The sequence below is a fragment of the Tympanuchus pallidicinctus genome, unplaced genomic scaffold (genome assembly GCF_026119805.1).
Source record: "Tympanuchus pallidicinctus isolate F22 unplaced genomic scaffold, pur_lepc_1.0 scaffold14, whole genome shotgun sequence".
In the NCBI taxonomy this organism is placed as follows: Eukaryota; Metazoa; Chordata; class Aves; order Galliformes; family Phasianidae; genus Tympanuchus; species Tympanuchus pallidicinctus.
This window is the reverse complement of record NW_026294659.1, coordinates 16333818-16475659: the sequence shown is the minus strand read 5'-3', so window position 1 is coordinate 16475659 and position 141842 is coordinate 16333818. Positions and strand designations below refer to the sequence as shown.

At 41.0% G+C, this 141842-nt stretch overlaps 8 protein-coding genes across 11 annotated transcripts in view; 5 read left to right on the top strand and 3 right to left on the bottom strand.

Moving 5' to 3' along the window:
- Window positions 1–777, top strand: part of IFNAR2 (interferon alpha and beta receptor subunit 2) — a 12199-nt gene extending 11422 nt beyond the window's left edge. Inside the window, 1 exon segment of the mRNA XM_052674372.1 lies at window positions 1–777. This exon segment is cut by the window's left edge and continues 561 nt beyond it. Coding sequence (XP_052530332.1) covers window positions 1–135 — 135 coding nt within the window. The 3' untranslated portion in view covers window positions 136–777.
- Window positions 778–2400: 1623 nt separating this feature from the next.
- On the top strand, window positions 2401–13426 carry IL10RB (interleukin 10 receptor subunit beta). The gene is made up of 7 exons (XM_052673869.1): window positions 2401–2540; window positions 3607–3730; window positions 5046–5212; window positions 7593–7759; window positions 9368–9518; window positions 10922–11079; window positions 12685–13426. Exons 1-7 carry the CDS (start codon window positions 2492–2494, stop codon window positions 12895–12897), a joined length of 1029 nt encoding a protein of 342 aa, XP_052529829.1. The 5' UTR covers window positions 2401–2491; the 3' UTR covers window positions 12898–13426.
- Window positions 13427–22620: 9194 nt separating this feature from the next.
- IFNAR1 (interferon alpha and beta receptor subunit 1) lies at window positions 22621–41357 on the top strand. The gene is made up of 11 exons (XM_052673863.1): window positions 22621–22759; window positions 28477–28597; window positions 29285–29478; window positions 30125–30285; window positions 31349–31496; window positions 32411–32525; window positions 33294–33496; window positions 34702–34856; window positions 35612–35765; window positions 37933–38087; window positions 40398–41357. The coding sequence occupies exons 1-11, from the start codon at window positions 22678–22680 to the stop codon at window positions 40623–40625; spliced, it is 1716 nt and encodes a 571-aa protein (XP_052529823.1). The 5' UTR covers window positions 22621–22677; the 3' UTR covers window positions 40626–41357.
- A 13783-nt stretch (window positions 41358–55140) lies between these two features.
- IFNGR2 (interferon gamma receptor 2) lies at window positions 55141–62574 on the top strand. The gene is made up of 7 exons (XM_052673870.1): window positions 55141–55363; window positions 56924–57050; window positions 57499–57674; window positions 58744–58892; window positions 60121–60274; window positions 60942–61096; window positions 62021–62574. Exons 1-7 carry the CDS (start codon window positions 55288–55290, stop codon window positions 62189–62191), a joined length of 1008 nt encoding a protein of 335 aa, XP_052529830.1. The 5' UTR covers window positions 55141–55287; the 3' UTR covers window positions 62192–62574.
- A 1801-nt stretch (window positions 62575–64375) lies between these two features.
- On the bottom strand, window positions 64376–75134 carry TMEM50B (transmembrane protein 50B). Of its 3 annotated transcripts, none has more exons than XM_052673873.1 (7): window positions 75046–75134; window positions 71086–71262; window positions 70248–70360; window positions 69429–69496; window positions 68237–68329; window positions 67547–67604; window positions 64376–65931 (listed from the first exon to the last, which is right to left on the bottom strand). In XM_052673873.1, the coding sequence occupies exons 2-7, from the start codon at window positions 71182–71184 to the stop codon at window positions 65886–65888; spliced, it is 477 nt and encodes a 158-aa protein (XP_052529833.1). In that variant the 5' UTR covers window positions 71185–71262; window positions 75046–75134; the 3' UTR covers window positions 64376–65885. The 3 variants fall into 3 exon arrangements, with proteins under 3 accessions (XP_052529833.1, XP_052529834.1, XP_052529836.1); XM_052673874.1 differs by having other exon boundaries at window positions 71086–71261; window positions 74997–75059; XM_052673876.1 differs by lacking the exon at window positions 75046–75134 and adding an exon at window positions 74009–74166 and having other exon boundaries at window positions 71086–71261.
- Window positions 75135–75959: 825 nt separating this feature from the next.
- Window positions 75960–78862, bottom strand: DNAJC28 (DnaJ heat shock protein family (Hsp40) member C28). Its single transcript, XM_052673864.1, has 2 exons — window positions 78733–78862; window positions 75960–77497 (listed from the first exon to the last, which is right to left on the bottom strand). Exon 2 carries the CDS (start codon window positions 77444–77446, stop codon window positions 76325–76327), a length of 1122 nt encoding a protein of 373 aa, XP_052529824.1. The 5' UTR covers window positions 77447–77497; window positions 78733–78862; the 3' UTR covers window positions 75960–76324.
- A 1780-nt stretch (window positions 78863–80642) lies between these two features.
- Window positions 80643–103862, top strand: LOC128076363 (trifunctional purine biosynthetic protein adenosine-3-like). Its single transcript, XM_052673889.1, has 21 exons — window positions 80643–82508; window positions 83289–83384; window positions 84000–84174; window positions 85825–85936; window positions 86476–86535; window positions 87352–87477; window positions 88321–88405; window positions 89811–89896; window positions 90394–90562; window positions 92395–92626; window positions 92764–92858; window positions 93512–93621; window positions 94675–94873; window positions 95413–95664; window positions 95956–96108; window positions 96628–96834; window positions 97781–97924; window positions 98250–98380; window positions 100146–100287; window positions 100829–100944; window positions 101616–103862. Exons 1-21 carry the CDS (start codon window positions 82340–82342, stop codon window positions 101886–101888), a joined length of 3132 nt encoding a protein of 1043 aa, XP_052529849.1. The 5' UTR covers window positions 80643–82339; the 3' UTR covers window positions 101889–103862.
- A 903-nt stretch (window positions 103863–104765) lies between these two features.
- GART (phosphoribosylglycinamide formyltransferase, phosphoribosylglycinamide synthetase, phosphoribosylaminoimidazole synthetase) lies at window positions 104766–141425 on the bottom strand. 2 transcript variants are annotated; one of them, XM_052673860.1, is made up of 22 exons: window positions 141280–141425; window positions 134087–134235; window positions 129916–130011; window positions 129010–129184; window positions 128231–128342; window positions 127437–127505; window positions 125224–125349; window positions 124185–124272; window positions 123779–123864; window positions 123008–123176; window positions 122262–122493; window positions 120011–120105; window positions 118729–118838; window positions 118005–118203; window positions 114287–114535; window positions 113784–113936; window positions 112687–112890; window positions 112245–112376; window positions 111503–111633; window positions 109975–110116; window positions 106976–107091; window positions 104766–105613 (listed from the first exon to the last, which is right to left on the bottom strand). In XM_052673860.1, exons 2-22 carry the CDS (start codon window positions 134229–134231, stop codon window positions 105431–105433), a joined length of 3012 nt encoding a protein of 1003 aa, XP_052529820.1. In that variant the 5' UTR covers window positions 134232–134235; window positions 141280–141425; the 3' UTR covers window positions 104766–105430. The 2 variants fall into 2 exon arrangements, with proteins under 2 accessions (XP_052529820.1, XP_052529819.1); XM_052673859.1 differs by lacking the exon at window positions 141280–141425 and adding an exon at window positions 137167–137292.
- Window positions 141426–141842: the final 417 nt, after the last annotated feature.

The following is a 141842-nucleotide window of genomic DNA, read 5'->3' as shown; positions in this document are numbered from 1 at the left end:
GATGACATAGAAAGCACACAGAAACCGCATCATCTAAACAGCTCTGATGTGTGGCAAAATTCATCTAGTTCTTCCAGTGAAAGTGACTCATCGGATTCAGATACGGACCCAAAAAGCGAATACATACGAAGATGAATAACTGGGAACCATTATTAATTTGTAGCATACCAGTAGATATTATCTAACTTAGCTGTTTCTGGACTGAACATACAGATCTGATCTTTTTTAATTTTTTTTAACATTCTGAAAACATATGCCTAAGTGCCAGAAATACACAGGCCTTATTTGTAACAAATATTTCTGTGACCTTTCTGGGTATGATTCAGCTTATGTTACCTACAGAAGAATGAAAAGGACTGTTAGGATGTAGCAGAAAAAGGGGGTCATTATTTTGTTTTGTGGTTAAATACTGTATTATACACTTTAGCTGTAACACAGTGAATATTTTCTATAAACTTAAGTGAAGAGTTAGCTTATAGAATGGGGAGATGTGAGCGGCCTGCCTTTTAGCTTGTCTACTTTTTAGTTTGAAAGGGCTCTGCTACTGTTCTTTAGCTCTGTTGGTGCAGGTTTCAGAGGAAACTGTTGCTGGCTGGATCACAGCCTGAAGGGTAGAGCTGTGTTCAAGTCAGTGAACTGATTTCTAAATTCACAGAGAGAAAGCTGATCAAATGAAATTGTGGAGGTGTGGGGAGATGAGGTGAAAGTGCCCAGGAAAGAATATTCAAGAGTTCTTACTGTGTATTAAGGCATTAAAAGTATACCTTTTTAATACAATTTTGTGTATTTACGTACTATTTTTTAATGTTTATATGACTCTTTCTGCTGATCTGCTCAGTACTTCTCCCATCAGTTTCTGGCTGGTGGTGTGTCTGGCAGTCATTCTTTTGACTGGGGGAGCTGAGAGTAATCTCTACGCTGCTGTACCACATTGTGCTGCTGTACTACTTCTAAGAGATTGATGCACAGAAACTTCACAGCCGAGTTTTGTTACCATTAAGTCAGGGATTCCATATTAGCGGCACTGGGAATTGGGGATATTTCCATCATAAGCACTTCAAAGATGACATCACAGAATCACAGAATGGCCCAGGTTGGAAGGAATCTCAAGGATCATGAAGCTCCAACCCTCCTGCCACATGCAGGGCCACCAACTTCCACGTTTGATACTAGACCAGGGCCCAATCCAACCTGGCCTTGAACACCTCCAGGGACGGGGCATCCACAGCCTCTCTGGGCAGCCTGTGCAGCACCTCACCACTCTGTAAAGAACTTCCACCTGACATCCAACCTGAATCTTCCCTCCTTCAACTTAAAACCATTTCCTCTTGTCCTGCAGTTATCAACCCTTTCAAAGAGTTGACTCCCTTCCTGTTTGTAGGCTCCCTTTAGATGCTGAAAAGCTGCACTGAGGTCACCCCACAGCCTTCTTTTCTCCAGGCTGAACAAGCCCAGCTCCCTCAGCCTGTCTTTGTAGAGAAAGTGCTCCAGTCCTCTGACACGATTCAGAGTTTGTTATATTTCCACAGATAGCATGCATTCAATTACCTGCATGATAATTAATATATGAACACCTCTCTTGGGTAGTGATTGATGATGTTTCCAGTCTTCTATTCCATGGTCTCTTCTATAGTCTAGTGTCCTTTTAGCATCATGACAGTCCAACCGACAGCATTTTACTTCATCCAGTGGTCTTCCTTGCTCTTCCTCCAGATGAACTTTCTTCATTGATGCACGCTCAGTAGGAGGATGCCTATTATAAGTAATTTATAGATACCAAAATCGTAAGATTTGCTCACTCAGCCATTATTTCTGAGCATCTGCTCATCCTTGGATAGAGAGAAGTTTGGCAAGCTTAGTGATATATACCAGGGTGTTGGAAAATAAGGAGGATAGAGGGGAGCATCTTGACATCTGCTTATTGCACCCCACTATACTCACGGATGAAACAGTTTGGCCTTGTGTGGAGGCCCTGACTCCTCTTGATGTTTGATAGCCTACTCGTGTCTTTTCATTATTGTGCTTCTTTTGCTGAACTTCTCTTAAATAGCCTTACAACATGCTTCTAGTCCATAATGCAACATCTAAAAGCCATTACAGTTTTGCAAGCTGATCACATAATACAACAGTTCAACAGCTAAAAATGTGCTACTACAATATATTGTGTATTTACTTCTTCAGATCAGAACTAAGCAGGTGCAATTCCTTACCAGCTCGGATCTTGCCAAGTTAACTATTTGCAGATTTATACATCCATCTTGGCCCCTCCACAGATAGACAACAGGGAAACGTCAGGTGCTGCCTGCGTTTCAACTCGAGCACCGGAGCCTCGCGGAGAGGGAATTTCCCCGAGGACTGCGGTTCCTCCTTCCCCACGCCGCCCCGCCCCGCCCCGCCGGGAGCGGCAGTGCGGAAGGGCTGCGGGGCAGCCCCGCTGTTGGGGCAGCGCCCGGCTCCGTGAGGCTGCGGCTGACGGCGGGAGGGAGCCGCCATGGCAGCCGCCCTACGGGGCGCCCTCTGGAGCTGCCTGCTGCTGTGCGGTGAGTGAGGTGGGCGGGGAAGCGCCTCAGCGGGGCGCTCGGCGGCGGTGGGACCCGGCCTGCGTGGGGAGTCGGGCTGCGCGAAACCCGAGGGGGCAAGGAGTGCGGAGCGGGGCTCCGCTCCTGTGCTGTCGGAGCAGCGGTCGGGTGAGGCTTGTATACGAGGCTCAGGTGTGCCCTTCCATTTCGTTTCAGTATCAGCGATTGCTTTAAAATGATTAAGTTGCAGCAGTAATGGACTATGGCCGGTGCTGTTTGAGGACTTCCTTTACTTAATTTCGGTTTTGTTCTCATCACTTACGAAGCATGCCAATCAATAGCACCTTTATCTGTATGGCATGCTTCATAGATTTCTTCTTCGAAGCTACTTCTCCTTTAACTCCCTTTTTCCGAAGGGCGGCTGTTAAAAGGGACAAAAAGAGCATTTGAAATGTCGGTACTAATCCACGCAGTGATGACATCTGTGAGGGTTCTGTTTCATTCTTTTAGTGCTGGGCAGAGAGACTCTTCTTCATTCCAGGCCAGGTTGGATGGGGCCCCGGGCAGCCTGAGCTGCTGAGGAGCAGCCCTGCCCATGGCAGGGTTTGGGGCGGGTGAACTTTCCAACCCAAACCCTTCTGGATCTGTGGTTTGTGCCCCCCTTCAGCAAAAAAATAAAAATAAAAATAAATAAAAAATCATCCACACATCCATGTTTAGCCCTAGTGCTACAGGAGCACTGCTGAGAAACAGTGCTGGCAATCTCAGTGAAAGCTTGTGCGGGCAGTTTGGTAGGCAACAAGTCATAAGCAGGAGCTGTCATTGCTCAGAAGTGATGTTATTGTGAAGGCAGTACTTACTGGAAGTCATTGATGCCAGCTGATTTGTCTTTGTTGTGCAATCTTGAGACAAATGATAGGCATCAGGGGTTGATTAGTTGTTGGAATGTGGCTAGCACATGCTCGAATGTGTTTGAGAAAACATTTTAAAGGCTGAGATTGAAAAGGAGGGTTGTATTTATTTCATGGGTGACTGAAAAGACAGGGGGGGAACACACACTAAAATGTTTGTTGTTGATTGCTCCCAGTGTCTGGAATAGTGCCCAAGCCCCGAAATGCAAGGATAAAGTCAGTAAATTTTCGGAGCGTTTTACTATGGGACCCACCTCCGGTTCACAGAGGCAATCTAAGTTACACTGTCCAGTTCAAAAGGTAAGTATGGCAGAGTTGTGGTGATATTGTTTTTTAAAATCCACATTTTACAGCTGTGCACGTTTGCTTTCTTTCAATTTTTATAGGGAAATTGGTAGCTCGCCTTTTCTTTTAGCTTGTGAGATGCTTGTCTTTTGAGCTGAATAACAAGGCTGACATTTTTTCTATGCGAATAGAATAGAATAGAATAGAATAGAATAGAATAGAATAGAATAGAATCACTCAGGTTGGAAAAGACTGTAAAGATCATCAGTCCAACCATGACCTAACCATCCTACCCTAACTCTAACAGCCCTCCACTAAATCATGTCCCTGAGCACCACATCCAAATGGTTTCTAAACACTTCCAGGGATGGAGACTCTACCACCTCCCTGGGGAGCCTGTTCCAGTGCTTTACAACCCTTTCTGTAAAGAAGTGTTTCTTGATATCTAACCTAAACTTACCCTGGCACAACTTGAGGCCATTTCCCCTTGTCCTGTCATCTGTCACCAGTGGGAAGAGACCAACTCCTCTCTCACTGTAAGCACCTTTCAGATAGTGGAAGAGAGCAGTAAGGTCTCCCCCCAGCCTCCTTTTCCCCAGACTAAGCAGCCCCAGTTCCTTCAGTCTCTCCTCATAGGACATATTCTCCAAGCCCTTCACAAGCCTTGTTGCCCTTATCTGGATCTGCTCCAGCACCTCAATGTCCTTTCTGTACTGAGGTGCCCAAAACCAAAGCAGTTTCATATGTACTTCTTCAGAACTGGAAACACATTTTAAAGTTGACTCTTAAGAGCTGCGTGTATGTTCTTCACTGCCTGCATAGCCATCACCTGTTGTTTGACAGCTGTAATCCTGCTGAGCATTAGGACCTTCTCTGATCTCTCATCTTTAGCAGCATAATCTCTTATTAAACAGTCCCCAGTCAGCTCTCAGGCTCTGTTTCCCCTGCTCTCTCTTAGACACATCTCTGAGGGGTCTAGCAAAGTCAATTAGAGAGCAAAGACACACACAGAGGTATTGTTCAATATGTGCAGTCTGGTCTAATACCTGCTGAATCACATCTTTGTGACCACTGCCAAGAAAAGGGCTTCTATTTTCTGACTCTCTGAGTCTGTCATGAATGCAAATGTATATATGAAGTGCCTAATGTGTGTGTATACACTAGAAATAATCTACCTTGATCTACCTTTCCTTGTCCATGAGTCATAACTGGGTGCATTAAGAAGCAGATATGCCACTGTCCCGGTTCACTGACAGGAAAGATATTTTGTCCATTTTATAGTTTACCCATCATTTACTTTTTTTTTTTTTTCCCTTCTTCTTCCATACAGCAATTTCCCTAAGCAGGACTTTACCAATGTGGCAACCAACCTGAACGTCACGGAGTGCGACATCTCTGCTCTGTCTGTTTATGGAACCTATGTGCTACGGGTCAGGGCGGTGTGGGAAAATGAGCACTCGGACTGGGCGCTCGTCAGGTTTAAGCCAATGGCTGACAGTAAGCCTTCTTCTAATCTGCCATGAAAATGTTTGCTGTTGGTGCAACTGTACAATTTGGCCCCAGAAGAAAAGCTATAGTGTGGAAATCCATTTTAAATGTAATTATGTTGAAAAAATGAAATGTTAGTTGTAGCACTTTCATTTTTTGAAGGCCGAAGTTGCTCTCAGAAAATGTCGAAGGTTCACTGTTTTACCTGAATATTAGTATTGGGATTCAAAACCCCTTTGGGGGAGGTTTTATTTTATTCCATTTTTAAAAGGGGGCATTCAAAAGTTTGTGTTTTTTTGTCAAGAAATAATCTGAATTGTACAATACTGTCATTCTGTTAGTGAAGCTTTACAGCCCTTTATGAAAGATATTGACCTATATGATTGTGTACAGCGGAGATATTAATCATAGAATCATTTAAGGTTGAAGACCTCTAAGAACCACAGAATGGCCCAGGTTGGAAGGGACCTCAAGGATCATGAATCTCCAACCCCCTACCACATGCAGGGCCCCATCCAATCTGGCCTTGATTGATCCCCTGGCCTCCAGGGACAGGGCATCCACAGCCTCTCTGGGCAGCTCGTGCCAGCACCTCACCCCTCTCATAGAGCTGTCACCTGGTCCAGCTGTAATTATGAATATCTTATCTGAGCACTGGAACGTGGGAGTGAGTTTTACCAATAAGAACCTTTATTTCTTACGTTCCTCCTCTGCTCATAAGCAAAATCAACTTGTTTTAGACCATGTAATTAATGTTACCCAAGACTTTTTTTTCCTCACAACTCTTAATACCAAATCTCACATTTGAGAAATACTTCTTAAAATCCTTTCTTTTTTTGCTCAGTCTTCATTTGCTTAATTTCAGCATTCTCTTCCTTGGATTTCAGAGAATCTTACAGCTTTGTTTTTCCAAACATTTCTATTAGTTATCTCTCCGAAAGCATAATGTTGATGTAACTTAATCTGCCCAGAACAGAAGTGCTGGAACACAGCAAAATAAACAAAATACAACATTGCAAACTAATGTGGGTGTCCAACCTTTTAGCTTGCCTGGGCTGCATTGAGTGAACAACAATTGTCATGGGCCACACATAAAATATGTAATATAGATAATGTATAGAAGTAGCAAAACTTCTTTTTATAAACATACATTTCTGTATAAGCATAAAATTAAGGAGACAACAACAACAACAAAAGTCCCATAAAACTAGCAGATTGGACATGTATGGCAAATGTAAATTACAGCCAAAAGAAAGCATAATACAAAAAGTATGGACGGGTTATCAGAGCAGAGAGCAAACATGTAAAGCATTAACAAAGTTGTAGTTTGATGTATGTTTGAAAGAAAATGTAACCTTCAGTGCAGGCTTGGCTTTAAAGAGGCACTTTAGGCCTGAATTGAGAAAGTCTGGGTAGAAGGACCTGGGAGTACCACCTGGGCCAAATCTCTGCAGAAGACGTGGAGATTTTTAAGGTGGTCATAGCTGATCTGAGCAAGGCACCTTGATAAAAAATACCTGAATGCCTCTCTGTGTTACCATTTCTGGTGGTGTATATTTTATTTTTTTCTAAAAGAAATTCCATGTTTAACTGTAGAAAAAGCTTAAGAAGATGAGACTAATGGAGCCTTCCTCATGTTATTTTTCACAAGTTCAAAAACAAACAAATTAATGAGCATTACATGAATCCATGGTTCAGAAAAGAAAAAATGTTTTATTAAATACATATCTCTCAATGCAGAATTATCTGTATATTGAGCTTTTCCTTTCCTAGGCACTTTATAGTGTGACTGTAGGTAGGTCAAACTTTATTACAGGCAGCTAAGGCAGAGTTGTGCTGCTGGAATTAGAGGAGGCTTTAATGGGGAGCTCACAGCATGTAATGCTGTTGACAACTCAGCTACTCATGAAATTAGGTGGTGGCACAAAAACTTGATAAAGACAGGCCATTTTTGAAATACAATATTTAACCTAAGGAGCTCAATCAAGATGCACAGAAATAATAAAAATGTTTCAGTTTGTCAAAACAATCACTGTGAAAAAAACATTGAGATGCTTCACTGGAAGGTCTCCTCAGATGACAGATGTTGCAACAGTGCATCTCAGGAGGAGAAGTGAGCAATAACCCATGGAAATAGTCCTTCCTCCCCAAGGGTGCCCGCAGCTGGAAAAGGAGAACTGAGTGAATTGAATATGTTAACTGCAAAAACAAATGTCTTTGAAGAGCCTTTCTATTAAGAAAGGGTTTATTTATGCCTGACCCAGGACAGAAAATTACTTTCTTCTAATGCATAAAAAAGATTTAAAGCATGAATTATCACAGTTTATGTAAAAATTCAGCATGAAAACAACACAAAACTGAATTCTGCTCTTTCGTCTCTTCCATATAGCGGTCATTGGGCCACCCAGTGTGAATGTGAAGTCTGAGTCGGGGACTTTGCACGTGGACTTTACAGGCCCGGCTGCTGACCATGAGCATGACAAGTGGTCTCTTAAGCAATATTACGGCTCATGGAACTACCGAATACACTACTGGAAGAAGGGTGGCAATAAAAAGGTAACTTCTGCCTCCAGGATGTTGTGACCCCCTGACTTTGGTATAGGGTTTTCATGGTAAAATGCTGTTTCAACAAAATAACAGTATTGGAATAAAACTGTATCACTACCAATTAGAGAATGAAGCCTAGTGAGTACAACTGGTATTCAGAGCAAAATGGCAGACAGTTGTGTAGCTAAACAGTAGCACAGAGATGATTTGCTCCTTCTTTAATTAGAAATAACTGCTACATTATAAGACTTTATTCCCTCAGGAAGTGGTGCTTTGATTTGTGGTGCAGTCTTCCCACCAAGTCTGTGTATTTCACACACACAGGCAAGGGAATACTTAGAAGCTGTGACATCAGTGGTATCTACGAACATGGTGATAAGCTGACTTAGATTCAAATCTCGTGTCGTTGCTTTAGTTTATGCTCTTTGTGGAACACTGAGCTTTCACACCACCATGGCTGGGGCTCTCTGTTCCTGTGATCATCTTTTCACCTCATCGCTTTCTATTTCATCCTGCTTTCTTTGATGGACAGCCTTTTCCTCAGGCAGATGTGTCACTCAGCTCAAAAGGCCTCTCCTTAGAGAACTGGTTAAAGATCATAAATGATTTATTAAATATTTAGGGTCATAAATTCCATTACAGGAAAAGAAGGAAGCACTTTACTGGAAGGGTTTGGTACGTCACTAGGATTTTCATCTAGTAGGACTCCATTACATATAATTCTAATGTGTGTTTGTTACTGTGCAAAACTCCTTGGCATTCAATTCCAGAAAATTAAGGATCGTTAGCTCCCAAACAATACGTGCTTTTCAGTTCCCCAGTTACAAGAAACAAAGGTGGTTTTGCGTATGAGCCACAAACTTAGATCATTTACCAGAGAAAGTGGGAACTTCAGCTAGAGTCTGTGCTTGTAACTCCTCAGTGTTTGGTCTTACAAATTTCCCAACAGCATCAAAGAGTCAAAAGGACAGACTGCGTAATTTCATAGGCTGTTCTTCTGAAGTGGAGGCCTGCTCAAAATCTTGAATACTTACTAGAAAGTCTTCTCAGCCCTAAGAGTCTGTTTTTATTACATACTGAGCCAAGTCATAGGAGTTGCTATATTTTGCAGGGACCATATAGGTAACTAAAGAAACATAACCAACCATGCCTGCAAAGAGCAAATTGCATCATTGTCCATCATCTAATAATTCAATAATCCTTTTTATTTCTCTGTCTTCTAAATTTTGTCTAGATCTTCCATCATACTGGCTCTGGAACTAAGTGATGTTTGTCTGTAACAGCATTCTCAGGTGATCTCATCGGGCAAGGCAATTCTTTCTCTCTGCAAGCATCCCATTAATCACATCTCTGTAGGGCTTTTTAGTCCACAGCTTCACTAATGCAGCTAGAGGCAGACAAAGGCAGTGGTGTGAGTGATCTCTCATTCCAACCAGAGACGAAATCAGTGAGAGTTATCAGTTGTTTGACACTGGTAAGGCGTTTCATTCTGCCTTTAAAAGCCTGATTCACATAGCAGCTGTAACTGCTAGGATTTGTTCTACTGCCATTTAAATTACTTTGTACATTCACTGAACTCATGCTTTGCATTTATTTTGTATCCTTCTCTTTTATTAGGTAATTCACATAGATACTAAGCATAACTCTGAAATATTATCTCAGTTGGAGCCATGGACGATATACTGTATTCAAGTGCAAGGGGTTATTCCTGAGTGGAACAAAACAGGAGAACTGAGTCAAGAGCTTTGTGAGCAGACCAGTCATAATGGTAAGATCTGCAGCATCAGAATGTTATAAACATGGTGTTCAATTAGGAAATGTACAGAGGCATCCAAAGTGAAAATCCATGTAATGTGTAAGCCTTCCAAAAATTGATGTGTTGATTAGTTTAGTATTATTTGGTGACATGTGCACCTTTGGAACTGAGGGGGTAGAAACTAAAAGCTACAACGAGTATGGCTCTGATCACAATCCCTTCACTGCAGAAGCTTCTGCATTGCTCAGTCTTTGAAAATAAGAGTTAAATGAAGTACAGGCTCTTTACTGATCACCGTTGTGTTTCTGAATTCCAGTTACTATTAGCTGTACTCACTGTTAGCTGTACTCACTGTTGTACAAAAGCTTTTGTTCCACAAATCTGAGAAAGGAATTGGACTCCAAATTGCAGTCTGCTCCATCTGTGATGCTGTGGCCAATGTCTGCCATGAGGCCACAGTGTATTTTCTGAAAATACACTGCGTGTTTTCTGTGTAAAGCACAGTAGTTGTTAATTGATGATAAAAACAAATTGCTTTTCATGTTTAAGGCACCAAAAACACATTCACTTCCAGCCATGCCACCTTAGCTGCTGCCCAGGGAATCCAGCAATCTGTATCGTTGGACCCTGCCATCTCATCAGGGAGATTTAGGATAAAAGATCAGTTAAAAAGAGAGAATGAAACACTACACAATGTCTTTTTCATAGACATAATGTGTTACTTCAGGTAACTTACACCTTCTCTTCAGGCAGAGACACAAGTTAATGAGGAGAGGAAACCATCTTTGGGAACCTAATCTGTTACTCTTAAAAATGTCCTAAATATTTTTCCTACCTGTATGTTATCTGCATGCACTGCAGTTGAATTGCAGATGGGTTTAGGTGATGGTGTTGCTTGTTCATCTGTTGCTAAAGCAGCACTTAGCAATCGCGATGTAAAATATTTTCAGTGTTGCATGGCTACGTCGTTCCCATCACCTGTTGTGAAATCCATGAATGGACGCAAATTTTCTCCAAGTCTCAGTGTTTTGGAGGCCTACAGGATTTTGTCCTGTGGCTTTACTTTGCTGCCATTGTTACATGTGTCCTTAAGAGAAAAATGAATCCCTACACTCTGGCAGTATCAACTCCTACACCCCAAGAATATCAAAAAATGTATACAAGAGCTTTCTTCTCACATATCATCCTGTGCATGCTCACATTCATCTTTCACTTAGTGTTGCATGCAGAATCATGTAGCAGTGTAACTATAAATTTCTAAATCTAATAATTTTTATATGCACTTTATGGAGAACCTTCTCAGCCTATTAAGACAGGTTGTTTTTTTATAATTCCATTGGGAAAGTGATTATTTGACGAGCATGTATAGAATTCGTAATTGCAGTTTTAATGTATTTTTCTTTGTATCTTTGCAGGTGTAACTCCTGTGTGGATAGTTGTGATTGTTCTTCTAGGATCAATGCTGGCTGTTATAATATCTGTTCCTATTTGTTTCATTTCCTTTTGGTATCTGTACCGGCTCACCAAGCATGTTTTCTGCCCTTCATATATTTTCCCACAACACTTGAAAGAGGTTTGTTCCCTTCCTACCACAATTAAAATCAGCCTTTTCAGTACAACTGTTTGCTTCTCAAAGCTTCTCTGCAGCCAAACCTTTTCATTTGATCTTGCATTCTTCCTTTGCTCCTGGTTGTCAGCCATGTGGGAGGCTTGTAGATGATAAAGGACAGTGCTGGTTATTGGTAGGTGCTCTGAAGAACTCATTCTGCTATCTGCTAGTGCATATCTATTGTGTATGGTAGCTCTTGCTCTTCTGCCATATGTGAACTACAGAACTACAGACAATTTATTCAACTAAGCATAAGTGATGAAGTTGTGAACTTTGGGAAAAGCTGACAAAAGAAGGTACATTTCTGCAGGAGCGTGGTGGTGGAAATTGGTTCATTTCATGCTTAGTTTCAGACACTTAAAGGTTATAAATCTTGCATAAATTTTACCTCATTTTCTTTATCGGGTTCTGCATGGATATAAGCGTAGTGTTGAAATCAGACTTCCTTTTGAAGAATACTGGTGTAAAATAAACTTTAAAATGCCATATTTCTGAATTGCTCTGCAACAGGATAGTCTAGAATACTTAAAGGTTGGATAATTAAAAAAATTGGCATAGACTTTTACTCCTAAAGCAATTATATAATCTGTAATATGAGGCTTTCTGTGGCTTAGAAACAGGATGTTTTCTTGCATTTTGAAGTCAGAGAATAGCAGGTGTTAACCCATGGTTCCTCTTAATATAGAGAGCAGCTGAGATCTGTCTCCACTTTCTCATTTTTCACTTCAGACTGTACACCTCTCCTGAAATGGTTATTACACAAATATACTAAAACTCAACTTCAGCAAAGAATTGAGTGAAATCTGAAGACTCGGGATAGAATAAGCCATTGCTTCCAGCAATGACTTCGTTACCCATGCAGCAACTTTAAATCAGTTATGCTAAATCAGAATCTCTGAGGAACAAGGTTATGCAAAATGTTATATGTGCTAAAGTTGCTAACTTATACTGCTCTCAATTTCCTGAGGTATTTCTTCAGCCTTTCATTTTGCCTCCTTCAGGATTTGGCACTCTAAAGGTTTGTAGCAGGCCTAGCAATCACCTTGTACTGTAAGTTAAGCATACGCTCAGCACTCAGCAGTTGCTGAACCTGGAGCTCAGCTGCTGTGTAGGCATAGCTCTGCAGATCTCCCTCCCTATCCTTTACCCAGTAGTTATGTTTTATGTTGACATTTAAAACAGCACTATTCAATGTATCAAGCTAACATCTCTCTGAGATGGTTCAGATGATTTGCGTCTCTTGAAGCTATTCTACAAATCTCTGTGGGCTCCTTCACCTGCAGCAAAATCATCATCATTTTTCTTCCCAAACAAAACCTAGGAGGTTGGTTTTTATAAAGAAAGTAAGTTTATGTTCCACAGAAGTTGCTTGCCATGGGGTTGGTTCTTACAAATAAAGGCACTTCTGGTTTGCAAGGGGAGAAGAGGTTGCTCTATTATCAGCACTCTAAAGGACTTCTATGGACTAAGAAAGCTAGCTTGTGTGGAAAACAATATAAAGCATATTTCTGAGCAAGCAGGATGGGGTGGCTGGTGCAGCTTACCTCTCATTTCCTCTTTCCTTCACAGTTTTTGAGCAAGCCTCCTAGTGGTTCGCAGTTTATTTCTCCAGTTCCACAAGAAGAGCATCATTTTCATGATTGGCTCACTGTCATTTCAGAAGAACCTAAAAGTCAAAGTGATGAAACTGTGGAAGAGGCCAGCGAAACAACAGAATGCCATCGGGACTCCAAACAAGAAGTTTCTGATTCAGAAATTCTGTCACCTTTGGAAAGGGACTGAACACTCCTCCCACTTCAGTCACATTGAAAGAAAAGCAAAGGTTGTTAAGTTTCTCTTATTGCTGCGTTCTTAGGGAAATTCGTATTTGAAACTCAGCACAGACTTCAAACGTTGTTTTTTAAAGTCCAAGACACTCGCTGATGGCTGTGAAAGTAAATGATACATAATTTTTTGCCACTGTTTTTAGTGGCTCGCTGGGAAGTTGTAGCAATACTCTGGCTATACTATGCCATTAATTTAAAAAGCAAATATCAGAAATATGATACTAGCTAATTTAACTTGGTTGAACTATTTATTGCAACAGCTAGTCACAATGGCACGCTGTATAAGGTTTTTACAGCAAAATTACATTTTGCAAAGAAAGAGCCAACCAGACTTATTTTTATAATGAGAAAGTGTGTATATTTAAGATATCCATAGCAACGGAATCTTTTTATTGTATTTGTTTTTTTTTTTAATCTGATGCAGAACTCTGGAGTTATTCACAGTGAGTAATGTACCATCATAATAAACCAAACATTAATATTCAGTGTGATTTGCATTGCAAGGTCTTATTCATCCTTGCTAAGTAAAACAGGAACATAGCACTGCATTGCCAGGCAGTCCTCTGTGTTCGGGTGTTGCTCAGTCCTCTGAGCTTCTGCCCTGCAGTTTCTATGGCTTACTGAAGTTTACCTACCTCATCCAGAGTCGACTGAACTCTATGGAAAACTTTGCAGTTAAAGAGAGATTTAAAAGTTCATTTTATTTACTTATTGATACATATTCTCAGTTAAAAAAAAAAAAAAAATTGGAAGCAGCTGTTTGTGACATGCTATGACATGCTATGTAATGCTACCTGAGGTTAACAGACCTTCATTTGTGTGAAGGTTATGTCCACACCACTATCATCAAGCGGGACCTTTGCACTGCGCTCTAACCCTGTGAGTGATGCAATTTTTTTGGTACATGTATTATTACATTCAATTGACAACGAAAAATGCAGTCAGCAGAAGTGACTTGTTACAAATGAAACTGTGTAACCTCATGTGGAAATGACAATGTTTGGGGTTACAGTCTTGAGGCTTGTTAGCATGCATTGCAGGAACTGTTGCAGAAAGAACCATGAGAACAGGCGCTGATTCTTTGTACAGGGTAGTCACATGTAGTTGGGATTAGCTTTTCCTGTACTTTCCAATTTCCATCACCTTTTGTTTTAATGAACCATTTGGGATATGGAAATGTGAGAAGGCACTTCTGCTCTGTTTGTTCGGACATTTTGTGTGGCATACTTGGCTTGCCTCTCTGCCATAAAAATGCACCTCCTTCCATATTAGCAGCTTCTTCAACTTCTGTACATTGATTGGTTGGTTTTTTGTTTTTTGTTTTTTTCTCAAAAGCAAAAATGACATAGCATAGCTCTTATGCCAGCAGTGGACTGGCCAGCTGACAATAGAATAAGGCTGACATTTCCCTGCCCTTTCTCTCTCTGACTGCTGATTTTCATGGAAAAACATGAAGTTCTTGTCTATTAGAAGCAGCTGAAAACAATGAATTATGATGAGGGCACAGATAAGGCACTGTGCTCTGCCACTTGATCACAGATTCATTGGCAAGCCCAACTTAAAAATAAAAACCTTGGCTATTTGGAAATACAGTCTCTTTAGATTAAGGCAGCAAGAATCTGTTCAAGAACATTGTTTCTGAAATCTTGAGAGTTTGGCTTTTCCCATTTAAAAAGAGGAAGTGTTTCCCCTTGCGTCTCTACTGACACAGTTGTTGTATCACGAGGAGAGGAGAGGGATTGTTCCTCTTTCAGTGAATTCAAAGCAGGGAAAGGAAGCATTTGTCTTGATAACCTTGGTTAACTTTGCTTTGATATGGAACATGCTGTCCTCAAAGAAACAGCTGCCTTTCACTCGCTGTCTGTGTCACCATCAAAATCCTTTATGTGATTGACTCCAAGATGAAAAATATATTCATAGTCCAGCTGCGCCTTGGTTAGCATGCAATAGGAGTGAATTCCTCAACTCTACATCTCTGTGGTTCATGGGGGTTTCCAGAAAGTCCTTGGATGACTTCTAGTTTCTTTGCTAAATTTGACTCTTCTGACACCATACCAGGGTTTATGGCTAAAAAGGCTGTGATGATTTGTACTTCACAGCTCCCACACACAGCACTCATTGAGAATTCATCTGTGATAAAGGTGGAGTGTTCACAAGTGCAGCTCCAGCAGATAACACAGATAACAGGTCAAGGAACCTGTTGGGGCAAACCATATTCTTTTTTGTGTAATTCGAAGGACATTTTTGTTAAATTTCAGCCACACAATATAAAGGATGAAGACAGAGCTGTGCAACGAGGATGTGAAGAATTCACAGCACTACAAAAAGGAAAAGCCCAGCTCATTTTTTACTTCTGACTTTTCACCTCTGACATGTCTGTTCACCTCATTTATAATTATCCTGGCTAAAGCCAAGCTAAGCCATTCATGCCTCCAGCTTTCACTCACACTTTTCTAAGCAGCTTTTCTCGGGTATGGCAGGCTGTTCCAGCTAAGGCCCAGTCACAATTAGACTAAAGGACAAAGTGACAAGGGGTGATATATCTAGAAACTCTGGACCTTGTCTCACAAAGCCAACCCTCAAGTTCCACCACATCAGTAGCTCCTTTGGAAGGCAATGGCATGAGATCCTTCTCTGTAAGAGCCCTCTGTGCCTCTTCAGAGACCAACAATCTAAATGAGCTTAGCTTGTGGTAAATATGATGAAAGCAAAACAATAAAATAACTGCACTTCTAATTCAGGTGTTTATGATTTAAACTGCAAGATAAGGAGCTTGCTGTTAAGTCTGCCAGGATTTTGACAAAGTAGAAGAGACTACTTTGGAGAAAGGGAAATAATTAAAAAAATAGCAAGAGAAGAATGACTAAGGAATGGAGAAGTAGGGAAAACAAAAGAAGAGCTTGTGGTGAACAAGACTGATCACAGAAAAGAGCAACAAAGAAAAAGTGAACAGCAGAATCCAACCCAGACGATGAGGGATGAGATCAGCCATTGCTCACTTTCTTTCTGTGTTTGGTAGCTTCAGCATCTTCTCCCCATGCGGGTTCCTTAGGCACCAGCAAAGGCAGGCTGGCTGGAGAGTGCAAATCCACACGTGCTGCCTGGCCAGAGAGACTCCAACTGAACAGTATTGCTGCAAGGGCTTTCAGGAGCTTTAACTCTACATCCACCAGGAAAAGCTTTAAAATAGCCTCTTAACAAGAAATTAAGTACAAGAATTTGTGGTACTAAGTTTGTTTCTGAGGTGGTATGGGAAATTACGTTACTAAGCATGTTTAGTTTACTGTTGATCATGTTATTAAGTGGTATGGAGTATCTGTGCAAACCAAGGCCCCTTCCATTGATATTGCACTATCTTGAGAAAGAAAGGTGAAAATAGCTATTTCTTTCACAGCTTGTACAGAAAGCACTCTGAAAAACCAACAGGACCAGGACGGCAGCGGTATCGATCCTTTGGATCTCAGTCAGCGGGATGTGTCATTAGACTGGAAGTTACTCACTTGCACACCTAATACAGAATCTTTTCCAATTTTCCTCTTGTATTCCTTTGAGTTAATACCAATGCTTTCAAGTAATTACTGTAAAAGGCTGAAGGTACAGAAAGATAACGATATCAAAAAGAAAAATGAGATAACACTGGGGAAGCCTTACAGAGGAAGCCCTGACTCCATCAGCATTGATGTGAATTCACTGGTGCTAGGACTACACACTGGCAACAGCACCAGACCAAAGAATGTTTAACACCTCAGCTCTTCCATCTTCCCATTGACAGACATTGTGTAACTCATATATCATCTCTCATTTCTACTCCTTACTTCCAGCACCTCTTGTTTACACTGCACTTCGTAAAACCAGACTGCTGGTTCTCCAAACATGGACTTTCTTTACAGACCTGTTTGGGTAACATAGCTACCAACACCATGTAAATCACACCTGGAGTTCTGAACATGGATTACATTTTCAGACATGCTGATGTAACTGTTGATACAACGAGGCTCTGAATCTCATCCTAATCAAGCACAACTTATTGATCATTATGAAGAATTATCTATAAAGAAGGAAGTTGGAGATATATTATGGCTAGGTGTTGTGAAGACACTTGGTAGTAAAAATAGACTGTAAAAAATAACAAGTTGACAGCAGACTTCTCACATTCTGGAGGCTGGTTGTTGCAAATCATGACCCCTCTGCCTTTCAAAAGCTAATGCACTCTTCTGACCAGATACCTGTGTTTTTATTTACCTGAGTTTTCTCATGCACTTAAAATATTCAGCAGTTTTGATACACAAAATTATACCTGCCCCAAAACAAACCTTCTCCTTGTAGATCTCAGTGTGTGAGGAGGGTCAGAAGAGAAGGGCAAGAGCTGAACATAAGAGTGTTTCTGCAATCTCATGAGTGTGAAGGGGTATGGAAACATGTTGGAAAGTTCGAACTTCCTTTATCTAGCCTTTCCTGATGTAAACACCCAGGTCTCAATGACAGCAAAGTCTAAAAGCAAGTTGCTGATAACGTGATGGAAGAACTTGCATCACATAGATAGAACTTGTGAAAAGCTTACTTGTGAAAAATCTCTTAACTATAGCCTTGCTATAATTCATACCAATGTCTGGAAGGGGGTAAAAAGTCTGCTTTTACGGAGGGTGATCAAGGGTTTAATGCAAGCACTGCACTCCAACTACACTTTCTTCAAGAAATGTAGAAATGGGGCCCAAATGTGCAAGCACTGTGCTGGGAAGGGAGCAGGCAGGCTTTTTGAGTGTGCACTTCACTCATAAAGTTTTTAGCTTTCAAAATGATGTAGAGAAACTAACATTCAGCTGCAGAATATCAATGCATTAACAAAAAGAAAATGATTGAATTCCTGTCAGTGAACATCAGCAAACTTCTGCACATGGCAGAAGCAGTTGGTTGTATTCTGACTTCAGTAAGAGTTTCCATGTCTTACCAGATGCCGTCACAGACTAGGAAAATTAGTTTAGCTGGAAGAAGATGAAAACAGAGCTTATATTGGGTCAGGCTACAAATGAGTCAACAGTGCACTGTTGTGAAAGAGGTAAATGCCACAGAGAATGTACAGACCACAGAATAGTACATGTAATGTGTGAGACAATCTTCCCCACTACCAGTGAGAGCTAGAGAGCTACATCCAGAGCTGGGAAAAATCAGGAGGAGGACAAAAAGCTCTGTGAAGGTTAGTGAAAAGAGCCAGCACAGTGTGGTCTAATAAAAAAAGACTTATGCTGACATGACAGTCTTCAAATATGTGAGAGACTTTTGAAAACAGGAAATGAATAAATCTCACCTCTATGTCCATGACAGACATGAAAGCAGTTTTAAGACTGAAACAAGACAGATATGAGGAAAAGATTTCTAACGATGAGAACAGAAAAAGTATGGGAGATGTTCCCTGAGAAGTGGCAGAAAACCTGACTCTAAAAGCAAAAGTCCATTGAGAAAGGGATAGACAAAAGAGCCTGCCTCCGGGGCTCTACAACATGCAGCTGGCTTCCTAAGTCCTTCCTTCCTGATCTCATGTTTCTACACTTTTCAAGCAAGATGAAATGCCGCATTTGCTTCTTTTATCCTGTTCCAGAATTGACGTGAGAAGAAACAAGGGAATGATTTGTCATTTGCCTGTCAGCCAACAGAAATAAATTCAGTGGAGCCTGCCTGGCTTGGTTTCCTCCATAGCACATGTGCTTTAGGACTGACATTCATGACCATAGGAGCACACATTATCTTCCCTGCTGTTTGGCTGCCTGCACACTGGAGATAGAGCTTCTCATAGAACAGATTTTATCAACACCGGTTTCTGTTTCTTTTTTCTGTGTCACCTGTGAGAAAGTTGCATTCAAACTTACCGGAACATAAACTGTGAATGTTGTGGCTTTTATATTAGATTACTGAATATTTCCAACAGTAAAAAGCTAGTGAGCTTGCTGTAATTTGTTTTATGATCTTTGACTGCAAGGTGGTTACTGTGAAATGTGACTGATATAAGTAAGGGTGCCATAAAAATGGTTTCCTATAAACCGTCTTCACACAAGATAAGAAATCATAAAAATGATAAATCTGGGTCAAGGTCAGAAATGATCTGCAAACAATATATTATCCTAAAAACATGTGATATCCAAGCACTGATCTCCTACAGGCTAGATCATAACCTGTCACTTATTGCAGTAGTTGCCCACTGTTGATTGCAGAAGGAAATGGTTTTTGGTTGTTTGTTTTTTTTTTTTTTTTTTTTTTTTTTCTGGTAAGGCTTCCACAGCCGAACAGACCTGAATACTTCTGCTTTATGGATGCTTTTAACCAGCCTCATCATTTTAGTACCGGAATGCTCTACATCCTGCAAGAACACATCTTGCATAATTCTTGCAGCCATCTCATAACTTTAAAGGGCACAGATTTCCTCCAAGACTGAAAAAAGAAGAAGGGTACTAAATATATCTGTTAGCATTAGCACTTTGTGACCGTGCTAGCCAAGAGCTGGCACTCACATTCTCTCAGCCACCAAAGTGTTCTTTTGTCCAGAGCCGCCTTCTCATCAGCCCCCAGAGCCCATAGCCTGCTGCCTACATTGGTTTCAAGAGTGTATGGGTGTGCAGGAAGCTGCAAAAGCAGCATGAAGCAGCTGCCTGCAGGTGTTGCTTAGATCTGCACAGCTGCAGGCAATAGGCACAAAAGAAAAATAGAGGTGTCTGCATAACTCTTTCTGTAAGTGCATGTGTGTCACAAAAGATGGCACTTTCACTAAACACTGAACCTCGTGTGCCCATGTTGTACAAATGATGTGCACACGTGCAGCAAAATCAGCACTCCTGGGAAGGAGTTGAGCAACCCCTGTGGTCAAGACTGCTGTTTACATGCAGCAACATCCACCTCGTGACAGGGAGGTGCTGTCTGGTACAGGCTCAGTCTGACCCTATCAGACAGTAGCTGTCTTCCACTATTTCTTCTTCTTCAGTTACATGAAAAGGATAAATAGCCCTTGTCAGAAAGAACACCTGTTTACACAAAATTACACAGGAAGTTGTGGTGAAGCTGATGATATTTGATAGATCATGTCCTACTCCGTTATTTTCATTACAACAGTTTCTCCTCACTGATTACCTGTTCACTATGCCACATGATGACCGTGACGGCTCCTACTGAGTGGTACTTAATAGCCTAACAATTCTGTTGATCGCTCCGTTCTGCTACACAATAAATACACTTCTGCATTACGTGTGTGTTGCATTGCATATTTATCGATCAAAATAAATTAACAGTAGAAACCTGAAATTAAGCATACATTGATTGCTTAACAACTCCACAATTCTTTCAAGAAATTGTCCTTGTAGCACACCAGATGGCATTAGACACGTACGCTTCAAACGACATGGTTATTCACAACATCTTATAAATCCTCACTGTAATTGTATCAGACTACTCTTAATTATCAGTCTTTTTGATAGTACAGGTTTGCAGCTTTTACATCCTCGATCTGGCTAAAGCTATACATTCATTCAATAACCCAGTGGATGGCAACCTTGCCCATGGCAGGCAGCTGGAACTGGATGGTCTTCAAGGGCCCTTCCAAGGGCCCTTCAAGCCATTCTATGATTCTTTGATTCTATGATTCTGTGATTTACATGGATCAATATCTTCTGGATTTCATATGCACAGTTAGAAAAAAATGGCACTGATTTTTTCTTATTAATCTAGTTTTGATGTTTCTGACAATACCAATTTCATAGTATCTCATTTTTACTCACCTTTTTGGGAACATGTGGAATATGACTGAGATACAGGCATCTTTCTGCAGTATAATCAATGGCTGTCTTCCAGGTGGCACTATACTGGCACATACATCTTCTCAACTTGTTTCACTGGTTTATGTCTTCAGTCGTCGATCATATGCCTAGTAATGTTTCTTGGTCCCCATTGTTCAAATCTGCATTTAAGAGGAGTTGCACTGTAATTTTTAAAAAGAAGAATTCTTAATGTCAGTTAAATAACAGCAGTAGTGGCAGATGAACAAACAAAAATGGCATTCTGGTTACTGGTTGCTCACCGGTTGGAGAAGCAAAGATTTTTGTATCTTACCCTTTAGCAATCCTTAAGTATTTCTTAAAAGCTACAGGCCAAACAGAACAAAGCTACATTTATGCACAGCTGGCACAGCTGCCCAGAGAAGCTGTGGTGCCCCATCCCTGGAGGTGCTCAAGGCCAGGTTGGATGGGGCCGTGGGCAGCTGAGCTGTGGGGGGCAGCCCTGCCCATGGGAGGGATTGGGGTGGGTGGGCTTTGGTCTCCTTTCCAATTCATTGATTGTAGGATGGTTTCTTCCATGGCATTGGAAGCTTAGGCTTATTAAGCATGCTCTGAGTATACGTAGCATCCCACAGCAGAAAATGCATCAAGAGCAACTAGGAACACTTTTATCCACAGGTTTGGCTGAAAGCATTGTGGGGTGTATTAAAAAGAGCGTGGCCAGCAGGTCGAGGGAGGTGATCCTCCCCCTCTACTCTGCCCTGGTGAGGCCTCATCTGCAGTACTGCGTCCAGTTCTGGGCTCCCCAGTACAAAAAAGACAGGGATCTCTTGGAAAGAGTCCAGCGGAGGGCCACAAAGATGGTGAAGGGCCTGGAGCATCTCTGCTATGAGGAAAGGCTGAGTGAACTGGGTCTGTTCAGCCTTGAGAAAAGAAGACTGAGAGGGGACCTGATCCAGGTTTATAAATATCTGAGGTGTGGGGGGCAGAGTGGTGCGGCCGGACTCTTTTCAGTGGTGAGTGGAGACAGGACAAGGGGAAACGGCCGGAAACTGCAGCATAGGAAGTTCTGCACAAATGTGAGCAAGAACTTCTTTACAGTGAGGTGACGGAGCACTGGAACAGGCTGCCCAGGGGGGGAACAGTGCAGCCAGTAGGACCAGGGTGTTTATTGTTCCTCTGTACTCGGCCCTGGTGAGGCCACATCTTGAGTGCTGAATTCAGTTTTGGGCCTCTCACTACAGAAAAGACATGGAGGCCCTGGAGTGTGTCCAGAGAAGGGTAACGGAGCTGTGAGCAGTCTGGAACACAAGTCTGACGGGAAGCAGCTGAGGGAGCCGGGGTTGTTCGGTCTGGAGAGCAAGAGGCTCAGGGGAGAGCTTATTGCTCTGTACAACCACCTGAAAGGAGGTTGTGGTGAGGTTAGGGGTCTTCTCTCATGTAACAGTTGTAGGACAATAGCGAATGGCCTCAACTTGTGCCACGGGAGGTTCAGGTTGGATATTAAGAACAATTTCTTCTCAGCAAGAGCGGTGCTGCAGTGGCACAGGCTGCCCAGGGAGGTGGTGCAGTCACCGTCCCTGAGGTGTTCAGGAGCCGTGTGGATGTGGCACTGAGGGACGTGGGCAGTGGGCGGGGGGGGGTGGGCTGGTGGTTGGACTGAATGATCTTAGTGGTCTTTTCCAACTTTAATGATTCTATAATTTTATGAAACAGGCCTAACTGTTGAACAACGGATTGGTTCCTTCTCTGTGTGTGACACAATCCGTCTTGAGGTTCCCTGAATGTTCTTCGTCAGTAAGCAGTAGCGGGCACCCTGTCGCAAGAGCCCCTTTTCGCCTGAGCTGCATGAACGGCCCCTACGGCCACCCAAACTTCACAACACACCCGCACGGCACCGCCTCCATCTTGGCGGGCGGGGCAGACCGCATGCGCAGTCGCTAGAGGTTTCCGGTACGGGTGAGTGCTGCCACGGGCTGATGGCTGGGACGGCGTGTGTCGTGGGGCCGTCAGCAACTGTGCTGCTCTGTCTCCTGGTCGTGATGTCCCCGCGCTGTGCAGGTGAGCATGGCGCGGCGGCGGCGGGGGGGGCAGCTGGAGCCGTGCCTGGAGCGAGGTGGGGGCGGCGCGGCCGTGGAGCCCCTCGCTCCGAGATTGTCCGGTTGCCGTCGCCGGGCTTTGGGGCGCTTAGGGGAAGGCGGGAAGGGGGGGATGCTTGTTTCGTGTCTGCGTGCTGCGAGTCGGTGTGTGGGAAACGGGCTTCGGGATCCCGTTAACTTGCTGCGAAGGCGCCTCGGAGCCTGAAGTGTAAGTAGGGAATCGAGGGAAACAACGCTGCTGGATTTCAGGACATGATCTCACGGGCAGTAACATGACGGAAGACCGGATACTGCTTTCTGGGGTCTGCACTGTGCCTTTGGGGCAGGGCCGGGGTGGAAAAGCAGCTCCGCGACTTCTCTTTCCCTTTCCAGCCCTTTGGTTTGTGAATTCATTCCAAGTTCCAACCCGGGCTGTCAGCGCTGTGCTACCTGCAGCTATTTCAGTTAACCCACACAGAGTGCACAAAGTAATTGGCATGCCATGTGCTGCCTCTGTGTATAGAAGTGGCTGCTGGGCTGCATTTACCTGGCACATTCTGCTCAGTTCTGCCCAGCGGTTCCTCAGTCTCAAAGCCCTGGTGATAACCCCGCTGCCTTAGAGCACCATTTCTGCCCGCAGAGTCAGCAGCAGTCGGGCTGCCTCTGCTGTGTTTGGTTGTGTCTTTCTTTCTGTCTTCCATACCCACACGTAACAGGCCTGGTGCTGAAAGGCTGAGACAGAGTTTCCGTGGTAGATTCTAACCCACACATGATAAGTGACAGGCTGTTGCCGAGCTCCTTACAGCTGCTAGCAGGCAGCACTGCAGCAGTCATGGAGTAGGACATGTAATTGTGTACTTTCACACTGTGCTTGCCCTTATAATTCAGATAGGAGAGCAAAAGTAATCATTTCTGTTAGAATGTTTCCCTTTTGAGATGAATGGTGTATCATCTCAACTTTTAGTTTGACAATTGGTTTAAAAACAGTATTTAAAGATTCAGAAGAAGTTTATAAGACAGCTGCTTTTCCTAGGGCTGCAAAACGGAAATTAGTTGATGTGGTGAATCCTTCCACGGGCTTATCAGTAAGTAACAGCAGTGCACTGTGAGTCTTGCCATCTTCAGCAAACTCTGTCCCTTCATATGTGTTACCACAAGCTAGAAGGTATTATTTCTTGTATTCACATGGGCGATTCATAGCAAATACCAGGGAACTGAAATATGTGGAAAGTTGATGAGTAGGTTTTCAGAGGCTAAAAGAGGTCTGTAAGAAAGAAAGGGATAGACACAGAATCACAGAAATCACAGAATCACCTGGGTTGGAAGGGACCTCAAGGGTCATGTAGTTCCAACCCCCCTGCCTAGCAGGGCCACCAAACGTACACATTCAGATCAGGTTGCCCAGGACCCCGTCCAACCTGGCCTTGAACACGTCCAAGGACGGGGCATCCACAACCTCCCTGGGCAGCCCGTTCCAGGGCCTAACCACTCTCCTTGTGAAGAACTTCCCCCTAACATCCAACCTAAATCTTTCCTCCTTCAACTTGGATCCATTTCCCCTAGTCCTGCTGTTGTCAGCCCTTCTGAAGAGTTTACTCCCCTCCTGGGTGTAGGTTCCCTTCAGGTATTGATAGGCTGCAATGAGGTCACCCCGCAGCCTTCTCTTCTCCAGGCTGAACAAGCCCAACTCCCTCAGCCTGTCCTCATAGGGGAGGTGCTCCAGCCCCCTGATCATCTTAGTCGCCCTCCTCTGGACCCTTTCCAAGATCTCTCTGTCTTTCTTGTACTGAGGGCTCCACACCTGGACACAGTACTCCAGGTAAGAGTCTGCTGAGAGAGGACAAGAGGAAATGATTTCAAACTAAAAGAAGGGAGATTTAGATTGGAAGAAGTTTTTTACCATAAGATTGGTGAGGCAGTGGAAAAGAGGCAATCAAACCTGAAGCTAATGATAATCTGTTTTTGGGCCTGTTACTAAACCTGTTCCTTCTGAATTCACTATCCAACCATCAGAAAGGCTTGCGTTGCAGTTCAGAGTGATTTGCTTCTCTTCTGGATTTGGAGAATTTATACCAGAATGATTACTGCCACTGGCTGTGAGCTTGCTTGTTCAGATAGGCCTCAAAATGCAGCAATTCCTGTGAGGAAGTATAGCTTGGCATCTTTTGTGATAGACTTAAGTCCATTTCCCAAAACATCACACGCTTTCCTATGCCACATCATACCAGCCTTCAATCCTACGCTATGGTTGGAAAAGCTTTTGAACTGTTTCTCTTACAATAAAACCCATGGGTGGGGAGGGAGAAGAGGAAGGGAGGGAAAGTTGTGTATGTAAGCTAACGTCCTCATCCCAGTGTGCTTCCTTACCCATTCTGCTGCTTTTGAAGGAGATTACGTTCCTATAGTGAGCTTCTGCAAAACTACCAAATATAGTTAATGCTGTTATATTCCATTTTTAGATAGGGTAAAAGCATAGCCTGTGGTACAGGGGCTACAAGAAAGTAGGGGACAGACTCTTAAGCAGGGCCTGTTGTGATACGATAAGGGAAAATTGTTTCAAAGTAAAAGTGGAGAGGTCTACATTAAATATAAGGAAGAAGTTTTTTACAGTAAGGGTGGTGAGGCAGTAGAACAGGTTGCCCAGAGAGGTGGTGGATGCCCCGTTCCTAGAGACACTCAAGGTCAGGCTGGATGGGCTCTGAGCACCTAAAGAAGCTGTTTGTCCCCCTGCTCATTGCAGGGGGGTTGGACCAGATGGCTTTTGAAAGATTCCTTTGAACTCAAACAATTCTGTGATGACCTTTAAAGGGTGTTTTTTGGTTGATTGTTCTCCCTGAGATAGGAATGTTGAACTAATTTGGTAGTGAAGAAACTGAGGGTCTGGGGAGAGGTGCTTTCTTTTTGTCATTGAATTAAGCAAAGAAATCAGAGCCTTTGGAATAAGTATTGCTTTGCACACTGGGTTTCTAACTGAATCTTGAGATTTCTCTGGGAATCAAGTGTTGCTGCATTTACTCCTTGACTCCATGGTTATTCTTTATTGGAATTTAGGAAATAATTCCTTTAGGGAAGCAAACACAAAACACTGGAAGTAGGGATTATTGTGCGAAAGGATAGGTGTGGATCGCCTATGCACATCTGTGTTATTGAGAACAATGTTAAATCAACCTGAAATACTGGGGGAAACTCGAAAAGTGCTGGGGTGTAGCAGTGCTAATTAGAATGAAAAGATTGAGACGTTTTCTGCGAGGCTGGTCTTCATTTATAGAACACAGCTATAGCACTGTGGCTGGTGAGTTACGTTGTTCCAAGGGAGTTTGTTTGGAGAGAATGTGTAAGACAAGAATGATAATTATTCACAAAGCTAGTACGTTTTACTTACATGGGAAAATGAAAGCAGGAGATGGAGTGAGCAGGATAACTGGGGCTTGGAACCTTCAATGAATAGTTATTTAAGCTCGCATAAGAAATTTGATTTCCTCGTGAAGGTGTTAGATCGAGTTGTCAGGTTTGCCTCTGAGGATCAGGAGAGCTTTGTAAAGTAGTAATCTGTTTTTCCAGCCAGGACGTGGAGGAAGATGCCTAATCACATTCAGGACAGATGTACGAGTGCTGTGGGGTTTTAGTGTTCTGTTTCTGTATTTACATTTTGCATCTGTTGAAGCCAAAAGGCCATCTGGTTCAGTGTTGGTCTGCAGCAGCAGCTGGCAGCAGAACAGGAAAGAAAACAGCAGCAAATACATTGTGATACCTGCAGCATAATGGGACAGCAGCTTGTAGCACTGAGGTTGTGTGTTTGACTCATTTCATAAACCAGGCAAGAGTTGAGCACATGCAGTCCAAAGGGAGGAAGTCCTACAGATGAAGTGCTCAATGAAGCGGCAGTTTCATTTGTGCAGAGCAGAGCTGCCTGTTTTGATGCTTCTTGGCCTCTGAAAGCAGCTCTTAGTGCCTGGTTCCAGCAATTTGTGAGGATTACAAAAGAATCAGTGTCAAGCTGGGGTCAGTGTTGTTCCAGCTTGCATGAGGAAGTTCCCAGAGAAAAGAGGCAATCAAACCTGAAGCTCATGATAATCTGTTTTTGGGCCTGTTACTAAACCTGTTCCTTCTGAATTCACTATCCAACCATCAGAAAGGCTTGCGTTGCAGTTCAGAGTGATTTGCTTCTCTTCTGGATTTGGAGAATTTATACCAGAATGGTTTCTGCCACTGGCTGTGAACTTGCTTGTTCAGATAGGCCTCAAAATGCAGCAATTCCTGTGAGGAAGTATAGCTTGGCATCTTTTGTGATAGACTTAAGTCCATTTCCCAAAACATCACACGCTTTCCTGTGCCACATCATACCAGCCTTCAATCCTACGCTATGGTTGGAAAAGCTTTTGAACTGTTTCTCTTACAATAAAACCCATGGGTGGGGAGGGAGAAGAGGAAGGGAGGGAAAGTTGTGTATGTAAGCTAACGTCCTCATCCCAGTGTGCTTCCTTACCCATTCTGCTGCTTTTGAAGGAGATTACGTTCCTATAGTGAGCTTCTGCAAAACTACCAAATATAGTTAATGCTGTTATATGCCATTTTTAGATAGGGTAAAAGCATAGCCTGTGGTACAGGGGCTACAAGAAAGTAGGGGACAGACTCTTAAGCAGGGCCTGTTGTGATACGATAAGGGAAAATTGTTTCAAAGTAAAGGTGGGGAGGTCTACATTAAATAAAGGAAGAAGTTTTTTACAGTAAGGGTGGTGAGGCAGTGGAACAGGTTGCCCAGAGAGGTGGTGGATGCCCTGTCCCTAGAGACACTCAAGGTCAGGCTGGATGGGCTCTGAGCACCTGATGGAGCTGCGGGTGTCCCTGCTCATTGCAGAGGTTTGGACCAAATGGCCTTTGAAAGGTTCCTTCCAACTTAAACAATTCTATGATTGTATACTGCTTAGATTTATATGAAGGCAATGTGCCAGCATGACCCCTACTGAACAAGCAAATTTTTTGACAAATGTTCCCTTTGTTCCTCTAATATCGTCCCACCAAAAAAAAAAAAAACCCTTTTGAAATGTTCATTTCAGTGATTAATCTGTAATCTTTTTTTCACAAAGCTTCCTGATTTTAGTTTGTACACTTTTAATCCATATCTAATATTGCCTCCTGTTAGCTATCTCCCTGACAGAGGTTAGTTCTTCTCTCGTGGACTGCTCTTTCCCTTGACATTTTAATCACTCTTATACGTGTCCTCAGGTTTAACCCTTGCCCTCCATATGTCATTTTATGTGCTGTTCCTTGGGTAAAAGAAAACATAGGACTTAAGAGAGGTAGAAAACCTGCTGTGAGAGGAAACCTCACTGAATGGGAGTTATATTCAAGGCCGTGCATTGATTTTGTGGCTGTAATGTGTGGCACAAAGTCTGACGCAGTGTCTGTTCCACAGCTGTGAAATGAGAGCATTAGGTCAGTCCCAAGTGGTTTGCAGCTGAGCTCCAGATGTTGGATCCAACCAATAAAATATGGCATAAAAGCATTCAGATTGCTTGTAATCACCCGTAGCAGTGAACTTCATGTGATGAATGTTATGACTGCATGTGCTTTTGAAAGGGAGGTAGGGGGATAATTATTTCACTGTCACTCTTTTTAACAAAAGTGGTTTCTCCTTATACTGTGTCAGAATTACTTATCCCAATCCTTATATAGCTTGATATTGTCTTTTTTTTATAGGCCAGACTGATCTGAAGAGTCCTCAGGATATTCAGGTTTATGCTGTAAATACAAATTTCACCCTGAGGTGGAACTACACTGGGGATGGTACCAATGTGACGTTTTCAGCACAATACCAGTAGTAAGTAGTAGCTTCATGCTGAGCCACAAAGTATCAGACCTGGAGCTTTACAGAAGAGCAAATTGGTTTACTGACTGATTTATGTTTCTTGATGCTGCCACATAAAACTGCTAGGAGGATATTTCTTGACATAGAATCCAAGAGTTGTCCTTCATATTTCTAGTTTACATGTAAAATTAGATTGTTACTGATAGGGATGTGTTATAAACACAGAGCACACTTAGTAATAATTCTCAATACTGGGCAATAAAATGGTACATTTGGAAATGTAGTTTTCAAATGTATTGATTCTTCTCTGTTTTTGGGGGTTCTTTCCTTTTTTTTGAGCTAGGTTGTTTCAACACACACAAGCTAAATTTGAGAGAGGAAGTAATTCTGGATTTTGACAGTTCTTTGTTGCTGTTCTCAAACACTGTGTTCACACGCTGAATAAACCTAGTGATTAGCTATCAGTATGCACAGTCTGATACTCTTGGGTGAAGAGGTTAAACTGATAAAGTGCTAGATTAAAGTAATGAATTAAGTGGTGGTATCAACTTGTGGCTGACAAAATAGGTATCACCAGCACCGGTGTAATTGGTGCTAAATGCTAGGCAAACTAATACTTCTTAGCATTTAGAAGAAGGTGAAGAAAACTGAGGATTTAGATTGCTTTGATTTTTATTTTATTTTATCTTCTTCTCGCAGCTTTGATGATGTTCAGACAGATAAACCAGAATGGAGGGAATTATCTGGTTGTCAGAATGTCAGTCACACGGAATGTGACTTTTCTTCAGCAATAACTGCATACTACGATGTGCATCACATGCGCATAAGGGCTGAAAGAAGGGAAGACAAGTCTCCATGGTCTAGCATTTTTGAAATGATTCCATATGAAATAGGTATGAGCTCCTTACACATAGCAACATATCTAGTTAAATGTCCTTCTGCACTTTATTGTGGCTTATATGTCGTTTCTTCCGCTTACAACAGTGTAAATTAGTGACTGTTTCAACCTTAAAGTAATGTAAGGTACTTACAGGTGTTTTCTGGAAAGGGAAAAATATTGATGGTGGTGCTGTTCTTCTGAGGGATCTTACTATCACTCTGTCTTTTTAGATTCCATAAAACCTCCCTGAAATGGGCTTTCCTGGAGATCTACTGACCTCTTGGCTTTTCATTATAGGATAGTGAAGGAAGGCTACTGTGCAGTACTACTGGATTGATTTGTTTGAGCTAAGTTTTTTGCCTTACTTATTTTAAAATACAGCCCAGCTTTTTCATTCCTTTACAGAAAATGTTCAGTTGTAGTACTGCATTTTAATTTCAGGCAACACTGTCATATATTTTAGGTCAGATTTCTGTGAGTTACTGCCTGAGAAGAATTAAAACTAAGTTTCTGTGGGCAATTCCTGTAGTTTTGTTACAGCATTGAAAGAGTTGAAAGTAAGATACTAAATCACAGTAGCTGTGTATTATTAATGTAATTTAAATGTTGGTTTGTTTTCCTTTAAACATTCGTCACACTTGACTTTTTCATATTTGCAGCTCAGATTGGTCCCCCTGAAGTAGCGTTGCAGTCCATAAATGGAGCCATTAAAATTAAGGTTTCTCCTCCAGAAGCAAATCAGGTCCGAAAAATGTGGCTAAATCCTCTGCTTTTTAAATATAATGTAGTTATCTGGGAAAATTCATCCAATGTAGAAAAGGTATGATTATATTCTGATGTTTTTGACCATAACCTTTGCCTTAATTTTTGAATGCTCTAAAATTGAATTGTTTAAATATATAGCTTGTTTAGTTACACAATAATAGTACAACTGTTGCAATGTGGCTGAGAAATTGTTTTTAATTTGTGTGTTTGTATTTCTAGAGGACTATGTTATGTATTTTATGAGAATTGCTACGTTTCTCTTGATTCCCAGAGCCAGCTGTTAATGCATGAGGGGTGAAGTGAAACCATCTCACGTGAACTGGAGCAGGATCTACTGTCAGCCAGCAGGAATAGGGAAAGGAAAGAAAGTTCAAGGCAGTGGGAAGACACACAGTAGGATAAAGATAGGGAAGGGTAAGGGTGAGATAAGAGGCTAATTTGATCTTCTGGAGTTCTTATAATTAAAGTACAAGCTGTGTGTCTGACATGTCTGGTCAGCCAAGTGGGGAGAGGAGGAAGTGTTTGTTCAATGAACATAGTGCACTTGAATTCCTCAGTTATGTTTCATCCAGAGCCGTGCTGCATTCCTGAAACTGGAAATCTAGTTTCGTATGTAAAGGAGCAAAGTTAGAAACTTCCTTTCAGCGCTGAATCAGCTACACGTATCGTCCTTTGTTCCCTACTTTAGCACTGCCTAGGGAAAGCTGGGGAAGGACTTCTTGTGAAGGCATGTAGCAACAGGACAAGGGGAAATGGCTTTAAACTGGAAGATGGTACACTGAGACTAGATGTTAGGAAGAAATTCTTTACTGTGACGGTGCTGAGACACTGGAACAGACATTGGTTGCCCAGAGATGTTGTGGATGCTCCCTCCATGGAGGCATGCAAGGCCAGGCTGGATGAGGCTTTGAGCAGCCTGGTCCAGAGGGACATATCGCTGCCTACACTAGGAGATTGGGACTAGGTGATCCTAAAGGTCCTTTTCATCCCAAACCATCCTATGCTCCTGTGATATTGTACAAATAGACCGAAACCTGGTGGGTGGAAGGGATACTTGAAAATCAGCTCATCTGGAAGAGCAGTTATCTTCATATACTGTTCACAATTCTCTCTTATAGGTCAGAAATCAGAAGATTTTACCTATGGATGTAATAGATGGTCTTGCTCCAGAGACTACCTATTGTTTGAAAGTTCAAGCAATTATTCTTCTGGACTATCAAGAAGGCCTGTTCAGTCCGATCCATTGCATAAAAACCACCCATGAAGGTAAAGTATGAAGTCATCTTACTTCAAACAGGTTCCTTCTTTGCTATAGCAGCAATCATCACACGTTATTTAGAATTTGCTATTTTAAACCAATGTAAAATGTTGCCTATTGATATTAGAAGTTTTTATAGTACACAGAGGTTTTCGTGTGGAGGCAAATTCTGTCCAGTGATTTGGATTGTGAACACTACTTTCTCTGTATTGGAAAACTAGATATTTTTTTTGGATTTGTGACTTTGAATCAAGAGGAAAGGGAAGCATGTGTTGACACAATAAAATACTTTTGTGTATTAGGTAATGAATGAATGCATATGAAGTGGAGCCAGGCTTAGAAAAATGTCTTTTATGCAAGCCTTTTGGACTTTATTTTTGCAGATTCTGAAGAATTCCTGTGTGCAACTTGCTTGCAATTAATAGCTTGCTTTGCACGTCTACACTTAAATTCTTTTGTGCACTGTTCAAGTGTCTTTAAGTATTCCTCAATGTGTGTTTCAGGAAAAATTACAGTGTGGGAATGTAGAAAATTAAACTCTAGATTGAGTGGATGATGCATCAAAACTGCTTTGTGTTTGTTTGTGTATATTTCACATAGTTTCCTAGGCAAGTCACTGCTGGACTAGTTTATTTCTACAAATCTCCATGCACCTCTCCTTCATTTTAACTGTAGTGAACTAAACTAATGCTTTTATTGTTAAAGGCTTACGTTCTGTTGTATATACAGCATATCAGTTTGTCATCTTTATAATTCAAACATAACTGTTTTTGTTTGTTTGTTTGTTTGTTTTACGGTTCTGTAAACTTCCTGAATGTGTACCATGACCATTTGTGTGAGGAATGCTCGCTCAGTGAGGAATTGCTGTATGTGATACAAAGCTTATTACTACCCAGTAACTTCTGCTTTTTCTTTTGAGCAGTAAATGACCTTCTTTGTCCAACGAATGTGAGAGCTTTTGCTTTGAACATGCAATTCTATCTGCTTTGGGATAATCACTATAAAGAACATGTGAACTATACCGTACAGTATCTCACGTGAGTTAAGCAATTTCCATCTCTCTGTAGTGTAGTTCTAAATGGCATATGCTGTCTTTTGCAAATGCTTGCTAGAAGTTAAATACTTTGTAAGTGTGTTTCAACACATTCTGTGAAGCACTGAATTCATCTAGTGGCTTTTTAAAGGATTGCATACAGCAATCAGCAATTCAGAACTTCTGAATGCTAGTCTTATCTTAGGAGTGCTAACTACCTGGCGGAATTGACTACTCTATGTATTCTAAGTAGCATTTCTTATAAGATAAGAAGTTTGCATTTCATTGTACCTTTTTAAATGTGAAGAAATTAGATGACTAGAAGTCATGAGCAAAAGGCTGTTGTTCAAGGTTTCAACTATCAACGTATTTGATTACTTCTGGTCACTTTCCAGCATTTGAAAAAGAAAATGTCATATCTAAATGCATGCATCTTAATATCCAGTTGTATGTGGAACAAGTACTGTGACTAGCATCAAAATGATGAGAGAGAGCTCATCAAGAGCAGCATTGTTTTGGAGTTCCTTCAACGTGACATAAAAATAACTTCATAGAACTCGTTGAAAAATCTGAATTTGAATTGTAAAAATTTTTACAACAGGAAATTTTTCTAGTGAGGATTAAGTAAGGCATTCGTTTGTACTTCCTGATTTAATTGACTTCATTGTTTCATTTATAAATAGAAGAACTAGTTTTCTTGTTTGTTTGTTTGTTTGTTTGTTTAAATTTGTGGGCCCTACATCATAAAAAGACATTGAAATGTTTCTTGCAGTGGGTACCTAAAGAGCCTTTATGATGATTATTCCTCGAAGTGGCGGAAGGTATCAGGATGTGAGAACATCACTGACATGAAATGCAATTTGTCGTCTGTCATCAAGCCTACTTCGGGATCTCATTACTTCCGTGTGCAGGCCACGAATGAATATAATAAATCATGTTTGTCTAAAGATATAAGAGTAGATCCTCTGGTAACGAGTAAGGAGATATTCTTTCTTAAATTTTTTCATTTCTCAGCCAACTTGTACTTGATGCTACATGAGTTGCTCTGAAAGTGATGCCTCCTATTTAATTCCATGGAAAGTACCACAGATAAAAAGATGAGTAACACAATTCGATAGAGCGAATTCTCAGCTACAAAACAGTATTTTTCTAATGTAGTCACCACAGTTAGCTGTATGCTTCCATCACTGATAAACAAGGGCCTGCATGCTTTGTTTGTAAATGTCTGCAGCCGTGGAGGTGGCTCATGTGACCTGCTGTTTCACAGCTGCTATGATGGTATCGTTGCTAGGAAAATGTTGCCCATGCGGCCCATCCTTCATTGGCCCAAAGATATCAGGTTGCCCAGGGTCTTATCCAGCCTTACCTGGAAAGTCTCCAGGGACAGGGCATCAACCACATCACTGGGCAGGCAACCTGTTCCTGTGCCTCACCATCCTCACCGTAAAAGATTTTTTTTCCTTATATCTAACCTAAATCTACTCTCTTTGAGCTTGAAGCCTTTTCCCCTCGTTCTATCACCACAGACCCTGCTAAAGACTCTGACCCCTTCTTTCCTGTAGCTCCTCTGTAGATACTGATGATGGATGAGCTGATTAAGACATACTACATGCTTTGTAGTTTTGACAGCTGTGCATGGCTGTCCATGGCTTGTCTTTCATGTCTCTTACCACTGCTAAAATGCATCACCCACTGCTTCACTGTACTCGCATCCAGTCTTTGGTTTCCCTTGAAGTGTCGGTGAATATCAGTGAGATCTATTTTTTCCATACAGAGGAATTCAGTTACACACGAGGAATTCAGTTACACACCTTTGCTTCATACACACTTCTGTGTCAAACGCCGTTATGTCAAACCGCCCCTCTGCTGCTGTGTGCCACATGACAACAACATGTAATGGCAGATTGGGGGGAAGGTTCAGCCTTTACTGCCATACCGCCAACATCCACCTCTGTTGTCATGGGTCAACAAAGTAAAATAGGAGGCAGTGCTTTCGGAGCTGCCCTGATGCATACAGATGTGTACAGGTGAAACTATTAGTCAAGTCAGGGTTTTAAACACACGTTTAAAAAAATTTCATAGATTTAAATGGCTGTGTTTTATTCAGTATTGTTACTTCTATTCTGTCAGTCTTTTTTTTTTTTTTTAACCTTTCTTTTTTTTTTTTTTAACGTCTGAAGATGAAATTGGCCCTCCTGATATAAAGGTGGACATCAGTGATGTTTTGCTCCATGTCAAGATTATTCCTCCAGGAGGACCTGAGAGTGAAATCATGAGTGACCTTTACGATTTATCTTACCAGATTCTGTATTGGAAGAATTCATCAGATAACGAGGTATGAAATCGTCAAGTGCTTAAAACAGTGTATGCAATTTGCTATGACATGAGCAGTCCATTTAAGTTCTCAAGAAGCTTATTTTCAGAAGAGGCACGTACACGGTGTGCCAGTCATGGTGCCTGTTTGTTTTTGTCAAAGATTCTTTTAAAAAGTCTAGCATTACAACTTGAGGTGATTTTGATCTTTTTTCATTCACGTGGCAGTGTAATGATTTTGTAAAGCTACGCTCTGAGTTTCATAAAGCTGCCAAATGGCTTGCTTTTGAACAGAGGTTTCTTTCTTACAGTATCTCTGTAGGAGTCTTGTCCTAATGTAGATTCTTGCCTCTCAAATGCTTATTTCTGTATTTGCAGTTTTATACCTACATGTATAATAAAATAATGAAGCCATGGATGTTTCCAGTTCATGTTTTAATACATCTCCTCACAGTCTTTAAGTGTTCTTAGAGCAAAATATTTTTATCGTAATCGGGAAATGTGTGTGTATAAACTTGTGGGAAAAGGAAAACAGTAACTGGAAGGAGTTTAATTTTGCACACAGTACATCAGTTTTGATTGCAAAATTTTGGTATGGTGAAAATGGTATCTTTTTGACAATCAATGTTTTCTGAATCGGCTTGCTTTAGAGTTACGTGGTTCTTCTGTTTTATTCAAAGCTACTTACAGAATTACTTCTACAGCAGAGCCCAAAACTCTTGATTGGTTGAGTGATTCTTACAATACGTATGTGCACCTTACTTTGCTCTTTTTCAGGAGGAAGTAAAAATGAAAGAAACAAAACAGACAATAGCGACAGTCTCAGATCTGACACCCTCAACTTTGTACTGTGTGAAAGTACAAGCGTTCTCAGTAGCTTACAACAAAAGCAGTGATTTCAGCAAAGAGGAATGCATTGGAACACCTGGAGGTAGGATGAACTTTGGACTCGTTACACCTACAGAATTGAAACTGTTAGCACTTCACCGGCCTTTGCAGTCCTTGCTAGTTAGGAAGTATTTGCAGCACGACGGAACGGCCTTGCCAAGTCAGCACCCATTGGGCAGAGGTCTGTCACTGCTGCTGTGTTCTGTCCTGTTGCTGTACTGATACGACTTCTGTTCTGACCTCAACAAAAGTGCATTGCGGTTATTCCACAGTACATCTGAGTTTAGAAATTGTCTCAGAATAGTCACTGTAATGATTATGAATTAAACCTAATTCCAGCTTCTTAATAGCACAGTTTAATGTCCATTACTTCCTAAATATGGTTATGAGGGTGCAGGGAATCTCTAGGTGCTACATTTTTAAGAGCATTTTATTCTTGAGTTGTCTTAATTATTTTGTGAATTAATTTAAAAAAAAATCCTAGTCTAAAGTGTGAGGGGGCACTTTAGGGGACAAATAAAGATGAAAACACTCAGACTCGCTACTGACTTGTTTGCACATTGTGTGCACAATGAAAATAGGTTTGAGGATGGGTTATATTCAGTCAACATCAGGGCATGTTAACCTGTTGAATTTAATTTGGCTTGTTGTCTTTTAGTAAGAGCTCTTAGCACTAGTAGAAATAAAGAACTATGCAAACTGATACTAAGAAAATTTAATAGTCATATTATTATTTTCTCACATAATAAACTTCTGGGACGTAGTGATTTATATAGTCCTCACTTCCTGTCTTTATTAACCCTAAAAATAATTAAATGTTACCTTTTTTTAGTTTCATAAAATAAATTCTTTAATTGTTCAACTGGTTAAAGATTGGATTTCCCCATATTGCCCTATTGAACTTAAACTACTAAAGACCAAGAAGTACGTTCCAGCCTCCATATTGGGATAGAAAGTCACACAGATCGTGCCATGTGTTTCCCAGATGTTCTTATATCTGTGTGGAATGTTTTTGTTCTTTGATCACTTGTACTAACTGGAAATAGAGATTAAAAAGTCCCGATTGTCTCATCTAGGTTATTTGTAAAGTGTTTCCTGTTATTATAGTATGTTCAATCTCCCTTCAGTTGGTTTGTTTGATAGAGAGAATATGTTGCAAAGTAGAATAGAGGAGTAGAATAGAAGGAAGCTTGCAGAACTCTTGAACTTAATTACTGAACACCCTATGACTATTCAGCTGAAAGGTTTATTTGATGACAATATTTTGCTATCAAAAGCTGTGTTCTGCTTTCTATTCTTCTACCACAAGGTTCAAAATTTAAGTCTTAGAACTGAACTTTGCCTGTTAGAGGCCTTTCTATGGTTCTTGAGTTGGAACAGGAATACAGGATCGTTTTTGAGCACTGAAGTGAAATTTATCTCATCTTTCTATACTTACATAGGTTTCTGTACTTAAATAGGTTTCTGTACTAGTGAAAGAAGTTGAGCAGGTGTCTAGATTACCAGTATAGGAAATAGTTGGAATATGCTTGGGATTCTTTTATTCCTAGATACTCGTCTGAAAGGAATAGATAAGTTGCTTGCTAGATCTTTTTTCTCCCTACTGACTGGGCCGCAGTCATCTGAATCTTAGAACAGGAGTTCCTTTCCTGTCAAAGAAACTCTTTCGTGCTCCCAGAGGTCTTCCAAGTCTGGCCATTCTAATCATTTCCTAACTGAAAAGCCAGCAGCCAACTTTGCTGTTTTAATTGCTCATTCTCCTTCCATAACCCATGGAAATTTCCATAACATGGAAACGTTGACTCCCGTATTTCCATTAGTTTCAGATTATGTAGTCTGGGGCCAGAGCCAGCAGGGTAACAGATTTGTGTGCATCAGGTGCTTCATGGGGTTGTCTGTGGGCAGCCTTTCTGTCTTGCCTTCGGGTAGTGAGGGAATCACTGGATCCTGGTTCTGATCCTGTATGCAGATTCCTGTGTTCTCATATTTGATAAATCTCTTGTGCTGTGATTTTAATGAAATTACTTAAGGTATAAGGATGACATCATTTTCATAATGATCATCGTGCCTGGCTATTGTGATGTAGGATTGCGAAATTCTATGATAAGCACTGTGTCAGATTTGGTAAACATCTGTTACAATCTTGGTACTAGTTCATGGATACCTGGACTAAGTGTTTGGTTTATTGGGTTTTTTTTTCCCTTCTTTAGGTAAAAGCTTACCTCTGATCATTTTAGCAACATTTGTAGCTGCGCTGATTGTTGTCTTGATTGTGGCATTGCTGGTTATTTTTTTCCTGTATCAAGCCTACAATAAAATCAAGTACATGTTCTTTCCTTCATGCCGGACTCCTCTGAACATAGAGGTAAGATGAGATTTATTTTTCTTTAAGCAGAAAATATAATGGAAAGAAAGAAGTGATTCTGTTATCTTGTAGTCTTACAGGTTAATTGTATACTTTTTAACAAAATGCAGGAATGCCCAAGGGAAAAATTGAGAAGTAACATGTTCTAGAATTCTGCATAACACAGAATGGGCACTGGGACTTACTCACATCCTTTCACTTACCAGCTTGACATTATTTTCTTGCTGCATAAAACTTGATTTTTATTGCTTCCAGTTTGTTTGTTCCTTGTTGCATTACACCTCACTAGTTTATCTGAAGGTTTCTTTGGGAGGGAATCGTGAGTATCTTGGAGAGGGGAGTTGACTGAGAGCACCTCTGCAAGGAAGGACCTGGGGATACTAGTGGTAGATATGAGTTGGCAATGTGTGTTTGCAGCCTAAGCAAGGCAGTCATATCCTGGAGTTCTTCAAAAGAAGCCTAGTCAGCAGGTCAAGGAGTTGATTGCCTGCTTTTTTTACTCATAAGGCTCTACCTGCAGTACTGCATTCAAGTCTGGGACTCCCAATGCAAGAGGGCCATGGAGTTGCTGGAACATCTCAAGAGTAGGGCTATAAAGATGGTCAGAGGGCTGGAGCACCTCTCCTGTGAAGAAATGCTGAGAGCTCAGGTTGTTTGGCTTAGAGAAGGCTCTGAATTTGTGGCCTCTTGTGTAAGCTCACCTTATGTTTGTTGTTTTGTTTTGTTTTGTTTTTTAAATGCTGGGGCTTGTAGTGAGAAGGGACAATCATTTAAAACTGAAACGGGATAGTTTCACATTGGATATGAGGAGAAATTTTTGTGATGAGGAGCGTCTGGAGCAGGTTGCCCAGAGAAATTGTGGATGCCTCCTTCATGGAAGCATTCAAAGTCAGGTTGAATGGGGCTTGAGCAACCTCTTAACAGTCCCTGCCCATGGTGAGCGGGGAGGGTTGGAAGTAGATGATCTTTAAAAATCCAACCAAAACAATCGTGTGGTTCTATGCATAGAAGTTGATAGAGCATTTTCTGGCTCTTTCATTATTAGAATTAGAGAGAATTGAATGGTTTTATTAAGATCCAGATTCAAAACAAAAGCATCTTCAAGCAGGCAGACCTACAGATCTCTTGGTCATAAGACTGTTTGGGATACAGGAAGGGTTAATTGGATCAAGGGCATCTTTGTAGAAGAGAACTGAATGAAACATTACTAAAATAAACAGAAACCATATCTGGCTCAGGAAGCTGGTGAGAATTGGATGTTGGAAGCGTCCGTCCAGCTTTGTGTATTCTGTGGAAGTCATATTACATTTCTGCCATATCTTCTGTGTCTCTTTATCATCTGAGAGGCTGAGTGATCAAAGAACTGTTGTTATTGCCTGTCCTTTAAAACTCAAAGGAGGTAAAAATGCAAGTTCAATCTTTGGAGGAAATTTTGATATAGCAAATGTCTGCCATCTCTTGACATGATGACCTTATGGTTCAAGTCCCAAAAAGGATGATTATGCAGTTTCCAAGCTCTGCTTGGCATAGTACTTAATAGTGATCCCATTCTAGATCACTAGATCCCAGAGCCACACATAAATGTGGATACATTTTAGAATGTGAGTGTATAATAGAATCATGATTTTGTATTGAAGCATATCCAGAACTGCTCCTCACACAGCTTTCTTCAGTGTTTCCCAGACCACTGACTTGAGCAGTGTGTAGCCTTCCTAATGTATCACCTTCTCCTTGGGGCTCTTATGATATGTAATGTGCAGAGCTTTCTGAACACAGCTATAATTTAACCCTAGTTGTGTAGTTTTCAAGGGCTAATCTGACCTTAATTTGTAAGGCAGCATTTTAGCTCTTTTGTTCAGTAGAATACTGATAACAGAATTAATATTGTGTATTTATTTGATATAAAAACCATTTCAGAGAATAGATTTGAAGCACATAGAACAGACAGCGGCACTCTTGAGAGCTATGTAAGGCTTGGTGTCGTGCTGTAGCAGCTTGCTTCATTCATTCCTTTTATTTCTTGAGTGGTCTCAAGGCTGTAATCAATGAAGTATTGTGATTACATACATGACTGACAGCTGCAAACATAGCAGAAGAGTTGAGGTTGCTAGAACAATGTATAAATGCAGCTAAATTTTGTGACAACTTTTTATTCCTGAACTTAAGAGAGCAGGTTGCATGCTATAGGTAGAAAAATTTGTGACTATTGGATACAGTACAGTGTAGTTGTATGGCTTTCATGTTAAGTGGGGTTATTTTTTAGGTGTTGTATATGAATGTTCATCTTTCTTTGCGCTTCTGTTTTTGCAGGGCTTTGGAGGACAGCTCTTTAGCAGTCCATTTGTGCCTGCTGCGGAAGAACCAGTAGAAATTTGTTACATAATTGAAAGTAGCATCGCAGAAGAAGTAAATCAGAATGATTTTAAAGGCTGCAGACATTTCAAACAGAGCAGTCAAGATTCAGGGAATTACTCTTACGATGATAATACCTCACAGAGCAAAGGATCAGAAGAAGCACTAGGAAAGGACATACTATAACTTCTATGAAAATGAAATTCAAAGATGGGACTTGTAGTATCATAAACACTTGAACTTTTTTTAGTTATGAAAGTCTTTGGCCTAATGAAGACTGTATGACTTTGGGATCCTTGTTCTGAAGTTTTCAAATCTGCACTTTGTTACTGGAAAATTAAATACCTTCTCTGCTGCCAGCTGACTGCAGTTAAAGCACGACGGAGTTCTGGTAGCTTACACCATTTTGACTGAATAGTCATCTGATGATAAAAGGAATACTATCCAAATACAGAGAAGAGATCTGTATGCTTCGTATACTTGAAGCTATAACCTTGATGAAAGCCTACTGTGTTGCACAAGAAGGATTTCTCTCTTACAGGTTTATTTTGTGTGCCAATGTGTACTTTGACAGAGTCCTTAGATCATCTTTATGCAGGCAAAAGAAAATTGATGCCAAATACCATTTCAAATACTTCTCTGGCATCTTCCAGCTGCTTGGAGACAGTGTTTTTTGAGTCAGTAAGTCCAGAGCAAAGTATGCTCTGGAAAGTATCCAGAGCAAAGAAGACAACAGCCTCAACGAGGCAAATCCTCTGAGCATCCCTTTAAAATTCCTTATAGCCATGGCTGCCAGGTGCTCCCAGTGCCCACTTCCATGTGTGTGAAGCTGTGTATTGGGGTGCTCTTCTCCCATAGCACTGGTTAAAGTGGGCAAGTACCAAGTGGGGAGAAGGCACTCCACTGTGGAAAATAAAATCACAGTGGAAGCGCTTTGTAAATAGAGGTATGGTCAAACTGCATTGTGCTGCATTTGGAATGGCAGCCAATGAATACATAAAATAACTGAATAATACTTTGAAAAATATTTCAACAATTACTTTGATGATAAGGCATATTAAGATGAATATCCTGTTCTTTTTTTTTTTTTTCTTCTCTAACCAGAAGGTTAGAACTCTTGTAACTGAATGGGATTTGTGAATGTGAAACTTTATTCTGTATGTACAAATATCCAAGTTGTATTTAGAAAATGCCTTCTAACAGCATGGCAAGGACACTGTCCTTCACAGCTTTTCCAACTCAGCCTTTTCTTTCCAACAGCCAACTCTTTGTACAAATTGTAAAGATGCTGCAGTTATATTTGTCTGCATACTAGTTTCTTCTGTCAAAGTATTTTTATTTTTTATAGATTATTTTTTACGACAGAATGGACTTAGAATAAACTGGGTTTGAGTTACACGTGGGCCATTGTGTATTACAGCAAGCAACTGCTGGTGTTTTTGTATTTTTTTTTAATCTCAAAAATGTGTTCTAATTTTATAAATGTCATGTTCCGCTGTTCATTGAAGAACTTAATAAATTTTGCACATTTACTTCTTTAACCCTTTCTTGGTTCTATTTCCAAAATAGCAGTATTGAAGCTATAGCACATTGGAAATCCCCATGATTCTGTCTTATTGTCCTTCCAGAAAAACACTGCATGAAGAATATCGCATAAAAACTTAATTAGAGCTTACGTGGGAACAAGCATGGTTTAAGCAGTTCAGAATGGAAGTACCAATGACACTGTCTGAGTCAGAGCTTAAACTGACAAATGGGAACGGCAGCACCTCACCGTCAGTGGTAAGACGCTCTGTGGATGGCTGTAGCAGATGAAACACAGTATCAAGTTGGCTCTTTGTGCGGTCTATTCAAAGTAATCTTGCTTTCAAAGTCAAATTTGCTTTTCCACTGTGAGAATGCAAATTGTTTATGCAACTGTTCCTCATAGTGCTTTATGTTCTAATGGGCCTTCTTGGGTATTTTTTTTTTTTTTCCCTGAACAACTTCAAGTTCAGACTGCTATTCTTGTGACCTATATCCACAGTAGGGCTTGGGGATGTATTTTCATTTCGGGGATGTTTCAAAAGTAAAGATATTCTAAACATTTTTCTGAAGTAAGGTTGGGAGGGGTGTTATTTGTTTTCTGGATTTTTTTTTTTTTTTGTACCTTTTTTTATGTCCATCTAGAGAAAAGGATTCCTCTGGTATTTCAGCAGCTGACTGCAGAACATTGTTTTGATAACTGTGAACTATTTCCAGTGAAGACATTGTTTGCCTCCCCAGGTTTTGGTGCTTTGGAAAACAGCAATTTCATAGGAGGGAATATTGCTGTCAGACCTCAACCGATAGCAAAGGCTACAGCAAATGTTAATCAAAATGGGCAGAATTCCTAATTTGCAAGTAATGCACCTTTTTTTTTTTTTTTTTTTTTAAATGAGAATACAGAAGAAAATGAACTGTAATGAATATGTACATTTGTGTGGATATGTGCAATGTACACACACTTATAAAGAAAGTGTGCTTCCAAGATGAACCGGTTCTTGTTAACGTCTCCTGAAGCAGTAAAAACAAAACCTTATCATGGAAATGCTCACTCTGCTTATATAATATCTAATAAGCAGGAAAAAATAAATTCTTACATATCTGATGCATTCACATTCTTCTTGTTTCAGGTGTATCCAGAATTACTGGAAAATAAGTTGGAACTTTAGCAGCCTAGCTTCTAAGTTGAGCAGCCTAGTTTCTAAGTTGAGCAGCCTAGCTTCTAAGTTGAGTTGATCACAAATGCATAGAGGAACTGCATTCACATGGTTTTCTGTTTGTTTTTTTTTCCAGTTTCCAAAGTCCTTCTAAAGAATAAGACACTTTCAGTGTTTATCTTCTTTCCTTGTTCAAAATATTTCCAAGAGAAAATTAGTATTAACTCTTTAGTCTGGAAGAAATCTGAAGAGGAATTACGTTTGACCATTTCCACTAGAATTATACTGTGGGATCAGATACAGCCCTGTTAATAGCCAAACACTTTGTGTAGACTGTAGAGAACTGACATATGTAAGCAAGCTCAGTCAAAACAATGGGATTTGAGACCTGAAGCACTTACTCAATGAAATATTGTTGGAATGTGTTGGAATGTGGTCTCCTTCACTTGGAATATAATCTGGAACAAGGATGAACAGCGCAGCAGAAGCTTCCTCTCATGGGGTTTTTAGTTAGAAGGAAACAAGCATCTGGTAACCATTTTTTGCACGCTGGTCACGTATGCCATGACTTTCTCATGGCTTCTGCTTCTGGAATGGATTTTGTTTTTAAGGTTTTCTTAAATCTCATTTCAGAATCAGACTCTTGATACTTTAAGCTAAAAATACAGTTGGTAGACAGTTCCTTTAGTGGTATCTTTGGGTTTAGAAGGGAGGGGTATGAGGAGCGGCTGAGGCCCCTGGCTGTGCTCAGCGCAGAGCAGAGGAGCTGAGGGGAGGCCTGATGGCGGCTGCAGCTCCTCGCAGGGAGCGGAGGGGCAGCGCTGCTCTGTGCCAACCTACCACCATACAAGCATTGTGTCTGAGCTAGTTGATCCGATAGCAAATGATGTAAAATCAAATTATCTTATGCTTGACCATGTCTCAATGTTTTGCCATGGAGAAACAATAACAACAACAACAAAAAAAAGAAAAATCCTATGCTTTTAATTAATTTTGTTTGTTGTGCAGATTCTGGCATCTTAAAATGAATCTCATAATTGGTACCAGATGTAATTGCTGCCTTGCTCATTCCTTTTTCCAAAGACAGCAAAAGCAAGGCATACTCAAAAAGAAAATGGTGGTGATGTCAGCTTTGCTTAGGTTCTAGTAACGGTATTCCCTTTCACTGAGTGTTATTTAATTACCAAACCAGCCAAGTTTTATCATCCAACTACAAGGAAGTGGGTTCTGGTATTTCTCTCCGTGAGCAGTGTTGGTACCTAATGATTTGTGCTCCCTCTGCTGGTCTTACAGAAGCGAATTCAAACTCTACTCCCAAGAGCTGATGGAGCAGAGGCCGGGGCCCGGGCCCCAACCCAGCCCGGTGTCTCTGCCCGGTACGAGGAATGTGGCTGCCACTTTCCTGTTTGCAGCTACACCCCTTAGCAAAGCTGAGCAGGAGTTCATCTCACTGTACAGAATCACAGAATCGTAGGGGCTGGAAGGGACCTATGGAGAAGCTGTGGTGCCCCATCCCTGGAGGCGCTCAAGGCCAGGTTGGATGGGGCCCTGGGCAGCCTGAGCTGCTGAGGGGCAGCCCTGCCCATGGCAGGGGTTGGGATGGTGTGGGCTTTGAGCTCCCATCCAACCCAAACCATTCTGTGAGTATTATTTCATAATATACAAGTGGTCATATACTGAGATCCCAAGCATCCAGATGTTTGAGTGGAATTGTTACATAGCATACTGGAGAAGATTTAGCCTTAGGATTCTGCCTAAGATCCCAAGTGAGGTGCCTATTGACACACTTAAGCCGAAATGTCTTTTACACTGCATGTAAAATGTATGCAAAAACTTGACAGAAAAATGTATGGTGGGTGAACTATTTTTGTTTGTGCTCCTATGGAATTTAAGGTGATACCTTCCAGCCATCTCTGTTGTTCTTTACAAGGCTCTGTTGTGATAGGACAGGGGGAAATGGTTTCAAACTAAAAGAAGGAAGATTTAGGTTGGGTATAAGGAAGAAGTTTTTTACCGTAAGGGTATTGAGGCAGTGGAACAGGTTGCTCAGAGAGGTGGTGGATGCCCTGTCCCTGGGGACAACCAGGCTGTATGGGGCTCTGAGCACCTGATGGAGCTGTGGGTGTCTCTGCTTATTGCAGGAGGGGAGCAGGGTCAGATGGCCTTTAAGGGAATCTTCAACTCAAATGATTCTCTGAAATCTTTGTGTTCCTGGCTCTGTGTACATACACAACTTTCTTAGTAAAGACCTGTACAAAGAAGAAAATGAATAGGGGTGATTTTATAGCTACAAAGCTACAGCAGAGTGTCTCTTCCTTCCCACATATGATAAAGATCAGACTGAACATATGGTTATGTCCTATCTGTAAAACACACATGTAGGAAAGATCATAACTGAAGGTGTTAGCAGCATTTTATGTCTTCTTCCCCATGGGACTGATGATGCCTTGGTTTTTTTATATATGCACTTAAGTATTTCCATAGGAGGCTCAAAAAGATTTCTCTACATCAGCTTCTCCTTGTACGTGTGTGTACTGCACGTACATGCATTTATGTATTGGTGTAGCTGTCTTCATCTCAAGTGTGTTTTCCATTAGTTATTTTTTCCAGAGTTAATTTCCTCCACTGAGCTTACAAGCCCTGGTTCTATGAACGAAGCCTCAGAAAACAGCTGTATGTTGCCACTGTAGCCTAGACTGTGAGAGTGGGACTGTCTAATTTTTATGTACGTATTTTTTCATCTTGTTCTGGCATCAATGTAGTTACTGCACAGAGCACCCTGCAGCATGCTGTACTGGCTAGGTTTCTTTTCACGCTGGCTGATCCTGCCATTCCTGTCCATGCTGATGTGTTTATGAAAGGAGCAGCATGCCTCTCCCTCAGTTCCACTGAATTTTTTGCCTGAGTCATAGCAAATTTCCACCCTTGCCTTCCTTGCAAACTGTGCTGTTGGTTCTTTTTCTTTTTTAAAATAAGCTCCTAAGCACTTATTCACTTCTCTGGTATGACCAATTTTCCCTCATCCTCCACTCGCTCCTCATACTGATTCTTCTGTGCCACACTGAATGGAAAAATGGCTGCCTGCAGTCATGTTGCCAGTGGTGGTCGCATCAGATCTGTGATTCTCCCTCACCTTTACTCTCTTTTCTCTCTGCCTGCAATGACTTCAGGAGATGGTTATCAGCCACCTGGGTTGTGTTGATTCACAGCAGCGATTTCCCATCTCCTCATTCATAACCCAAAGCCGATGGCTACAGTAACTCTCCTTAAGACCGTGTGGAAAAGGTCACAAGGGGATGCCATTGCCCATGCATACAGCAGTGTCATTTCTCTCAGCATAGGATCTATCTGTTCATCTGCAGAGAAACTGTGCAAAGTCCAAATCAGATACGAGAGATCTGTAAGCATCTTTAGAAGAAAGCTGGGCTCCCCTGGTGCCTTCAGCTTGCCTTCTAGATCAATTGCCAAATCAGTTTAACTTCAGGAATGTTCTCTACCATAAATCTTCAAGTGCTGAGGACTTACTGTCTGCATAAAAAAGAATTATCTAGCACTTGGAATGAAGCATTTTCTTCAAACAAAGTTTTTCCAGAACACTTCTAAGATCTCAAATCCTACCTCTAGGAGGAGAATGATGCCCATTTCTGCCCATACTGTGCATCTTCTCACTTGCCAGAACTTCTTCATGCAGAGGCCTCTGAGATTTAATCAGAGTTTTCATTAACACATCAGAGTTCTGCTGTACTGGCACTGCAGTCCTCAACTCTAAAGAACTTTCAAGAGTAACCTGAAGGACATAAATCAATATAGTTTCCCAGCTTTAGTTACCTGTTTCCCTCCCCTGGGCCCCCCAAAGGATGTTGCAGTAAGCACCTAATCACACTTGGCAGATTAAAACGTTGAACGCATTGATGGCCTTTGGTTATGATATCTAAAGCTAACTTAAAGCATTACTATTTCTAAACACATCCTGCCTGTTTCTTTTTGAGGGACCTTGCTGAATGTCTCAATGGAGGAGATTTTCATTATAAGTCAGTGACAGATAAGGGTGACAGATTCAGTTCCATCCAATTTCAGAGAAAGAGATGTAACAGTCGCCATTTCCTGGATATTTCTCGAAAGTTGCATATTTTGACATCACCTCTAGGTCTTGTATCAGAAGTATCTTTGATTCACAGTGGTCCCAAACCACTTCCAACTCAGATTCGCTTCCCTCTCTTTATCTTTCTAAGAATGCACAAAGTCTTTGGGAAAACTGGAATCGTCGTCAGTGCTCATTTCAGATAAAAGGGAAACAGATGAATGGGTTGACTGGCTCCTAAAGATTTCATATCTCAGAGTATAATAAGCTCCATGTTATCCTGAAAGTCCTAGTCTCTGTTTCAGTCCCCTGCCACTCCTCAGTGTGCCGGTCGTGCAGCTGCTTTGTCTCTGTTGGAATATGCCCTGCAAGACTGAGCCTTGTACTCTACACACTTTATAAAGGCTGTTCTGTTCCTAGTGGCATGCCTGCAGCTAGAGCTTGCTGTCTCTTTCTTCCCTGTATCACAGGACATCGTATTCAGGGAGCAGTCCATAATATCACCATATTACACAGCAAGGTGGGCTATGATCCCTTAACTATGCACAACAGTGTAGTAGTGGTCAAACTTTTGATCTATTTAGCACCCAGAGGTTGAGTTCCATCTTTCACTGATGGCCTTTGTCAGATTTTGTTTTTCCTGTCAAACCGTGCAGTCAGAAAATGTTTATTTTAAAGCACATTTCACAGCTATACACAACAAAGATCAAGACCTTTGCCTCAGAAGTCAAAACTGTGAAATGATTTGTTTCAGAACTGGTGGTGTCTTCCTGAGTTCAGTCATTCTGATTCAGAAAAGCCGAGATGTAAACTTTCTCCAAGTCTTTTGCCTGTAAGGTGAAAGCGGGACGTGAGTGGGCTCTGCTGGCCCCCAGAAGAACCCCATTGTGTTGGGTATTCAGATCTCATAAGGTTGTCCAGGTGAAAAATTGTGTCTCTGCCTTTGCTTCCAGATCCTCTGTCAATTTGCTAGGCCAAATTCTTTGCTTGCACAGAAGCTTTCAAATAGGAAGGGATCCTTAAAAGCCAGCTAGTCCAACCCCCTGCAAGGAGCAGGGACACCTATAGTTCCACCAGGTGCTCAGAGCCTTATAGAGCTTGACCTTGAGTGTGTCCAGTGACAGGGCACCCATCACCTCTCTAGGTAACCTGTTCCAGAGCCTCACCACTCTTATGGTAAAAAAAAAAAAGAACTTTTTTCCTTATAGTCAGTGTAAATCTCCCTTCTTTTAGTTTGAAATCATTTCCCTTTGTCCTGTCACAACAGACCCTGCTAAAGAGTCTGTTCCCTTTTTTCTTATGGACTTTGAAGCCCTCCGTTCAGATTCTGAAAGACTGCTCTCAGGTCTTCTTGGAGCCTTCTCTCCTGCAGGAAGAGAAGTGTCTTAGCCTGTACCTCAACCCTTGAATGCAGGAAGGCTTAGATAAATGAGATCATTCAATTCTCCTCTTTCCTCAGAAAAACCTACAAAGCAAAACAGTCAACACTCACAGACTGAGCTACCTAGACTCTTGCAGTGAAGGACATGCTTTCTCAGTAGAGTTAAACACGCCTGGTGGTTTTATGGCACCAGATGGGAATCCCTTTGCTGCCTGTTCCCTGGAAGGAGGTTTCCCTCTTTCTCCTGTGTCAGTGTACTTCATCAGAGCCTTCATGGCTCAGCAAACTGATAAGAAAAACACCTGACAAACGCAAATTGCTCCCTGTGCTAATATGAGGCCTAAGAAGCTCAAAATCATCAGGGAGGAAAAACAATGCAATTGCAGCTAGATGGCATAGGTCATTAATCATCCTGCAAGAGGAAACGTTTTGAGCAGTTGGTTTCCACCATTATTTATTTATGATGCCCAACTTCATGGCAGTCGTTAATTCTGCTAGCTGGATGGGAGAGATCCAGGTCCTGTCAGCCTTTTATTTTATCCTCCCTCCTCCCCCACCACCTTTTTTTTTTCTACAACTAAATATCTGACATCAAATTTCAATTTCAAAGTGGATCCCAAAATGCTGCTGGGCTGTAGCCATCCAGTTTGGGTGGGTCTGTATGTTTTTTTTTTCTGAATGTTTGTAAACATGAAAGCTCTGCTTTAGATCCTGCTCTAACTTTTGGCATGTTCTGTTACAGCAGCGAGACAAGGTGATTTAGCATTACCTCATGTATGTCCAGAGAAGGGTGTCTCAGTGGAAAGCTGCTTGAAAGAAATGCTTTGAGGATAGCTAGGACAGAGTCTAGTTAGGATTTTGTTCATCGAGAGCCTGAGTGGTGCTGGCCACACCCCTTCAAGGTAGGTGAGAGTCAAGGTTGAGTCGCAAAGCTCCACTTGTGCTTTTCAGTAAGCACGACACCTACAGTAGGCATCAAAAAATGGATGATGTTGCTGAGCGTGAGGGTCCTGCAGGTTGCAATCTGGCTTTACGTAAGAGCTGGGATCCTGGGCTCCATCAGAAGAGCGGTGGCCAGCAGGGACAGGGAGGTGATTGCCCCTCTCTACTCTGCCCTCTTGCGACCCTTTCTGAAGTACAGGTCTGGGGCCCCCAATACAAGAAAGACATAGAGCTGTTGGAGCAAGTCCAGAGGAGAGCCACAAAGATGTCAGAGCACTGGAGCACCTCCCTTATAAAGACATGTTGAGGGAGTTGGGCTTGTTCAGCCTGGAGAAAAGAAGGCTGCGGGGTGACATCAATGCAGCCTTTCAGTACCTAAAGGGAGCCTACAAACAGGAAGGGAGTCAACTCTTTGAAAGGGTTGATAACTGCAGGACAAGGGGAAATGGTTTTAAGTTGAAGGAGGGAAGATTTGAGTTGGATGTCAGGGGGAAGTTCTTTACAGAGAGAGTGGTGAGGTGCTGCACAGGCTGCCCAGAGAGGCTATGGATGCCCCGTCCCTGGAGGTGTTCAAGGCCAGGTTGGATGGGGCCCTGGGCAGCCTGGTCTAGTTTTAAACATGGAGGTTGGTGGCCCTGCATGTGGCAGGGAGGAGTTGGAGCTTCATGACCCTTGAGGTCCCTTCCAACTCAAGCCATTCTGTGAAGAGCTGATTTTAGAGCTTAAGCCTTCAGCTCCCAGCTCCTTCCCCAGTCCTTTGTGTTGGATCTAGTAATTAATCGGCATCAGGTTGAATTGGTTCAATTAACCTTGAATAGAGTTGTGCCAGGTAGTTGGGTCAGTGGGCTGCCCTTGTGCAATGAGCCAGAGGAGCCCCCCTTATGGTCAGGAGGGAAACCAGAGATTCTCTCCCTGTCCCTTTAATGTGGTCATAGTCTGGATGTGCCCACAATATGGGGGGGGCTCCAAGAAAAAAAAAATGGAGCTATTTACATCTGTTGTGGGATATTCATGTTTTCTGCAAATGCTTTTAAGGTCACCTCCCAGTGCTGCATGCCTTCCATCACCAGAAATAACGCTTCATATCTAATCAGTTGATGTGCTTCCGGATCCCCTCTTCAAAAAACGGCTTACGGAATTCATCTCTTTTAACCTCCTACTCCTGACCCTTGGAAATTCCCACACCAAAACCTCTGTCTTCCAAGCAATGCTGTAGCTGAACGTCAATACTTGAGGAAGTTGGTTTTTGTTTCTCTGCCAGTGTGATCTTTTTGCTAATGCAACTATTCAGCATCAACAACACATGAAGCATCTTCTTACCTTAATGGTCACTTTTCAGATACAAAGACATGCCCTGTCTTAAAAATAATGGTCTGGTAGACAAGTCTGTCCACACAGGGTTTTTATCTATCTACACAACCACTCCTGTTTTTGCTGGTTACGAAAGTTGCTTTAAGTAAGGACGCCAGGACCAATTATACTTCCTCTCTGCTTCTAGGAGCTTATATTTCATCAGAGAATTACTGTAAATGAATCACTAAAGGCTTTTTTTTTTCTTCCTAATTTAAGCACTACACTGAGCTGAAATACATACCTTAAATGGGCTTAAATATATTACCTTGTAGGAAAGTCTGCTCTAGTTGATCAATTCTGGCAAATGTACTGAATAATGCTCTAATTCGGAATATACAAACCAGATCAAGGGCAGGAGGTGTTTTTCTCTTTCCTCCTGATCTCTTCTTCTTCTTCTTTCTACCTTATGCCCACATAAGGATTGTGTGTGTGTAATTAAAAATGAGACATTCGTGTGCTATAAAATCAAAATGCAAATCCAAGTCTCCAATTAAATTCAAACACTGGCTAAGATACAAAACAAATCTCTTTCCTGGTGTGAGGTAATCGCCATAGACCTATTTTTACTTTAAAATTATTTCAAAGCAGCTTAGAGAAAGGCAATGTTTTTTAATGGTCTTTAAAACCTCATTTCTCATGACTCGGGTGTTTTTGACCGCGTACCACCACTCCTTCCAGTCAAAGGCAAATTCTTTCTCAGTGATGGGTGGATTCCCAAACCAGCACACCTCTATCCTGCTGCCAGAATAGCTGATTTCTCAGAGGTGGTAAAGAACATCAAGCTAGAAGAGAGCTGGTGGGAAGTCATGCTCTTTGAGTCACTGGCTCTGAAATCTGCTCTCATGTGCATATCTCACCATGGTCCATATCAGGGTCCCACAGCTAATGTCACCAGAATACCAAATTTGCACAGTCACATGCAGACTCAGGTATTTGTAAGTCTTCCTGAGGTCTGAGCAGGGTCTGGGCACAGCTTGTAGCTGATGGGTGTTCGTGTCTCCTTGTAGGGTGAAGACCTGTACTCAGAATTTCCTTCTGAGTACAAGAATCACTGCATACATGCAGCTGGGAAAGCAGGGCAGATTTGGGTGCTAAAGAGCAACTGACAGGAAAGAGAACCTCTGCGTGGGGACCAAGACTTGGCCAGTTGCATTAAGCCATGAGAGAGAGGGAGAATAAGCAGATATTCATCAGTTCCATAGCATCAGCCCTAACCACCTCCCCCCATGCTTTTTGGACACTCAGGTGGAGTGGTGATGCGTATGGGATGTCTGAAGATGAACACCACGTAAAGATGCAATACAATCTTTATATTTATATCCAATATCAAGATATTACAAGCATTTTTCTAAACTGTTTTTCCTCTTTTAAAGTTGGCAGTGGTCTGATCTTTGAGTGGTCCTGTGTGGAACCAGGAGTCGGACTCAATCATCCTTGTAGGTCCCTTCAAAGCAGGGGGGATTCTGTGATTCCGTGGTATGTGTTAATGTCAGGACAACATCAAACAGCTCAGTTACTTTTCCTTGGGTTTTGGTGTCCTTGGATCTTCGATTACCTTTGATCATCTTGGATCCCCTTTGTATCTCAAATGTAGAAGTGAAATTTGGGGAATATTTCTTATCATTCGTAGATCTCATTTTTTCAAGATTCTGTGCTGATAATTTTTGTGCTGCAAAGTAATTGCCTTAATGTTGCTTTGCTATCTTTATTGTTAATCTACACGTAACACGTAATAACCAGCAAGATTGGGATTTCAGGGCAGAAAGTTGCTTGCAAAGGTGAAATGCACACACTTATTAAATCAGTTTATTGCTCTTATGTGCCATAGTGATTTTTTTCTACGTGCAAGTCTTTTCAGTGATTTTCTCTTCAGAGCCTTTAGCTCTGGAGTGATGGATGCTCTAAAATGTATTTTCTTCTACCTTTACTTCCTACCTTCGTTTTCTCATGCTTTGTTGAAGAAAGACCAGCAAGAAAAAAGAATGTATACCTTGCTTTCTGATTTGACACTAGATTTGTTTTTTGCTCCCTTAACTTGGTGAAAAGAAAGCAATATGTATAATTATCTCTGAAAAGTGCTACAGTTTTCTTTGGCTTATTTGTATTTTTTTTCTTTTGAAGCTCACTGAAAGGATCAGGCTCACACTGATTCCAGTCCTCTTTTCTCCATCTCTGTTCTCAATTCACTCCCCTCCCCACTCAACTCTCCTTAAGCTACCAGCTTTAAGAAGCCACCCTCAGCACAACAACGCTAGAAGTCACATGTTTGGTGAACCTTTTCACTTACAACCAGTTACTGTGACACCTTTCCTAACGGTCATTTAAACCACAGGGGAGTAATTTCCTTGGGCTTTTGCTTACAAGGAAGTTCAAGGAAGGAGAAAGATGGAACAAAACTAAAAGCCTTCAAAGTTTCCTGTCTGGTTTGGCAAAGAGAAAACAGACATGATTACTGTTTATGGGATTCCTCCAACACTTATAGTAAATACACATCTTTCCATGCAAGGTTAGAGGGAAACTCAGCTTCAGAATTAATTGGTGTATTGAAATTGCTTTTCAAAATATTTGAGTGCATCTCTGAATCTCTTTTAATGCATGAATTAGAGATGCCACTAAAATCAGTGTGCCTTCTGGACATGATTTGCCCAGTCATTTTGCTATGTATGCTTCAGAGTCACAGACTGTTCATGGCCTTCTCAGCTACTCACTTGGCCACATGCCATCAGGAAAATACTGTGAGTCATGCTAATGCTGTGTGACCAGAATCCATTCACTGGCTTCAGAACCATTAATCAAGGATCTGTGTTTCAGCACAGGCGTGTCACTGGGGAAATCCTATGGTGAAGCTCGTGGAGCAAAGGGTTTTAGTAGAACTGCAGCAGTCTACTGAGAGATGAGTCACTCTTCCCAGAATGGTTGAAAAACAGGTCATGTAAGTTCACTGCAAACAAAACTGTATGAACCCGCAACTGAATAACTTGAATCTCTACCATCCCTATCTAGCTTGTTCTATTTTTGTAACCAACCAAACAGCCAATCTGCTTTTTTCCTTTTTTTCCTCTGATTTTTCCCTTTCTTTATACTTGTTCCCAGCTATCAGCACACCTGGCAGTGCTAAAAGCCATCTGCTGAGATCCCAACCTATTTTATTACCCCTAGAGATGAAGACCTTTGCCTGGAAAACCCGCTGTTGATACCAGCAGGCCAGACGGATAAGATAAAGGAAGGAATCTCTCTTTTGACTGAGGAAGAACTGAACTAAAGCAGAATTAAGTGATTCATCCAAGGTTAGCTGTAAACAAAGAGCTGCTCAGCCTTATCTAGTGCTACAGATACAAGGTGTTTGCGCTGTTCTTGTCTGGTTTCCTTTTCATAGAAGCATGGAATCATTAAGTTTGGAAAAGATCCCCCAGTGCAACCACCAGCCCACCCCCCCCCGCCCACTGCCCACGTCCCTCAGTGCCACATCCACACGGCTCCTGAACACCTCAGGGACGGTGACTGCACCACCTCCCTGGGCAGCCTGTGCCACTGCAGCACTGCTCTTGCTGAGAAGTTGTTCCTGATACCCAACCTGAACCTCACCTGGTGCAACTTCAGGCCGTTCCCTCTCATCCTATCACAGTTACTTAGGAGAAGAGGTTGACACCCACCTCACCACAACCTTCTTTCAGGTGGCTACGAGGTCTGCCCTGAGCCTCCTCTTCTGCAGACTGAACTCCAGCTCCCTCAGCTACTCCCCATCAGATTTGTTCTCCAGACCCCTCACAGCTTCACTGCTCTTCTCTGGACACATTCTGGTGCCTTTTGCTGGAGACTGGATGGCTGTGGATCGTCAGCCATCCAGGCTGCTGAGGCAGCCTTCATGCAGCCAAAATGCCACTTTGTAGAGGTATCCTGCTGGGACAGTTCTGCACTGCCCCTCTCTCCTGAAGAACTCCGATTTAGTCTGCGCAGCCGCCAGCACCGTTTAAGGGCTGCGGTTAGGCCTAACCTCGTGTCAGCGCAGCGCACAGGCGGAGAAAGCGAGCAGAGGGCTCCCACCGCCCCGAGAGATTTTCTCACGTCAACCGCACAGGGCCGCGCCTGCAAAACACGCACGCACCGCCTGCGGTCGGGTCAGCGTGCCGCTCCCCGAAGAGAATGGTGCCGGGCGACCACAGGACGTCCCGATAGGCGGGCTCTGCCTAACGGAGGAGGAGGAGCGGGGCCGGGCGGCAGCCACCGCCGCCCTCGAGCCGGCCTCCGAGCGCGCCTCACTTCCCCTCGGCGGCGGCAGCCGCGTTGAAGGTGTGAGGCGGATCCCCGGGCCCGCCCGCCGCCGGTCCCGCTCCTCGGGCACCGGCAGTCGTCCCGCGACCTCGGCAGGGAGGCGGGCGGGCCGGGCGGTGGGGCGCTGCCGGCCGGGCCATGCCGTGGCGGGCGCTGCTCCTCTTCCTCCTCCTCGGCATCTTCCTTCTCGACTCGGCCCGGGCTTCGGGCGCAGGTGCGTGAGGCGTGGCGGTCCGAGCGGCGCGGGGTTGAAGGTTCAGGCCGGGAGGGACGGTGCGAGCGCGGCGGGGCCCTCCCGGCGTGACCTCACCGCGGCGGGGCTGCCGCCGGCCGCTGCCTTCCCACCCCCAGGCGCCCGGCGCTGCGGTTCCTGGGAAAGCTCGGAGCACATGAGGTGACACCCCATCTGCCGCTCCGCTTCAGCGCGTGATTCGGGTTCTTGACGTCGGGTCGGATTTAGAGTGTGAATGCTTTGCCGTTTATTTTAAGCTGAAAGGCCCGCTGGCCGTGCGGCGCGGGAGGGCTGAGCACCAGGAGGCCCGTTGGGCTGAGCTAACCCGGTCTGGCAGAGCCCGAGCTCAGGGATGAGGATGAATCTTCAACATGTGTGCCAACAGGCGTGGCACTGAAACCCGTGGCTAGGCCAGGCTGGGTTGGTGTCCCGCACTGTAGCTTGTGGCTTCATGCTCTGCAATGTCAGAGCTCTGACCTGTGACCTGACAAGCCAGCAAACGTCTGTATGACGAGGGAAGAGCCTGAGGATTGTTAGCTATTCAAGCAAGACCACATCCGAGCCGGACAGAAAGACAGGAAGGCAATTCCGCCTTTCCCTGGGTGACAGTGTGGTGCTGAGGGTCCCACGACGTGTGCCTAGCACCCTTGCTGTGCAGATCCTATGTTTTGAAGTGTACATTTTGGTAGTACAAGCTGATGGCTGTTACAGAGTTCAGTTTGTTCTTCCAGGAATGTCAGCAAGATTGCTGGTAGCTAACTGAAATACAAATTGTGCTGCAGGACCTCTTCCCAGCAGTAAGCACTCTGTGGCACGTGGCAGTTCGGTGTTCAGCTATGGAGCCCTAAGTCTGAGACTTCTGTCAGTGTTTTCAGAAGCTGGTAGGGGAAATCATCTGCATCCGCATGCTAATATAAGGCAAAATAATGAGCATGTGGTCCTGAGAGCAGAGAATGTGAACCAGCTTCCCTCATCCTTCATTACTCTTTTTTTTTTAAGAGGGAGAAAAGAATGCTGCTGTAGCTGGTTGTATTTTGTCATGGCAGCCTTCAGTTTTGTACGATTAATTTGTGTGGGGTGTCAGACTGCACAGATTGCTGATGGTGTGAGATACCCCGCCACATGCCAGACCAGTGCTGAGGTTGCCAGAAGTGACTAGAAAGTGAAAACTTTTTCTCAAATGGAAGTTTCTAACTAACCGTTATGGCACAATAGAGATTAATAGCTTGCCTAGCATTTGTAACTGTGAAGAACCTCAGTTTGCAAAGCAGAACGGTCCCTGTGTAGCATAATGTGATGTGTGCTTATTTAAGAGCACTATACAAAAGCTGAGGCTAAGAAACTAGTAGAATACCTAATTAAAACTTCAGGAGCATAACTGGTTGTTTTGTATTTGGGACTTAGGACTTTATGAAAGTTTTTTTGGTGCAGTTTCCTTCCTGTGTGTGAGGGACGTTAAGATCCTGCCACTACGCCCCTTCTGAAAGGTAGCACTGTAGTTAAATGTTGTAGTAATTGCTTTAACTTCTCTTCTTATTTTAGAAGCTTCTCCACATCTGCCAGCACCAAAGAATGTAACAATTTATTCCTCTAACTTTCGTAATTCCCTGAGGTGGTCTCCTGTTCAAGTGGATGGAGGCTCGGTGTCCTATACAGTCCAGCTTAAAACGTAAGCAAATAGTTTGAGAAGCAACCAAACTTATTTTGCTTTAATCCGGTAACAAATTTGGTTTAAAAATATGCTAAGAATAAAAAAGCGTAGAAATGAAAGTATGAGCTGCTTATTACAGATGTTTTTATGTGTATCCAAAAGCATCTTCCAGAGACATAGATTCTTGTAGCTTCTTGTGTTTCCACTGCATTGAGTAAAGACTGAAGACTCAAAGAGCATCCAGAAACGTTGCACAGTTTCTTGTGTAATTCTCACCTCTCTGAATTCTCCCTCACCCTTTTATTTTCCCAGTGCTGAAGAGATGCAGACACTAAAATGGCTGTAGAATAAATGCTTGTGAAAGCAGCTGTTTTGTTACATGCCCTTTTCTTACAAAAACCCTCTGGGTAGGAGGGATTGTATTTTAGAGCTTTGTTAGCTGTTCATCCTTTGTTTTGTGTCGCAGAGGTGCCTACAACCACTGGAGTGAGATAAACTGCACCCGTATTGCCCAGACTGAGTGTAGTTTCCTCCAGTCAGCAAAGGCACGTCGCTGGACAATTGTTCTGCGTGTGAGGGCTGAAATGGGGCCAAAGACTTCAGCCTGGGTAGAAACAGACTCGTTTGTGGCAGAGAGAAACAGTAAGTGTTATTTGTGGTGTCAGTACGTCTCTCTAAGGCGACTTGTTAAGTATTCTAGGATTTTTTTTTTTATGGTTATGTGAAAGAGCTGAGCGAGAGATATGTAGGTGCTTGGTTAGCAAATGCTGCAAGGTCTCTGTGTATTACTAGGAATTTGATATCCATCAGTTCCTCAGCAGTGGTATTAGCAGCCTGTTCCTTCAACGGGTATTGAGATAGAAACGTGTTACTGATGAGTTTCCTTGGATGGTCAAACCTTGTAAGAATTACAGCCTATATCACATGCACCCCTGTTTTGTGGCAGTTTTTGTATAAGCTACCTGTTTCTGTTGAACAGATCTCTTTTTAACAAGTCTAAGCTGTCATGCCCTCAACTGTGGAGCAGAAACGTGAAGGGCACACTTTAAATGCTATTAGACGTGTGGACAAGCATGTTACTGTTCTTTATGAGATCTGCCCTATTTCCTCGCTGTGATTGGTCTCAGGATTTGGAGAAGATAAATGTTGGGTTTTAGAAAACCCCTCAAAATAATAGAGAGGCAGAAGAATGGGTTTACTAGGTCTTTGGTTTGCCTTCTCCTGTACTTTGTGATGGGTAATGGTGCTCCATGCTGGAAAGAGTGTATTTTCCCTGGTAGTAAAGAATGCAGGGGTAAGGAATTGCCAGAATCCTGAGTTGAAGATTACAACTGATGTATCCATAGCTTGTGATGCAGGATTGTTTGTGCTGGGGAAGAGTGGGATCCTTTGGTGGGTTAGGAAAGCATTAAGTAGATGAAAAAATGTTGCATTCCTTTTCTGGAGGAAAAAAAAAATGCTGACATTCAGTGTTTGCTGAGTACTGTAAAAGTATCTAAATAAAGCTGAATGTAATCGTAGAGTCATAGAATGGCCTGGGTTGAAAAGGACCACAGTGATCATCTAGTTTCAACTCCCCTGCTATGTGCAGGGTTGCCAACCTCCAGACCAGGCTCCCCAGAGCCACATCCAGGCTGCATAATGTAATATGTAATATGATGAGCTGTTCAGCATCCCAGAGGTTCACGGCTCTTTCTCTGTTTCTTTTCAGCTACTATAGGGCCTCCTAAAGTAAACAGTGTGATTGTAAGCTCTGACTCCCTTCTCATTAGTGTCGCACCTCCTTTTGGACCTGAGGCAGGTTACCTTTTCCAGTATCATGTGTCCTACTGGGAGAACACAACAATTACTACTAAAAAAGTAAGAATTCTGATTTGTTTTGTTCCTAATGCTTCTATGACTAAGAGATGAGTCAGCATTTCTTGGCAAAACAACAGATGTGGAGGAAGAAAACGAATGCTTTTTTCAGAGCAGAGGTCATCATTTGGTGACTTGAATGTGAGTTAGTCTGGTTCTGGCACAAGTAATGCATGTACTACAGAACTTTCACACAGTTGTTTTTTTTTCTCCATATGATATCACGGCTAAATCACACTGTAGCTCCGAGGAGAGAATCTGCAGAGTGTCAAAGGTGGCTTTCAAATAATATTTAGATTCCAAAGTTTGCTTAGGCAATTTGGAAGTTCTGGGACACGCTTCCTCCTTTCGGGGAATGTTTGTGTTGGCAGCGTCAGCGACAGGCTGCTGATGCCTGTGTTCCCAGGGCAGAGAAAGGCAGGAGTTCTTCAAAACATGTTGGGTGCAGCTGGGAAGAGCTGTCCCCATTTGCAATTAGACTCAGTGGGTTTGATCTGCCTCACAGTATGCCCATGCCTCTGCCTTTCAAAAATGTATAAGTAAAAATAATGAAAAAGGAAGAAGAATCACAAGAATGTCGTTTTCAAGCCGATTGCTGAAAAACAGGAGCAGAAAAAAAATCATTTCAAGCCTTCTGTTTTAAAGGTCTTGCTAAATCTGAAACGCCTCCACTTCCTTCCTCCCTCACACAAATGTGTTTTTGACGTGGATCAAATGAGAGTGAAATGAGATGTCACTCTTGGAGGGTTATTTAGGCTTCCCTGAAGCCCTCACAGGTTAAAAAGCTCAGTCTTGGTAGAAGTGTGGATATTTTGCACTGCCCATCAGCTGTTTTTCCCCTCGGCACAAAAATAGCAGAAGCACTGCACTTCAGTGTGCTTCTGTCAGCCTCTGATGGTGGAGACGTTTCTCATGGCTCCCTTTTCCTTCCCCCTTCCTGCCTTGCATCAACTGCCAAACTTGCAGCAGCCGTGTGAAAGCGTCCGGCAGCATGGTGTGGTTAAAGAGAGACCTTGCTGTTCATTTCATTTAAAACAAAGAGATTTCAGATACATCTCAACACTCCTACTTCACCGTATTTCATGATGTCTCTTGACACATTAGGGAAGGCTGAGTTAAGAAAACTGTCCTTTTTTGAATGAGAAACTTCAATAAGGGGAGGAGAACTGCACTGAAGCCAGGTTCTGATTCTTTCAGTAACACTTATATCCTTTTTTTTTCCTTTCAACAGGAGATAAAGACAAGCGATACACTATTCAAAATTAAAGATCTGAAGCAATTGACACTTTATTGTTTTACAATTCGAGTAGAATTGATGGCATATTTAGATTTCCAGTTGCTTGGACTGCAAACAGTCCCGGAGTGTTACAGAACAACCATCAGCGGTATAATCCTGTTCTTGTTCTTTTTCTTATATGATGGGATGGGTGTAGGACATTAGGTGGTGTAACTGGTTACATACCTCTATTTGTCAGGAGTTAATATGTGGCTACCAATTCATAATTGCCATTAATGGCAAATGAATGAGTAGTGGTTTAGTCAGTAGTTGATGGTCTGTGTTACACTATTCCAGCTGTCCGTATCCTCAGTCACTGCAGTTTCTGCTGCCCCCCAGGAGCTGACCTCCAAGTTGAAATACTTGATGACAAGCCCCCGAGATGTGATGTTGGAGTGCTTCTTTTGCTGAAGGGAATCACATGTTCTAAAGCCCCTGGCATTAATGGCATTTTGCTGATAAAAACCAAAGGTGGAAGAAGGGCAGATTGCATTCCCTGCCTGCCTTCTGCCCAACAGCAGTGACTCCTCCAGCTCCGTTTGCCCTGCTAGCATGTCTTACATGTCTCGCATTAGGCTGTGTGCACAGGGGGACAGAGGTGGTGATTTCTGTATGGAATCACCACCAAGCTACTTCTCAGCACAGGTGTTTAGAGTGCACCTGTGGCAGGGCTGTGACGTTAACTTAGAAGTTTGACTGTTACACAGACAGCAAATGTCAGCTTGTTGCTTTACATGAGCTATACAAATGTGAATCTACCATGTGTTCTTTTTCAGAGGTGGCCAAAGCTGGATATATTGTAGTAATATTTATGTCCGTCGGTCTGCTTTTAATTTTCATAATAGCTGGTTTCTTTTGTTTATGGAGACACCAGAAAGCAATTAAATATTTGTCCCAGCCACCTTTAAGAATCCCATCACACTTTGAAGAGGTACGTGTACACATTTTGTTTCTCTTCCCCCTCCACCTCCTCTTGCAAGAGACAGTGAATCCTGGGACTTTTTCTCCTTCCAGCTGACACAACTGTCTACTAACCAGTGTTGTCTCATCCTGTTGATCTTCCTCTTTTTAAACAGGAAGTAGCCTTCAAGCACAGTTCTTAATTTAAAAGTTCTCATTCAGCATGTATTCCATATTCTTAAACATTCCTAATGTTCCCCCTGAAACACAGGGTCTGTTTAGTAAGCAGGAGAGTACACAGAGTTAAGAAGAACAAATCCTTTTCTCTGGCTTCTTTTGCTATTTTTTCTAATTTTTCTCTCTGTGATTAAAAGTGTCATATATTCAGTGTAACACTGGTAACTTTGAAGGCAAGGAGGCAAAGGGAATGTCAAAGCAAGTAGTAACTATAAGAGAAGAATGACACTGGAGTTTTCTGGTGACAATGAAAGGTACAGTTCTGATTTGTCTCGTGCTGAATAAGGCAGAATCTTCTCTCTCACTTGCCCAAGCCATCAGTTGCCAGATTCCTGCAGCTATAGGGCAGGCCCCAGAAGTATAATAGAAAAAAACTCTTCTGTGGTTTATTCTTTTGTAGGACTTTGAACTGATATATTTTCCAAAGATAAGTTTATCAACAGTAGGAAATGGTGGGACGTTTTTAACTCATTTAAATGGCTGTCTACCTTATTTATTTCTCTGCAAAGAGAAGTGATGCATTTTTAACCTTCTCCTTATTCAGTTCTTATCTCCTTCAAAGAAATCCAGAATAAAATAAATATACATTTAATTAGTATTTTGAATTCTGTTCTAAAACAACTTGCCTATAGCCAGCAGTACTTGCTCAGGCTCTGTCACTTCTAATATACTTGTTCTGTGGATCAGTAGCTAAACTATAGTTTCTGCCATTTTCCAGTATTTGAGAGACCCCAGCACGCCTCATTTAGAGGTGTTGGAGAGCTACAATGAAGATCCCCACGATTCTGTAACAGTTGTGTATGCTGGAGAAGGAAGCAGCGCATATGGTGACATGTTGGATGGTAACACTTGTTCACACAGCAGCTCCAGCAGCCCTGATGGAACTTAAGGGGCACCTTTGTGAGAACACTTGTATCCAGTTTTTGCAGAAGCTCCTGCCTCCAAGCGGTGCTGCTCAGCTCCCACCAGGACAGACAGTGAGCTCTGGACAAAGTGCAGCCACTAACAAATTCTGAGCAAGACTTCCTGAGAATAATGTGGAACCTGGGCCTTTTTTAAAGCAGTTTCTGCTGTGCTACAGCAGCAATAATATTCTTTCTGCCACAGACTAAAAAGGTGGAATTTGAAGGTGAAATGAACACTAAATTGCCTTAAAAAAGACAGCTGGCTACAAATGATTGTATCATCATCATATTTCTCCCTCCTCCCCCTGAAGCCCAGCTTTGAGAAATAATGGCACTTTATTGAGTATAATGAGGAATTTTTAAATAATTTTATAGCGGCTTTTGTTTTGTTACTTTATTTGTGAAGTCTGTGTTGTCCCCTGAGTGTATTAAATGCAATCCAACATGCTTTCCCAATTTGCTTTAAATTTGTCTTCCACGACTGCTGCTTCAGCCAAAAATGACAGTCTAGAAAGAAACTTCATGGTATTTAATCCTCCTCATTGTGAATCCATGCAAAGAACTACTCCAAGAAAGGCAAAGGGCAGTTAATTGCATCTCCCTTGGATCTGTGCATCTTCACACAGTAATAAAAAGCATTAATCTGTTCCTACAGTGAGACGATCATATACTTCACAGCAATAAAACTTATTTTGCTCAGAAGTTATATAAAATATCTTGATAATGGTGAGACACTAACGCTCTCTAGCAGTCCAGTTGTGTAAGTGCCCGGCTGACTGGGAGTTGTGGTTTCAGTATCTCAAAGCATAAACAGCAGACCACAAATTAAGCCTCATGTAATAATCCCATGGGATCTGAAAGGTGTCTCATAACACAAAAGTAACCACTTCTACAGTAAAAAGACAGGGTTTATTCCATAAAAAAAATGTGACTTTTTAATGTTTGATACAAGTTGTTTTAAGAAATAAAATAGATGTGTTTGGCTGTTTGCGTGTGGCTTGCTTGGATTCTCAGACCTATTAATGAAGCATGCTGCTGAAACAGATGCAGGTTATCAGTCAGTGCCACAGCTAGAAGTTATCTCAGCTGCTGCCGTTCCCTCCCCTCTGGGAAGACACACGGCTAGCGTCAAAATTAAGCAGTATTTCCCAAAAACTTCCTCATTCTGTGTACTAGTAGAAGTAATCTAATCCCTTAAATCACACACCATGCCAAGACTGTAGAGTTACCTGAAGACTTAATCTACTTCAAGCCCCATTATGAACTTGCAAATCAGTCACAGAGCTACACAGTATCTGCTCCTTCCCTTCATCTGTATTTTTGCACGTGGTAATGTAAACAGATAACCACAGGCTCCCCACAGCAACAGCCTACGTGCATAAGGCAGGACACAAAAAGCTGTTTAAGCACCTCGGGTGAGTATCTGGCAGTACAGAATACAACTTGCTAAGTACACTGTACTACAGAGACTACATACTAGACTTCTCTTATGGAGGGTTATTTACTATTTCTTAGTTGCACAAATAGGCCACCAAAACAAAAACTGTTAGGGTGAACTCAAAGATAAGCTTCATAACTGCCAACCATAGCAGGCCAAGGTGTAACCTACAATGTGCAACTCCTGATCATCTTGGACTCTGCTGGAACAATCCATGCTGTAAAAGACCTAGGGTTACTCTGAATAATGTTCGCACACGTTCATGTTCTCCGCATGATTCTTACACCAAATACATTCTGAGCTTCAGCTGCTGGAAGAGATGCAGCTTCTACAGTGTCTCCTATCAGCAGCTATGCAGACAGCAAGCGAGCTTCCGGCAGAAAACAGAGAGAACCTCAGAAAGAAGCACTTTGCTGGGTACTCTTAAAAAAAAGTTTCTTAACTAGAAACTTACAGTAAGGTACACTGGAAGAGTTCTTCCAGAGTGAAGCGTTTACCTCAGCTTGTGCTGTTCAAGTGTCAGATGCCAGACATACTGGAATTAGTTAGAGGCTACCTTTGTTTCTCACTTAGTAGAAAAGCCAACAACCATTCTCCTGTATGAGAATGTGGGAGACATGAAAACAAAAACCTTGGTTTTAAATATGAGGTTTTGCAAGACTCTCTTAAAAGTCTGAATCACTTCAGCTGTTCAGTAGACTACTACTGCCCAATTATCTGCTGATGTTCATTATTTGGAGAACATAAGATAAAGTTTATTGCAGTTTTCTGGAATTACAACCAACCAGACAATGTATGTACAAAGCTGTGATTAACACCAGTGAAGATACAGTAACTCACTGCAGGATGACACAATGAGGATGGAAGTTAGTCTAGCCAGTAGCACAGTTTCAGCTGCAGAATTTGCTTCATACTCTGTTCACTGGAAAGATTCCCCCAAGGGAGCAATTAGATGACTAACGGTATGCAGTAACCATGCACGTATGTTATGTTCTGAAGTTTAATGCCACTTGGTCAGCAATCTTGATACATGGAAAGTTATAAAAGCTTTCAGACACAAGTAGATTCAACTGTTTTAAAAACACATAGAACTTACAAGGAGGTCACCAACAGCAAGATGAATATACAACATCAGTCCAAAGCCATAAAACACTGCTGTTCTCCTTTCTGTATACTCCAGCTCGAAGAAAATGGTTTCCAATAGTGAACACATTCCTATAAAATACCCTATAAAATACCTGTGAAATTTGGAACATATATACATTTAAACTGGGGCAAGCAACAGTCCTAAAACTGGCACTTATTTCAAGGTAAAACTGTTAGCAATAATGCAATCTGCTATATTCCCATCTGAAGTACTCACCTGTTCCATTACCTAAGGTAATAATAGGTGGCAGCAGAACTGCTCATTTCTCAACAAAAAGCTTCCCCTGAAGAAAATCTATTTGAGCATAATTTTTAAGCTGTCAGTCTGATTCTCACCTATTCTTTCTATTCCCTAACAATTGGCAGCAGTTGCAGGGTTTTTGAAATTCTAGTATATACAATAAATAATGATTGGCATCTCTTACACTGAACAGCAAGAAATAAATTCCGTGCTGCTACCAAGTTTCATTTGTGCAATGGTAATCAAGTACAGCTGGACTGGTCATGCAGAACCTACTTAAAATAGGGTCTTGTTTAAAAACTCATAACCTTTTACACACACAAAAAAGCTACTTAATTGGATATAACCGTTCAGAAAAACATAAAACTCAACCCTTAACTCAGCATACAGTAGAATTTACCCTCAGGAAATAAAAGGTCACTTCCACGAGCTACCACTCCCCTCCAGGTATGCAAGCAGCCCTTACTGTCAGCTATCAATAATCAGGAATAGCTCACCTATGCATAAAGATATAAATCCCTTCCATCCTGCTTACTCACTTGCAGTTCAACTGAAGCCTCTCACATGTGTGAAGGTTTGGAAGATCGAGTCTTAACAGTCAATGGAAACTTATGTATTTGAAGAAATAAGCCTGAAGATTTCAGAAAGCCCGACTTTCCCTTTTTAAGATATATACAGTCATATGTACATATTCACAAATCTGTCCTATGAAAAGAGAGAGCTTATTACAGAAATCGTAGTTTGTCTCAGTTCATACTATTTAGAAAGCAAAACGAGAACAAATGAACGTAAATATCTACATACAGAGTACAACAGAGCAACTATGGAATAGACAATGCTGTATTGTGATCTCTCATCCCCATAACTCCTCTGTTCTTCCAAACTTGTAGATCAGAGTACTGAAGAAGAAAAAGAAAGGGGAAAAAAAAAAAAATCAGGCCATACATAAAGAGGAAAAGGGCATTTTAATAGTTAACGTACAATCTTACACTGTTACACAGCAAAAATCAATGTCTTTTCAGCAATTTTAATTTCTATTCATATTAGTATCTATTTTTCTGTTTCTTGACTTTAGTCATGCAAGAGTACAAAACAGATTTAGGGACTGCTATTTTGCACAAGAACATAACTGGTTTTCCAAACAAAGTCATAGAAGAGTCAGGCAGTAGTGATCACTGCCCAGCATTTAACACAGTACTAGAAGGAAAACAGCACACTAACTTAGGCGGATAAGAACTTCCAAAAGAGGAAGTTTGTAAATCAGAGAATGTTCAGGGAACTTTTCACCCATCAGGAACAAATCTAAGTCTATCAGGTATTAGATAAGCTAGCCATTGCTATGAAATAGTAAAGAAAAAGGCAATAGGATGTCTCACCTACTGATGGCAGGAGAGATGCTAAGGCGTTTGTTGTACAGAGAGGATATTGCCATTATCCATTGTGTCATAGACACTGAATATTTCACCCAGGAAATTGTCATCACTTAGTCATACATACACTAGTCCAGAAAGAACTGGACTAACAAGGCTTGGACTGTTAGGTGGATAAAGAATTGGTTGCATGGCAATAACAGAGGGGTGGCCAGAAAGGAGAGGAAGGTGATGGTCCCTCTCTACCCTGCCCTTGTGAGGCCCCATCCTACAGGAATAAGCAGAGCTGTAGGACAGGCTCAGGAGGAGAGCCACGAAGATGATCAATGGGCTGGAGCACCTCTCCTGTAAAGAAAGCTTGAGGGAGTTGGGCTTGTATAGCTTGGAAATGAGAAGGCTCCAGGAAGACCTCATTGTGGCCTTCCAGTACTTACAAGCTGGAGGGGAACTGGCATTTTAGGTGGCCTGATAGTGATAGGACAAAGGGGAATGGCTTGAAGACAACAGAGGGGAAATTTAGGTTAGATGTTAAGAAGAAACATTTTACTTAGAGAGTGTTGAGGCACTAGAACAAGTTGCTCAGAGAGGTTGTGGGTGCCCCATTCCTGGAGGCGCTCAAGGCCAGGCTGGAATGGGGCCCCGGGCAGCCTGAACTGATGGGGGGCACCACGGCAGGGGTTGGATCTAGATGATCCTTGAGGTCTCCTCCAACCTAAGCCATTCTATGATTCTATAAACAAGAACATGAATCTCTGAACAGTGCTCTGTCTCTAAGAAGGGGTAATTAAAGAATTGCTTCTAAGCACTGGAGCAAACAGGGTAGTAAGTGATAGCAGAGTAAGAAAAGTAATAATTGGATCTGTTTATAAAATGATTAATATCATCACATCAGTTCTCTATATTGTGCCAGTTTACTCTGTGAGCCAAGTGATCTCTGCCTCACAGGTTTCACTCCTCAAGTGAAGATCAGAGCAGGTAATTAACTGAAATGGGGCTCTGCACTGTCAGCAGAGCTCCACATTGTCAAAGATCAAGTCTGGTGTGAGCTTTGGTTAGAATTGAATTTCCAGAAGTACCTATGTGGATGAAAGCAGGTGTGCGCAATACTCCTTCAAAAGGAAGGAAGCTGATCCAGGTATCTTACCTGAAAAATATCAATGCATTCTGGAAAAACACTGCTAATCCAGGGTAAACATTGATGTCTGCAAAGTAAGTAACAAAGGAAATATTAAGATTCTTTTGTGCAGGAAAGGGTTTCTAAAACACTCATCACCAACAAGAAAAGTAGGTGCTTTGCATTGCTCTAGCAAGGACAGACCACACTTCCACTCTTCTAGATATTCTGTCCTTCAGCAGAAGTATTTTCTATATCTGAAAATAAAGTTCAATGCCAGAAGACAATGTGTAATTTTAAAAACACTTTTAGATTTCAATCAAGAGTTCGGGCATTGTGTTTGGTTGCTTTTTGGTTTTGCTTGGTTTGCTCTTAAAACAGTACTTGGTAGCAGTTCCTGAATAACAGTAACAGCTACCAGTGTCTGTACTTTATATAGAACACTTGTATATATCTGAACTGCTTGAAATGGTTCATTGTGGTAGTTCCTAACTTCAATTTCATCAAGCAATCCTCAAATCCATGCAGTAAAGGACTGTGAAGGGTCCAACATGTTACAGATTTTCACATTCACAGCCTTCAGGAAAATGAAGCTCATAAACAAACCACCATATCACAAGATACATACCAAGCTGAAACAGAATACTTCACATCAAACTTGATGATACTTCCAGAAAGCAGTGAAACCCATTTCTAAAACTAATCAATAAAGAAACTTACTCTGTGTAACATATGCTCCAAAAAGAATCCACATTGAAGCAATGAGTGAACCAAACATCAGCATAAAGCCAATGAAGAGCCAAACACGAGCACCTGCAGGAAATATTAAAAGCCCTGAGAACCACGTAGTGGTGATAGTGTACATGTAGTGACATACGATCAGACACAGAAGGTTCAAAAGGAAAGGGTTAAACCCTGTGTAAAGGATAACATCATCCAAAAATTGTCTTCTTTAACAAGGTAGATAGGAGGTGGATATTAGCAAACAGTTACCAGAAATTTCTCCTCATCTGAAGGGAATGCCCGTAACATCATTTAACATCACATGGAGTGGACTACTTAACAGGTACACTGCCAAAGCTATAGTTTTTCTGAGGTAAGGATGGCATCCTGATAAGGTGCACAAAAAAACCCTTCCTGTGTTTACTTCAGAAAGGTATTTTCATATGGGTGAAATCCCTTGATTTACTCGGTGACCCAAGAGGTCCCTTTCCCTTACATGCCATCCTCCTCAAGGAAAGGTCAAGGTAGACAACTAATTGAAATGCTGGAGACCCTGCACTGCGAGACATTGCCCACTCAGAACGGAGGATGAAGCCTCTGCAAATAACCAACTTGCTCACTCATGGTAAAGGAAAAATCTTTACGTGCAAAGATTTACTCCAACAGACTTAAGAATGAAACACAGGAAGGCATTGTAGCCTCGTTCAAATGAGTAAATCCTCCCAGATTTCCCATGAGATGTCCTGCAGATCACATGAAAACTGATGCTGGGAGCCACATAGGAAATAGTAAGGGAATTATGAATGAAAGAGGAGAGAGAGCAGCAGGCCTACAGACAGCACACAGTGGGTGACATACCGAGGAAACAATGTTTGCAGTGCACTCTAAAATAACAGATTCAGAAGGAACTCAGATCCATTGCTTACTACTAGGCAGAAATTTATTTCTCTGAACAAGTATATGGGACAAGCAGAGAAAACTTCAGGTGTTCACACTATAAAGAGATCAAATTTTCCCAAATTTGCCTTTTAACAATGACAGTACTTACCTTCAAGTGTTAATTTTGCAAAGAATTAACAGAACTTTTGTCCTACTTCTTAGCTTCTGATTATTATTTAACCACTGCATGAGAACAAAACAACAATACCTTAAAATATCAGTCCTTTAACCCAGCATTATTTTAATTTACCTGTTCTTCCTAAGCATCCATCACTGTAGCTGTCTCCTCTCACCTGTGCATTTGATACAGCATTTATCCTAGGAACAAAAAAAGCGTGGACATTTCAAGTTATCAGTTAAAAATCCCAAGTATAAAGCTTTCATTTGTTTGTTTTTTTTTTAAAAGGTGGAAAAAACTCTGGAAGAATTACTGCCATTCTGTACGGTCACACAGTATTACACCATCCCTAATGGAGGGATCCCAACATGCCTTCAAGCAAACCCTATATTCCTGCTGAAGTTTACCTAAATGTTTGCATTAACAGACCTGTAAGCTGAAAAATCAGAACTGCCTTTTTTTAAAGTGACTGAAACATTGCTGGTCATTTTTTGGCCATCTGTTTAAGTTTTTAGTAGCACTAAAGTCACTTTTCAGGAACAATAATAGTAACACAGTAGTCTCATGACTGTAAAATGCTTTTTGATGTCTCTGCTTTGCAATGAATAGCAGAGATCTTCAAGTGAGACGTGTCCTGTAAGGGGGGGACCATTTATTTTCTTAAATTAGACTGCTGAGGAAGAAAAACAAACTTCAAAATACCAAATAACAAGAAAGCTGTGAATATCCATAAGTATCTTTTTTTTCTCTCCAATAAAAACTATTTTCTTTTCACTAAAACCCATTACTTCTACCTCAAGCTTGCCAAGTTTACATCGTCACAATAGATACAAGATTACTCAGAAGTAATATATAACAAAGTTTTACCATATGTATATGGTCTAGTAAAGATGGTGTTTAAGAGCTCACATTTACTATACAGTGAAAGAACTCCCTTCTATATACACTTACATGAAAAAAGCTAGTGTTGAAAACACCCCACAGGTATGGAACGCGTGGTTCATTTGCTCTGGCTTTGGGTAAACTACTGCAGCATCTATCATTATCCACCAACCTGTGAAAAACTAGAAATAAATAACACCACTACTATGAGGCAGGAAGGGCACAAAAACAGACTGACAAAACATGTCAAATGTTTCTGTACATCATTTAATTTTCCTTTATCAAATACTGACAGAGAAAGCGACTAGCTTCAAGTCAGACTAAACGTTTGATAAGCGAGTTCTGCATTATACCTTAAAGAGGATGTTTTCACAGAAGCACTGGAGAATTGGTTCTGTTTCTATTCAATTACACCTCAGCCTGTGGCTGAGTTCTCTGTAATACTTTCAGGACAAGGATCCAAAACATAAACTACGAATAATGTAAGTAATTTTGCCAAAACTCCATTAGGAATTGCAATCTTTTTTTAAAGAAGAGATAGTAGGACCAGTTTATTATTATTGCAATCATAGAATGGCCTGGGTTGAAAAGGACCACAATGATCATCCAGATTCAATCCCCCTGCCACAGGCAGGGTTGCCAACCACCAGACCAGGCTGCCCAGAGCCACATCCAGCCTGGAAAATTAAATACAATGCAAATTTACGTGATCTGTAAAAAAGGATGGCTAATGGTTATACTTGGGAAAAAAAAAAAATCTGAGAAATACGCTGGATCAAGGTGCAGTTAACAGCAAAACTCCACAACATTTTACAAAAATAACTTTGTTGTATTTCCAAATTTGTCAGCACGGTTACAACCCAGCTCCTCTCACAGAGGAGCAAACACTCACGTATTCATAACTTACCAATACACCAGCAACTATGGAAGCAATGGCATTTCTTCTTTCACTCCAGTCAATACACTCACATTCTGGCCACCGGAAGTTGTCCAAGAATCCTGCCATTTCCTCACAGATTAGACTGCTGCTCTTGTTCTGCACTTACACATGAATTCTTCCATTAACAGCAGCGTTCTAAGCACCTGAAACATGGCCAAGAATGTATTTAGCACAGAATGGTAAAAACTCAAGATGTTTGACAAACTGTCACGAGCAGCCTTTAAAATGTATATTTTTGCAGAAGTATTCCACACATTCTATAGCTGTTCCATTGAGCTTCATTAAATAGAGTAAACTCCATCACAAACAGAGTTACAATATAAAATCAGCACGTGAGCACTGCACTCGATGCATCGTACCTGAGATGTAAACATATGCTTATTTATTTGTAACGTATAGAAACAAAAGTGGGAGCCAAAAAAGCAAAAACATTTCACCCTAAGCTTCACCACTGAACTGTAATCCTATTATTGGCAGTTAAAAAAAAGAGTAAGAGACACAGGGCAGGACTTCACATGCAGAGCAGAACCTGATCTTTGAGTCTGATAAAGGAATCTTAGATAAGATGCCTGTATTTCCTGTCTCCAAACAAAAAAGAGAATATAGTGTCTTTCTATCACAGTGGAAAAGCGATCACCTCAGTGAAAAACAACTAATACCAAGGGTAAGGGATGTCCTCCTTTGCAGCCGGATGATCAGTCACAGATCTTCATACATAGAAAAATGAAAGCAAAGTTCATCAGTGCTCGGGTGGCCCTTCCTTGTTTTGCACTCTCAAAATGATTCCATATGTACTTCATTTGTTCCTCTTCAGTCCATGAAACTGTTTATTTTCCTCAAGCAGAAATCTACCCTTCCTGCCAGAATCTCTGTCTTCCCCTCACACCCTCTTGATCACTCAGGGCAGAATGCAGCCCATAGCTCCTGTCACTGTCTTCACTGCGGACTATACAGATTATGCTCAGCAGTACAGCTGGCCACAAGCAGGAGTAGGTAATGCAGCATGTTTTTGTTGGTTTTGTTTTTTTCCTTCTCTACTGAGAACAATGGCACTTCTGTCAAATCCACCAAATTTATTATCTTGCCTGCTAATACTCTCAGAAGGAGCAGCTGAGGGAGCTAGGCTTGCTCAGCCTGGAGAAGAGGAGGCTCAGGACAGACCTCATCGCTTTCTACAACCGCTTGAGAGGATGCTGTGGTGAGGTGGGGGTCAGTCTCTGCTCCTGGCTAACAGTGATAGGACAAAGGGAATGGCCTGAAGTTGCACCAGGTGAGGTTCAGGTTGGGTATCAGGAACAACTTCTCAGCAAGAGCGGTGCTGCAGTGGCACAGGCTGCCCAGGGAGGTGGTGCAGTCACCGTCCCTGAGGTGTTCAGGAGCCGTGTGGATGTGGCACTGAGGGACGTGGGCAGTGGGCGTGGGGGGGGGGGGCTGGTGGTTGCACTGGGGGATCTTAGAGATCTTTTCCAGCCTTAATGAGTCTATGATTCCATACTTTTTGAAGACCTATTTTTTCAAATCTGTATTTTCTTTCAGATTCTTTTCCCGTAACACACAGTTTTAATAGTACTGATGTACTTAAAGGTGTTAAATGGTTTGCTTGGCCAGCCAATTTAATTAAACCAATGTTCAAAGCAAATAACAGGTGGCATCTGGTACATAGTACTAACATACGTATGTACATAGTACGTACATCACACAGTCAGACCCGTTCAACGCCACCAAGTCAGTCACAATAAACTTAACACATGGCACGATCCTCTTACTTACTAAACACGTTTAAGCACTAAGTTCAAAAACAAAACAGAGGCATTTTGGTCACATGAAAAATCTGAGACAAAACCCCTCTCAACTGTTTTGAGTATCAAACAGAATTTTCACAACTGCATAAGTGACAAGTGAGTGAATGTAGTGCCCAAGGAGGCTGTGGATGCCCCATCCCTGCAGGCATTCAAGGCCAGGCTGGATGTGGCTCTGGGCAGCCTGGTCTGCTGGTTGGTGACCCTGCACACAGCAGGGGGTTGAAACTGGATGATCATTGTGGTTCTTTTCAACCCAGGCCATTCTATGATTCTAGTGCTGCACTGATCTTTTTTAAATATTTTTTTTAATATACATTTTAAGATATGGAGCAGCTTTATACCAAAGCATATTTTACCAGAAATACTGACTCACCAACCTACACTTTGCTGTAACTTCGTCTTTGTGCTGAGAAGAAAAGCACCTCGATGATGCGAAGAGATGAGATAAGCACTATCTGCTGGCAGTCTTTCAACAGCAAAGACTTGTAACTGACTGTACAATTTTCCTCTTTCACTAGAATGGCAGACATTGGGAAACACAGCATAGTGTTTTCGCAACACAAGACAGACAAGAAGTTTGGAATTATTTCTACATGTGTCTAATGCTAGAAACCAGCTTCGATTTCACAAAGAGGAGTGCTAGAGTGGGCTTCTGGCAGTAATGGGGATAAAGGAGCTGATGTCTCTGCCCTTTTTCCTTATATAATGTAAACATTAACTGATGCCACGCAGAATTCCACAGAGGAGTCTCTCGTACAATTAGAAGAATGCCACGCAAGAGTAAAAATAACATTTGTCTTCATATTTCTATAGATCTGCATGTGTAGAGACTTCATAGTCACACAATTAAAGGCAGTGATGCACCATCCCTTCCTGCGTGACTGAGCGTTTCCTCACTCCATGCCCACCACAGATAGATATTTCTGTCTATGAAAGGACAACACCGTCCCTGTCCAAGCAAGAACAAACTGGGCCTAAAAAATAACTGGGACAATTATAGCTGCTGCAGAAATAACATTCAGTAGGTGCCAGCACCTGGGTTAAAGCAACTAGGGTATCATTCACTTGAATGAGGCAAAACAACATACCACATGAGGCCTGGAACATAAAAGTTTCTTCGTAAAGTTAGGTTCTCTCCCCCAAAAAGACTGGTTCCACATGAACAAAATGTGAAAGCAGTGATAAGGAAGCGAAAAAACCTGCACAGGGAAAACTGTCTTAGGCTGCAATACTGCTAGGCTACAAAGAATGGGGCCTGCTATTTCCAAGCAGAAAGCAAAAGACAGGCCAGAGGAAGAGCCACTGAAAGCCATGAAGAACATATTCCTTCCTCTCTTCCTCAGGGAAGGAGAAAGCACCTTTCACAAGACATCGGTTTGAACACGCTGTAAGCCATATACATGCAATGCACAAGAACTAGTGGAGCAGCAGAAGATACTCGGCAGTCACTGCAAGGACCTTACAGTAGCACTTCTACCCCGCTCTGTGCCAGTGGTCCCCGCTGCACCACTCCCCCATTTCTGCCACCACGTGAGTTTCACTTTCAGTTTCCCACACACAATACCGTATCGCCTGCGTTTCAGGCAAGGCGGTAAAAGGAAGGACAGGAACTTTCCGATTAATAACCCTACGGCTAAGGGGCCAAGGCATGGAACGGACAACGGCCCCCCGCAGCCCTCAGCACGATACCCGGCTCCAAGGCGCCGTGACCGCTCCATTACCCCTAGGGGTTCAAGCCCCCACAGCGGCGACCCGAGCCCCGCCGGCTGCCGTCACGCTGAGGGCGGCCTACGGACCTCCACGTCCCCGCCCCCAGCCCAGGCCCGCGACTCCGCCAAAAGGTCACGGCACCGGGGCGGGCGGCGCGGCCGGGCCCTCGAGCCCGGAGAGCGCAGAGCTGCCGCGCGTTGCCCCGTCCGGGACGGAAGGTACCGGCCCGAGCTTCCCCCAGCAGCGAGAGGGGACGGTGAGAAGACGCGGCGGGAAGCGGGAAGCGGGAGCCGTTGAGCGGAGAGCGGAGAGCGGGAGCGGAGCGCGCGAGCCCCGGCCGCCCCCACCGCCCCCCTGCTCCCACACCCCTTCGCCCCCTACCGCAGCGCGAGCGGGAAGCGGCGGTCGCACGTACCCCGTCCTGCGCGAGACTCTTCCGCCTGCCGGGGGGGCGGGGCAGAAGCCCGGGCTGACCGGCGAGCGACGCGGCCCTCCTCCAATAGGAAGCCGGTACCGCACGTCACTGGAGGCCGGGCGAGGAAGGAGCGGAATGATTGGGCGGCGCCTCCGCCTTCACGAGCGAAGCTCCGCCCCCTCCGTATCCCCGGGCGGGGGCGGCCCTGCCCCCTCCGGTCCTGCTCCCCTGTGCGCGGGGCTCGGTGTCCTTCGCGTCGCTTTCTTCCCGTAACGCTGAAAGAGGCGGCACCAGCATCCTCAGCACAAACTTCAAACAACCCTCAGAACAAACTCCGCCTGGCACAAAAGGTTGGAGAGCCAGACTTCAGAGAGATGAAGGCAAAACACAGCAGTGACACTGAAACTGAATTGCTCCATCCCACATCTAGAGCAAATACAAATTTAAACTACCATTCCTTGTCCGTCTTTCTTTTTTTTAATCGTCATTATAATTATTGAAAAAGTAGCTTTTGCACCTGGCAGCTTTTCATGCTACAAGCACAAGGCTGGCTCTAAGTGCCGAGAATCAGGTCTCATCTGCTCCATTAGAACCAAGTAGCTTTAAAAGGTACACAAAAGCCATTCCGAATGCTGACTCATCCATTATGGCAACTTCAGTATTTAAACTGCTGATACTTAACTTCATGGAGAGCCAAAATGGATTCCATCAGAGTCAGATTTATTGGAATCCGGTTCCTATTTACGCTCGTGCAATGAATCCAACTTACAATTAGCGCTTTTCACATGGGTCACTGCATTCATTTAAACAGCAATTCACATCCAATTCTAGTGGAACATAATGAGAATTAAAACCTGATGTTTCTCAGCCTGCTATCCAAAGGACATTTAAACAAGGAAGGATAAAGGTCAAAGTAAAGGGCACAGCCAGACTTTTACTTCCACTTTGTCCTTACAGTGTTTTACTGACGCGTCGGTTTCATGTTACGGAAACAGCATTGTACAAATCATTAAATCATTATACACCGAAAAGCACAAATTTTGATTTAAGCAGAAGGAAAAATGGGCTGCAATAGGAGAACTGAATTCACTTGTTCCTTAGCAGCATTCACAAAGAATTAATTACCCACAAGTGAACATCAGACACCCCAATTCCTTTAAGAGGTGTAACAGCCAGGTGGATTTTACATTTTCAGTGAATCTGAAATTTCTCTCATGCTACAGGTTTTAGTTATAAAGTGCATTCAAAAACGTGACAAGAGAGGTGAGCTAATATGATCTTATTTCAATGTAGTATTTAACCACTTCAGTAGAGAAGACTTCCACCCAAACCGTTTAACCCCTTCCCCTTCATTTTCCTTTGTGTCTGAATCAGAAGTCTCCGTGCTTTCCATCGAAGCTTCGTAGGTCTTTTGTGCTCGAATGATTTCTCTGTCTGCACTGAAGTGCACCATTTGTCTGCTCAGAATAGGAACAACTAAATTGAAGCTGTCAATTCTTTTGTTTAACTTCCTGATATCTTCCACGAACTGCTCACAGATGTGATTCCATTCCTTTTGCCTATACGGAGTCACTGGCTCTCCGAGCTTACTCCTGGATTCCACTAAGCTCTTTCTTAATCGCTCGATCGTTTCCCGGATTTCTTTCTGCAGGAGGATCCACTCCGGCTGGTATCCGTTGTCTATCAGAATCCTGTTCAGGTTGTGAGTCATAGGATCGATATGAGGACAATCCGAAAACTTCTGCAAAGGTTTTCCTTTCCCGCTGAGGTTGTCAAAATCTCCTTTTGCCATTGATTCCTGGATGAGGTCCTCGACCAACCGTTCAACTGCCTGAGTTATCTTCACTTTTTTGCTCTGTCTCACATCCTTGGCTCTCATAAGGTCCGTTGCAACGTACTGGTTTTCAAGTCTCCGCGTTCGGTATGCCAACACTTGCTCAGTAGCACGGTCTACTCTGAACTGCATGTACTGCTTTTCTCTTTGGCTTGGTGTTCCATAACCAACACCTTCAAAACTCAAGTAGTGTCTATGCTGTGGCGCGTTTGATTTGAGCTGGTCTTCCTCCTCGTCTTCCTTATTCTCAGTGGATTTCTTTTTGTTTGCCACATCATTAAGCACAACTCTGTACGCTTCTTCTACTTTCACAAATGCTGCAGGATCTGCTGTGATGGAACCGCTGTCTGGATGGTACTTTTTGGCAAGACTTCGATACGAATTTCTGATATCATCGAGTGAACATCCTTCCTCAAGCTCAAGAATTTTGTAAGAGTCCTTGACATTCCTTTTAGGTTTGTAGCCTGACAACATTCTATGGCCACAGATATAGGAAAACGGCTTCAAGCTTCTTGGAATCATTGCTTGATGTACCATTAAATGATGTCCTATGGTGTAAGTCAGCATCGTATAAAACCACTTTCTATTTCTTCAGATGCAGATACATTATAAACAAACCTACAAACACATTTTTTAAAAATCATATTAAGTATGTTTATGTGAACTTATACAGCTTTTTCAAGTCTTATCTTGTTATATTATTGGAACCAAAGAAATCCCTACAAAAAAATTCAGACCAGTATACTTTCTTTTGCAGACTAACAGTGAATTCTGAATTTCTTGTTAATTTCTACTGAAGCAGTACTAGTAGTATTACAGTGTAAATGGAAATTAAATCACAATACAGCTTTCTCCTGCCATAGCAACAGCGGCACAGGTTTGTTATGCACGTCTTGCTTCCCAAAAGATCAGAGCTTTACTGCCTTTCTACAAACTCAGTGCAACATAAACTGGAACTATGCTTTTCATTGAGGAATTCCAGTGAACAACCCCAGCTGCTTCCCAACAGACTTGTGCTCCAGACCCCTCACAGCTCTGCTGCCCTTCTCTGGACACACTCCAGGGCCTTGATGTCTTTCTTGTAGTGAGGGGACCAAAACTGAACAGGGCCCTCAAGGTGCAGCCTCACCAGTGCCAAGTACAGAGGGACTGTAACCTCGCTGGACTTGCAACATAGCACAGCATACAGATCACTGCTTTCTCTCCTACTAGGTGGTTGGTAAAGATAATTTTGTGCCATTTGTCCATTAAACCCACCCATCTACCACTTAAAAGGAATGATGATAGAATCACAGAATGGCCTGGGTTGAAAAGGACCACAATGATCATCCAGTTTCAACCCCCCTGCTGTGTGCAGGGTCGCCAACCAGCAGACCAGGCTGCCCAGAGCCACATCCAGCCTGGCCTTGAATGCCTGCAGGGATGGGGCATCCACAGCCTCCTTGGGCAACCTGTTCCAGTGCCTCACCACCCTCTGTGTGAAAAACTTCCTCCTAGTATCTAACCTAAACCTCCCCTGTCTCAGTTTAAAACCATTCCCCCTTGTCCTATCACTATTAACCCTCGTAAACAGCCCATCAATGAATAATCTCTTGAAATTCAATATGCTGATATGAAGCGGTCCTTACAAATCGGGTTCTTAACGCCCCTGGGCCCGCTCTAACTACGCTGGGCAGGCTGCGGGCTCAGGGCCGAGGCGAGCGGAACGCAGCAGCCGGAGCTAACCCCGCCCCTTCTGCTCCCAACGGCCGACCCCCACCAGGCCAAGGGGGCGCTGGCAGTCACGAAGAGGGCGCCCACACGCACTGCTATGTAGGGCGGGAGAGACACCCCTCCGCGCGACGCCGTCTCACCTGCTGCCTGCTGCCCGCCGCCTCCCCGCTCCCCTGCCCTGCTCTCCCCGTCTCACACGGACGGCTCCCCGCGGCCCACCGGGGGGAGCCCGAGCGCCGCCGCCAGCTCTGCCGGGAGACACGTGACTCGGCGGCATGCGAGCGGAGGGGCAATGGCGGGCCCGCCGCTGGGGGCATGCGCGGTGCGGTTAGGCCGGCGGCAATATGGCGGCCAGCGCGCTTCTTTCTCGGTGCGTATGGTTATACGTGCGTGCGGTTGTACGTGCGATCTAGCGCTGAACCCAGCCTACCGCGCCCACTGCCCACGTCCCTCAGTGCCGCATCCACACGGCTCTTGAACATCTCCAGGGACGGTGACTGCACCACCTCCCTGGGCAGCCTGTGCCACTGCTGCACCACTGTTTCTGAGAAGAAATTGTTCCTAACACCCAACCTGAACCTCCCGTGGCACAACTTGAAGTCGTTCCTTCTTGTCCTAAGAAAAATGTGGAGTGCTTCATGAATTTGTGGAATGTTTCGGGACTGTGGGAATTTTGTTCCTGTCTTAATTTTTCACACATTCTGGCTATTACAAGAAATCCTGGAAAGAAAGAGACAGAAGTGTTATTCTTCCATTTTATGAAAGATAAGACTCTTATTCTGGCAGTTTGCTGTTCAGTCATGGATAGAAAATGTGAAATAATCCACAAAAGTAAAGAAAAGCGTCTAGAAATAGTTGCTAAGCAATGCTTTAGGTTTTTATATGGCATGCGTGTCCACAAACCACAGCATTCCAGGACAGTGTCTGTCCAGCATACACCAACCATTCATTGCGTGGAATTTTTGAACAAACTTGGTGGGTTTGCTTTGAAAACTGCTCTAGTGCTGTGAAAACAACATGCTTGTTTTAGTGTATTCTTTCGTTCACTGCCTGACTTCAAGAGGCAGAGGTATTGTCCAGCATTATGCTGGCATGCGCTAATTTGGTTTTCAGTGCTGACTGAGCTGTAACACAGCAAGCTTGTTTGTTGCTAACCAAATGGCTTCAGGTACTGTCATGATAGGACTAGGATGCTGAAGAGAACAGCGTAGGACTTGGTGGAAAATAAAATAACACTACATGTTATCCCTGATGATGTCTATATTAAGTTCCTTCTGAAGGTAAAACATGTATTAATCAAGGGGGGGCATGATTCATGTACATGCAAGACATGAAGGTAATTTTTGTGTATAAATGTAAGGATATATTTCATTACACTAAACAGAGATGTGAGAGTTTGGTGGGTTGTTTTTAACCTAAATATTTCTGTTTAGACCATGAGAGCTGTGTTTTATTTTTACACACTGCCTTTGAGAATCCTCTCTTGTTAGAAGATGTAATATTGCTGTGAACAGCATGGAAACTGAGTGATCCCACCTTTTTCATGTCTCATTGTAGCTTTTTTTTTTTTTTTTTAGGATTGAATACTGTTAACATTGTAGGACTGATTGGTTGGGAGGAGTTGTTTCATCATTAGCTAAGGAAAAATGGAAAGAAGGAAGAGCAGTGCACACTACTGAAGTTTTTGGGGAGGTCTGTTTCGTACAGCAGGAGGCACTAAGGTGGTGCTGCCAGCTACCATCAGACACGATAAGGGGACAGGACAGCATGCATGTCTGTCTGCTTCTTTCAGGCTCTCATCCTTATCTCTGGCTTTAGGGCATCAGAAGTCATTTGGATCTGAAGCAGGAGCAGAAGGAAAACTAGAATTCATCAGGAGGATTCCTCAGCCTTTTGTGTGAACAAGCTGCAGGGTCTGACGTGGTAAGAAAAGATGCTCCAAAAGAGATACCCCTCTGCAGAGCCCTTCCCCAGGACTGGCTCTCTTATGGCTTTCTTTTCATCCAGTATGCATGCAAGTTGCTTTGCAAAAAAAAAAAAAAAAAAAAAGGGTCTTTTTGGTGTCCTCACTGTGATGTAAAATGGAAATGTTTTTTTTTCTTCTTCTTTTTTTCCCCACAGAATAGGAGGTATTGCTTGGTCTCACTCTGTTCCCAGTTAGCAATGTGAATTTATTCTGCCTTCTGAAACTTTGGTGAATTGTGAAATGATGATTAAGTGAAAAACTGCTTGGCTTTTAAAGACACTTGACTTTTTATTAATTACCACTGAAGCTTTGTAGAGTGCATCTTTGCTATAGATACAGCAGTTCTTACTCCTTACTTTTAAGCTTACAGCACCTTCCTTGTGATTTCAGAAGTATTTGTCAAGCAGTGAAAAAAGAAAAGACAAAGGCTAACATACTGGACACTTACACAGTATGAAGGAAAAGGAAAGAAAATTCTTTTGCCAGGAAATGGGTCTGGTGATTGATAGAGCATTAAGCACACTCTCCCTGTTTATGTGCATGAAGTACAGTACTTAAAATTTAAGATCTCACTTAGATAATTTACAGCAGGACAAGGCACCTGAAGTACTTATATTACACTTGGACAATTTAATAACTATGAAAACATATAGTTAAATTTTATTTGTTGATATTAGGTGAAGACATCTTAATGCTGTCTCAGGAATTAGGAACGTGATTATTGTTATATAACAGTAAGAACTTGGTGTCACATATTTAACTTTTGTTAACCTTTGGAAGCTGCGTAATGAACTCAGACCAACAGTCATGATTTCTTTTGAAAAGGCTGACAACGTTGCCTACAAAGCAGTTGTTTTATGGTAACTTTAATTTATTATGCATTTCCTGGGTAAGGACTGCTTTATGCCAATAGCGTCTTCCTTAAAGGTCATGTTCTGAGATTATTTTTCTTTCTGACATTTGTCCACATCCAGCACATATGGAAAAATTAAATTTGCAGATGTTGGTATGATAATATTTCTGAAATAGATCAAAACTAATTTGCCTAGAAATATTATCGAGGAACTGTTGTAAATGTCAGTCTGGTAGTGAAATTAACAGTTATTCTTTTATTGAGCATGCTATTCTGCTCAAGTTACCCTCCTAGCAGTTGTCGAAGTATTAAACCTGTCTGAAAACTGTCTTTGCTATTTATTATTGAAGGTGTTTACACTCATGGGAAGTTCCCAGGTTGACCACAGTGTTCAGTTTGAGATACCCGCTAAATTACATGGAGCATTTGTACGAAGCTTCCTGTCCTGTCTTCTTCAGTTGTGTGAAGGATTTGGTGAGACCTAGATGTTAGATTATTTCAGCCTGACTGCTCAAGAGAGGAAATGTTGACAGTGCTGAAACAAGTGGAAGAATTCTCTGTGATTTCACCGTGTTTAAATCAGAGTGCAAATGATGCAACTATCCACTGTCACTACTGATGTAGTCCTGGGCTCTCTGTTCCAAGGCCAGGTTGGATAGGGTCCTGGATAGCCTGATTTAGTGCCTGAACTAATGGTTGGCAATCCTGCCCATGGCAAAGGTTTGGAACTAGATTATTTCTGAGGTCCCTTCCAAACAAAGCCATTCTGTGATTCTATGGTTCCACGAGTCTATGATTCTATAATTGCAATGTCTTGTAGATATCTTTCTGATAAGAACTGGATTGCTATTATTTAAGGGATGTAACATAATTTTTTTTTGCTTATTTTTACTTGAGTTTCTGGAATAACTAGATAGTAATCAACATAATGACTCTGGGTTTGCACAGGCTAATGGCTGATCGAGTGCTTGTGATCGGCAGTGGAGGCAGAGAGCATGCATTGGCCTGGAAGCTGGCCCAGTCCCCACATGTAAAACAAGTGTTTGTTGCTCCTGGAAACGCAGGGACAGCCAACAGTGGAAAGATTTCAAATTCAGGTAAAAAGAGGGGGAAAAGTCAAATACTGTGGCAAGCAGTTCGTAGTATGGATGTGGGAATTGAAACGGAACTGACCACATTTGTATTCAGTTAGTAGAATACAATGGTTCTTTTCTGTTAGTGGCACTACAAGTTATTTAAGTCATGCCTTTTTTCCAGTATGTTTTGTTTCTGTATATTAGAACTGCCTAATAAAGCATCATATTGTATCTATTTTTATCCTAACTTCTTAAGATAGTGAGGATTATATGAGACTGTGTATTTCTATACCTCATCTCTTTCCTCCTATTGTTTGCTATGCTTGACAAACTTCATTCCAGTTTAATAGTGGAAGAGAAGGCTCAAAGATACAATCTTCTTGTTGGCAAATACTTCAGTGTCTGCCTAGGCTGCTCAGCTAAATGTAGTTAACTCATTCACTAACACTGATTAAATCTTAGCTCAGATCTTAAGCCTGAGTTTTCTTATGAACTTAAGGTTTCATTTTTAAAATTTTTAGTCTGCTATGATTAGTAACTTCAAAAAGTTTGTACTGATTATATATATGAAATGGAAGGCAGGTAATAAGATAGTAAATGTATAATAAAGAAAGCAGTGTAAACTGGAAGTGTTTTAATAACTCTGTTATTATTGTATTATGTTTCATTTTGCCCTTCATGGGCTGCTAACTCAGTTTTTAAATCATACTTTTAAGGGAGATTGAACACTGAATCTCCTATCTTCCCTTTCTTATTTAGGCTTTGTAGCAGTATTTTCTTATATATCCTTTTCCTTTTCAGCTGTTTTAGTGAGCAATCACACTATTGTTACCCAGTTCTGCAAAGATCATAACATTGGACTTGTAGTAGTTGGACAAGAAACTCTTTTGGCAGCTGGTAAGGCTGGAGTAAATTATCTTGACAGTAAAAATCAGCACCTTGAATCTTGCTTTAAAATGATCTCTTTGGGATTTGAAGGCACACACTGACTGGATTAAACTAAAGTGCAAGAAAATTTGGAGCATCTTGTAGATGCGAGTTGCAGCCACCTGAAATTTTTGGCTCAATAGCTGTATGCTGCTTTTTGTGTGTTACAAATTGACTGGGGAAATCATGCAGGACTACAAGTCAGTGATGGTTACAGGTATTCTGGTGTCTTCTGCCGTGTTTTTTGCTATAAAGATTTTCTTGCAATAGTCCCAACATTGCTGCTTTATGTAGCAGTACCAAAACCATTGCTGACATTTATTGTAATGTGATATTTAAGATCTCTGTGTCATAAACAGTGAGCAGAAGTATCCAACAGTCATATAGCCACGAGTTGGTAACTGTGACACTTCTGAGTAATAGGAAGCAAGATTATTGGATATTCAGAACCTTGTTTTAAGGATGGATTAGTTGTTTGAAACAATGAGAAGTGTTAGCAGAATGCTGGAATGGCTACGTGGCTTTCATTTTGTCAGAATGTTTCTAGAGAGATGACTTGATTCCTCTGCTATTTTTGATAACTAGGTATTGTTGATGACTTACAAGCAGCTGGAGTAAGATGTTTTGGACCGTCAGCAAAAGCAGCTCAGCTAGCATCCAACACCAGTTTTGCCAAAGCTTTTCTGGATCGACATGGGATCCCAACAGCAAGATGGAAAGCTTTTACCAATCCCCAGGAAGCCTGTAGGTTTATTATCAGGTAAATGCTTTGATACAGGAAACACCTTCTTTATTGGGTTATTTATGTACTTGGCCTTTGCCCATAATAGTTACCTAGAACTGGTGAGTTAGTGTTTTGTTTTCAAATGTTCATCTTTTTAAGTGGTTTCTGAGTATTGTTGAACCAATTTTATAACCAGAGACAGATGGTGAAGGAGCTGGGCACTTAAACAGATTGATTTTTCTGTTTTTCTGTTGATTTTTGTGTTTTCTGGTCCTCTTCCCTTTAATCATCCTCATCAGGATGGTGCTAGTTAGCCATTTAGAAGAAAAAATGTGGCAGAGAAAAAGACTGCAGTAAATTTTTGTGTAAGGGTAAGAAGGGATAAAAATCATTTCTACGCAGACAGATAACAGCAGCATCTCTATAGTGTGATTTGGGAGGAACTGGCTAAATACTGGTAATTTAAAGAATCTTCATTTGTCAGCTGCACAGTATCTCTCTCTACATGTGAGAGAGAAGTGACTGCAGATCTCTGCAATTGCTTTGATCAGTAATACCTCAGAAGTCATGGGGGATCATATGGGAGAATAACTTTTTGCTGTGTTCCTGGGTCACAGCAGTGGCTGTATTCAGCTACATTGGACTGTGCAGGTGTCACAGACTCTTTGTCATTGCTGTCACATAGTTCATGTGGTATATTCTGGCAGAACTTTTTTTTTTTTTTTCCTCCCCCCCCAAAAAAACCAACTACATTTTTATGGGCTTTGTCCAGGCTTGTCCTGTGACAGCACTGTATATATCATGGCCATGTAGAGAAACAAGCCAACTTCTATGTCTGTAACTGTGCCTACGGCTTCAAAAGCCAAACAGTATCACAGTTCTGTTTATTAAGCCGCAGAGGAAAGGAGCTCTGTGTGAGCCTACTTTGGCTGCTTGTACAAATCTAGAGTTGTGGTTTATCCTAGTATAAATTATAACATGAAAAAGAGGAGTGAGGTGTTTCAGGAAGTGTACTAGTGTGATGAATCAGCTCTTTCAAAGGGCCATTCCATTTGACCACAAACTGGAGAGAAGTGAATGGATAAAGCTGTGGTTAAAATAAGCTGCGCTGTCTTTTCGTTCTGTTTATTTTTAATTTTTTTTCTCTTTCCAGATTTTGTTTGTGTTCAAAAGTAAGCAGAACAATTCTGGGGATACAGTGTTAATACCCTAGTTCTAGCATAGCCTTGATACGTAAGACATAAGTCAACCTTAACCTTACAACCCTGGTCAGAATTTCCATGGTGGTTAATAGGTTTCTGTAGTACATTCAAGTGTTATAAGCCTACAGATCACCAATGAATTCATCTTTACAACCCTGCGACACAAACAAAATAGTAACCCAAATCAGGGAAAAGAGGAAGACACTGCACACAGTATTAATTGACATGTCCAAGTGTATACAGTGAGGTGGTATCAGATCCAATAACAGAATTCACGGGTTTCCAATTCACAGTCCTATATCAATGACTGCAAAAGCCTGTTCACCTCCATGATAGGATAGACTGGCTACTGGAATGCATTTTTTTGATGTGTTATTCCTTAAACATTTATAAAAAGGGAAGAACATGGGAAGCATTCAGCTTAAAAATGTACCTTTCATGGGATGCAGTAGAGATGCCTGAATCTTTTGCTTTCCTTTTAAAGCACAGACTTTCCTGCTCGAGTGGTACGGGCAAGGGGCCCTGCAGCTAGAAAGGAAGTGACTATTGCAGCCAGCAAAGAGGAAGCCTGCAAAGCTGTCCAAGAGATTATGCAGGTGGTGAAGTCCTTAATTAAATAGTGGGAATGCAGTTCATGTCCTTGACTAAGAACAAGAGGAACCCCAAAATTGCATCTATCAGCTTGCACATTAAGGCTGGAAATTAGCACTGCTGCTACCTAGCTGCATGTATTCGTTAGGTTTGGTGCTTCAATCTGCATGTCTGATGTATTTGATCACTGTGGGACTTTCTCCTTGTTCCTCATCCTTGTGGGTACTGGGGAATTTCTCTTAGGTTGGCTCACAGATGGTGGGCACTCAGCAGGGCTCTGTGGAGTTTGTGGCTGAACTCTCATTCCAGCACTAGGTCCCACGTTACCAAACCTCCAGCTTTTCCATTTCCCTTTTGCTCCTGGTGCCTGACAGTGTCTCTTCCTTATCTCTGAATGAGATTCTAGAAGTTTTGCCCAGCATCCCAGGATTCAGACAAGCTGCAGCTTTCCATATCCATTGTCTTTTCCGATGAAAGAAAATAAATAGAAGACTTAGTCATTAGATGCTATGTTTATTGACTGATGACTTTTTTGTGTGTGCAGGACAGAATGTTTGGAGAGATCGTTGTCATTGAAGAACTTCTTCAAGGGGAAGAACTTTCTGTATGTGATCAATTTCATAGTTATGTGCTTTTATTCCTTGGCTTTATTGCTATGTTTTGTGCATAACCACACATTTATTGTTTCAAATAGTTTTGTATGTTTGTTTTATTTGACAAATAAATAAATACACAAGCTAAGCAATTTGATATCATACTAGCCAATTATGTCAGCAGAATTTTTCCTACATTATGGTGCAATTATGGTGATCTTTTTATGTGGAAATTTATCTTTTTTTTCCCCTATGGTCACCTAAAACATTTTTATATAGACCTTGTCTTGGTAATTCTTGTTACATCATTAATTTTGTGCTAACACTTAGTGCCCATTTTAGCACATCTTCTACTGTGGGTTATTATTATTCAATGGCAAGATAAAACTTAATAATATGTGTGTTATCTGCTATGTGACAACTGAAAAAAAAATATTTGTGAAAAGTTTGTTTTGCATTGAGAATACCTCACACTCATTGAGGCCTTGGATTTGCAAGCAAAGATGTTAAACTTCGAACATACAAGTAATTCCATTAAGCCTTACAGTAAGCACATATCCAGTTATTCATGGATAGTTCAAGATCTGGTTCATCAGAAAGTCATGAGAGCCATCATTTATCTTCATCATTTAAAAATAAGAAAGTTCATTGAATTCTTTGTGTCATCAGCCTTGCAGCGCAATGAATGGATCCCATGACTTTTTAGCTTGGATTCCTGACTTTTCCTGACAGATTCCTAAATTAACTTCAGCCTGTGACCAGTAGTGTTAACTTCCCATGGCACAGGATGTTGTCACTGTTCCTGTGTCTTGTGCCTCTCTTAACAGTGCCTGTGTTTCACGGATGGTGTCACTGTTGCCTCAATGCCCCTAGCCCAGGCCCACAAACGGTTGTTGGATGGTGACCAGGGTCCAAATACTGAAGGAATGGGAGCCTATTGCCCGGTTCCTCAGGTACAACAGTCTTCTTTAGCCTGCAGTAAAGCTGATCACACCTCTGGTTAATGCATCTTTAAGGCTCAACCTTGTTACTGTCACATAGGCTGAATTTCTTGTGGAGTTGATTGATACTGTGCTTGTGTAAGAGCAACACAGGGCTCAAGCTTTATCAGTCCATCTGTAGGATTTCTTTCGCCTGTGCTCTGAAGAATAGTCTCTTTTGTCTTTCCCATTATTCCTAAACTCAGTGTTTTCCTTCTCTATAAACTTGGAGTTTATCTTTTCCTTCTTTCCAAACTTGGTATTTACCTTTTACAGGAAGCACCTGGATGAGGAGCTACGAGATATGGTTTAGTTTGTGGTAGCAATGGTATTGAGAAGATGGTTGGATTAGATGATCTTATAAGTCGTTTCCAACCTTGTGATTCTATGATTTTATGATTACTTCTAAGCTTTGTCTTGTTTTGCTCCTATTAACATCATTTGAAATGTTCCAGCAAAATTTCCACGTGCCTGAAGTCTTTGTCTTGAACATAATCTTGCATTTATTGTTAATAGTGTATGCTGCTCAAGTACGTTATTGGTGTGTTTTTTACAAGTACAGAAACAATCTTACTGTGTATAGCCTAGGTTTTCAGTGTCTCAAACCTCCTTAAAGTTGGCTCTGTAAAGAAAGAAGGAGACAGAAAAAATTGTGAGAGATAGAGCATCAGTATATCTGTCCTTCAGGGCAGTAACACCGTAATGTGAGGAGCATTACTAGGTGGGAGTGGCAGTTGAGGCATTCACTTACCCCAGTCCTTTCAGGACCAAGAGTCAGTTCAGCAAATGTCATTACTGTTTGATGTTGATCATCAGGTACCAGAAGTTCTAGAGAAAATCAATGATGCTATCCTTCAACATGTGATTGATAGTCTGAGACAAGAAGGAGCAGCATACGTAGGTAAGTATGCATTCAACTGAAAATGAAGGTAAAGTTCTATCAAGATTAATTTCATTGTTTGGGATTGCTTTTGAATTTTAAATGATCTTTATCAAAGAAAAACAAACAAACAGTAAAAAAGGTTCACTTTTCGTGGAGTATTAAGCCTTACTGATTTGGTTTATAGCTCTTCCTTTGGAGAGAACTTTCCTCTTCAGATGGCATTTCAGGAGATGTATTGTGCCTCATTTTTTATTTTGTATTTATTGGTTTATTTTGTGCAGTACAGGCTAACAGATGCATTTCTTATTAGTTATAAAAAACAAAAACTTCAGCCAGAATGTGGGAAACTTCTGAACTATGTGGGCCGTTGCATCTGATTTTTACAACTGTAACATTTCAACTTCACTAGGTTGAAAATACTCAATCTGAATAATGTTGGACTATAGCACATACCCTATTTTTATGAAATCAGAACATTTCATAACAGTTGCAAGCAGATTCTTTGTAAATTGAGTTATAATCAGTCATACTGTTCACTTCTGTGTATAGCAATTTAAGTTTTCTTAAGATCTTTGTCTTGAGAACTTTTGGAAAAGGAAAGGGGATGCTCACTGCTGTCACTGTAGGCCAACAGCTGCTCTAGGTAACAACAGCCAAGATTACATACAAGAAAATAACTTTTTTCTACTCTTGAGAGATGCAGTGTGTTCTCAGCTATTTGGTATCTTTTTTTTATCATGCTCAGTAAGATTTTACAGTGCTGTGGTAAGAAATGAATGTGTGTTGAGCATTTTCAGGATGATGCTGGAGGACCTGATGCTTTGTGGGGATTAATATTTAACACTTGTTACTCTCTGGGCATGACACAATGAAAGGCCCACTCCAGACTGCTGTATGCACATGTGTGTAGCAGTGGAAATAACAGAATACCAACTTCAGAAAATGTTTGTTTCTGTCTATTAGTAATGGTCACAAGTTTTGGTTTATTTATTTTGCCTGAAATGCAGAGTAACATTTATATTTATGGATAACAGTACTACACTCAAGAAAATTGCAAGATCTGCATCACAGTGTTTTATGGAAATTCTTTCATTGTGGAGTTTCTGTTGTTTTTTCCTTTTTCATCCTATCTATTCCATTGGATCTTTGGATACCTACAATTAGAGGGCTGTAGCAGAAGGTTGCTTTCCATTGTATTCAGTCTAAAACGAGATGCAATATTTGTCATGTTGCTGCAAGCCACTTCAGTGGTTACTGTAGAACTATTACAACTTGTGTACAACTGCTTGCTGAATCCCTGCTTCTAATTTCTTACAGTTCACAGAAATGCTTCCCTCATTCCAGAGTTTCAGGCTGCATTTTAAAAAGTTGTTGAAAAACAAACATCTAAATTCATTTGCCTGATTGTGTTCTTTCTTCTCAGGTGTGCTGCAGATGGGGTTAATGCTTACCAAAGATGGTGTGAAAATTTTAAACTTTAAATGTCAGTTTGGTGACCCCCAGTGCCAGGTGAGTGACAGACACTGAGAACTTACATGTGCTTCCTTCTTTAACTCTGACTGTTACATCACACGCCTTGGGAAATTTGCACAGTATATCTGGATTTCTGTCTTTCTTCCCCTCAATGTCCAGATCTGAATGAGAATTGTCTTAGACAGTGCATGAAGTAACTTAAAATTTTAGCTGGTAAGCTTCTGTGAATTATTAGTTAAAGAATTTATGTTAAAGAGCTCCTCCTTCCATTTTATTCTTCTGGATATAAACATACTAGGAGGGGCATGAATTCATGGCTCTTCATAATCTCTTGTTATGAATTTCTGCTGTTGCAAAAAGCTGCTGCAAATTAGTGTTCATTACTGCTTTCCATTCTACAGATACAAGGAAATACACTATTTTCAGTTTGGCAGGTACAGATTTTACTCAGTTACTTGAATTTTCCCTACATTCATTTTCAGTAAGTCAGCAAAAGAAGAATTAACTTCTATCACTACGAAAATTTTATGCAGGTAATTCTTCCACTGCTTAAAAATGATTTTTATGAAGTGATTCAAGCAGCAATTGATGGCAAACTCTGCAGCTTCATGCCAGCCTGGTCAGAAAACAGTACAGCTGTGTGTGTGGTCATGGCAAGTCTGGGATACCCAGGAGACTATGACAAAGGCATGGAAGTAACAGGTAACTTAGCAGATTGTTTACTATTTTGTCTAGCCTGGTACTTGGGAAGGCTTGCATTTACCTCTTCTCGCAGAATGTTGTCCTGCTTTCCTCCATCCCACTCCTCATCTCTTCAGAATCTACCTTCATCTGTCACTGCTTGTCCATGTAGAAGAAATAACTGATCAGTAGGATTGTTTATCTGGAAAGCTTGCCTGTCCAAAGTGGCATAGGGCCTAAATGTTTAACAGTGTACCTTTCTTTGAAGTCTGTAACTGGTTGAGATAAGGTGATAGAGTGCTATAACCTCCTGGAAAAACTCTGGTGCATCCACATGGAGTATTTCCACAAACTGCGCTGGAAATGGGGACCACAGCATTATCTGGTCATGACTGCTTTGTGCTACCTTTTGCTTTTGCCAGAGTCGCATTATGTTAGGTAAGTGTGGAGATCTGAGGACCTTTACAACAGGAGTGGTTCATTCCTCCACTGTTAATTTGTTTCCTTGCTTTGTGCCAGCCAGTCTGGGTCATTGCTGTGTAACACATAAAAGCCCCTCTTTTTCATGGAGGTTGTAGGGTTTTTGGAAAGGTGGGCATGTGGGCTTTTAGATCAATACACATTTTCTTTGTTAACTTAATCATGTTTCAATGTTACCTTAAGATTATTTTTTTTTTTAATGAAAAAAAAAAAAAAAAAAGAAAAAGAAAACAGAGGGAACTGTTGCAGAACTATTTCCTTCCCCCTTTGCTTCTACTTTGCCAGGCCAACACAGAGAGCTGATCTTGTATCAAGGACATTTCTTTTTCAGAACTCCTGTTATCCTACATCAGCCACGCAGGACGTCGTGTTGTGTTTTCTCTTTTCAAGATTTCTGCTGCCATGTTGTCATTGCTCACCCTCCCATTCCAGTTCAGCCATTACATTAACTTTGTTTTATGAACAATGTTCTGGAAAACTCTGCATTTCTGTAAGTGTGAAAATGCAAACCATATAACTGAACAAATCCCCCTGCTAGGTGAGTTTTCTTTCAGTAGTCAGGCTCTGGAACTCACATTGAATCTTGCATTTTAATAGCTTAACAAACACTTTATTCCTTAGGACACAAGGACAGGGCACTAGGTTTCCATTGTGGCAAAGCCAGCTTGGGCTCAGCTTGCCCCACAGCGCTGTGGTGGTGCAACAGAATTCCAGCAAGTTTAAAGGTTACTTTTACTCACTTATAAAATCCCTCTAGGCAAAAGGAAAAGTGTGTTTTGCTTTGCTTTCTCCAGGTGATGGCAGCAGTTCCTCCTCTTCCCTTATTCTCTCCTCAAAATACTATCTTCCAAAAAAGCCTCTAGCAGGAAAATACACAGAAACAAAATAACAAAATGCAAACCTGCAGATATATATAAAGCATGGATTGCAAATGTGGCAGGGTATTGTGTGAAGTGGTCATAACAGTGTGGATGGGGCAGTGCCATTAACATTAGTAATTTAATATCAGGGGGAGTCCAAGTAATAAATTGCTATGAATTGTGGAATGGTTTCATCTGGAAAACCGTGCAGAAATTTTTCCCAGTTACAGTACAGCTTTTCCCTGGCACAGCGTAGCTGTATGTCCTGCAGTGGTATCTAGATCCCCTTTTGTTGTTCCTGTGTGATCTGTGTCCTTACCAGCTCTCTGAAAAGGGAATCTTTGGGCCAATGGAGAGTGATGCCCATCACTGGTGATGCTGTTTCTCATAAGAAAGGTAAAGTGGGAAGCCTTGTTGTTGTTCTCCCTTGCCTGAAGAAAGGACTTCAATCTCCACTGCTTTACCAACGTAGTATCTGATTTAAAATACTCAGTGTTCCTTTTGCTTTTGTAGGGCTGCTTCCAGCCAAAGAGTCAGGGCTGCAGGTGTTCCACGCTGGCACAACAGTGAAGGATGGCAGAGTGGTTACGAGTGGTGGCAGAGTCCTCTCCGTTACTGCTGTTAAGGAGGATCTGATGACAGCACTGGGAGAAGCCAACAGGGGAGTAGCAGCCATATGTTTCAAGGGTGCCACATACAGGAGGGACATTGGCCATCGGGGCATTGGACTTCTCAAACAGACTCTGTATGTAAGCAAAGGCACTAGTAGAAGTTGATGCTAGCCCAAAGTTATATCTGTTGTTACCCTTTGTACAATGAACGATGATGATCTATGCAGAAAACGTAGCTATTGCTGCTAGCATGTCCTTTTCTTCCCTGCAGGGGTTTGATATACAAAGAGAGATGTGTGGAAGCTGTAACCAGTGATGTTTTGTTTTACCAGCTGAAAAGATCAATTGTAAGTCGTACCAGATCAGGTAAGATTAGGAAAAAGAATATTTGAATTTCCTCAGTATAGCAAATGAGACCAGAACTTTTTTTTCCCCAAGAGTTGAGTAGACAGTCTCTTGGCACTGAAACTGAGTTTGAGATATTGGGCTGGTGTCACCATGAAAAATGAAAACTCATTTCTTTCTCATTCCTCCTTATGTCTTACTTAAAAGATAGTTGGCTTATCATGAGAATGATTGCACTTCTTCAAGGGTAGCTTAGTGAACAGAATAACTCTTGGATTCATTGAATGATTTTGGATAGAAGTCATCCTACCAGCTGTATGTATGAGCACAAAACCCAAACAATTTTTAGGATGTGGCAGACAGTTACTGAACTTGTTGTTTGCCCTTCAGAATGCTGTTTGCCTCTTTATTCTCAGTAGTGATCTGTTGAGGAAAATTTCTTCTTTTTTTTTTAGCCCTTAGAAAAAGAGAAGGAAAAAAAAAAGAAAAAGAGCTGTTAAAATTAAACAGCACCATGAAATATATGACTTTAGGGTCCAAGCTTCATAAAGCTACCTATGATTTGCCTGTTTTGTCTTGTCCAAGAAATCATAATCTGCAGTACTTGCTTGGTGCATGCTTTAGGTCTTTTTATTTCCCTTAAAAACAATCCTTTACACATTTGTATTTGGCAGGCAGTCATTCAGAAGTAAGAGGCTTTGCTGGTTTCTTTGATTTAAAAGCATCTGGTTATGATGATCCTATCCTGGTATCTCAAACTAAAGGCCTTGGACCTAAACTTCAGGTAATCTGCAACTTGACTGTAGCAAAACTCATGTTATCTCCCAAGACTGTTTTGAGTGCCACAGCCAGTTGCACCCTTCTGAGCATTACAAATACACCCCAAATCCACTGCAGTAGTCAATTGAGCTTTATAGATGATCACTTGAGCCAAGTGTGCACATGTGCCATTGAGAATGTGGAGATTTGGGATATTTTGTGATGATAATAAAACGTTTAGTCATGCACTTGAGGAACTAAGAATTAGAATTTCTGCTTGGAAATCCTCTGGCTTTGAGAAGGATCAGTTCAGAGAGAAACTGGTACAGAAAAGTGCTGAAATTATTACTGTCAGTCTGAGTTTTATAAATTATATGCAGAGGTAGCACGATTACTTCTGTCAGGCCACTGGGTGAAAAAAGGATTTATATATTTTTTAAATTCAATAGAAGCCTTCTTGAGGTTTGATAACATTTTACTCTATAGAAGAGCTGCTTATCAAGGAAGTTATAAACCAGGCCTGTGTTCTCCATGTAATGAGGTAGCTGGACCAAAAGACTCCTTGTGGATGGTGGGAGTGGAGAAACTCATTCCTTGTCAACTTGCAGATGAACGAAACACTGTTTAACGAAATTGCTTCCATTTTGCTGTGTAGCCCAGGGAAATCAGTGGGCATTGCAGAACAGACAGTAATGTTTAAGCAACCTAGTATTATTTATGGAAATTGCTAAGGTGTTCTGTAGGTTGGATGTCCCAAGAATTCGTAATTGACTTAAGGTACCTCTTATGCCCTATTTGACATAGTATTCCAAAATAAACAAACAAACAACCCCAAATAACAATTTATGAGTAGCAGCAGTTAGAATTTGAAAGAATGCTTTTAAAATATATATTTATTTTCTCTTGAAGAAAATTATCTGATTTCTCTTAATTTAAACTAGATTATCTACTAGATATCTTCCACCTGTATCTTCTGTTGTGATGTTTATCAAGGAAATGAAGATTTCTGCTTATTTGATTACCATTTGAGTTTTCTGTATCTCCCGTCAGCACTGCTGGTTCCTACCATGTTTTGCAGATCGCACAAGCGTGTAAGAGACACGACACCATAGGACAGGACCTGGTTGCCTTGTGTGTTAATGACATCCTGGCTCAAGGGGCAGAGCCCCTCTTCTTTCTTACCTATTTTTCCTGTGGCAAACTTGATGTCAAAGTGACTGAAGCAATCAAAGAAGGAATAGCTGACGCATGCAGAAATGCAGGATGTGCTTTCCTAGGTATGAACATACCTCTTCTTTGGTATTTGAAGATTCTGATGTTAAAATGATGATTAGTGAATAGAGTTTATAGGCAGCTCTATTATATAGCATTAGAACATTTGGTTTCTCTTTCGGGGGGAAAAAAAGGGCACAAAATCTTCTTGATTTATGAAACAAGTCAGCATGGAAGCATGATTTTTGCTTTTTGGATCTTGGGTCTCATCTATTCTTGTACAAAGAAAAAAATTGCCCATGCTTTACACTCTTGAGGTGCAAATGTTTTCATTCCCGCTCTGATGTTCCTCCTAGCAAAGAAGTGTCAGGTAAGTAGTGCAAAACGCAAAAAAACACCTTTCTTCTTTCATTGACTTAATGAAGCTTTGTTTTGTTGAAGCTATGAGGTAAGAAACAATGAACTTTTAAAGTGTCTGAATATGCTGTTTGGGCTGTATGTCTCTACAGCTGTCCTGGATATGTTACCTATTTTAAGAGATGCTATGGATTTAAAGTGAACAGTGCTGACTGCTCGTGCTGACTGCTTTTTATCCCCCATTTAGGCAGGGAGATTGCTGAGGTGACTAGCATGTATTCTTCTGGAGAGTATGACTTGGCTGGCTTTGTGGTTGGTGCAGTGGAGCGAGGACAGATGCTTTTGGGTCTGCAGAGAGCTGATGAGGAGGATGTGCTTATTGGACTGGCCTCTTCTGGGATTCACGGCCGAGCCTTTTCCATCATAAGGAAGATACTCTTAATGTCCTCCCTGCACTACTCCTCTCCAGCGCCTGGCAGTGGTGGTGACAAGACTCTAGGTAAAATATCTTCCTTCTCTGAAGCAAGCCTCCAAATGGATCGTGCATAGACATTTTCATAACTAGGGGCTGCCAAGGGTTGTTTATTAAAACATGTTTATTAGTGTTAGTCAGTCTTTGGAATAGGCAGGTCTTGCTTTGTTAGTTTTGGAGGAGTGGAGCAGCACTGTTTGCTACTTTACAAATCTGTCTGCCAGAAAGATCAAGGAGAAGCCATTCAAAGAATCATTGCCATCAAAACACCTAATACATTTTTTAAAAAACTCTCTGAATTGGCACTTTTGTTTGCAGGAGATGTATTGCTGACTCCAGCAAAACTGTACAGTCCATCTTTGGTGCCTGTTCTTCGCTCAGGGCATGTGAAGTCTTTTGTCTTTATTGCTGAGGAAGGGTTGCTGGAAGGCATCTCCCGAATCCTGCCAGAACATGTCAGCGCTGTCCTGGGTAAATATCAAATATGGCTCTTTCTATTTGACAAAATTTATATTCCTTCTCATTGTTTCTTTCAAAGAGAAGAAAGGAAGCTGCTCAAGTAATCTGTTGCATTGCCTCCTATGGTACTGACCTAAAACCAGGCCAGGACCAAATGACCAGGACCAAATCAAAAAAAGTCAGAAGTTGTTTTGTCATGTGGCTCCTTTATCTCTCATAGAAGAGGCGTAAGTCATCTGTAACTTTATCCTTATGGCTCATTGAGGATGAGCATGTTTCAATTTGCCATTTCCTATATGTTCTCAGAAAGCCTCGAAAGGCCTTGTCTTGCACAAATTATATCTAGAAACATCTTACATAAGCAGCACCCATAAGTTGACTGGAAGTTGGATCAGTGTCCTCTTCAGGAAATATTCTTAAGATACCAAGAATTCACATGTATCAGCTCTTGTAATATACATTACTGTATATAATTGCAGGTGGGTAGTGCACATATGCTGATCAAGTATGTTCTTCCTATCTTTTCTTCAGATGCCCTTACCTGGAAGATGCCTGAGATCTTCTGCTGGCTCTATAAGGAAGGAAACCTCTCTGAGAAGGAGATGGCCCAGACATTTAATTGTGGGATTGGTGCAGTCTTGGTTGTGCAGAAGGAGTTGGCCCAGCACGTTCTCAGGGATGTACAGAGACATGAGGAAGCTTGGCTGATTGGAAAAGTTGTTGCCCCTTGTCACACAGGTAAGCAGATGTCCTAATGGGATATAAAGACACAAAAATCAAATAGTATGGTGGGACTGCATTCACCTCTCCTTCTTCAGAGGGGTTTCCATTTAAGGGCACACTATTTACTTCTAACTTGATGCAGAATAAGTTGCTGTAGCGTGATTCTGTGAAGTGCTGAGCATCTCCTGGAAGGTACCCATTGTCCTTAGTTCTGTAGGAACTGTTCTGTTGCAAATTGTCTGTAGTTCACATTTTTCTCTTGTTATATCACTAGGCTTAGGGCTACTTGATGCTTTCACATCTACATTTCATTATTAATTACCATGAGGAGGCTTGCTGAATGACATTACTTGAACAGTTTCTTACCTGATGACTGTCTGTAAGGACTCTTAACATTATTTAGTCTGTTATATTCTAGAACAATTACAGTAATCAACATACTTCCTTTCCAACCCTTTTCCAACTCACATGGATCCCATGTAAAGACAGAGGATAGGTCACATGTGTATACAGTCACAGGTGACAATAATAAGTCTTCATTCTGGTATATATCCAGTGATTATGTACAGCAAGACATGGGCTGGAATTCTTCTGGTTTCTGAACAGTTTGGGGAGCAGTTTTGGCAGTCAAAATAAAGTGTCAGCACTGTCACCACCATTGTTAGTTTCATTTTGTAACATGAGAGAAAAGGAGAAGTGTAAAAGATGGGGATAATCCTTGAAAGTACTATGCCATATCTAGCCCTTTGCAGCCCAATGGGTAGAATGAACGCACAACAGTGCGATTTGTTTATTTAATTAGTATCCATTTTTGTAGTTCAGTTGGTGCCAGCATAAATTTATTGCTGATAGGTTTTCTATTAACTGAAATTTATGATTAGTGAACTATGTGAAGTAATTTTAGAAGGGAAAGTAAGATCAAAAATGTTTTATTTTTAATGTTTTCCGCACATATTTGGAGGAGGTTCTCACATCAAAGTTGAGAATCTTCTTGAAGCTCTGCAGCTGAGCAGCCCCCAGCATCTGCTGAATAACACTGTTGTAGAGAGTCAACAACAACCCAGAAAGAACAAAGTTAAAGTAGCTGTTCTCGTCTCTGGAACAGGTGAGATTTTGTTTATCATCGCACAGAGAAATGTTCATACAAAGGGAGGTGAATTTAACCCTGGTATAAATGCATCTACCTTAACTTTTTTTGGTAGTCCATGGAGTCTTCTGAAAACAGGCTATAATTTTAACTGGCATTCAATAATGTGTTTTTTTGTACTGCTTAACAAATGAGATTTATTAGTGCATAAATTGCTTTGTCCTCTTCCATTTGTGCATTTGTTGCAACTAGAATTTTTATTAGATAAACAAAACTGAGAGTCCCTTCTCAGTAACACAGATGCTTATCCGTTTCATGAATGTTTGCTCTCTTTCCACTTGAGGCACAAATCTTGCTGCTCTCATCAGTTACACAAAAGAACCAGGCAGCTGTGCTCAAGTTGTCCTTGTCATCTCCAGCAAGTCTGGTGTGGAAGAACTACGAAATGCAGCCCGTGCTGGAATTCCCACCAGGGTAAAGGCACCTATTTCCTTTCCTCTATACCACCACCTCACACCTATTGAATCTGTAGGCCTTTAGTGTGAAGCTTGGTAAAAATTAGTGTTTCACATTAGTTTCAACCTTTTATGTAGATAAGCGAGTGTAGCACAAATCTATTGAAGTCATCAGCAGGGACAAAGCTGGAGGTTCTGTCGACCTTACACAGCACTCAGTGGAGGCTGTCAGCATGTTTCTTGTCTCTTCAATGGGTACTTCAGTCTGGGTTATAAAGAGACTTAAAATAAGCATGTGCCTGCACTTGAAGGTGTGCTTTAATCTCAGAGAAATTAGTGTGCTTACATTCTACTCTTGCAAGTGCTTTGATGATTTAGATCTAAAACTGTAGCCCAAGCAGCTTACAGCTGTAACAGAATCAGCAAGACTTCAGGCTCTGTGAAAAATACAAGCATGTTGTCTCACTGGCTCATCCTTTCTTAGAAAGATCTTTGCCTCATGTGCACCGTCAGTTTCAGTGGCACTATCTAAGAATCTCCTGCTTTTGGTCAGTAAAGTAGTACTGTGTTGTGGAAATTTTCACTGGTTTGTTTCATAAAACAAAGACGCAGAAAGACAATAACATCATGTCATCATATTTTGTGGAGTTTCTTCTCCCAGGTGACAGTGAGAGGCTGAGAGGTAATGACCTCAAATTGTGCCAGGTGAGGTTCAGGTTGGATGTTAAGAACAATTTCTGCTCAGCAAGAGCAGTGCTGCAGTGGCACAGGCTGCCCAGGGAGGTGGTGCAGTCACCGTCCCTGAGGTGTTCAGGAGCCGTGTGGATGTGGCACTGAGGGACGTGGGCAGTGGGCGTGGGGGGGTGGGCTGGTGGTTGCACTGGGGGATCTTAGAGGTCTTTTCCAACCTTCATGACTCTATGATTTTGTGATAGTGTAGAAAGTAGCTTTTGAAAACATTGAACAACTTGCGATTTCAAATGCAGCCCGCCAGGAATTCTTCTGTCTAGTGTTTGATGATTTGGAGCAGTTATCGTATTTGTACAGCTATGCACAGATGGCATTAAATGCTGTTAGAGGCTATCCATCCATTAAAAAGTTTTCAACAACTTCCTCAGCAGCTGAATTGGATCCACATTACTTTTTTTTTCTGGCAGTATAAAGACTCTGGCAAGACAAAGGAGAAAAAAATCTACATGGTGTCAAAAATCATTCACATTTTCCTAGGTAAGAGCATGACAGCTCTGTCAGGACCTTATTTGAATGTCTTTGTGAACAGCCAGGTATAGTCAGGAATCAACACGTATTTGGGGACCTGGAGATAAGTGATTGAGTAGAATTAAAACTTCACTCCTCTTCTTACATGGAATTTCTGGTCAGCTTGGTGTCTTCTTGATAAATACATTTCAGTATGCAGCTATAGACTGACTAATGGTGATGTTGATTTTACTTCAGTCTTTGGCCAGGCATTCTGGAGATGTCCTCCTTAATTTTGTCTTATCCATTTTGCTCTTTTCACTTGGCTTTTCTTAATGCAGATTTTATATGTATATTACAGCATGCTGTGAGAAGCAGCCTGTGTTAACTAGCAAGCGATTGGGATGTTTCCAGGAATGCTTGTATAAATCACAAGTATCCAGAATAATGTGCAAGTTCATACCTCATTAAGTCTTCGAGTGACCTCGAATGAATATGTTTATTTTTTGTTTGTTGCTCAAGAAAATACTCTCATTCACATGAAGTTACTTCTTTGGTATGCTTGCTGATGTGTTTTAATGTTTTAGGTGATTGATCACAAGTTATATGGGAGTCGCTCTGAATTTGACAGCACAATTGACCGAGTTCTTGAAGAATTTGCTGTTGAACTGATATGTCTTTCAGGATTTATGAGAATATTGTCCAGTCCTTTTCTCAGGAAATGGAAAGGTAAGAAATTACAACTCTGTAAAAAAGAAATTAAAATGAGATGCTTGGGCTTACCAGAATTACACAGTCGCAGTTCTTCATCTTTGGTTAAATCTCCCTCAGCCTTGATGACACTGAGGATTGGAATGTAAGTCAGTGGGGCTGCCACATGCTTCCATTCATTCCAGCCATCAGCTCTGACTATGCATTGGCAGTGAAGTGTCCTGTGCTGGCACAATTACTGACAGAGGGACAAAAAGCAATGTCACGGAGTTTGTATATCTTCTTGCTGGGAAGAAGAAATGCCTGTGGAGCAAGCAGAAGTTTTGTTTTCTGTGCAGGTAGTGTAACCATCTTGTTTTCCCAGGAGCTGTGCTGGAGAACCTCTTTTTGCTTTTAAACGTGGAAATATCCCGCTATGTCCTGACTGCTCTGCTGTCTGCTCTTTGAGCTCCTGAGGTGCTGAATGCTGTTTTGAAGTGGTGGTCACGTCTCACTTTTATTTTCAAAGGAAATTCCACTCAGATTGATTTTTCTTTTCTCCGCTCACCCTGATCTCTAGGGAAAATTCTGAATGCTTCCCCATCGCTTTTCCCACCAGTCAAGGCTGGAAACGCGCATCAGCACTCCCTCCCAACTGGATTCAAAGTCACTGGCTGCGCTGTGCATTTTGTCCTGGTGAGTGTCCTCTTTTCTAACAGTGATGAAAAGGAATTTGGTTTTTTTTCCCCCTCCCCTTTATGAAGGCAGAAGAATGAAAAAGTGGTAAGAATGTATAGGGGTCTTAGGGTTGTTTCCAGTAAAACGCAAAGTTTGCAGGAATTACTTTGCACAGCTTTACTCTTTGTGGCCCTGCTCCTTCACCACATTTTGCTTCCCTTGTTTTTGTCTTTTCACTCGCTTATTTGTGGTTTCTCAAGGTCCTGCCTTTTTCTTTCATATTACAGACATTACTTTTTTCCAATTTCCCCTAACCACAGCAAGGTGCCCTCCAAGTCTTCTAGCCCATGTCTATCCCCACTCTACTCAGTAGATGTGATATATACATTCCTAATGGAGGTGGCCCTCTTACGTACTTACAGCCTCTTGCACACAACTGCGGTTGTGCTTACTTGAGGTATCTCGTGAGACTTTCTGTGTCCTGTCTTCATCATAGAATCACAGAAAGTTTTGGGTAGGAAGGGATCTTAAAGCCCACCCAGCCCCAACCTACTGCCATGGGCAGGGCTGCCACCTACCAGCTCAGGCTGCCTAGGCCCCCATCCAACCTGGCCTTGAACATCTTCTATAACCTCACTGACAATGCAAACCAGCCTTTTCTAAGACTTCTTCCAATATCTCTGTTGTAGGAGGAATCTTGTCCAAAAGCAGTAATCCACCAGGAGCCGGTATCTGTGAAGGCAGACGACACTGAGGAGATGCTGTCAGAAAGGGTTAAGGAAGCTGAGTGCCGGGCTTTTCCCATCGCCCTGCATCTAGTGGCCAGTGGGGCAGTGCAACTAGGAGCTGATGGTAAAACCTGCTGGAAACAAGAGAGGCAAAGTCTGCGTCTTCAAGAAGAGAAAAATGACTTCACTTCCTCTCTGGTGATACCAGAGCCACAAGAAAATGATGTGGTGTAGCCAGGTTTTCCTTTCCTTCTTCCTTCTCGCCATGTGCTTCTCTTTGCAGGTGTATTAATGTTTCTGGCTTTCATTCTGAGCTATGATCAGTTTTTCTGGGCTTGCACATTTAGTTACACTTAGCTTTCAAAACTGGCTGTGGGAGCCAAACTCATTTCAGATCTTGAATTTCTTTGTTCTGCATCCAGGGATGGGGCATCCACAACTTCTCTGGGCAACCAGTTCCAGCACCTCACCACCCTCTCAGTAAAAAATTTCCTCCTAACATCTAACCTAAATCTCCCCTCTTTTAATTTAGAGTCATTCCCCCTTGTCCTATCACTATCACTGAGTAAAGTTGGTCTCCCTCCTGAATATAAGCTCCCTTCAAGTACTGGAAGGGCACAGCCAGGTCTCCCTGGGGCTTCCTCTAGGTTTATCATGCCCAGTTCTCTCAACCTTTCTTCATAGGAGAAGTGCTCCAGTCCTCTGATCATTTTCTGCTGGAAGAGGGTGTGTGATGGTGTTTCAAGCCACAGAGGAGTCTGTGAGGCCATATAGGAGAGAAGATGCCCTGCTGGTCCCATCCAGTAGGGGCAAGGCCATGCCTACAACTCTCAGACCTCTGTGAAGCTGCTGAAGCCTTGTGCTCCCTGAAGCCGTGGCACCACCACACACTACTGCCAGCTGGGTTTCTCCTGCAAACTCAGTGTGGTCAGTGGCAAGCACCTCCAGCTGCCACTGCAGATATGCCTTCACTCTGACCCTGGTGAGGATCGGAGGCAGCTAAGAGCCAAGTATAAAGCAGCAACACTGGACATCAGTCATATTTTCAGTGTTTGCACTGGAAATCATCTATATTCATATATTCATTCTGGATTACTGTCACCAGCAGGGCCTTTGTGGGAGGGTAATGCAGAGCACATAGCATTCAGTAATTCAGCCTTCAACATGGTGAACTTTGTCCATCATCAGGAGTTCAAAATTACTGCTGCAGTCCTTTTGATCTGGTGTTGTGCCTTTAAGTAGGCAAAAGCGAACATGGAAATTACTTTTGAAATGAAAATCTCTTTGTAGGCCCTTTTAACAAACAGATGTGTAGTGAGCTGCCAAACAGAAGAGCCGATGACCAGCAAGGCAGGAGCTCTTCAGAAGGCAAAACAAAGTGAAATAAACCGCCCTTCACGGATTTTATTGCAGTGTAATAGCACACAGCAAACATAAATCTTAACACTTTGCCCTATTCCTGGAAGGCACTGCACACAGACGTTCTCAGAACTTGGTGTTAAAACCTCTGTATCTGGTGGGCTGGAAAATAGATTAGAAATTGTTAGCAGATTTCAGGCATTTTTTCTTCTTCCATCCATGAAATCAGCAGGACATCCCCAGCCCGACTTGCCGTGTAGCCAGAGCTGACTTTCCTGGGGAGAGATCACTGACAGCCATTAGATGCAGTGAAAAAAATAAAAGTAGTTGTTCTGGAATTGTGCATCCTGTACTAGTAAGGGACATGCTGTGTAACTGCTGCTGGCTGTGGCGGGCTGTTTGAGAGCATGAGCCAGCTCCATTCAGAAACTCCTATTTATTTATTCATTTATTTAATTAGTGTGTATTTCAGTGGTGTTTCAGTGGAGGAGGAGGGAGGAGAAAGGGGAATTCCATTTCTTGCTGCACGCTGTGCATTTATGTACAGTAATCTGTATTTGTCTTTTGCACTTCAGCAGCAGGAGCAAGAAGCTCGATGTAGGAGAAATAGGAAGAACTGTAACGAGGAGAAATGAACAAATCTTTATATACATATATAGTATATATATATTTATAGTTAATATTTATGATAAACATGTTGCTTATTTTGCTGTAGTTGGCCTGTAGTTACTTTATGTTGTGTATTGTTTGGAATGCATAGTAAGCATGATGGATGATGTTTCAAACCAAACAAATAAATGGTTATAAGATTATAGAATGCAAGGTATTGTGCTCTGTTGTTCTCCCTACTATCACCATCATATCAAACAGCTTTCTCCAGTGGAGTTCATGGCATCCCTCTGAGACCGGGAGCGGTTGGTAGTATTTTAATCTGGTAACTCAGGTCCACTTCACAACAGATTTTCATTTTATGGATTTGCAGAAATGCAGATAGGTGCTTAAATCCAATTTCTCATCAGTTTTAGACAGCAGAATACCTCAGTCTTGCTCAAGATGTCTCTGATGAATTGGGATTTTGAATTTGGGGTTGCTACACTGTCTGCTTTTGGCCTTCCTGGCACTGATCAAACTGCTTTTACCAATGTTACAACTGTTGTCTGTGCAATTAGTGGCAGTGATTTCACCCCTTGCAAAACAAGTAGCACCACCGAGAGTTAGAATTTAAGTACGATATCTTAAAAGCTGTGCTGTGTCATGGCTGATGCACTGAGTTTGTGCAGACTGGATCCCAACCAGAGCAGGATGCTCCCTGCACCTTTACCTTCTCTCTGCAACAGGCAGATTTCAATTTTTTAATCCCGTTTGCCTGTGGGATGACCCTTCTGTGGAAAGGTAGACTCGTACAGATAAATGCCGTGCTGAAGCCTCAGCCTCTGTTCATTGTCTTCTGCGGCCAAATTAGATTTGACCATGTAATTTTCCTCTGTATTCACCTGAGTTTTATCTTCAGTGACAAATGATAACAGGAATATTTTGTCAGCAAGTTTCTTTATCACAGCCCATCTGGCCATGGCAACAGTAAGGTCACCACACTCTGGAATTTCACCTCAATCCTTGCACGTCTGTAACCTCTGAAACTGATTTACAGTTGTGGCATGGCAGACGAAGACAGATTCTGCTTCATAAATCCCTTCTTCATTTGATACCCTTGGAAGGGAATTCCAAGGAAAAATACTGATACGTTCAAATCACTAACATTATTAGACTTTTATTTCAAATCCAAATTGAGATTAGGACACAGAAGAGAAACTGGTTTTCTCCGAGAGTAGTTCTAAAGCGTAGACAAGGAGCTGGAAGCAGATGCTTCTGGTTTATATGGAAGAAAAATGACACTTCTATTAAAAAAAAATTAAAACATTTTCACAGCTATACTAAAAATTAAAAAAGAAAACTGAGTGCATTTTCACAATAATTCAACTGTGAAAAATACTTTACTGTTTTCACTTACAACATTCCCTGGGTTTGCATCAGCATTATTTTAGATGAAAATATCATTCCCAGAATACAGGCACTTAACTTCAACAGAAGTTTTAAAGAATGTCTCACAAGCAGAGAATGCATTTTGTATCCAGTCCTAATTCCCTTTCTGTTCAGGCCAAAGCAGGCTCTGCTCTTTTGGCTCTGAACAGATCTCTGAGAGGAATTCACATATGGATCGATGGGGGAATCCCTGAAGGCAAATGGTCAGCAGAAGTTTAATTCTATTTGGTGTCTGACTGAGAGCAGGTTCAATATTTGAAGTCAGTGGATATGGCCAGAATCTGGGCCGCTTTGTGAACAGAATACAGCCTGTGCGTTTTTCAACTGTGACCTCCGTTTTGACCAATGGATGCACTTCAGCTGCCACATCCAAGGATCTACTTCCAGCAGATCTTGCCGGCTTCGCCCACCTGCACAGCCCCGCTGGCAACGAGCTGCAGGGCAGCAGGGAAAGCCCGATGCTCTGCCTCCTTCACCCGCTCAGACAGGGTCTCCACTGTGTCACCAATCTTCACTGGAACTGCCTCTTGGAAAATGATTGCTCCAGCATCAACCTCCTCCTGTAAAAGCAATAACCAGACAGTTGTGCGGTTGGAAGATGAAGAGGAGCATGGATGTGGAACCATTACTGGAATCCAGCTGCTGCAGAGATTTGTCTGTCATTACTTTATTGCAGGAAACATGAAATGAGGCTAAGGTGAGGAGTACAGAGAATATGCTGACACACAGGCCTGTGAGGAACTGCCAGAAGTGTAGGTTGCAAAGAAAAAGGAGAAGTGAGTGACATGTCTGCTCCAGAAAACAAAAGCCGTGTTAACTGAGGACGTGACAGACTGGATATTAGGCCTAGCGATGCCATTTCAATTCAGAAAAGTGAATTAGCCATCTCTGGCATAGAGCTAGACCATAGGACTGGCACATCTCTCTTTTGCATGTTAACAAGGCAGAGCTCGGCTGCTTGTTTGTGGCTTCTCATTGCCACACAGGGAAGAAGCTGTCACGTTATGGAGAAAGGAATGCAATTCTTCTAACTAGAAAAAGAGAGAAAAACTGTTTTGTTTTCCAAGGGAGAGCCAAAGTCATGAAAACAGATACCAGGAACAGTGGAAAAAAGGCTGATAATCTGAAGTATGCAGTTGAAGACTGGAAAAGAGTTACTGTCAACTCTGATAACCAAACAAGATGGAAAAAATCTCCCAGAACTGATACAAAGTACATCTTCCATGCTGAGAGATCTCTGGCATTTGAATCCTCAGTTTTTGACTTTCATCAGAGGGCTGGAGCACTTTTCCTATGGAGACAAGCACAGAGAACTGGAGGTGCTCAAGGCCAGGTTGGATGGGGCCCCTGGGCAGCCTGAACTGGTGGGAGGCAGCCCTGCCCACAGCAGGGGTTGGGGCTGTGTGGCCTTTGAGGCTCCTACCAGCCCGAACCGTTCTATGATTCTAACATTAAGTTTTTCTGTTTCCACAAACACAGGATTACTTCTTAACAAATCTAAAATTCTTGTGCTGCTTCCAATGTTTTTGTTTTGTTTTCATTTTTCTTCTTCTTGAAGGCAACAAATAAGGAAGGCTGTATGATAAAATATAAGAAGTTAGTACTGTTCTCTAACAAAGATTTTAGGGTTAGTCAAGACATAATACAATCTATTACAGCTTCTGCAACAGCTGAACTGGCAGCAGTGAGATACTTAAGGAAGAAGTTAACTAAGGTAAAGTTTTAACTCCTGTATAGACTATTCATTTCCAGTTCCTTTTCCAGGGACAGCAAATTAAAGCACTGTGTTGCCTAATAGTGTTATGAATGAATGAAGGAGAAAAGGCAGTCAAGCAGGATACTGTAAGGGATTTCCACACAAGATCCAAGGTGAAAATCTTAAGACCTGTCAGTGATGAGGGGTGGAGGAAGGAAATACTTACAGCCACGAAGTGCACAGTACAGCCTGTTACTCGGACTCCAGCTTCCAGCACCAATTTGTGGGCATTTGCTCCCTTAAAAGAGGGCAGTAGGGATGGGTGGATATTCAATATTTTTCCTAGAAAAGAGTAAGTGAGGTCATTGCCTTTTAGCATTCAGACTTAGACTATACTTCCAAGTATATCAATAATCAACAGAGGAACAATACACATCTGCAAAAAAGATTTTTCTACACACTTTGCACTTATGCTTATTTTTTAATATTACTGCCAGATAACCAACTGAAAGCATTTCAGAATGTGTTGCCATTTCAGAAAATCAAAGACAGCAATCAGTTACAATGAACTCCACAACTAAAGCATAGTTCTCCAGTGACTAATCATCAATATACATATCTTTTTTTCCATTGTTGTCCTTTCTCTCCTCATGTTGTTCTCCCTCTTCTTTCACCACAAGCACAATCCCTTCTTACAAACTCAATACCTCAAAGAAATTTGGCGCAGCTTGAAACTGAACAGACTCCTATGACAAGGCAAAAATTCTTTAGCTCAGACCTCTCCTCCCCATCTGTTTTGGCTTAATGAAAGACAGCAGCTGCTAACAGAGGAGTCCTTCGCTCTGCCCTTCTGAAAAGCACCTGTCTACCACTACTACTGTTCAGGCACAAAGTTGGCTAGGAGATCCTGAAATGGATAACATAACCTTCAATGCTCAATCAGATGGGTCTGTGGTTAGAACCCTGGGAAGCTTGTACCCTAACATTTTCCTTAAATGAGAAAGCATATGCCTTAGCTCCTGCGTTGCTGTACAGTGGGAGACAGTACCTATCCGTGCCTTTAAGGTCTCACTTAGAGCAAGTCATCATTAAACCATCAGAATACCTTCTTTCTTCTAGCACACTTTCCCTGTCTGCTTTTAATATGTCTGTGACAACTGTCCTGCCAACTCTGGACTACGATGAAATCAAAAGGTGCTAAGCAGTGCTGGTTCTTCTCTTAGATTCAGTACAAACCCTTGCAAGATTAAGGAAATGACCATCAGCACTATTTATATCACAGTATGCTATGCCCACGCTATCTCCACATGCCTCCTGCTTAGGCTGACTGTGTGTCATTGGGATTCACTGAACACCACCTAAATGCCAAGCAGTAAGGCTGAGCTGACATATGCTGGCGGAGGCAGCAGTGTACTGAAATAGAGGCGTGTGGTTTTGTAATGTGAAATGAAGGCCATTGCTGGCAGCGCAATACAGAACCTGCATTCTCACCGCAAGGATTCATGCGGATTTTGACTTGCAAAACTTGGAGGCAAACGTATCAACTGATCTGTAACAATATCTCAAACGTCTTTTGTATCTCAAAAATACCCCCCTTTAATCATCAGCATCTTCAGAGCATGAGCATTTGCATCTTGAGCAAATAAGTACTGAGGACTCTGAGATAAAAACAACCCTCTGCACTTCTTTTGGAGTTTCCCCAGTTTTTCCTTAGATCAGCAAATAGTGGGCATGGTAGGGATGGGCTGAGGGTTGAACCAGGTGATCTTAGAGGTCTTTTCCAACCTCAATGATTCTGTGATTCTGTGATGTGCTCTAAAAGAAAGTGGCTTTCTGTTTGTTTATTTCTTTTTATCTGTCTTTTCTGTTAGGATTCACAATTAACGTCTCAGTATCGTTAAGCAAGAAGAGGAGTTTCACAACTAACTTTACGCCCTATGTGCTTGTAACTGCTGGAGAAAGGGAAATTAACAGCTTTTAGGTGAGCAGCAACAAAAATGGACTGTTTCTGGACAGTTCAGACTAGCAACAGCAGCTGTCTAGAACACAGACACCTGCATCCTGGTCTTCTGGACTCTACACTAGACAGAAACAAAACCAATTGACCCAATTTAAGTTAGTTGACAGCTTTAGTATAACACAAATTGTCTCTGAGGAACGCTTGTTTTTCAAGAGAGGTTTGAAAAGTAGTTCAGGTGTAAAAGGTGGTGTCACACCCGGAAGAAAACAACAGTCACCATGTGAACAACAGAGGTGGCCCAGAGAGCTGCAGGGTACAGCGTGACCAGCTGGCAACCAGTGTAAACATGCTTAAGTAACCATGACTAAGTCTGAAGTAAAGCAAATAGTGAGAGAAATAGCTGCTGCTGTGTGATTCAGAACTCCCTGCATGAAACTGAAAGAGAAAAGACAAGGAATGTAACAGCTGGAGGAGGCAGAGGAACTATCGGCCCCTAACAAAGAAGTGCAAGATAGAATCAAAGAATAGTTTGGGTTGGAAGAGACCTTTAAGATCATCTAGTTCCTGCCCCTACTACAGGCAGGGACTCCTCCATGTAGACCAGCTTGCTCACAGTCCCATCCAGCCTGGCACTGAACACCTCCAGGGAGGAGACATTCACAACATCTCTGGGCAACCTGTTCCACTGTGTCATCACACTCACAGTAAAAAATGTCTTTCTAATATGTAGTCCAATAAAAAAAGATGACTAGAAGGGAGACACCAAACACCTCTGATGAACAAGAGCCACCCAAAGTTTCACACAGCTCCAGGGATGCCTGACCAAAAGACTATGAGATGTTAACAGGAACTACATATTGCCCTGCAGTTCAGCCTGCAGGCAAAGTTCATCTGGGAGAGGAAGGATTTCTCCTTGGCTGAACACTCTCCTTCCCACAATCAACACTTACTGCTTGGGCAACAATGTGGCCCACACCTCATGTCTGCAGAGGCCAAAAGCCTTCCTTTACAACATCTTCCAATAAATCAAAGACCACCATTTGAAGGTGGCTTCCTCAAGCTTCTGTGAAGCAGAAGGGACTTTTTCTCTTTCACCACTTCCCTTACCAAATGTGAAAAGTCTCATTTCTTGCAAACTCAGAATTAATATGGTCTCTTTTCTATGGTTTTCCTTTTTTCCTGAGTATAATTTATAAAAATGCTTTTTTTTTTTGCTTTTTTTTTTTTCTTTTCTTAAAATGCATACACAATTATGCAGCACTTACCTTCCCATTTCTTGACAAAAGGACCTGACAGTATTCGCATAAATCCAGCAAGGCAGATCAACTCAACTGAGAATTCTTCAAGGACTCTGTCAACTGCACTGTCAAATTCAGTGCGACTTCCATACAGTTTATGGTCAATAACCTGTGACAATTCAAAAAAGAAAGAAACATGAGCATCGAGTTAATTTAATATAAAAGCCATAAAAATAGGATGGAATGGTACTCTGGAGTCATTAGCAAAAAAGGAGAAAACAACCAGTAAATCCCCATGTGGCTACTGTTAGATGCCTATACACAGCAAGAAGAACACTTCAAAAATGCATACAGCTAACAGACAAATAACCAGTCTTAATTTCTATAAACATAGGGTAATTATCAGAAAGCCAAGCTTTATCTCATTAGGCCCACAGCTACAGACCCCAGTGTTTGCATACAATTAAGCTATAAATGCAGGTCATTAGGATAATCTAAAGTCTAAGAATGATTTCACCTTAAAATATGATTAGTGTTAAGTAATTTGTCTCAGGTTATATCACAAAACATTGAAAGAAAGGTCAATCATGACTATTTAAAAAAGCCCTTACTGCAAAAGGACAGCATCATTGCATTATTTACTTTCCATCTAATACAGACTAATTAATTTCAACAGGAATAAGGTGGTGCTACTTAACTTACTACAATTGTAGTTTTTTAAATAAAAGTACCTGTTAATTCCTACATCACTCACCATGTTGGCACATGTAAGTATCATAAAGTAGTCTTGAAAAACCAGAACTAGTGAGCTGAAAAGGTGGCAGAGGGCACTAGGAAGAAAGCCTAGCTCAACTTGGGCTGAACTCTACAATGACACAACTAGGTAATAACTAGTAAAGCATGTACAACTCTGTGCCTCTGTTCTGTCACTTGTCTTAACCACTGAGACAGCCCTCCAAGATGAAAGCGTGCACGGGGGCCTAATCTTCCATATCATCTCTAGTTACTGCTGAAAAGTGACTGTAAAATGCTCCTAAGTGGCATTTCCTATCTGTAATCAGTGGCATTTCCTATCTGTACACAAATGGCAAAGCAATGCAGCGATGGATCCAATGACACAAAGGGAATCACAGTTTGCTTTGAATGAATCCTGAAAAGACTGAAGCAATGCCCAGGGAAACAGTGAGAGGTCTCATTAAGTTTGACCTCTCTTACTTCATTCAAATGCTTCTTCAACATGTTACTTTAAAAATAAGCTCATAAAATACCCTGCTACTTCAGTGCACTTAAATAAATGGTGAAGCTTAAACTGTAAAAGTTTTGCACTGGTTTAATATAGTGACCATTCCCACCCCATCAGCATTAATAGTAGCATCTCTAAGACTGAGAACAGGAAGTAATTTGCTCCCATGTTAGGTAGTTTGCCCAGGGGCACAAAGATCAAGACAGAACAACAACAAAACAGTAAGACTTTTTTTAATCGTTATTTCACAGTACTTTTCTGATGTAGTCAGAGCTAATGAAGGTTAATTTTAAAAAGATGAGAAATACTTACCCTTGTAGGAATACCAGCTCTTTCAGCTTTCCTTAGCCCCTCCACACCAGCTTTGTTAGAAACAACAAGAACTATTTCTGCAAAACTGGTGGGTTTCTTTGTGCTATTTATGAGGGCTTCCAGGTTTGTGCCTGAGTGAAAAAATAATTCATGAATATCAAGCTGTTCCTAGGGAATAAATATAGTCAACAGCTACAATAGGTTTTAAATAAGTGGCAATGTGAGTGAGACTCAAAAAACCACCAATGTCAACAGTAATCTCTTATTTATTGACATTACTGGAAACTAAATCTGATACTTGCAGTCTACAGGGCTTTTACTTGCAATTAGCTACGTAAACTGTAGTTGCTGAAATTGTCCTGATGGTTTACTTCTTAACAAGTGGAAATACTGGAAACTCTGGAAGTGACTATGGGGCAAGAGGAAACTGATCTGTTTGTAAAATAATGCTGCTGTTTCAATAGCAAAAAACAATAACTGCTTGAATCTAGAGACAACAGAAATTTGTAGTTAAAATTAATATATGCAATTTATAGTTAGTTTGCTGCAGAGGGTAAAGATCATTTTGTTTCTGAATGAAATTAAGCTAAGGGCAAAATCTATGCTGCCTGTTAGTGAGCACTGAAAGCCTTGTTAGAAAGTTATCAAAAGCCACAACACAGACTTTCACAGGCTTCAAGAGATTCTGATTCTGAGTTGAAGTTCCTTTTTCAGTACTCTAGTAAATAATGTAAACTCTCACCTGTTCCAGAGATAAGGACAGCAACCTTCACTTTGTTTGTTTGGATTTTGCCTTGGATATGGCTGTGCACAGACAATGACCTATTTGCTTGCAAAGCTTGAAGCAGGTTATGGACTTTAACATGGGCAGAGCCTGAAGACATAGAAGGAAAAAAGAAAGTAAATAAAGGCAGAAACACAGAGAGGAGGAAAATATCTATGAAAAGTCAACAGTGGCACTGCTTTACTTCTCAATATTTATTTATAGTTCTGGTGACATTTCACATTGCTAAGCACATGTTCTACAGACTAAGACAGAAATCACTAGGACTGACAATTTAATACCCTGTGCACAAAAGCCATGGAGGTGCCAATTAAGTGTTTGTCAGCTGAACGGCATGGAGAAGCATCGATGAAATAATTTAGTTGTTTGTTCTTATCAAGGAAAATAAAAATCCAGTAACCTTTTTGTAGAGGGACAACTTTTCCAATCAGCCAGGCTGCCTCGTGTTTCTGCACTTCCTTGAGCACCTGCTGAGCCAGCTCCTTCTGAACAATCAAAACTGCACCGATCCCACAATTAAATGTCCGAGTCATCTCCTCCTCAGAGATGTTGCCTTCCTTATGGAGCCAACAGAAGATTTCAGGAATCCTCCAGCTAAGAGCATCTGAAGAAAATTGAAAATACAGAAGAAGAGTGGGAGGCACTACCTATGCAGAAATACTAAAATTATTATAGTACTGAGAGGCAAAATCTAGATGGAAAGCACAGACTAAGTCTCACAGCAGCATTAGTGTGACTGAAATCAGTTTCAGATGCAGAGAAACGGCTTGTTTCTTTCTTTCCTTACTGAACACGACTAGGGAATAGGAATGAAGTTTCACTCAGAGAAAATTAATCATACCCCTGCACTTCAAACTATTAATGAATAATCCAAAATGGGTTGTAAGGCAATCTTTGGAAAATCCTCCTCTCGAAGTTGACAACCCTGCTTCTGGAGAAACTATTGTACAAGAACAGTATCCTTAAAAACTGTCACAAAACCCACAATTCTCCCAGTTCCAACAAGAAAAGGGTGGATATACAGCATCACAAGAAATGCTTCTGGACTAGTCTCTGTAATGGAACTCCAAAGGAAGTAAGTTTCTTTCTTGTCATGTTACGTTTAGTAACTGAAGCAATGTAATGGAAGTAATGGAAGCATGATGTACACACAGTTGTAGAATTCAGAACTCTATGATAGTTACAACCCAAACTGAACACTGCATAACTTGTAGTAAGTTGTTTACCTTTCCATATTTCACTTCCCTGTAAAAAGTGAAATAATATTTCTAGAGTATCTGATGAAATTGTGATGAGGATTAACTGAAGTCCACTGAATTGTGGGAGATCTATTCCAGCTGGTAACCATATGTGAATGCCCATCAATAACATCACTAACGTTATATAATTACAAGTAATATTGCAGGTTTTTGCAAATGATGACAATTCACTTTGAGTTGCTTCCACATCTATACATGTTAAGATGCAAATGTTTCTCAGCTTTTCTTTCTATCTTACCTAAAACGACACCAAAGGAGTCTGGGAGAACTCTGGGGATGTTTTCCAGCAAGCCTCCCCCAGTGATGTGTGCATAAGCTTTCACGTGGCCTGAGCGAAGGACAGGCAGCAGAGTCTTACTGTAGATCTTAGTTGGGGTTAACAACAGATCTCCTGTTGATGAAAGAAGATGAATGAAGACAATTACAATGCTGGGGGAAAAAAAAAAAAAAAAGGGTTACTCAATATAAAATTGGGGAAATCTCAAAATACTCATTTGCCGGATAGAAGTGAGCATTGAATTACACAGAAAAACAATGCCTACCTTTCAGCATACAATTAGTTATTTAGCTTTGTACTCTTTCCTGCATACATGATTACAGGAAACAGAAAAAGATGAGAATGTGTTTGAGTAACTTTCTCAGTGCCTTAGAAAAATTACAAAAGCAAAGGTACAGACAAGAAAATTGTGTGAATTTTTCTGTTCAGAAGTTCAAGGGAAGAAACTGCATTAGAAACAGCACCTAATGTCTGATCACCAGAGACGCCAACTCGAGAAGAGAAATCCAGCGATGACTTTTCAACAATCCTCCTTACAAGGCTGTACCCATTGCTGTGGACCCCAGAAGAAGCGACTCCAATAACCACATCTCCATCAGCAATTCTCTCTAGCTGGGGCAGCATTTGCCCTCGCTCTACTGCACCGACAGCAAAGCCTGCCAGGTCATACTCGCCGGGTGGATACATGCCTGGCATTTCGGCAGTTTCTCCTCCTGTGAGAACCAAATAAAAGCTGAAGGGACTATTAGAAAACTACTGAAACCTGCAGTGTGTATGCAGGTTTTCAATGTTTTAAACTCTTAAGACATTAATAAACTGATTTTTTTAGTTAGATAAACAAACATTAGAAGTAATTAAAAACACAGCTTTGTCACAGGCCCTTCAATTAAGCTAGCAATAGCAAATTGTGAAAGAACCTTTCCCCTTTCTTTCTGATGAGTATCAGATTGCTGTACATTCACATTTGAAAATCATAGCATATATTTAGAGCTTCCTATCTCCAAATTCTGCCAGATCTAATATTCCTCATTAAAAACTTACAAGATACAAGAAATTCAAAAAAGAACCTCAAAAGCACAACATTTCTATCAGTTTCACTTGCTACCATAAAGATTTTATACACAATATTGTTCTGACTTCCAGTCATGCCTACAACCCAAGTATCATTGTTGCCTCAGTTCTACACAACTAAGGTTTATTGACTGTTTTGGGAGAAACCTCTAAAAGATAGGCTTTCTACCCATCCATGCAGCTGAAACAGTAATCCAGGCTATTATCTTATGTTCATTTTTAGGACATCGTTTTGTTTTGTTTTTAAAACCATGTTTTGTCTGGATGATGTCATTCAGAATGCAGTTTGAAAAGGTAATTCTCTAGGCTTGCATGGAAGTGAGTAACATCACTCAAACATCATTCTCACAATACACACACCAGCATTGGTTCCCTTAGTGCCCTTTGGGCATAAGCTGATGGTCTTTGCTATTGAAGACCTGTGTTCAGCCTGTCATATCTCATTCAGTCTAGAGAGAGTAAATCACTGTATTTAATGCAGGAAAGAAGCATTTACTGCTCTCTGAAGTTTTCTGAACAGCCATCCTTACACCATTCCATCATTCCAGGGAGGAACTCAAAGCCATATCATTATTATCTTTCAAATTCCTTCACTGGTCCTGATGTCAGCAAGAAAAGAGGTTGAAAATGATTAAGTTGCCATTATATTATGACATCTGCCTAACATATTGACTGGTACTGCTCTTGTTTGCTTGTTTGCTAGATTTCATTCATTCTTATATTTCAAAAAAGCATCTCTGAAGAGGTTACAAATTGCTCCTGAGCAATGGTGAAGATGGCCTTCTGCTCAGTGCTTGACTGCTGCTCAATTCTAGATTCCCTGTAACTGTTCCACGTTTTCACAATACACTCCTGTAACCAACTTTAAAAATCAAAGTTCGTGCTAAGAAGTGTCATTTGCTTAGATGCCTTGGTTTTAAACCCCATTGAATAACGTGTGAAACTGAGCATCTAGGTATGTCCATCAGTACCTCACTAGTAAGAGCTTAAGGTATTTGAGCAAAGTATTCAGCTATTGTAGATATGCATGGAAAGAATTCAGGAACATGCTATAAAACAAGACTCACCACTTTGCTAATGAAGTGATTCTGTACAAAGACAGATCTACATGCTGCATGCATGCACAGTGACACAAATGCCTTAAGTCAGAGCCCAAACTGAAATTTATTTTAATGATTCTGGAGAAGAGGAAGCTCAGGGGAGACCTCATTGCCCTCCACAACCACCTAATAGGAGGTTACAGAGAAGTAGAGTTGGCCCCTCCATTCTGGTAACAGAGACAGGATGAGTGGGAATGGCCTCAAGTTGTGCCAGGGGAAATTCAGGTTGGGTATTAGAATAAATTTATTTTCCAAAAGAGTGATGAGGTATTGCAAACAGGCTGACCAGGGAATTGGTGGAGTCACTGTGCTGGAGGTGTTCAGGAGCCGTGTGGATGTGGCACTGAGGGACGTGGGCAGTGGGCGTGCGGGGGGTGGGCTGGTGGTTGGACTGGGGGATCTTAGAGGACTTTTTCAACCTTAATGAGTCTGTGACTCTAAGATTCAGGCTACAGAAAAACATTTCTGCCTTAGATACACAGTTTCTGCAGCCTCTTTGTATCTTCCCTTTGGATAGTGTCAGAAATTTGGGGAGTAAATCATGGTTGTTTTATGTACGAGTTCTGACTTCCTTCAATTTCAGCACAAAAAAGATATTTACTAACCATTTACAAAATTGAGATATCGTTTTCTGGTACTAATTTACAAGTCTTTAAAGCCCTTTGCATTTTGAAAGTCTTCCAATTGGACATAAAATCTTGAAATTTCAGTAAATGGTTTAATAGCAAGATTTCACCTAGCATGTACTTAAGTTGAAATATGAATGGTAAGATTATATTTGATAACCTGAGAGAACATTTTAAGACAAAACATAAAACTGGCAAACACTTCATGCAGAAAAAAAACAAACAGAACATAAATAGCTCCTTCTTCTAAGCTTGTAAACTCCATCGAAATAAGACATACTCATTTAGAAGCTACTTTTATCACCAGCTTTCTTAAAAGAGCCAAAAGAACAAAGTACCAATTATCAGGTGGTACATAAAGCAAGATAATCGAACACTTTCATTCTCAAATCAAAAGCCTTTTTGAAAAAGTATGGCAGTTCTCCAAAGAATATTTTTATAAAAGAGGAAAAAAAAAAACCAACGGCCTTATTATGAAGAAACAATTTTCGGGGTTTCATTGCTTTGGAACTTAACCCTGTATTATATTTCTTTCATAAATGAAAGACTTATAGAAAACATGTCTTTCCCACTGACCTAGAAATATTTTTATTGGGTTGAGCAGTTTGAAATGTATGTTTTTCAGGATTTATAAAGTAAAATTGTGTATTATTTTCCATGGAGAACTAGACTACTGTATACCACAATACATATATCATTTGTTAGTAAAATGTACTATGGACTTGTATTATAGGGCCTAAAAGGAAAATACTTAAATGTGAGTCTTAACAGCTTGGAATATGCTTTAATTTTTTGCTTTGTTTTTCTGTCTTGTGGTTAATATCTGCGTCTTAAGAAGTGAGCTCCAACTCAAGTTTCTCCTGCATTTATAAACACGCTTTCTGGCTTTCCAGTTATATGATCTTGTGAGAATAGACTGAGCTCTATTTTGCTGCCAAATTTGTTTAAAATCAGCCAAGAGGTTCAAAAGGTATTATGTACACATACAGGGAGACATATATGCATAGTAACACATACAAATCTTGTTTCTAGAGGAAAACTCTAAAATTTTCTCTGAGATAAAGGATAAAAACCAAGCCTATTTGGCATGTTTTCAAATTCATTTGAAGAATACAAAGAATTAAAATACATGAATTGTTAGTTTTCTAGGTACTTGTTATAGTCACAAAGTTGAATAAAAATATATGAATAAGAAAATGTATAATGCAAATTCCTGAGCATTTGTAAAGTACTTTCTTCTCTCAGTAGGCAGAAAACAAAGACGTGACCTTTTTTTCTCGGCTCTAAGATTCTTTAGCAGACAAGGAAAACAAGCACATTAAAACCAATTATAAAGAAACTGCATACAATTTTTCACTCCCTTCAAAGAAAAAGTGTGTCCATACCCAAAAGAGCACATCCTGCCTTTTGGCATGCTTCAGCTATTCCTGCAATGACACCCTGAGCCACTTCAACATCAAGTTTACCACAAGCAAAATAGTCAAGGAAGAAGAGGGGCTCTGCTCCTTGAGCCAGGATGTCATTGACACACATAGCAACCAGGTCTTGACCTATAGTGTCATGTTTCTTACACACTTGTGCAATCTGCAAAACACAGTGAGAGAACCTGTTGGTTAGATTTCAGAAACTCAAACACAAGCAAAGTCTGCAGTGGCAGGGGACTCGTGTTCTTTCTTTAGAAGCTTTTTGAGGAGCAGCTTTAGCTAATAACACTTTTGTGTTTCTCTCCTACAGTTCTATTTTAGGAATTTGTACTTTCTTAGCAAGTATCAAATGAACTTTACTGAAGGAGACTGGAGTGAAAAGGATTTCATCATAGTTTGTGTAAAAGCTATAGCAACCATATAATTAAATGTTTTCTCTGTGAGTAATCTTCTCAAAGATTTTTCTACCTGTAAGAATGAGCTACTTTAAGCTTCTTCTCAAGGATGGCTATTTACATGCCAAAATGCACAGTAAATTATTTGGCATCAAGAAGGCAATTAAGTTTTTCATTTCCTTTCCAGAAATATAAATAGGTATTTTTAAGCACAACCGATCTTTTGTGGTAAAAAACAGATAGCTGTGTGATCAAGCAATTTCCATTCTGTATGTCAATTTTCACATTACCTTGAGTTTTGTGCCAACACCATCAGTTCCAGATACCAAGATAGGATCTTTGTAACCAGCTGCTTTCAAATCAAAGAGGCCAGCAAATCCTCCAAGTTCTGCATTGCAGCCTGCCAGCCAGAAAAAAAAAAAGAAAAAAGAGAAAATAAACTTGTATAGGCTTCTTCAGGATCTCTAACATCAGCAAATTCTCTCTGAAGTCTCTCAACATGACTTTGTCACCGTGAGACTTTTCTCTGACACTTACAGCATCTTCATAGAGACACAGAATCTCCTAATTCTCTTAAGTTTGCTTTGTTTTTTTTCAATATTATTATCTAAAGCTAAAAATATAAAACTTTGTGACTGAATATTCAATAATGACTGGGACTGCTGCATTTAGTATTTTTCTGAAATACAGGAAAGGAATTGCTGTGACAGTCCTAAGTCTACTACTTTATAGGACAGAATGAATACTAAATATTTTCCAATGGAAATCCCCTCTCTCTTTGTTACTAATGCCTCTGGTACTTTAAGAATCTCTCATCCAAAGACTGGTTATGACAGGGTAAATATGGTAATCTTAAAACTGAACTTGGTTAAATCCTAAGATTGAAACAAATATGAGTGAAAAATACTATTAATGCTAACAGATGAATACTTCTACTAGTATGTATCTCCATTTGCCTCTAGACATATAGCTGAAATTATTTGAAGGTTCTCATATAATTTGAATTAAAAGCGATATATCATAAATGATTGATATTTTAATTTTACCATAAGAATTACAAGGACTTAACAGACCAAGATATTACAAAATAGGATACCTGATATTACAGAAAAGGATGGGCTGATTCTGTTTGGTATAAGCAAAAGATATATGACATCTATCTCAAGAAATAGTATATCTGAAAGTATTGGTGAAGAATTCAATATCTTGTATACTTGTATTTTTTTCTAAACATTTATCTGCAAAAATGGTATAGCTATCTAAGCAGGAAAGGATAATCCACATAATCAAAGTAGAATTTTTTGCTTGCATTTGCCTTTTTTGAGTAACGAATCGTATTTTCTAATGCCTTTAATACATATGACATTTGGGAGATATATTTTAGAGTCATTTGACAAGAAAATCTGTAATCTTAAAGAGCTACATTTTGAAGAAATCACAGGCATTAGGTTACATACCATTACTATTTCTAGTGTAATCTAGACCTACACAGAATACGTAAGTATTTGGATCAAGATGATAAGCCCTGTTACTGTGAACCAACTGAAAGAGAAATGAAGGTCCATCTCTTACCAGATCTTGATGTGGCTGCAGCTAGAGGTTTAATTTTCTGAACCAAAATATTCCCTGCTGCGATGTCTACCCCACTGTTTTTGTAAGTCAGGCCTCTGAAAGAGTGTTAAAAAATGTTTCAACAACTGATTACTAAATGTAAATACATGTATTTTAAAATAATATTTATGTTTTTGTATCATTGTTTCAACAAGGAGATTAGCCACTCAAAATCCTATACTGCTGCCAGTGAAGTTTTTCAAGTATCACTCTTTTCCTACTTTTACAACAACTTCAGTCACAGAAAATGATTTCTAGGTATTGCAGTATTTATTCCACATAGACTCAGTAACTCAAAGGTTAATCTTTTCCTGTTTGGATCCTGACATCACATATATACCTGAAGAAAGGGACTATTAAACAAAAAAAAAAAAATTAAAAAATTAAAAAATCCCTCAGCCATGATGTAAGTGGATCAGTGGATCCAATTTTGTAGGCTAGAGCCATATAAGATCAATGTCAAGTTAGCTTCTCTAAATCAAAGTATCAAGTTATTTCTTTGTGCCTTCTGGAGTTTTACAACTGTGGCTTAAAGCTGCCTCTCCTCATCACCTTGAGTGATACCATCACAAAAACATCAGCACCTCTTTTCTTTTTACATGCATGGTACAAATGGCTGTATGTAACTTGTCTGTTCCCGTGTTCAGTGGGACCTTTTCATTTTGGAGATGATGCAATTAATGACTAATACAGGTACAGCAAAGCAACTACTGTAAAAAACAAAGACCTGTGCTACCAAGCAAATACAAAAGTACCCGCACACACATTGTATCACTGCTAAAAATTTGCAAGAAGAAAATTATCATAAGCAGCAGCTGTTCAGTCTGTGAATAAGGCTCAATGAAATATCAGCTTTCAATAACAAGAGACAAAAGTCAGCCCCTTTCAGCCTGAACATAATCAATACTCGACATATTTTCACTTCATTTTGAAAAAGCACGATTCTTTAAAAGGAGAGCAGTTTTTTTTGAAATACTTATTAAATAAATCTTCTGTATATTTTCGCAGAGGGAAATGCATAGGACTTAACCCTGCCAAGCTACTGGGGGGGAGGAGGGAGGGGGAAGGTGCATCACAACCTCACAAAGCCAACCATCATGGCCTGTTCTTCCAATTTTAGGAGAGGAAATGATGTTGCAGACTCAAGGACAGTGAAACAAGCACTGACTGTAGGCAGCCTCAAGGAAACTCTTGCATAAGGTAGAGATCATTGGCATAGATGCACTCCAGCCAAGAAACTTCGTGGCTCTGGCTCATGAGCTCAGTGCTTTAGAGAACTCTTTGTTATTCTCCTCTCACACAAGGACAACACAAACACAAATTACATATTTTCACACAAATTTGTCAAGAGATACACAGTGCTTGAAAAGGAAGACCAGGTAGGAACATCCTTGTTCATGTAGTGTGTTTATTGATTATTGATTATAATTTTACAATTATAATTATATTGATTATAATTTTTACAATAAACTAATCAGTATACAGTGTTAGCAAAAAAACCCTTACTACTAGCATGCTTCATAGGCTACAAAATAGTCAATTATCAAAAGTTATGTTTTAAGCTATTTAGAGAACGAGCAGGCAGATATGCCTTATATTAGCTGAAAATGAGTATAAAATCTTGCAAAAAAAAAATCTCAATAGCATCAGAGACACAGCAAGACACACTGCTTTAAAAAAAATACTCTTTTAAGACTGTATATAGTATAGTAATAATAATAGTATAGTATAGTAATAGTAATAAGAGTGATAAATTTTACCCAGGTTTTTAGTCAACTGTTATAATGTATATATCACAACTAACTGCTTCTAAAGACTCTAAAATGACTTGATAAAATAGCTCTAAATTTGTTCATGTGTATTTTTCACGATAGTAACATATGTTTGGACAACTGTTCTAGAGCAAAAGTGATGGTTGAAAGTGTAAGGAACAAAAGATTTGTTTTCCAGAAGCAGACAGAACACAAATTAAAGTTACTTTTGCTTGTCACTGTAGCTTAACTCAGACTTGGGAAAATAAGAACATGAATCAAAGAGCTATCAAAAAGCCTGTTCCTTCACTGGGCTGGTCTTGCTAAGACTGCCCACTAGGATACCAGTTAACACTTGTAGAGTTATGTATAATCAACATCTATTTATAAATGTAAAATAGTGATGTCTTTAAGTCCCTTTTACACCAGTTGTTTCCACTTCAAGAATTTCAGATATCTACCTGGATTGACTCAGGAAAGCTATAGCCCGATAACCAATGTCCTTCCTATAAATGGCACCCTTGAAGTTTATGGCTGCTACTCCCTTGTTGGCTTCTTGCAGTGCTGTCATTAGATCTTCTTCAATAGCGGTCACTGTAAGGACTCTTCCTCCATTAGTCACCACTTTGCCATCCTTCAGGGCTGTGCCTGCATGGAACACCTCCAGTCCTAGTTCTTTAGCCTCAGAAAGTCCTGTGATTGTTGTTTAATCAAATAAATCCAGGAGGGAAATAAATAAATAAAGATCATTAGGACATTTTTCAATTAAATACTCAACAATTACTCTTTCTAGAAACAATCCAATTCAGTGTAATCATTCTAGGGAGTACAAATAAATCTTTTAAATAAACTACATTTTGTGGAGAGATGAGTCTACTGCTTGCATGCTCAGAGACACAGAAAGGTATTTAGCTATGATGGATTTTATACTTCAGTGACACAGAGACCACAAAACATATCAGCATCAATATTATATAAGATAGGCCCAGAAGCATTTCACTGTAACATGTTAAAGAAATGCTACAAAACTTAACAATACGGTACAGAGATTTTAAAACACTATGGGTGCACTAGTAGTCTTTAATGCATGAATATTCAGTTGACCCATAACCACAAGATCTTAAATTTCTATGAACCTGGGTAAAAGAGAGACTGGAGAGAGGTGGGAGAGTAACCAAACTTCTGCAGTTTCTCTTGCTGTATTTACCTGTTATTTCCAAACCCTTCGGATACGTTCCTGGATACCCTTCACTAGCCATGACCACAGTCACAGCTGCACTGTCTTCAAACCAGACTGGCATGGAACTAGACAGCTTTTTATTGATAACTGCTTGCATAACTTCGTATAAATCACTTTTCAACAATGGAAGAATCACCTACAAAAATATAGATTAGCTTTTTTTTTTTTTTTTCTTCCCATTTTCTTCATGGAGCTTTAAAAATATTACATCAACTGTAAAAATGAGCTTTCACATACTGTATTTTCACACATATATACATCTTATGCATAATCTATGTACCTCTAAAAAGACTTCTCCTTAGAGATTATTTCTCTGGATAAAATAACTGCTGTGTATGGAAAGGGAAAGGTAGAGGCCAAAGAAGCCTACTGTGCTCTGAAGAATGGAAAAAAAGAGATTTGTTCAAAAAGGGAGTGGAAAAGGACGTGCTCATTTTTTAAGAAAATATAGGGGGGAAAAAAAAAAGACCATTAAATTCAGGAAGAGATATGGAAATACTGAGTTCACTCTTGTAACTCAGCTCAGTCTTGTAATATCCATAGTTGAGTATAACCTGCTAAAATTTGGAATGGAACAAAATAATAACAGACTTTCTATCTTGAATCAACTATCAAATATTTTAAATCTCAGAGCAATTAGCTAATTATTAACCTGAAAGTTAGTAAAGAGTAATGGCAGACAGTATATCAGACATTTCTCCTCCCATGATAATAAACTGTATCTACAAAATCACTCACCTGACATTCTGGGTCACCAAATCTGCAGTTAAACTCTAGAACTTTAGGCCCATCTTTAGTAAGCATTAACCCAGCATAAAGCACACCTAAAATTAAAAAAAAAAAAAAAAAAAAAGCATTTAAAAAAAAGCAGAAAAATGATATGAATAATTGTATAGGTCATTAACACTTTAACTGCTGTTTCTTCTGCTCTACTTCATTTAACAGCTATCCCCTGCTAAGGAACAGGCATTGATTACTGATTGATTTCAATGAACTTCAAATAGAGTCATTGATGCTAAACCCCATTTCCAAATAAATCAAAGTCATCTCTCTAACTTGCAGTGTGAGTTAGGCCTACAAAGACGACGAAGTAAAGAAGCTTTCTTCCCATTTATAATTAAAAACCCAAAACTTTTATACATACCAAGATAGGGGACACCTTCTTTCCTCATGCCATCAACAGTCTTCTGAAGAACAGTTTCTCTTATTTTCAGCAGTAAATCTTTAGAAATCTAATAAAACAGGATTAGATAACTGTAAAAACAGAGCATGTGATTTTTTTCCCCGCTGTTACGGCATTTTGAAGAGCCAAGGAGAACACCTGGATGGTCTGTTGCTCACTCCAACACATCACAAAAAGAGAAAGCTAGTATTTTTTCCTTTCTCGGCAGGCTACATACTACAGCATTAATACAACAGGTTGGATCTTTTTCAGTCATATTTCCAAGCTTAGATCTAAACGTGCAAGTAGTCCCACTGGCTTCACGGGAACAAAACATCTACAGAGTCATAGCAGCATTCAGATAAGGCCTCTCCAAGGACAAATGATCTACGGAAAGCACAGTGGTGATTTATCATATTTTGTTGAACAAAATTAAGAGCTTTTTGAAGGAACAAAACTGTCAATTTTTGAAATCCAAAGAGAAAGTTAAATGGCCATAACATAGGTCAACAGGAAGCAAAGTAAATCCTTTTGCAAACAGACTATTTTCAGAATAGAAAACAAAAAAAAACAAACTACTATGAGCTACAGCAAGAATTCATCATTAGCTTATCTTGACAAAAACAAAAAATGTGGTTTAAGCATTTATTTCTAATGATGAGTATTTCATAACACTTAGCATCATAGAATCATTTAGGTTGGAAAGGACCTTCAAGATTATCAAATCCAACTGAAAAAGAAAACAAATCAAAATATGAGGTTTCAGAAATAAAACTTCCATCTTAATAATAATTTAATAAAGATAATTTAAAATGATTTGGTAGAAATAACATCCTCCATAGAAAAATGAATTATCAAGTTACAGGCTTTGACTTAGTTTGCTTTAGACAACAAATTCAATCCACAAGATGCCAATGCCCCCATTGCTCTGTTTGCCATAGTGAAACTGAAAATCCAGATTGCTTTGAGTACTAGAGCTGCAGTATGGTTGCAGCAATACATCATCTTATTGCATCTTTACCTGAGGTGCTGGAGAATAAGCTCCCATCCCTCCAGTGTTAGGGCCTTCATCTCCATCCTTCAACCTCTTGTGGTCTTGCGCTGGGGGCATGGGAGCAATTGTTGTGCCATCAGTGAAACATAAGCACTGGAAAACAGGAAGAATAATGGAATTCCAAGCATATGACTAATATTTCATGAAGTGCAAAAAAGAGAAAATCTTTTCTTTTTGATGTTGCAAAAATGCATAATTAAGAGTACAAATTCTGTCTCCCTAATAAAACAAACTACAGCAATCTGAACACTTTCTTCTTTTGCTCAGAAATCATTGCCTCGCTTTATAAGACCTTCCTGCAACAACCACTTCTAATACAGCATGTAGAAAATTAAGTCTTTTCTACATTTTTAAAATTAATATATATATATATATAATTAATATATATAATAATTAAAGATAACACCCATAGCTGTACTGAAAAGAAATACTCAGAAAGTTTAAAAAAAGTCTCTAAAATGCCCCACAGTGGAAGTTATTTCCTCATTCCTCTTCCCCTCTGCCCTGGGAAGAAGGCATTACATTCCTTTGATAATTTCCTTTTCCTTGTTGACAAAACTCTGTTTGCTTTTACCTTACTTATAAATTACTTATATACCTTACTTATAAATTACTTATATACTTACATGATTTGAAGCTCAATATCTTCATAATAACACATCTGCTAGCATCTTACATAACTAGATAATGATGCTCACTGTTTGGGCTTCTGATAGCACTACTACTCACAAAAATACTGTATAATGCTAATTAAAAGCCAACTCAGGAATCCCCTAGAAAATCCTAAGTGTGAAAATATGATGAACTAGCAATTTGTGGAAGGTTAATTATTTTGACAGGCAAAGTGAGCAGTATTTTCTTCTTTACTGTGATCAGTCATCTTAGGAAAAAGAATTTAATTTGCACGCTTACATTGATGTGTTCCGTTACAGTAAATCTGCATGCATCCTAACGACAACACATTTTTCAACAGAGCATGGAGATTTGGATAACCTGTTGGTCCCTCACAAGGTCAAACCAGCCAAGAAAGAATATGGATGACAAACGTCTGCAAATATAATTTTTCATATCCAGCAGGAAACCAGATTATGCAGTGACTGGCAACAGTTAGAGATGATCACTTACTTTACAAATGCCACCACCTCCAAGATCAAAGTTCACAACATCTAGTATAACTCAATTGCAGCTTCAGGACTCGGGAACCTGAGATGGTATTTGGCTGTTCTACTTTGTGTGATGCCAGTGTCAAGTTCCCAAGCAACCTCAAAACCAAGCTCTAATTCTCCCCAAAACTGAGCTCTAATTCTCCTTTTCTCTTTTACACTCTGCTAATAAAATTTATTTTCTAAATCAAGGAACAGAATCATGTTTAAATGAAATTTTCTCTCTCCACCTGCAAAGTAAATCAGTGATGTCAAAACTTTTAGCAGCCTTTGGTTACATGCCCTTCAACCCTGAGTGCATTCCCACACTGCAGTATTTCTGGCAATGAAACTGATTAAAGTGTCCTGCCTGCACCTGTCTCGTGTTGCTTGTTCCTGTGCACCAAAGAAGTTTACTGACCCCTCAAGATACAGTTCACTATGTTCCTTTAATTAGCAAAGATGATTAAAAAGATTTTCATTTTCCCAACCACTCATTCTTCTGTTACTCTCACTTCACCACAGTTACTTATATCAATTTCATATGGGACTGGGTTAAAACCAGTCCACAGAAAATATGCAAGTTGCTGCTGCTTTCCTTGAAAAAACGTCTTCAGGCTATAGCCCTATGAACAAGTAAGTACTACAACTGAATCAAAGGCAAACAGCAGTGAAGGTGGAGGAAGAAGGAAGGGAAGAAACGTCCTACACTGTCTTTATTGCCAGAGAAATCATAACACGGAAGTGCACACTGCATTATACTCAACATTTTTATGTTCTGATTTTTTTTCCCCTTGTGGTAGCAGCGGATTACTGCTTGAGCTATTAACTACTCATAATTTGAATTATTTTAGCAGACAGCAGGAAGTTTGGTTCTTAACACATCTGCCTTTATTTAATAAAATGGTATTTATAAGCAGGTCACTGTTTTTAATGTAATAAAATCCTTTTAATCCCTGCTGTTTACTTACCTGTCTGGTGTTTCTAAATATCTCAAAACATGTACAATCTAAGTGCAACAGTGAGATGCATACTTACAGAAACTTCTTCCCCCTCAAGAAGTTCTTCAACAACAACAGTTTCCCCAGCTGTGCCAAAAGTTTTATCCTGCATTAAAAAGTCAATCTCTTCAGACCTGTATTTCAGTCATTTTATAACAATCAAAATACAAGTGTTTCAGATAACGTCTCATACAAATCAGCATTGCACCACTGAACTATAAGATACTATGCTGCAGAAACCAGCTGAGGACCTACCCTGTGTACATCTTCTTTTTCAGTTCTATGTTCCTGACTGTTCAGATGGAACTGCTTTGTCTTGGTTCCCTTCAGATTTTGATGCTAATTTATTTCGTAAACATCCTAACCAAACATATGCTTAAATATGTAACTCTACAGGAATTTTACTACACGTGTAAGTACTGTGTATCAGGAGTTTTAAAGCTGATGTTGCACGTCAAGATACAGCTTAATTGCAGTGTTAATGTTAGAGCACTATAGCACCTGATTCATTGTAGCAGAGTCCCCAAGGACGCAGAGATTAAAAGCAATTCATACTGAATTAAGTGCAGACCTTCAGTAAGAGCCATTTTATTTTAGCCTACTCGTACTATACCTAGAAAGAGTACTTTGCCTCAAGCAATACATATGACAGCTTTCCAAATAATGTCACTGTCCAAACAATGGGTAAAATATTTGACTTCTGCAAGCTAAATGCCTACTATATAGAAATAAAAGGAAAAAAAAAAGCATCTCGGATTTTGACAGGGTTAACAACTTTTTTTTTTGTTTTGTGAGAACTCTTCCAATTGGTGCTTGTATGTTTCTACTCACCTGCATGATTTCATTAACAGCTTTACAGGCTTCTTCTTTGTTTGATGCCACAATTACTCCTTTGCCAGCTGCCAGGCCACTAGCTTTTACAACTAAAGCAGGGAAGTTTGCACTTTAAAGATAGAGAAGAGAGATTCAACAGTAAACACTCTATATTCCAATTATATATTTTAAGCATTCTGAAAAATGCTGACGGTTGCAAAAGCAAAATACTCATCAGTATTATAGTAATAACTTTGTGCTACCAAGCAACAGACAAATAAGATCCAGGATTCTCTTCTTACACTGTCCTGAGGATTTCTGCTTCCCGGTTTGTTTACCACTGAATTTCACTATGGTTCTGAAAGGTTGCTGTTCTTTGAACAATTTAACATTGTAGCAATGTTGGGTCAGCTGGATCCTTCTCTGCTAAGTAGATCACTATTAGCTGAGTAAGCCCACAAGCAGAATTTATGCTCATGGAGGCAAGTACAGAAAATACAGAACATACTACATCTTTCAGACTGGATTTCAGACTTTCAGATCAATTTCCATAGTTGGCAATCTGAAAAAAAATAAAAACTTCTCCCATATTCGCATGTAGAAAGCTGAACTTTTAATTTTCATTAAAAGAGCAATAAATAAGGAACCATTAATTACTGAAATGTGACAGACAGATTATCCTTTAAAACCTCTGCAGGTGTTCTATCACAGCTAAAAGTATTAATACACTGGTAAGAATTTGTTTGTTTTGGATAGCTGGCACATTGAAAAAAAAAATCCACTACAAAGAATTTTACCTGTTAATGAAGCCACATGCAGCCTTCGGATCAGTAAAAGATTTCCACCTTGCAGTTGGGATCCCATGACGATCCAAGAAGGATTTGGTAAAGCTCTTACTGGACTCCAGCTGAGCTGCCTTTGCCGTGGGACCAAAGCATCTTACTCCAGCTGCTGTCAAGTCATCAACAATTCCTAAAAACACCAACACAGAATTTTTTTCAAATCACCAGATGATTTGTAAGTCATGTAGTTCAAATCTACAGACACATTAATTTGTTAGAGCAAGCATTCAGGAGTTATAAGCCACATTTATATTTACCCTATATCTGTTTTACACAATGGGCCTTACATGTACTTTTCACTCTAACCAAGATCAAGTAACTCTACAGTGTTTGGAGTTAAGAAGACCTGTTGCATTTTGTAAGATATTACAATCTTTCCTCAGTTTACTACAGCTTTTAACCAACTAGTTGACACTAACATTTCATGAAGATAACAACTCTTGATCATGCAAAAGGATAAAACTGAAATTATCACTGTTAAGGTGGTTTTTTTTTTTTTTTTTTTTTTTTTTACCCTTGAATAATTCTTATATTTGAAAGAATGAAAATTCCACTGGAAAACCAATACCCTTTTTGAGTTTCTTATATGGAAACACTTCGATACCTGTTTTACTAAACTCAAACACTTTGAATGAAATTGAACAGTTAAGGATATTTTAACTGCTATATTTCTCATGCGCTTTGAACTTTGTTTTCATCACAGCAGAATCCTGAATTTCAGGGAAACTGCCACAGAGGATTTGTTTCTTTTCCTGATGAAGATACTCAGATACTGTTGAGTTGTGGAAAAAAGATGGGGACTAGAATTTCTTTTTCTTCCTAAAGCAAGAAAGCTTTCACTTTTAATTTTCTTTCTCTTACCAGCAGCAAGAGGAACCTCTGGACCAACCACAACCAGCCTGATCTCCTGATCTCTGCAGAACTGAGCAAGTGCAGCATGATTGCTGACTGAGACAGCTGTCAATGACAGAAAAGTGTGGTAAGACTGTATTCACTACTGTTACTTGGTAGTTATTTATCATATAAACATGAAGTAGTGTTTTCACAAGTCTCACATTCTTGAATGGCAAGACACGGTGAATCTGGAATAGAGGCATGCACTAATATATAAATACTCAGAACAACACATGTACACATATGGAAGAAAATCCAAACAAAACAAACCACTGAAACCCTAAGCAAAGGTTGTAATTTGACATGCACCGTAAACCCATCTTGCTCTTGAAGGCGGAAAAAAAAGTTTCAGGTTTCCTTATACTGCCAACATGTTCTCATCTCTACAGACATCCTGTTTGCCAGCACAAGAAGCATCACAAAAGAGCCAAATGAAAAATAACTCACAGGCAAAACCAATATAATAATAATAATAATAATAAAAATTATTCAGCCAGTCTCTTCCTTGTTTAGGTTCATCACAAAGCTTTACATATGTTCATGCCAGAACAGTGAAGGGACAGGAACAAGTGGCTGCTGGTGGAATTGCAATTGCTTTTTTTCTTCACGTAGTGACAGTTAAAAAAATGCTACAATGAATGGTGATTTTGCTGAAATAAAGCAAAATCTGAACACTTGTTCTTACATTAGTAAGGAAAGGTACTTTAATTATGGGCAAAGATCTATTGGCAAGTTACAAAGACCTATAGCACAGTTACATTTCTGTAAACAAGCACTTAACATGACAATTGTTGCAATTCCAAAAACCATGTAAGCAAAATAAAAAGTTTGCTAGAAAGACCATAATGTCAAGTCTCTTGATAAAAGATTTGCGCAAAGGCAACACGAAATGCAAGTTCCACTACTTTATCAAAAAACAAATAAAGCCAAGGTCTGCAGAGGACTGGTACGTGAACTCACAGAGTCAAATGCTGCAAGCGTGGCCCAGCATGGATTGGCTGCCTGCACTGGGAGGAAACTGGCACATGAGAGTACAGATCTGCAAACAGAATCAAGTGCAGATCCTCCCTGGTGATGGAATACTTGCAGTTTTGTCTGTGAAGTCATTCTAGAGACCACATTGGCAAGTATGTGAAGAACTGATGTCCTCTTCCAGTCAAGTTTCCAGAGAAGGGGAGGGAGAGAAATGAGAAGCAGTGATAAAGCATCTTCTGTTAAACACATCTACACTATTATGTTGGTGTACACTTTGCTTCTGCCATCCCACGTGAATAAATTCTCCCCTTTCACAAGAGAAGCTATTATTCTAAGACATAAAAGCAACTATCTGAAACTTCTCTTCTGATTGCAGATTTGCCCCATTTAGGTGGAATGGTGGGGAGTAAAATGCTAAGAAAAACTACCTCCTTGATAACCATTCAACAGTTCAATTACTTTGTTCCATGAAGATGTGTAAGTAAGGAATGAAAGGCCTCTGAGACCTCTGTGCAATTTATCCCAATCGACTTCTGGCTCACAAGAGTGTAAAACCAAAAGCATAACACACTTGGCTTTATAGTACTGGTAAACATAAAGGTCAATACTGTCTTTCAGTCCCACATGGCAGTTGTGAAAGCAGTTCAAGAACAATCCCAGCCAAAGAAAATGGGAGCTCTGGTGAGCAACTGAAGAGGATCAATCTCTGTTCCCTTGAGACCAAGCTACATGAAAGGGAACAGGGAAAGAGCCTGCAAGATGACTGTACCTGTCATCCCAAATTGCCTTAGCCTCAGGTCTCATCTACCAGCAATGTGAGGGTGAACATGGTAAAACATTTACATTATGTGGAAATAAACAGAAAGGAATAAGTCACACTATTAAGATATAATTTTAACTTCTACTCTAAACACAAATTTCCACATGATGTAAACTGAAGGGAGACATCTCTGTAGCAGTGTTTTTTTTTTTCCTCAAAATGACAGCCAGACATACATCTCAAACCAAACAGAAGGAACTTAACCAAGATTTTAAAGCCAGAACATTTTAGTTAAAAGTATTAGCTAGCATGAGAGCTAAAATGCAGCGTTGTCAGGATGCTAAAAGACATTCACAGAAACACATATGTATACCTAAAAAGTCAGCATGCCATTCTGTACAATTTTAGCATCGAATTTGCCCTGCTAGTTAAATATAAAGAGAATATAAACCTATATTTAGCTATTCAACCCAAATCTGTCTGTACTGTCAGGAAAGATTACTGACTCAAATTAACCATGAAAACTTTTTTGTGACTTCGATAAAGGCAACATCTGAATAATTAAAATTTATTTATAGTTTTAAGTTCACCTTTATGTGTTTCAGAAATCATCTGAGAACTACAGCTGCAATAGTGATTAAAGGAAATCTCATGAACCACAGGGCAGGATGAATTTCCAGAGCCAAATCTTGATTATACCAAAACAATGGTAACAGTTTCACAGACATTGCTGCTGAGGCTTATACAATATGATAGGGCTCACACACTTCTGGAAATCTGTTTTCTATTTTCTCCTCTCACTAAAAATCTAGGCTCCAGTGCTACCATTAAAATGCCTGAGTAGATGAGACAAAAAATTCCCTTTCAGTTAAAAAAAACAGTCAACCTCTTCACAAATTTTAGATTCTTCCTGCCTCCCAGCTGGCTGAGGATGTCTTCCCTAAAGCACATAAAAGGACATTGCTTGGAAAAAAAGATTTTAGTACATGTGGTAGATTTCATGGACCTGGCTCAAGCATTATTATGCACAAGTTCAAATATTTTGCATTGTTGAAAGTGCAGTGTATTTTATGCAATAACAAAGTGAGAGAAAAGTGCAGCAGTTTTTAAAAACTAAGCAAACTGAAATTAACATTCACGGGCCATGCAGGCTGGCACTTACTCCAGTTGGCATGAGTATAAAGATTTATATGTACACATATGTAAAGATCTTCTGGAACAAGAAGGAAACATGAACATGACTTTCCTGTCCTGCTCTTGATCTTTCTCCTGTGAGATCAAACAGCACAAAAAACTATGATGCTGTGCATGTTCAAAGAAATTATGGACAGGATTATTTAAGATTTCTGTAATTAAACATTCCAGTGGAATTAAATTTGATAATTATCTGTTGTGTAAGAATTTGACATGAGATGGTAAAAATGAAGTATTTTACTCACATAGATGTAAAAACTGGAGGCATGTAATTTGTGTTCACATGTACTCTATGTTAATTTTAATCCTGTATGTTCTCATGTGTTTTCAAGTAAAAGTTAAGTTGGTTCCTTAAGGCACTTATTCAGGATCTGGTATACAAAGAACAGGAATTTCTGAGTAATTATCCCTGGTTTCATACTGATGCACCTCTAGGCGAGCACCTTAGACAAGTACTTTTTAAACACAGCAGGTAATTTTGGATGTAATTTTGCATTTGAAAAACCTTAGGCTTGATTTTCAAAACTGATATGAACAGCTTCAGTTACAGCTGTCCAGTTGCAGCCAGTCAGAGTTTACCTCAGTTAGGCCGGAAGCTCAAAACAAGCAGAGAGGAGTAAAAGCATTTAAGAATAACGCTAACTTCCCAGGATCACTAAAACAAAGACAAACATTTCTAAGATGGATATTTTCAGGTATGAAAGTATTCTCAAGAAAGGTTGTAAGGATCACAAGCTCTCACTGTGCCTCTGAGAACTAAGTGGTGCTTCAGACCCAAAGCAATGTGCTCTGCCACTATCCCAGAAGTGCTGGTGTTTGCTGCAAACACTTTTCAGCTGTTCACCAAACAGCTGCTGAACTGCATTGAATACCAAGACGAGCCATCAGCCCTTTCCTGTGAGGGAACCACTACTGCTATCCCAAGATACACTCCTGTAGGAATTTACAGCAGGCAGATGGAGTTTTGGCTGCATGCCCTACTCCAAAATCCAATGAATTAGCTAAAAATTGAGATAAAATTAATTGAGTGTACATAAGTATAAGGCTTTGCTCAGATACTTGCTCTTAGCTGCATCTCTATGATGTTACATTCCCAAAACCTTCAAATTATAACAAACTGTTCACATTAACAATAAGATCAATTAATGGATTAGGTTCAATTAACGGAATAATTTACTTGTTCGGTTATCAGATTTTGAAACTTTTTACCTGAATTTGAAATCTTTCCACTGTTGGCTGTCCCTGCGTTTCCAGGAGCAACAAACACTTGTTTTACATGTGGGGACTGGGCCAGCTTCCAGGCCAATGCATGCTCTCTGCCTCCACTGCCGATCACAAGCACTCGATCAGCCATTAGCCTGCGCAAAACCAAACACAAGCAACATCGCCAGAGTTAGAAGTGTGAGGTTAGGAAAGCAAGAGCATCACGGAATGTAATGTTGGGTGTAAGGAACTCTGAGCAGTGCTGAGTGTCACTTTTTTTCAGGCAATGATGTTTCTATTACAGAATCACAGAATCACAGAATCACCCGGGTTGGAAGGGACCTCAAGGATCACGTAGTTCCAACCCCCCTGCCTAGCAGGGCCACCAAACATCCACATTCAGATCAGGTTGCCCAGGACCCCGTCCAACCTGGCCTTGAACACGACCAAGGACGGGGCATCCACAACCTCCCTGGGCAGCCCGTTCCAGGGCCTAACCACTCTCCTTGTAAAGAACTTCCTCCTAACATCCAACCTAAATCTTCCCTCCTTCTATTGGGGTTTGTTGGTTAAAAAAAAAAAAAAAAAAGTACATGGAAAGACATAACTGACTTAATGAGGTGTGACAGAAAATAAATGTCAAACACTGAAATAACCCACGGGGCTATCTTGTTTTTCTTTCATCAGACTGGCAACTGTTGTACTGAGTCTGGGATATAGAAAAAAACTTTGATTGGCCAGGCTGTGATTTGTAACTCATAGACATTTCTGGTGAATACAAGCCTGCAAAAGACAAAGTCCTTGGTATTAATTAATTGTATTAATTGTATTTTCTTACAGAGTCATAGGAATTTAATTGGAACCTGAAACACTTTGGTGGAAATATTGGAAAAATGTCTGAATATTTCATGAAAGGGAAAGATTAAGAGCAATGAGACAGGGTGATGAGCTCCACTCTTAACGGAATTGCAGAATCATAGAATCCTTTGAGTTGAAGGAACGTCTGAGGCCCATCTATTCCAACTTCCCTGCGATGAACAGGTTGCCCAGGACCTGATCCAGCCTAGCCTTAAAAGTCTCCAGGGACAGAGCATCAATCACAACACTAGGCAACCCAAAAGGGGAAGCAGAAACCTAACACAAATTTCCCTTGGGACTGAACGACTCTTATAGGCTGTCCAGAGTTCAACAAGGCAAAGTTTTGTTAGCCTTTGCGTTTTTAAAGACAGGTTTACCTCTACACGTATTCTCTACACGCTTATTTGTATAAGTCACCTCAAAATTGTCATCCCAGCAATGATACCACACAACTAGCAGGGGAACAGAGGATGTCACTAACATTGGGAAAGAACACTGGAATTCAGAAAGTAGTAAATAAGTACGTATTTCTTTATGTGGAGGTTCTTAAAAAGCAAAGGCTAACTCCCAGTGGTACTCAAAGAACAAGCTGCTATAGCCATGTTAGTTCAACCAAGTACAAAATACACAGATGATGGAACTGCACTGGTTAAGGTCAGAGTTTTATCAGCAGAAGGCAAGGGATGCCTGGAGAAGCCATTCAGCAAGGCATGGAGTGAGCAGCTATACACAGGTGTCTGGAATAGTGTTCATTACTTCCAAAAAGTAATCTAAAAGCTCTAAGTCACAACACAGGCAAAGTAAGCATCTAAACACATAAAATGATTTCAAGCATGGCAAGTATCAAAAATAAATACAGCTTTGTGTGGAAACTGGCATGATCGACTTTGAGGACTTTGCGACGACAGCGAAGTAGTGCGACATGCCTCCCTGCTGCACAAATCACCTTTCCCTGTTCAAGGGGAGGGACGCGGCCTTGGTAAGAGCCTCAGCTCCACGTAACACACAGCCTCCCTGTTGCAATACCAGCATACGTAGTGTCTAACTCTTGCTCAATGGCCCTTGACCCACGCTTGCCAGTGTGTGTGGAACCCTCCAAGGCAGGTGGGGAAGGCCTCACACCACTGCTGGAGCACACAGAGGCGGCAGCTCCCTTTGAGGTCAGAACTCCTGTGGGACGGCGAGAGAGCTAGCACAGTGTATATCCTCAGCATGAGGAGAAACAAACCTACCCAAACCAGACTTCTAAGGGAAAAGTGATCTTACCAGAGGCATACCAGATGTTCAGCCAATTGTTGGGCAGGGCGTGTGCTTCTCCCCCATCCCAGCTGCTAGTAGGACAGCTGAACCCCCAGCTCCAGGAACTGCCCAGATAGCTCTGTAGACCCCTCCCTCCCCCACAGAAACCCAGCTGTCTTGAAAACCTGGACTCCAAAGGAGATGGCTTCTGCTTTGAGGGCTCCCATGATGTGCATGCTGAGCCCCATTATTAAACCCAAGTCCTCTGTAACACAATGCAACCCCCACGCATTCTAGAATACACCCCCATGCCATTTCTTTAATCCATTAACAAAGGAATGATTTGTTCAGAGAATGATAATTTTAGGCAAAACATGCAGTCAAAATAAAGACAAAAGAAACGTGAATAAAAGGACAAAATATGGACAATCAACACTGTGTTTTAACAATAAACTAAACACATCAGAGTTAAAATTTAAGAGTACTTTCAGGTTGGGAGAGTCCAATAGGTTTCTATTAAAATGTTTGGCAAAATACATACTGTAGAGTTGCAATAAACTTCTTAGATTCCTTAAAGTAAGAAAAAAAATACCTGGGAATAAAAATTAACAGTTACGACAAACTATTTGGGATGCAAAGTTATGGCAAAGCTCTTTGATATTGCAACTTAAGCAAAAAAAAACCCCACCAACTACATATATGTATATTACGTATATATATATAAAATAAATATATATGTACATATAGAAGATTAAGAGGTTGGCTACATTGAAAGGATAAGCTAGATGTAGACAGTAACCTAGGGCAAAAGAATGCTGTGTAAAAGAATAAATGTCATGTAGCAGACAGCTGCCTTAACCCAGCAAGCTTAACCCAGCAAGCATGTTTCTAGTGCAGTTCACAGCCATCATTAAATAACAAGTTGAAATATACATGACAGCATCAGAACTGAGAGCAGAGTTATAAACCAAACTGGAGAATATACTTACGCTATCCTATGTGTTGCTGGCCTGAGCAAAGTAATGCTGGGGAGTTCAGGAGTGAAAAGAGAAAGGAGAAGACCAGCCTCTAGTTAAAATGTAGCGCCCTGCTCCAGTATCACCACCCATTGATAACATGCATGCCTAGCCATTGGACAGGTCATTTCAGGTGGGAAAACAGAACAGAACAGAAACCAGCACACGTATGGTTGAGAAACAAGCAGCAAAAACTTCACAGAGCAGAAGCAGCCCACTTTGTTGTTCCTGCACATTCAGAATAAATTCTGCCTCACTCAAATTATTTTTTGCAGTTGAAAAATATTCACTAATCAGATCATAAACATCCTCTATTTAAAAATGATGCTGTGCATACTCCCATGAATATCAACAGCATGGAAGAATACGATGCATGATGCATATTTATGCTCCATTAAGCCTCCTACACAAAAATATTAGGAAATGCTTCAAGATCCAATGAAACTGCTGTCAGCTGAAGTAAATCACCCTGCTTATAAATCAGTCAAACGGCCATTCTTCTTCCCTAAAAGTAGCATATTCTAATAGTAGTCAGCCAAACAAACAAACAAACAAACAATAAAAAACCATAAAATTTTATATGGAAGCAGTTAATGGAATAAACCATGTGCCATATGTTCAAATGAAAAATCATCATTCTGTAATAAAATATGAGGAAAAAAAGAAGTGTTTTGTCCATTTTTTTTATTTTCAGGAACTCAACTTCTTTGTGCATCCCCCAAAAGGTATCCTAGCAACTTTTGTTGAGGGATGCAGCTTGACAAGAACTTCTTCTGGTGGCAATTTCAGTTTCAGTTCAGGAAGCCCAAATAAAGTACTGGCAGCCTTTCTTTCTCACACTGACTGTAAAGATGCAGTGTAGGCCCTCCATTGCCCAGTAATATCACAGAATCATAGAATCCTTAGAGTTGGAAGGGACCTTTAAAGGTTCATCTAGTCCAACTACCCTGCAATGAACAAGGACATGCACAGCTATATCAGGTTGCCCAGGGCCTGGTAGAGCCTCACCTTGAAAGTTTCCAGGGACAAAGCATCAACCACATCAGTGTTTCAGTGCCTCGCCACTCTCAACTGTAAAAGACTTTTTCCTTACATCCAATCTAAATCTCTCCTTTTTAATCTTGAAGCCATTTCCCCTTGTTCTATCACCACAGACCCTGCTAAACTCTCTGTCCCCTTCTTTTATATAGCTCCTCTTTAAATACTGAATGGCTGCTATCAGATCACTTTAGAGCTTCTCTTCTCCAGGCTGAACAGCCCCAGCTCTTATAGCCTGTCCTTGTACAAGATGTATTGCACCCTACGGATCGTTTTTGTGGCCCTCCTCTGGATACCCTCCAATAGGTTTATGTTTCTCCTGTGCTGAGGACTCCACATCCAGACACAGTACCCTGGGTGAGGCCTCACCAGTGCAGAGCCTCAGAGGCAAGATCACCTCCCTTGCCCTGCTGGCCACACTTCTTTGGATGCAGTCCAGGATACAGTTGGCTTTTTGGGCTGTGAGGGCACATCGCTGACTCATGTCCAGCTTCTCACTTAATGGTACCCCAGGTATTTTTCAGCAGGGCAACACTCAATCCTTTCATCTCCTAGCTTGTATTCATAATGAGGGTTATCTTGACCCAGGCGCAAGATCTTGCATTTGGATTTGTTGAACCTCACGAGGTTCACCTTGGCCCAGTGCTCAAGGTGTCTCTGTCCAGGTCTCTCTGGATGGCACCTGTCCCTCTGATGCACCAACCACACCTCACAGGTTGGTGTCATCGGCAACCTTGCTGAGGGCACACTCCACTCCACTATCAATGTCATTGATGAAGGTCTTAAAGAGTATTGGTACCCCTGGGGACACTGCTCGTCACTGATCTCCATCCACTGAGTCATTGACCACCACTCTCTGACGCTATGCTGCAGGCAGTTCTTCATCCGCTGAAAGTCCACCCCGGGGTATGTTGTCAAAGGCCTTACTGAAGTCCAGACAGACGACATTAGTGGCTCTTCTCTTATCCATCGATGCATTGACACCATCATAAAAGGTTACAAGGTTGGTCAGACAGGATTTGCCCTTGGTGAAGCCATGCTGGTTCTCTGAAGTATTATGTACCTCCTCACTGGGGAATCAAACCCCCAGCCTCCCATGTGACAGGCGGAGATACCACAATACTAATGAGGAATTGTACATAACTGTCTTTAAAAATGAAAAGTTCCAAAAAAAGGGAGATTCAAAAAAAAAAAAAAAAAAAATTCTTTTTATCGTTAATCAAAAAGTCAACAATCTGTTTTCAAACAACCAAAAGCCATTCGCAAAGTAGACCATCTCTTCTATGAGAATTACCACATGTGGTTTTTTTGGAGGACATATGTGAAATCCTTAAATCTTCTCATAAACAGGCAGAAGTCAAAAAGAATCTAAAGCATGGTACATTGTTACCATAAGTAAACATCATCTGCCTTCATAAAGAAGGAAGGTATATTTGTTTAAAAGATATCTTAAAGAAAGACGGCATTTCAAGCAAGGATCAGTTACCAAGTTCTTAGACAAAATAAGAACAGGAAAGCAAAAACAAGCTAATTACTCTGAGTATCTAAGAGGAGAGGACATGAGAATGCGGTGAAGGCAATTTCCAGAGCCTATTCCTGAAGATGCCAGCTGCTAGTCAGCAGGGATGAGCATCAGCCTAGAGACCTTTATCGTCCTCAAGGATGGGGCTCATTAAGAAGCTGGGCAACTCCTCCACGGAGTCAGGGCCTTTAGAGTGAAAAAAAATAATGAGAACGGTGCAAAACCAACAATATATAACAGCTTTCCTCGTACTGGCTCCTCCACAAGGCACAGGGAGATTTCAAATACAGACAGAAGTGAGACAAGACTACTAATTCAGTAGCTGCCCTTTAACTAGTAACAGGGAAGGCACATGAGCCACCATCTCCTACTGGAACTGATTCTGCGCTCAGACTGGGATGTTAAACTGAGCTCCTTAGCTGTACTAATGCTAAGCTTACGAAGATAGCTGTGTAAGTGTATGAATTCAAACTCTTTAAGCTAAACCATAACGCCACTCATCCCCATCTAAAAAGATTTCTGCCAGCTGAATTGACTAACTGTGCAATCAACCAATAACTACTGGCACTAAAAGTAAAGAGATGAGACAACAGAGATGGGCAGAAAGAGCTAAATGTCAAGACCTGCCTTTTAAGCTGCAGCAATCTACTGCATCACTGCACACCTAACATTTAATCTTAGCCACTGCCTAATTAAAAGCTGCAATACTTTTAACTTTTCAACACTGGGATTGTGGTAACCTGATGCAGACAGTCAGGTTTCTTTATACAAAATATATGGTCCAAGCCCACAATGTCTTAACTCCTACTTTTCCCAGAAGAAAGGTTATAAAACAGCTATAAAGCAGCTTAGCATTGATAGCTCTTAGTCCAAATATAGAGACTCCAAGCCTAGCATCACCAAGCCCATACCTCTCAGTGCCTGGAAAAAAGCTTCTCCCATCAAACTTCGGACTAAAGGAGAAAGTTCACTGTTTCTCTTGAAGTTAGGCAAAAGAATAAAAAGAAATTATGCCTCACAGGACACAGAAAGAACGCAAAATCAAAATGCTCTGCAATTCATGCGCCGCTCCACAAACTGTTGCATGCCCCCTCCCCCCCTCTTTTTTTTTTTTCCCCATAATCAGTAGCAGGATAAAATATTAAAAGAATGGCTTGGAACAGAAGCCAAAACCTAGGACTTTCCCTTATCAACTTCAGCAGCTGAGCTGCTCTGTAGCGTCCTCCTGGAATCTGCCATCTTTTACTTGGCTCCTGCACTTGCCAGCACAGAGCCAAATCCTCAGCTCTTCTGCTCTCTGAATTAACACTAATCAGAAGGCTGAAAATAGAGTTCCGCTGCACATCATGATGAATACACAAAGATCTTCGTACGCGTGAGGTAAAGACTATGAGTGCACAAAGATCTCAGTACACACAAGGAAAGTTCTCAGCTAGCCTTTTCAGAGAACCTTTGTCAGCTTCTGGACCCTGTTCAAGATTGGATTAAAAAAAGAGCTGAAACGCGCAGGGTTTAGGTTGACCTACCAGTGTTTCACAGTTGGCTTGTGCTGGTCCTTGCTACTGCAGTCTTGCTATGGGTCTTATTCTCTCCTCCACTTCCAGCCTCCTGCTTGAGTGCCAAATGTATGCCTTGTGTGTCACAAGGATCAGGAAGCCAATAATGCTGGAAAGATAACACCAAAACAGTAACTCAGAAAAGTCATAATTATAAAAAGGAAATTAACAGCACCCTCAGATCACTTGATTGTTCAAGGAGCCACAACACCCCTGGTAGCACATACCACTTCATGGTGTACTTTCTCACCTATCTGCCTGTTTCACCTTCTCCCCCAGTTGCTTATAGTCCCAGGAACAGTCACATCAGGGAATGAGACTTGGGCGAGGATGTTTCTAACAGGGATCAGTTTCCTGAGTGAAGTCACTGTACCAATTGTGCAGGCAGCTCTGCTGGTGCGATGCAAGGTGCAGAAACAAACATCCACAATGCCTGACCAGCAGAATGGCCAAAACACAATGCAGCTGCAAGTTTTAGCTAGGCTAGCATGTAACTTCTACTTGTGGAAACTGATGCTGCCTTTAAGCTAACA

Excerpts from the sequence above, each read along its gene's own strand:
- IL10RB (XM_052673869.1), top strand. The coding sequence starts at position 2,492 with ATGGCAGCCGCCCTACGGGGCGCCCTCTGGAGCTGCCTGCTGCTGTGC. Across the intron at positions 3,731-5,045 it reads TACACTGTCCAGTTCAAAAG|CAATTTCCCTAAGCAGGACT; the intron begins GTAAGTATGGCA and ends TCTTCCATACAG. Across the intron at positions 9,519-10,921 it reads TGAGCAGACCAGTCATAATG|GTGTAACTCCTGTGTGGATA; the intron begins GTAAGATCTGCA and ends GTATCTTTGCAG.
- IFNAR1 (XM_052673863.1), top strand. The coding sequence starts at position 22,678 with ATGGCTGGGACGGCGTGTGTCGTGGGGCCGTCAGCAACTGTGCTGCTC. Across the intron at positions 32,526-33,293 it reads TATACCGTACAGTATCTCAC|TGGGTACCTAAAGAGCCTTT; the intron begins GTGAGTTAAGCA and ends TGTTTCTTGCAG. Across the intron at positions 38,088-40,397 it reads GGACTCCTCTGAACATAGAG|GGCTTTGGAGGACAGCTCTT; the intron begins GTAAGATGAGAT and ends CTGTTTTTGCAG.
- IFNGR2 (XM_052673870.1), top strand. The coding sequence starts at position 55,288 with ATGCCGTGGCGGGCGCTGCTCCTCTTCCTCCTCCTCGGCATCTTCCTT. Across the intron at positions 58,893-60,120 it reads CAACAATTACTACTAAAAAA|GAGATAAAGACAAGCGATAC; the intron begins GTAAGAATTCTG and ends TCCTTTCAACAG. Across the intron at positions 60,275-60,941 it reads TTACAGAACAACCATCAGCG|AGGTGGCCAAAGCTGGATAT; the intron begins GTATAATCCTGT and ends GTTCTTTTTCAG.
- TMEM50B (XM_052673873.1), bottom strand. The coding sequence starts at position 71,184 with ATGGCAGGATTCTTGGACAACTTCCGGTGGCCAGAATGTGAGTGTATT. Across the intron at positions 68,330-69,428 it reads TGGATGCTTAGGAAGAACAG|GTGCTCGTGTTTGGCTCTTC; the intron begins GTAAATTAAAAT and ends TATTTCCTGCAG. Across the intron at positions 67,605-68,236 it reads TGGAGCATATGTTACACAGA|ACATCAATGTTTACCCTGGA; the intron begins GTAAGTTTCTTT and ends CTTACTTTGCAG.
- DNAJC28 (XM_052673864.1), bottom strand. The coding sequence starts at position 77,446 with ATGCTGACTTACACCATAGGACATCATTTAATGGTACATCAAGCAATG.
- LOC128076363 (XM_052673889.1), top strand. The coding sequence starts at position 82,340 with ATGACTCTGGGTTTGCACAGGCTAATGGCTGATCGAGTGCTTGTGATC. Across the intron at positions 84,175-85,824 it reads GCCTGTAGGTTTATTATCAG|CACAGACTTTCCTGCTCGAG; the intron begins GTAAATGCTTTG and ends TTCCTTTTAAAG. Across the intron at positions 92,627-92,763 it reads GGACTTCTCAAACAGACTCT|GGGTTTGATATACAAAGAGA; the intron begins GTATGTAAGCAA and ends TCTTCCCTGCAG.
- GART (XM_052673860.1), bottom strand. The coding sequence starts at position 134,231 with ATGGCTGATCGAGTGCTTGTGATCGGCAGTGGAGGCAGAGAGCATGCA. Across the intron at positions 113,937-114,286 it reads CTCTGGTGATCAGACATTAG|GAGATCTGTTGTTAACCCCA; the intron begins GTGCTGTTTCTA and ends TTTCATCAACAG. Across the intron at positions 105,614-106,975 it reads GTACTGTGCACTTCGTGGCT|GAGGAGGTTGATGCTGGAGC; the intron begins GTAAGTATTTCC and ends TTGCTTTTACAG.